This window comes from Acomys russatus, chromosome 17 (assembly GCF_903995435.1).
Source record: "Acomys russatus chromosome 17, mAcoRus1.1, whole genome shotgun sequence".
In the NCBI taxonomy this organism is placed as follows: Eukaryota; Metazoa; Chordata; class Mammalia; order Rodentia; family Muridae; genus Acomys; species Acomys russatus.
In genome coordinates, this window is record NC_067153.1 from 5,777,589 (window position 1) to 5,882,273 (window position 104,685).

General features: G+C 46.6%; 1 protein-coding gene across 1 annotated transcript; it reads left to right on the forward strand.

Moving 5' to 3' along the window:
* The first annotated feature begins 3,545 nt into the window (after positions 1-3,545).
* Baalc (BAALC binder of MAP3K1 and KLF4) lies at positions 3,546-64,733 on the forward strand. The gene is made up of 3 exons (XM_051159494.1): positions 3,546-3,893; positions 54,606-54,772; positions 64,379-64,733. Exons 1-3 carry the CDS (start codon positions 3,734-3,736, stop codon positions 64,487-64,489), a joined length of 438 nt encoding a protein of 145 aa, XP_051015451.1. The 5' UTR covers positions 3,546-3,733; the 3' UTR covers positions 64,490-64,733.
* The last annotated feature ends 39,952 nt before the right edge of the window (positions 64,734-104,685 follow it).

Below are 104,685 nucleotides of genomic sequence, written 5' to 3' on the forward strand. Positions count from 1 at the left end.
GCTAGCTTTCTATCTCTTCCACCCTGTGAGAATGTAGCAAACAGGTGCCACACAGGAAGCAGAAAGCAGCTCTCACCACGCCTGCCGCACCTAAGCCCTGGACTTCCGGCCTCCAGAGCTGTGAGAAACTAATTGTATTTTGTTGGAAGAGCAGAAGTGGACAAATGCATGCTGTTGACATCTTCGTCAGTGCTGCGTGGTGCAAGGCACAGAGTGCTCTCCGTGTGGGAAAAGTCACAACCAGGAAATCCATTCTTCCTTTGTCCTCAGAAGAAGTGGGATTCCATGTTCACTGACAGAGATCTAGGCTCTACTTCTTTTCTACTTGACATTTATGTTGGTAGTTAGCAAATGACTCGATTTTTCTTTGCCCTATTAAAAGAGAGAGTGTGGAGGACAGCATTATGAACTCACCCAGTATGCTGTTAGACGAAAGAGTGAGGACTCTGCGGGAAATGCTAGCCAGGCTACAGGTGCGTGCCTGTAACCCCAGCGCTTGGGGGACTCAGGCAGGAAGACAATAAGGCTAAGACAACCTGGGTGACGTAGCGGGAGGAGTCACCATCTCAGCAACATCCTCGGGGCTGGGGAGATGGCTGAGCAAGTAAGGCAGGTGTGGCCGTGCACAGACCTGACAGCCTGGAGCTGTGGAGTAGTGTTGGTGGAGACCAGATTTCTGGCTGCCAGCCTAGTTCAGTGAGAGAAGCCCTGCCTCAAAGGAATAGGAGAGTGATAGAGCAGGGTGCCCAGCATCTTCCTCTGGTTTCCGAGGACATATGCCCACCAATCCATGTGCATATGCCACGCGTACACACACACATACACGCATGTACATAGACACACACATACACACATGTACATAGACAACCCAGCATCTTCCTCTGGTTTCTGAGGCCATATGCCCACCAGTCCATGTGCATATGCCACAGGTACACACACATACATACACACATGTACATAGACAGGCAGACATACAGACAGACACACACACACACACAAAATCTGCCTGGTTATCTCAGAATTCACTTCAGAACAACCTACTTAGTCCTCCCCCCAACCCCCTGCCTCTCAACAGGGTCTCAGGGGCAGCCCAGGCTGACTTTGAACTCCCCGTGTACCTTAGATTACCTGAGCAATCATTTTACCTCCTTCTCCTTGGATTACAGGCCTACACACCCACGCCTGGTTCTATGCAGCGTTAGGGATTGAGTTTGGGCAAGGACTTTAGCAGCTGAGCTACAACCCCAGGCTGCCTTATCTCTATGACTTGAGACAAATTCTCACTGTATAGTCCCGGTGAGCCTGGAACCCTTCTTCCTCGTTCTTCAGCCTCTCACAGCGAGGCTTACAGGGACGCTGTGCTGTGCGGGCCTCCACAAACCTTTCTCAGCCAACTAGCCCCAACTGGCGAACACCAAGACAGAGTGGCTGCTCCCTAAGTTTCATGGGACAAACACTCTCTGAATCTTTGCTATTACATACCAACAAGAAGCATCCTTGGGAAACCAGACCTTTGCTTGGCTGATGACTATGTAGATTGATAAGAGGAAAAAGGACATTGGAAAAATAAAGATGGCTGCCTTTACCAAACTTCAGCACTGTCCTGTGAGAATAACAATTTCTGAGACTTTCTCCTTCAGAGAGATGCTGTTGTTGTGCATCTTGTCCCACGAGGCCAATGACAGCAACACTGGGTGCTTCCCACATCCTGGGCATACCACACAATTGCTCCCTCATGGCCTCCACTGCCCCCCAACAGAATCAACCTGAGGACCGAGCAAAGCCTTAACACGTGGCCCTTTGAGGGACAGTCCCAATACAAAGAATGGCAGGGCTGGTGTCCGGGCCAAGAGGTGGACTCATATTCAGGCAGGATAGACTGCGGTGGTGTAAGACTGCATCGTGCTCGTGCTACTTGGAGTGACACGTAATGATAACACGAGCTGTTTATTGCATATAGGTAGTTTCAGACTTCAGTTGACTGCAGCTAGCTAAACAGAAAAAAAGTAAAGCCATGAGAAGAAGGGCAACTATCTCTCCATTCACCTGTCATTTCTGGGCCTTTGCCCCTAATGGGTACCTCTGGTACTTTCCTCCTCGGTAACTGGCCATCTTTTCGTGTCCAAATGCTTGCTGGAATCTGTGCCGGCCCCTCTGTTCATCCACTCTCCCCCTGCTTTTTGAGTGATAGTTTCCTAGAGCAGATCTGACCATGCTGGTAGATTAAAGCTTTCCGATGCCCCCCGGCCCCCACCCCGTGCCCTCGCCCCTGTGCTTTTACAATAAAGCCTCCTTCCTTTGCCACCCCCACCCCCACCCTGTCCGGCTCCAGCCTGCTCTACCTCTTCTCACGCTCATGCAGTTTACCCTGCTCACCAGGTCCTGGTTCTAGGGCTTTCTTTGATTTTTCTAGAGCTCTCAAGCACCTTCCAAGTCAAGCACTTCGGTTCTGGTTACTCTTCAGGAGTTGACGTTGCATAACTGCTGGCTGTGAAAAAGGTCTTTGCTGCCCAAGTGAAGACGGGGTTCTTTCTTACTTCATCACTGTATCATCACCATCATCATCACCACCAATTTGATATCAGGGTCTGAACACAGGACTTCATGAAGACCTAATTCTTTTATACCCAAATATTCAGAGAAGGAAACGAAAGGTGGCAGAAGATCTGTAGTTTGTCGCAGGGTCCGGGAGCCACCCATCTCAGGTAACCTTAAACCCTCTGCCTCAGGGGCCAAAAGGAGGTTGCAGTGGCCTGCTGGGGCAGCCTGGAGGGAAGACCAGCCTGGGCCTTGTCTGGAGTCTCCGAGTCTTCTGCTCCTTTCTGTCTCGCTGACTCTGGCAGTGCCTGCCACAGAGGCCTCCACCGGAGCCTGGCCTCTTTAGCCTGAACAGTGGTCACTACAAAGCGCTGTTTTATTACTATTCAGTGAACTTTCGTTGGAGTCCTCACTGGTGCACGGTCCTGGGGATCTTTTGCTTTCTTGAGAACAACGATCTGAAGACCATGAAGTTGCAGATAGACCTGGTAGCGGTATTAGTGACAAGTGTCTTACTGCACAGTCTGAAATCATGGGGCCCTGCTTCCTGCTCTGTAAGCAGGCACTGAGTCTAACTTAACTTGTGGTGACAACACTGTCTCCCTACTTTCTAATGTTGCCTATCCATTTACCCATTGCTTTTAGAACAAGTGACCAGAAAAACGTGTGTGTGTGTGTGTGTGTGTGTGTGTGTGTGTGTGTGTGTGTTGCTTTCTGTGAGCTTCAGCCCTACCCAGGATGGAAAGATGGTTTCATAGAAGGATGGATGGGTAGATGGATGACTGAATCAGTGGGTGGGTGCATGGGTGGACAGTTGATGGATGGGAGCCTAAGAGGTCAACTGAAGACAGAAGAGGGACCCCTTTCTCTCTTTCCACCACCTGTCTGCTACTCAGTATCACAGTCTCTTCCAGAGCACTGAAGGAGGGATTGGCCGCGGGGCGGTGGGAGAGAGGCGAGATTGAGGGAAGCTGGGGAAGGAGAGTGGGGGGGAGGAGGGCCTCGGAGGCGGAGAGGAGGGGCACGGGGCTCCCGGAGAGCCTGGCGCTGGCAGCGGCTCTAGAGGTTAGGGGACCGATGTCGCCGCTGCCGCCACCGCCTCCTCCTCCTCGCGGGCCGGAGCTGCGTCGCCCGGGCTGAGCCGCAGCCTAGCCGCAAGCCCAGCGGCCGCCGGGCGTGCCTGCAACACGGGAGGATGGGCTGCGGCGGGAGCCGGGCCGATGCCATCGAGCCCCGTTACTACGAGAGCTGGACCCGGGAGACCGAGTCCACCTGGCTCACCTACACCGACTCGGACGCGCTGCCCAGTGTCGCCGCCACGGACAGCGGCCCCGAGGCGGGCGGCCTGCACGCGGGTGAGTGAGCCCGGGCCCGGCTGCCCGGGCAAGGAGCCGGAGCTGCAGGGGAGACCAGGGCAGACAGGAACCCCCGTGGCGTGCTTGCGGGTGGGGTGACGGAGACAGAGGGGCAGAGTAGGACGCGCCGGTTGACCAGCTGGCAGCCTCAAGCCCAGGGAGCCAGGTCAAGGAGAACAGCTTTCCAGAGGACAGCTAACCCTGTGCAACACAACCCTTCTTGGCCTCTGCCTGCCAGTGCATATGCATTGGCTCTGGGGGTGAGTGGGTGGGAGGGACAGCCCACTTCTTCCACAAACCTAGCCCTCAGCCCACCCCACGTTTCCCACTGGACCCTGTGGGGCCTTCACCCAGCTTTCCCACTTGTCTCCTGTGTACCCAATACAAGCGGCCGCCGGGGTCGGTCTCTATCCATTGGGCCACCTGGCCTCACACCTTTGGTGTACCCACAAGAATCCTGAGCAGAATCGCCTGGGTGGAGCCTTCTTGTCGCCTCCCAGATCCCTCCTGTTGGCAATGAGCCCCTATTGGGCCTTCAAAATCCTAACCTAGTTCAGGGTAACAACGCATGGCTGTCTGTCACAGCTCTGCCTTAACGCTCACTTTCCAAGGAGTTCAGTTATAGTAAAGGACCTACCTACCCTCTTACCACAATATGCTTGGATATTTTATATGAAGCGAGATATAAAAGACTGACTGTAAATATTCTTGCCTGGGTCATTCCTCAGGCATCAGAAACCTCACAAGGATATGCAGAGAACTCTCTGCCTGGGTCATAAGTCAGGATTTGATTTTAAAGCACTCACAAAAAATATAGAATTAGACTGACCTTTGACCCTAAATGTGTTGGTGACACCTCGTGCTGCATAGATCACTGTTTGGGTTTTTAAAGTTCTAACTGTTGCCTGGTCCCATTTGGTGCCCTGACTTTAGTCCCGGGAAGAGATAGCTCCACCTTCGGGACCAATACTTGTTCTTTTTCTTTTTCTTTTTTATTTTTTAATCTTTTGAGGGACACCAAATCTGGCTACATTGTCCAGACTGGCCTTGAGCTCCTGGGCTCAAATAGTCTTCTTTCTCCAGGCCCCCACCTCTATGCCAAGTAGTTGTGCTGATAGGCAGAAGCCTCCCCTGGGTGCCTGAGAAAACTGTAGCAACGCTAGATTTGTTTTAAAATTGTCTGATTCCCAGTGACCATAATGGTTATTGCATTAATGTTGCTGCACGGTTGTGTCCGGCAGGCTCCCAAAGGGTGTGCTGGCTGAGCTGAGTGTCAGAGGCAGAGAAGACAGGGCCCTCTGAAGGTTTTATAAATGTTAGCTGTGGCAGCATTTTCCAAGAAAGTGTCCTAGTTCTCTGCAGGGTCCAAGGCCAGGGCGGCATTGCAAGGGAGTAAGGCTGGAAAGAGTCAGCAGGCGGCTTCAAAGAATAGTTGTGTTGGTGGCGCTCTCTGTGCACGTGTGTGTGTGTGTGTGTGTGTGTGTGTGTGTGTGTGTGTGTGTGAGAGAGAGAGAGAGAGAGAGAGAGAGAGAGTTGCTTAGGTGTGAGAATTGTTGGATTGGCAGAATAAACACACACACGTTCCTCAAGGCTTTCCCAACATCTATTCATTATTCTCGCTGTCTTTGTATCATGAAATTGGGGTCCTGCAACAGGTGAGGCACAGGACGGGCAAGTTCATTGATGGAACACTTCTAAACTTGAGAACAACCTTGCAAAGCGGGTGGTCCTGAAGCACCCTTCAGAGGAGGGGCTGAGTCCCAGTCCAGGGACACTGACATGGTTTAAATTTTCCTGGAAGTTTCAGCAGAGTGCAGGGATGCTTCTGAAGACCAGGAGTGAATGTGTTTCGCATGCACCTAAGTTCTGTGGCGTGACTGGGGTGGGGCTTGTTGCTGTGCCTTTGAAGTCTGGAAATGAGCATCTTTCAGTCAGCTTGTGTCTTCCGAGAAAGTAACAAAATTTTCGGGTTTCTGCTACCCTGGGCCATAGCCAGGATTCTCCGTTCTTTTCTTCCTCCTAGCCTGCCTGCCTCATGTGTTGTGCCCCGTGGGAGGTTTTCTAGTGAACCCAACCCTGAGGCTTACAATGGCTCTGCCGTGTACGGAAGCAGAATGGAGTCTCTGTGCCCAACAGTCCTTTTCTGATGGAGACCACCAAATGGATGGGCTGTACTCGAGAGTGACCAAGATGCCTTTGTCCTAGGAACCAGAGCTGGAGAGGACCCTGCAGGTCATCTATCCAGGACAAATGGCGAATTTTCTCCATCTGGAAATTTCCACAACCACTTACCTCCAGTTCCTTCAGTACTCAAGAATCCCCTTTTCCTGAGGTCCTGGTCCCTCTTGCTTAGTGTCAAATGGGAGGTGCCTTTCTCTCAGCAACCTTAACCAACCTTAATCGTAGGACTAACTCCTTTCTGTCCTCTGTGCTCGGGGCATGCGTGATACAAAGTTGGGGTTTCATGCAGGTTTTCCCCAGAGGGCTGAGAATCAACTGATAAAGGTTTTGTGCCTTGTGAGGAGGCCCTTCAGTTGCCTCAGCTAGTCCCACACTCTTCTTGCACTCTCTTCCTTGTTGTCTTCCCAACAGGACTCCACCCCCCCCCCCCCCCCCACAGCCTGAATGAGTTTACTGAGGTTCTCCTCCAGGGTCTTTCTGACCCCAAGGCTTCTGTTAGAAAGGTCTCTCCCCCAATTTTATCCCACCCCACAGAAGCTTCTAGTCCAGCATAAAGATTTCATAGGTCGGCCACATCCTAAACCATGTCTACTGAGGAGCTCCACCTAAGCACGGTTGCCTTAGGCTCTCACTTCGGGTTTCTCCCACCTTCTAGGTGGAGGGCGGAGGGCGTGCCGCGTGACAAGTGTTCTGTCGGCATTTGTGTAAGTGTTCCCAGTTTTACCGTGGGTGGTGGGAGGCTTATTTTTACACCAGTTCCACAACTGAGCTTCATGCCCGTCCCCCATCCTTTCACTTACAACCGACCCCGAGGCTCGGCTTCCTGATTTTGGAAGTTGTTTCCTACAGCCAGGAGAATGCAGTTCGGGTTTTCGATTCCACGAATAGCAGGCTGGGGCTGAAGGCTATGGCAGTTGATATCCTTTATCTGCCTGTATTTCCAATCTCTGTGGAAATGGGAAATGGAACCGCTCTGGCATAGATAGATTCTCATAAAATCGGTTTGCTAGATTTGGTTTGTTTGTTTGTTTGTTTTACTTCTGTTGTGAGAGGGAGGCTCTCCGAGAAGACCGGGAGTCCCAGGTTGCGACAACCCGCCCAGTGCAGCCACTCCATACATAATCTCTCAGTCCCATCTCCACTTTATTGTTAGTCTTTCCTTAAAATAACAAATGTCTCCCATAATTTTTTTCTAATCTACTTAGAGAGTAAAACATCTCACATTTTTTCTCAACTAGTCCTTTATAGTTTTAAATAACAGTGCTAGTAAACTCCCAAATTGGGGAGTTTGGGCAAATGATTTATTCAAATAAGCTAAACGACAGATAAGGTGAGGACATTTTTTGTGTTATCATGGCTGCCATTTACTGGTGGCATCTGAGTGGTCAGGCACTGCAGCTGACACTATGCAAATCATCTGACTTAACGCTTACTACAAGGATGAGATGGGGTCTGTTGCCTCCTTGGGGTCCTCTTGTGTTTATAACCCGGGGAAGGAGGCTTAGAGTGTCCTGAGCAACTTCTCCATCCCAGAACTAGGGGGTCCAGATTTATCTGATGGCAAACCCCATGCCCTTAAATACCCACTACCATCAATGGGGATTTCAGAATTCTTGACTTCGCAGTTAATGGGCTGCAAAGGCCAGTTTAACCTCTTCATAATCCAGTCTGACATCCGGCTGCACCGGTCCTGAGTCTTATCCTCCTTAGGGTAGGAGGCTCCACATTTGCAGAGCACCTTCCTCTGAGACTTCCTACATTTTGTAGTTTCCGCCTGATGAACACCAGCCCCATGGCATCGTGTCCCATAGGTATAGCTCTGTTGGTCTCGTATTATTGCTCTTTTGGGTCAAACGTACACTACTGTAACCATCTTCTTGCCTTGTGTGGGCTTGACTAATTCTCTGAACACACTATTCAATTTATCCAAGTCTTTCCTTGACATGAACAACCTTAGGGTTGTTCTTGACGTTTGCCTAGCTGTGTAGGAAAGCACAGGGGACATTCTGGAGGGCCCCATGAATGCACTTCTCCTGGCACAGGTGAACTTGGGTGAGGACTTCTTTACATATTTCCTTGATGACTCTCATTAAGCTCATGGTTAGTTAAAACCATTACATCTTTCTTTCTAATTAAATTGAAGTCCTGTTGTGCCAAGAACATTGTGCTTTCTCAGCTATAGACCCAGCGCTGGGGACAGTAATTGGAATATAGATGACACTCAATAAATATTGAACGAAAACTCCTCCCCCACCCCGTGAATCTTGCATCAACACGAGCTGGCTTCATAACCCTCATTGGGGACGTTTGCATTTATTGTTGTAAAAATTCATCTTAGTGGTTTCCAATTACTGCTTAAGTTTGTTGTCTTTCATTCACCTTGATAACCCCATGAAGAGAACATTCCAGGTCTTTGTTTCCCCATAGATATTTAGCAGAGAGATGAGTAAACCATGTTTCTTTGTTTCAAGAAGTGAATGATAAATAGAGACACAGAAATGCCAACCTGGTCAGCACGGTCTACACTGTAGGAGGAATTCAAGAGCCAAGCAGTTCGCTCTGTCCAGGGAATAACTATGTCTGTAGATCACAGAAGAACCAAGGAACCTGAGGAAGCAACTGTTCCGAAGGCCCCTTCTAAGCGGGAAAGGTGGAGGAAGGCAGCCTGGCTTCCCTGGGATATGTCCTGAGAGGGATAGTCCTCGGGGAGAACTCCCAACCTGGGTCTTCCTGTGCAGAAAACCACCCACCTCAATCCCAGCACCGTCTACACACCTGTTACCATCAGCATTTCTGCCTTAAAATAATGCCTGGCTCCTCTGGGGGGCAGCCGCCACCTTCAGCCACCTCCTGGAATGCCCCATCCTGGACCTCCTCCGATGGGCATGCCCCCCACCCAGGGCCTCCTTTTGGATCTCCCATGGGTCACCCAGGTCCTGTGCCTCCACACGATATGTTTGGGCCTCCCCCATTGATGCCCCCATGGATACACTGGTCCTCCAAGACCCCCTCCCTATGGCTACCAGCGGGGGCTCCTCCTTCCACCCAGACCCACTCCACGGCCCCCAGTCCCACCTTGGAGTCCTCTTCGGGGTCCACTTCCTCAATGAATTGCTGTCCTCTGTCTCCCTCTTATTTCCTCCCAACAAGGGATCTTTTTTTCATATCTGTTTTAAAATGTTGGTCCTAATTGTTTTACACATGTATAGAAAAAATAAAAGTATACCTGCTTATTAAAAAAAAAATGCCTGGCTCATGTCTGCCAGCTTCATGGGTGATGGTTAGGCTCTGGCTCAGCTGGGTCCTTGAGGGCACCCTCCCGAGTGAATAATCTAAAAAGTCTATGTGTTCCTTTCCCCTTTATAGACCCCAGAGAAAAAGTCATTTCTCCTTATCATTTCCATCTACTCATCCCTTTAAAGTTCTTGCCTACTCAATTGTTGCACAGTAAGAAAAGATTCTGTTTTGCATAGCTTGTAGCTTGTATTTATTTTCCGCATTATCACTGTGTCTGTGAAAGCATGAAGGATGTGTGTGGGTGCACGTGCCCCAGTACCGTGTGGCTGTCCAACAACAACTTTGGGCAGTCTGTTTCTCTGAGTTCCCAGAATTGATCTCAGGCTTGGGTGGCAAATGCCCTTACCCACTGAAGCGTCTCTCCAGCACAAAATGTCTAGTTTTGCTTGTGTGCTTGTTTTGTAGGCTTTACTACTTGAAACAAGTGAAAATAAACCCAAGCAGCTTATACATATCTAGCAAGTCCCGAGTTCTCATGATTGTTCTTGCTCTAACTGTCCAGTGTCAGCATGGGCTATATGACATTGCCCAGCCCATCCGAGGGACTAAGAGCTGATAGATTTCCCAATAGGCAGAAGGATGGGAAGAGGGGCCGTGATTAGATAATAAAGATGGTGAACTTTCAAGATGGCTGCCTTCTTCCTTGCTTTCCTGACACAAAACTCTGGTAGCTTAAGACAAAGGCTTGGCAGGCTTTTTCTGCCGCTGTGGGGGTTCCCCTGTAGTGGGCTACTGAACTACAGTTATGACACATCATGAGGTATTCCTAAGAATTATTTCAGGTGAAACTGGTCTCTGGACCAGCCATAAATTCCTATGTAACGTGACCCTGAGCTAAAGGCTAACTGCCTGACTGGTTAGCTGATATCTCTCTGCTTCTGTGAACCGCTTGCTTGCTGCAGATGTCCAGAACCACCTTTTTATGTTCACCACAGTTGCAGTTTTTTCCCCTTAAAAACCAACTGGAGGGGCTGGAGAGATGGCTCAGAGGTTAAGTGCACTGGCTGCTCTTCCAGAGGACCTGAATTCAATTCCCAGCAACCACATGGTGGCTCACAACCATCTATAATGTGATCTGGTGCCCTCTTCTGGTCTGCAGGGGTACTCATATGTATACATAGAATAAATAAAGTCTTAAAAAAAAAACAACTGGAGGTTGAGACTGCTCCCACTAATCGGCTCAAGACAGTCCCACCAGCAGTTAATAAAAACTCCATTGGACTTATAGGCACCCCATAATTAGGCCTCTCTGGAAGTTTTCTCTTCAGGAACCCCATAACACCCCTCCCTGCCTGTGGGCCTATCCAACAAGTTCAAAGCCAGACCAGAACATGTGTACCCCAAACTTGTGGGCCTAACAGACCCCCTGCCTTTGCTCAAACTCACCAGCCCTAAGTTGGGGGAGGAAAACTATCCTCCCCACAAAGACCTTTAGAAAACAAAAACAACAAAACAAAACAAAAACCACAAACCCCGCCCTCCAGGCAGGGTTGCAGCTTCCTGACTCCACCTGTAAAGCAATGAATCTCCTTCTCTGTGCACCTGCCTGTGCATCTTTCCTCAGCCCTAACGAAAGCCTTGCTTTCAGAGGCCGGCTCCGTTTGCTGTGTCTGAGGTTTCCCCTGCTGTGGTGGGCCTTTGAATTCTTTAACTGACAGAGAAAACAAAGCTGACCAAGATCCCCCCAGACAGTACCAGTTGGATACTCGGTAAAATAACTCACACGTAACCAGCTATGCGTTTGAGGTGATTTCATTGTTTGGTGCAACAGCATTCCAGACTTACCTTCTGACTTCTTAGGTCCTGGCAGGGCTAGCCTTCTCCCCACCAGCAAGGGTCTGTACCCGGCCTCTTCTGTTCTCAGAAGTTCCTCATGCTTGGACCCCTGCAGCACCCTCTCTCAGGATGCCTTTATCTAGTGGCGTGCACTTCATTAATAAACTTGGTTATCGGAGGCCATGAGGCTGGGGGTCCTAGTCCAGTGTGACTGGCATCCTTACAGAAGCGGGGACCTTTGGAGACAGGCAGATGGAGAGAGGTCTGCGTGCAGGCAGAGGCAGAAGTGAGTGGCACTTCTTCAAGACAAGGTGTGAGAGAGGCCCGGGTAAGCTGGGATGCAGCAGAAAACCAGAGGCCAGGATGGAGACCTGGGACACAGCTTGCCTCACAGCTCCCAGCAGGAGGCAGCGTCACCCACACCCTGACTTTAGACTTCTTGTCTTCATAGCTGAGACAGTGGATTTCTGGGCGGGTTGTGGCGCTTTGCTGCAACAGCGCTGGCGAACTCATGCTAGTGTGCTGTGAACACGCAGTGGACGCTGCAAGCACTAAGAGGGTTCCCAGCGTTTGTTTTTTTCTTCCACTTCCTGCCAGTGTCTGTTCCTGTTCTTTACGTCTGAGTAGCGTTTATTGAGCACCTCTGTATGCGTTTTTATTTTATTTTTGACATTTACGTATATTACTATACTAAACCAACTCACAGAGGTTGGGGGGGGGCATAAGTCGGTTGTCACAGTGCTTGCACTGTCACCTCAGAGCTTGGGAGGTGGTGGCAGGGAGGATCAAGAGCTCACGGTCACCCTTGGCTACCTAGCAAGTTCAAGATCGGGATGGGCTGTGTGTGTGAGACCCTGTCTCAAAAAACCATAAGAAAAACAAACAGGAGCAGGCTCAAAAAACCATGGTCATCACTGTATTTCAGGAGGAAGAAACTGCAGTGAGGTTGATAGGCTGAACAGGGTCACCCAGCCGGGAAGTAGAAGGGCCTGATGGGAACTCAGGTCTCTGGCTCCCAAACCCTGGGGAGTGTCCACAGTACCCAGGCTGTGACTTCCGGCCCTCCCCCCACCCATCTGCATGGTGTTTTGTTTTATATTATTAGCCCTTTGGTGTGGGTGCCTCCTACCAGCATTTACATGACGAGGGGCTGGGTTCCTGTAGCTCTGTGGCACTGAGCATGTCCCTCCCTGTGGCTTGGTGGCCTGTGTGTGTCCATCTCTGCAGAGTGGCACTGCAGGAGTGCTTTCAGAATCGCCCAGTCCCATTAAAGAGGAATGTCACTGGGAAGGATAGCACAGTTTTCTGATTTAAAATGAAAACATGCATTCCTTATAAAAATTAAGGAAGGGGGACTGGAGAGACGGTGTTAGCTATTAGGACGGGGCACAGCACAGTCCGTTAGGAGTTCCATTTTGATTCCCAGCATCCTTTGGGTATATGACCAGGAGTGGTATAGCTGTGTCTTGAGGTAGATTGATACCTAGTTTTCTGAGAAATCACCGTATTGATTTTCAAAGTGGCCTACAACTTGATCTTATGGAAGGGCCTTCTTATTTGAAGTTGCCTTTTCTCGGATGTCTTTAGCTTGTGTCAAGCTGACATAAAACTAGCCAGCACAGCCTGTGTGTGGGATTGGGGTATAGTTGGAGGTACCAGCTCCGCGTCTGAGTCCCAGATGCTCAAGCAGTCAGGCAGGTTGGCTATGGTTGGCCATCCTCTATTCTGTCTGACACAACTCCGTCCATTCCCAGCTCTGGGTCTCTGGGTCCCACAGGCCAGGGTGGAATGCCATGCCTGCTCACGAAGCCTTTGTGTAAGAAAGCAAAGCCTGAAGTTCCATCTGCTTTACAAATGGTGCGAATTCCCCCAGACTCTGGGTTCACTTAGCCCTCCTCGGGGTGATGCCGTGAGTCTTGGACTTTCTTAATGTTTCCATCAGCAATTTAGTGGACAGCTAGCTAAGCTGAGCCAGTGCTGTTAGCCAGATGCCTGTGGCTGGGGTCCAACCAAGAACTCAGCCATCTTCTTCCCGCCACTGCCCTGTGGTCTGGTGCAGCCACACTCCTAGGACCACACACGGAGGTCTTTCTGTTTGTCCATCCTGTGTTTCCTCCAAGGCAGCATGGCCTGTGTACTGTGACCCCAAGTCCCGCACCTCTCCTCCTTCATCCAGACTTTTCCTTGCTGATTTGCTTGAAGAGAGCATAGCTATGTAGTTAAGGAATCTGCAGGTAATAGTCGTGCGACCTTGAGCCACACATGGAGGGCTTGAGTTGTTTTCTGGTGGGACGGAAATCTCTAATGAATTAAGCAGACACTGGGATCCTCAGAGTTTCAGCTCTGGCTGTAGAGCCTGTCACCCAGGACCTCTTTGCTTCACCTCCTCAGCCTTGTCTGTGTTTATTATGCCAAGTCTTGGCTCACCCTCCTCCTCTGCTTCCTGTATCCCTGTGTCTGAGCTGCTGGGGCCTGCTGGAGAAGGGATGAGTGATGGCGTCTGGGTCTCTTGCAGTCTAAGCCTGGGATGTGTGTGTCACCTGGGAGGTGCATGTCACCTGGGAGGTGCGTGTCACCTCCCAGCAAGTTCATTAATTCCCTATTAGGATGGCCCCCATCTGACAGCTTCAGCACTAAGCACCCCTTTCCTCTGAATACCGAATGAAATCAACTTGCTATGAGTTCTCTGGTATTGTCTCCTGTCACCTGGGTAAGAAAGAAACCATTTTGGTTCATTTTCAGTACGAGGTACATTTAGAGCTTATCAGTGACTCACAGATAATCAGGAGGCATGGGCCCTGGCTAAATGGCTGGAAACTGCCTCTCTGGGTACTTTTTTTTTTTTTTTATGTTGAAAAGTTCCAGACAGGCCAGCTGGCCTTTAATCCCAGAACTTGGGAGGCAGAGGCAGGAGGCTCTTTGAATTCGAGGCCAGCCTGGTCTACAGCCTGAGTTCCAGGACAGTCAGGGCTACACAGAGAAACCCTGCGTCACGGGGGAAAAAGAAGAAGAAGAAGAAGAAGAAGAAGAAGAAGAAGAAGAAGAAGAAGAAGAAGAAGAAGGAAAGAAAGAAAGAAAGAAAAAAGAAAGTTAGACAGTTTGCTACCTGACTGAACCCACAAGTGAGGAAGCGGGGCGCATCTCCAGGCCCCACAGGGTGGAGAGTCTCGGCTGTGGGCTATGTTAGTAGGAGTGACTGTAGCTCCCTGGACCACCAGTCTTTGGGGGAAGAAAGGGTTTTTTGTTTTGTTTTGTTTTTTTGTTTTTGTCTTTTTGTTTTCTGTTTTTTGCAATCAGGAATGACAGAGCACTGTTTTGTGCTAAATTGTCGAGCCAGTCATTTTTGCCATTTGTCCAGGCTGAGCACTCCCCTCCCCCTGCGCCTGCCCACAACCACTTATGCAGAACTGCAAATAAATGTCTACTTTTTGCTTCTCTGAGTCTCCAGTTCTGTTAATATGAGGGGAAGGTCCGTGCCCCCTAGGATGCAGTCCTTCCTGCTACTTCAGAAAACATCATAGCACCCTCTCCTCCCCTAAGCTCCCAGGCAAGGCTGGTCCAGCACACAGGAAGACCTTGTCTGCAGCTTGACTTGGGTGATGATCTCCTCTGCTCCACTGGCCCTCAAAGAACCCACATCATCATCATCATCATCACCCAAGTGGACCTCTGCACTGTGACCTGCTCCCACTGTGACCCTTGACCTTGTCGGGAGAACAATGTCGTCTTCCCTACCTCCCCAACCCCTCTTTGAGACAGGGTCCCACTGTGTAGAACAGATTCCAGATTGTCCTTGAGCTCGACCCACGCATGCTTCCTATGTCCTGGAATTACAGGCATGCGACCACCAAGACTAGCAGAGGGAACAATATTTTATTTTATTTTTTGGTTTTTCAAGACAGAGTTTCTCTGTGTAGTCCTGGCTGTCCTGGAACTCACTCTGTAGACCAGGCTGTCCTCGAACTCAGAGATCCACCTGCCTCTGCCTCATAGGTGCTAGGATTAAAGACTGCGCTATCACTGCTTGGCATTTTTTGTTTTTGTTTTTGTTTTTTGGTTTTGTTTGTTTGTTTGTTTGTTTGGGAAGAATCTTTTAAATACAGGTAAAGTCCTGGTACTCTTGGTGAATATTTTCTGCTTGCTTGCTCTTTTTTTTTTTTTCCTTCCTTCCCTCCCTTTCTTTTTCTTTTTCTTTTTTTTTTAATTTATGAGTGTCTGTACAGCACATACATGCAATGCCTATGCAAGTCAGAAGGGGGCAGCCGATGCCCTGGAACTGCAGATCCTTGTGAGCCTCCGCACGGGTGCTTGGGATTGAACCTAGGTCCTGTGGACGAGCAGCCAGTGTTCTTAACCTTGAGCCATCTCTGCAGCCCTTTCTTTTTTTTTTTTTTTTTTCCTTTTTGTGGAATAAGACTCCCAACCTCTTCCTTAGTTCCCAGGGCCCTCTTGCCTGTCTCGCTCTCTGTAGCACCCCCAGCAGTCTTTATGCTGTCCTCTCACTCAGAGTGACCCAGCTCTACAGGGCCTCTGCTCTTTGACACACTTTCCTCATTACAAGGCCTTGGCGCTTGATAGAAAGTGTTTCTTTTGAACACGCCACACCCCTTCACATGCTTAGCCCCACCCCTTTCTTCAGCTCTTAGTTTGGGTGTCACTTCCTCGGGGAGACCAGCGTTCCCCAGTGGACTGGACTGCCTGGTCATTTCCTTCCTAACTTTAGTTTTTGTCTCATGGTTTCCTGACCCCTCAGAGTCAAGCCCCTCACTGACTCAGTCGTTGGAACCCAGGCACTTAGCGTCCGCTCACCAGCGTGGACATTTGCTGAAGGAAGGAAACCTTTGTTCCTCATTTGTACCATTAGACCTGGCATCTGTTTGCATGGTCAGGAGGCAGTGCAGCAAGCAGAGGGCCTGCAGCAGGGGTCTGGACGTGGCCACTTGCCACTTTCCCAGGAGGCCCGCAAGGACCCGGTTCCTTGGCATTCCCTGCTCTGCCATCTTCAGTGCCTACATTTTACCTCAGGACTACACGATGCCACATTGTCTTATTTATTTATTCTCAGAGATTTAAAAAAAATACTTTTTATTAATTTATTCATATTACATCTCAATTATTCTCAGAGATTTTAAAATATTATTATTTTAAGTTTTGTGTATGTGTGTGGGTCTCCGCATGGGTATGTGCACACGAGCACAGGCACCCCCAGAGGTCAGAGGCAAACGTTCAAGGTGGAGTTGGAATTACCAGCTGTTGAGAGCCACCCAACAGGAGTTCTGGGCACCAAATTCCTGCCCTTTGCCAGAGCAGTAGGTATTCTTAACCAGTTGGCCACCTCCTCAGCCCCTATGCTGTCTTATTTTCAATGGGAAGCAAGGAGAGAGCAGGGAGGAGCATTCGTCTTAGCCAGACAAGAACAGCTTTCCCAGCATCGAGCGAGCTTGGCTTGGGTTTCAGCACGGCATTCCTAGTGGGAGACTGATGCCCCCTGCTGAGAGCGTGCCATCTGCCAAGGCTCATGGCTCTCCTGACAAAGGAGAAAGGAAGAAGGTGGTCAGCAAGATGGCTGCCCTCCTCATGCTAAGGCTGTGGCCAGGGAGAAGGTACAGTCAGCAGGGACAAGAGAGGAAAGGAAGCGTCCACAAGCAGGGGAGACAGACCGTCCCCAGGAGCTAAGGCCATATGGCCGTTAGTTAGTATTAAAATTTTGCTGTAACAACATTTAAAGAGATTTTTCACGTGTCAAAGTGAGTATATAAAGTGAACATTTTAAAATGGTGTGTGAGTGGGGGCTGGAGATGGTAGAGTGCTTTCCTAGGGTGGTCACAGTCCTGGGTTTGAACCCAAGCACCTCATAAAACCAGGTGAGCTGGCATACTGTCCTCCCAACACACTGGAGGTAAAAACAGGAAGGCCAGAAGTTCAAGGCCACCCTCTACTACATAGCAAGTGTGAGCCTGAGATACATGTGTCAGTGCTGAAAATAACATAACTTTTTTTTTTTTTTTTTTTTTTGAGGTTTCAGGGTGTGAATCTAGGGCCTTCTACAAACCAGCCGAGTCAAGTACCCCTGGACTACATTCCCACCCCTGGAAATAATTTCAAAATAATGCAATGCTATTCTAACCTTAAATCTTATAGAAAATGTGCCTGGCATGGTGGTGCACGTCTTTAATCCCAGCACTCGGGAGGCAGAGGCAGGCGGATCGCTGTGAGTTCGAGGCCAGCCTGGTCTACCAAGCGAGTCCAGGACCTCCAAAGCTGCACAGAGAAACCCTGTCTCAAAAAACCAAAGAAAGAAAGAAAAAAAATCTTATAGAAAGGTCTTCTGACACTGAATTTTGTGTTGGGTTTCTTTCTGCCTCCGTTTCTTGCCAGTTTAATATGGTCCAGAGACTGAGCTACCAGTTTCGTGGAAACAGTTTCTTGTGAGAGGGAACATCTGTGGAGCTTGCATTCTTTCCCGTTCTCCCACTCTAGCCTCCACCAAATCCTGGAACTCACTCTGTAGACCAGGCTGGCCTCGAACTCAGAGATTCGCCCACCTCTGCCTCCCAAGTGCTGGTATTACAGGTGAACACCCCCCGCCCCCCAGCTTGTGTAGGTTTCGTGTGCAAGGCAATGGTCACGCTCAACCTGGGGGCTCCCGTCAGAGAGGCTTCAGACAGACAGCTGGCGAATTTTAAGAGCTGACTGCATTCCCTGTGGAAGTTAGAAAAAAATAAAAATTCCCTGGTTGTGGGTTTCAGCGCAGGAGAAAAAAAAAAACAACAACAAAAAAAAAACAGAAGGTTTGTAGAAAATAGCAAGGCTGTTAGGAAAACTGGTTGCCATAACAACAGGGCATGGCACTGGGTACAAAGAAGCTGCAGTGGCCTGTGCACCCTTCCTAAGGGGAGGGATGCAAGTGTAAGGACTTCAGTAAACAGCAAGCGGTTCTGAAACCAAGGCCATGTTCTGTTATTTCCTCTAAGAATTACTTTCCAGACAGTCGAGAGTTAGCAGCGAGGCCCAGGCTTGCTGGTGGCGCTGATATGGGATGTGTGCGCACGCAACACACGAACGCAGTCGCTGTCTCCGGAGCATCTTTTGCATTCATTTGGGTGCCTCTCCAGTGCCAAGCATCCCACAGTTATTAGCTAACTTGGTTATCTCCATCTTTCAGAAGGGAGAGGCAAAGAGGCCACGTGGCCAGTCTAAAGACATTCAGGCTGGAAGAGGTGGGAGAGGCTTAGAACCCGGGCCATCTCACCCAGTGGTCTTTCCTCTAAGGCAGCTCTTTGGTCAGGCCTCCGCCGCCGCTGACTCTGCTCCTCATTGCGGGTTCCCTAACGTCTACGACAGCTTTTGAACTGGCCCCTTCGCAGCCCGGTTCCAATGCCTTTCACTCTTGCAGCTGCGCTCGCTGCTGTCATGCTATTCTCAGAGTCGTGACTCCCCGTTGCCCACCGCGAAGGTGGTGCCACTGAAGGCGTTCTCTCCGGGGCTGTCATCCAGAAGCTTCCCTGGAGCTTCTCCCCACTCGCCTTGACCAGAGAGCTCTTAGGCTGAGGCTCTTTGTTGCACTGCCTGTGCCCCAAAGATCTTCCATTCTGGCCGTACAGCTCAGTCACGAGCTCCCTATCGATGCCACCGCCGCCACCGCTGCTGCTGCTGCTGCTGCTGCTGCTGCTGCTGGTGGTGGTTCCGAACTCATGGAGACCAGAGGCTGTATGTCAGGGTCAGCAAATGTCTGTAAAGCTATACAGTAAATACGCTATGCCCTAGGGGGACACATAATTTCTTTTGCAGTTTCTCACCTTCTCAGTTTTCTTCAGTGCCAGCTCAGCCACAGGCAACTCACAAATGAACCTGTCTGTGTTCCAATGACTGCCACTGTTTTCAAGTTTTAAGGGTTATTTTTTTTTATTCTTTCTCCCTCTTTCTCTCTGTCCATTTCTCTCTCTCTCTCTCTCTCCCTCCCTCCCTCCCTCCCTCCCTCCTTCCCTCCTTCCACCCACTCTGTGATATATGTTCATGTGTGCAGGTACCTGCAGAGGCCAAAAGAGGATAGCAGATCCCGAGGATCCAGAGTTACAGATGTTTGGGAACGGCCCAACATGTGTGCTGGAATCCAAACCCTGGTCCTCATGATGGAGAAGCAAGGGTTCTTAATGGCTGAGCCGCCTTTCCAGCCGTTTTTAATTTTAAATCAACTTTTATTTATTCAGTGCTTCTGTGTGGGGGGCAGCGGCGGAGGCGGGATCAGCATTAGAGGACAATTGTGGAAGTGGGTGTTCTCCTGCCATAGGGGCCCCAAGACTTGAATTCAGTCAACAGGCTTCCAAGTCCACTGAGCCATCCCGCCAGTCTACTCCTGTCCTAGGTAGATCTTTGGTGTTATTAGATTTCGTTGCCTTTAAGGCCAAAGTTGGTGTCGAATATAGAAAAGAAGGCAAGTTCTGCTGGCACTAGTCCAAGTCCTCAAAAACATTTCTAAACACCTCTGCAAACTCCAAATATCCAACGCTTCCGTGATGACCAACGAATGGGTCAATGTGATAATAAACCTATTCCTCGCTTTGAAGGACGCTTTGCTTTGCTTTTCTGTTTTGGAGAAAGGGTGTCTATGTGTAGCCCTGGCTGGTCTGGAACTCTCTATGTAGACCAAGCTGGCCTCCAGACTCATAGAGATTCGCTTGCTTCTGCCTCCCAAGTACTGGGCTTAAGGCATGGACCACCACGCACGACAGAAGGAACCTTTCATAGGCTGTTACGTAACCTCTGATACCATTAGGTGTTAAAAGAATGTCCCTTAGAGGCCGGTATTCATGCGTCTCATTTGTCATCACGTGACAACGCTCACAGTAGGGCAGGGGGTGCCCAAAGATTAACCCCATCGCTTTATTGCTTCTCAGGGAGCTCTCTCTGCCCTCGTTTCCTGGGGATGGTGGGATCTTCCTGCTGATGAGAGCCTCAGGGGGAGCTGCTGTGACCTGGGCTGGATTTCTAGCCACTTTGACTGAGGCCATCTCCTTTCTGAGTGTGTAGTGTTGCTTCCTGCTGGTGTGAGGAATAACCACTCCCGTATGTCTCTCTGAGCTGTGCTCACCCTTTCTCAACTGTCAGTGATGGCCTCAGTCTGAAACGCCAGGCTCAAGCATGTTTAGTAAGTCACTCCACGTCTGGTTGGTTCTGAGTCTGAGTAGCGCATGAATGGCGCTCTGTTCTGGTGTTTACTTTTGTAAATCAGGTCGCTCTCTGTTATTATGCAAGACTTCAGGAAACACCCCGTGAATGCTCTAAAGAAGACATCATTTAAACAGAAGCTGTTGAACATGTTAACCAAAGGTCTCATGTATGCCTGTGTGTTTTTATTTTGTTTTATTGTTTTTTGCTTTGGTTTTTCGAGACAGGGTTTCTCTGTAGCCTTGGCTGTCCTGGACTTGCTTTGTATACCAGTCTGGCCACGAACTCACCATGGTACGCTTGCCTCTGCTTCCCCAAGTGCTGGGATGCCTGTGCTCTTTAGAGCTATGTTTTCAAACATGATTTAAAAACCCAGACTCTGTCTATTCTTGGTGTCCCAAATTCCAAAGTCCCAAATCTAAGCCAAATAAAAAGCACTAGGAAATGAAACACACACACACACACACACACACACACACACACGCGCGCGCGCGATGATGAATTCCTGGATATGTGTTTTCCAGGTATCATTGCTCAAAGTAATCTGGGACTCCTTAATCACAGGCTAAGGCATTTTAAAAAGCATTTCAACCTCGTATAAAAGGTTGCAAAGATCTAAACTACACTCATGTATTTCAAAAATATGTGAATTTAGAGACAAGTCTAATGGATCTCTACGTGCCCCTTACTCAGCATGAGCAACAAGCAAGGGACAAGCCCAGCTCAATGGCGCACATCTGTAATCCCAGCACTAGGGGAGGCAGAGGCAAGCAGAGCTCTGTGAGTTCGAGGCCAGCCTGGTTTACAAAGCGAGTCTAGAGCAGGGGAAGCTATATAGAGAAACTCTGTCTTGAAAACCCAAAACCAAACAAACACAGGACAAAGCTGGCCTCATTTCTGCTTCTATCTACCTTCACCGATTGGATGCTTCTGGAGCAAATTCTCGAAGTCATGTGACTTTGTCATAAATACATGTTAAGGGATAAAGGCTCTTTTAAATTTTGTTATTCTAAGTTAGTTTTATTTATGTGTACACATGTGTGTCGGGACGTGAAAGGGGGTATGCCACAGGAGGGTAATGCTGACTGAGGCCAGAAGAAGAGGGATTTCTCTCCACAGAGCCTATGGCTGCCTGCTTCCCCATAGCCTTCCAACATGGTACATGTATCCTCAAGCTGGGACTCTCTTCCTCTTAGCAGGTGGGAAATTACAGCTCCATTGGAGCCTCTCCTGAAATGAGGCTGCTGTCTTGCCCCACGATGATGGGCGAATTGTGTTTTTACCTCTTGCAGAAGTATGGCCCCGTCTTCAGACATGCTCTTCTGACTGCATTTACTAGTTGCAGACATTTGCCATTTGAGGATGGCCAAGGTGTTTTGAAAAGCAGAACGTCATTCAGGTCATCGGTAAATAGAATCGTGGGGGTATTGCCCTCAGATGGCCCTGCGGGGCTGGCTGGCATCTCTTGGCAATGCCAGGGCCTCCTCTCCATATGGTCTTCTGGCATAGGCCGGTTCAGGCTCCTTATAGCACTGCAGCCCAAGGGCAGTTAGCTTGTGACATAACTGCTAGGGTTGTCAGGGTGTGTCCCAGCTAGCAAGGTGGGGCTGCCTTTGCCTTGCCTCTTGGTCACATGTGAGAGTAACTGGACTCCAGTCTTTGACAAAGACACGCAAGCTTTGAGCAAACTTGGTGGGTTCAAGAACTGTGAGGGACCTTCAATTTTTCTCTCTAAATTGGCCTGTCCTTGTTTCTCTGTTGTGATATGGAAACTCCTGGGTTAGAAACAAAAGACTTTCCACTATGGAGGATCATATTTTTTTCTTTTTGTTTTGTTTTGTTTTTGTTTTTGTTTGTTTGTTTGTGACAGGGTTTCTCTGTGTTATCTTGGCTGTCCTGGACTCACTTTGTAGACCAGGCTGGCCTTGAACTCACAGCTATCCACTTGCCTCTGCCTCCCAAGTGCTGGGATTAAAGGTGTGTGCCACCATGCCCACCTGGAACATATTTCTTTAGGATTAGCTCATTTGCACCAGCCCTCTTCCTCAGGGTGCGTGTGTCTGTGTGTCTGTGTATCTGTGTATGTGTGTGTGTGGTGTGTGTGTGTGTGTGAGTGTGTGTATGTGTGTGTATGAGTGTATGTGTATGTGTGTGAGTGTGTGTATAGTGTGTATGTGTCTGTGTGTTAATGTGTGTGAGTGTATGTGTGTGTTGTGTATGTGTGTGAGTGTATATGTGTGTGTCTGTCTGTATGTGTATGTGTGTGTGAATATGTGTGTGAGTGTGTATGTCTGTGTGTATTAGTGTGTTGTGTGTGTGTGTGTGTATATGAGTGTGTGCTGAGGCAGAAGGTCCTCGTGGATTCCTCTGTATAGGCATTACAGGAGGTTGCCATTCCTTCTGTTCCTGAGACCCTGCAGAGTCTGTACTCTTTTCCACTGACCCTTCTACAGCTTGAAGTGATGTCATCTGGCCAGCTTCCTCTTCCGACTTCCTCCCCACTTTGAAAATCCATCTTTTCTTTCTGAGCTTCACTGTACCTCTGGCCGGTGTGGTCCTCCTCTGGTGTTCTCCTTCCTGCTCCTGCAAATCTTGCCCAGCTTTATGGGACTCTTGAGGCAGTTTCCCTGGCCCTCCCGATTCAGTGGGCTCACGGTCAGGAGTCAGGGGTCAGAGTCAGGGGTCAGGGTCAGGGGTCAGGGAACTCATCCGCACTGGCCATCAGCTAGTGGATTTTGCCTCCTGTTGCCAAATGTACCTCAGCCAGATGCCTCAAGTGCAACGTCCCAAGACTGATAAATGTCCACCCGATTTCCTCCCTAGCCTGACACTCACACTGGAGTGATGGCATCGGCAGTCTAGAGGCTCTCAACACCAGTAGCCCGGGGCACTCACATCTTAATAGACAATTCTTTTGTCTTGCAGTGCTGGGAACCAAGCCCCAGGCCTTGTACATACCTGGAAAACACTCTTCCACTGAACTATGTCACTAAGTTGCAGCCCTTGCTATTTAGTTTGGTATGGCTAGCTCAGGCGCAATATATTTTCATTAGAGTTTGTAGCTATCTCACCTAACTTGATGGGCAAATGGAAAACATGATGGATTTCCTAACTGTGTGTATATATGTATCTTGTAGGCTCAATTTTCTTAACCAATATATTTTATTAACAACTTAGTGACCGAGCATATGTCCCTTATAACCCGACTAACCAAAACAATAGGAAATGAAGATTAATGGACACAATAACAAAACCTTAAGGATATCAGTTCCGAGGAACGATTCTCCAGATGTGAGCCTCAGGATTTCTTCTGTTGGAACCTGGGGTAACCAGAATCCAGAATCAGCAGGAGCCAGAGCCCCAAAGCCTTCCCTTGAGCGGTTCTCTCTAGGAGTGTCTTGAAATGCAACAAGAAACAGCCAAATCTATCCCAAGTCTCCAAAAAAGCCCCGCCTCCAGTCCTGGGCTCATTTATATATCTCCTCCCAGAGTCTGTTCACAGAATCTTTTCAGCTGGTAGCAATTAAGCTCCTGCACGAAGTGGTTGCTCTTCTAGTGAATTAACCTCACCTGTTCTCTCACGAGACCGCTGCAATCCCACACTTGGGATCCTAAAGAACAGGTTTCTCTCTTTCAGTATCTAATTGTTTTTTTAAAGACGTATTTATTATTCATACAGTATTCTGCCCTCATGTACACCTGCAGGCCAGAAGAGGGCACCAGATCTCATTATAGATGGTTATGAGCCACCATGTGGTAGCTGGGAATTGAACTCAGGACCTTTGGAAGAACAGACAGTGTTCTTAACCTGGGAGCCATCTCTCCAGCCCCTAATTGTTTGTTTGCTTGATTTTATTTTAGTGTTGTTATTTTCAGTCTTGGAGGTTAGTGGGGCCTTGCCCATTCCTGGCAAGCATATAAATCTACCACCGACCTCTATCCCAAGCTAACTGTGCATTGTTAAGGATTGAATTTCGTCCTCTTCCATGTCTCCCAGTTCCTAGAAGCCCCGCCCCCTTGCTTCCTTCCCCTCTCTGTGTCTAGTCTCACAGCTTCCTCACAAGAAGCATCTTTCCTTCTTTGAACTCACGTACTGTACAAGGTTTCCCCTTCTTTGCAATACTTCCGTAGGCTTCCTCAGTGTGGAGCTAATCTGTTTCTGTCATCGTCTCTGTGGCTGTATGGTTAGCCGTACACACAATGTGCATAGCTCTGCCCTTCCACTACAAGCAGAACGTCTTTGGGTCAGAAATCCAGACAATGGTGTGGTATCCATTGTCTGTCTCTTATGAGAACTTGAGGGAAAAAAAAAGGAGATCTTTCATTTTTTTCCCCCAAGGCCTGCATCTACTTTGTCACCTACCCCATATTCGAACAACATGATGGGTCTGCTGCTTGATGACAGAACTGCGGGGTTTCAGGCGTGTGTGACTGCATGGCTGCAGATTGCAGTGTCTCAACTGTAGGACCACAGTCTGCCTGGCTTCATGGTGGGTGGCTGCAGAGCTTTGACAGCAGCACTTCCCTTTCTTCTCCTGAGAATTTTGGCCCCTCTTCCATCAGTGTTGTCTGCAGGGGGACCATTGCTGCTGGTGGGACAGCAACACATGCATTGTCCGAGGTGATGGTTCTTAAGTGCGACCAAATGGCAGGGTGCCAAGGCAGCCAAGGATGTGCCCCTCCTACCACGCTCCTTTTTCTCTGCCTGTTAAGTAAGCAACGCACACATGTGGAGAGTAAAGGCATAAAAGCCGTAGAGAAATCACGTTCAGGGTAAGAGTGTAGCTCAGTAGGTACAGTGTTTGCAGATAGCTTGGTTGGCAGTGTCTTTGTGTAGCGTGTTTGAGGCTCCAGGTTTGATTCTATGTGCTGAACAAACCAGGCTTGTACTGAGTAGCCCCTCTTCCTATGTGGAGGAGCCATGCCTCTAAAGAAGCCCAGTGTCTTAATGGTCACATTTTCAGTCAAATAGCCCCAACCTCAGTTGCTTTATGTATCTTCAGGGTAGAGACTTTTTTTTTTTTTTTTTTTTTTTTTTTTTTTGTGGAAAATAAACTACACATTCTTTCAGAAAGGAGGAAGGGCAGCCATTAAGATCTGCTGTGCTGGGGAAAGAATCTGGAGTTGTTCTTTTTTTCTTACTTTTTGAGTGGGGGGGGGGGAGGTTTGAAGACAGGGTTTCTCTGTGTAGCCCTGGCTGCCCTAGACTCACTGTGTAGACCAGGCTGGCCTCGAACTCACAGAGATCTGCCTGCCTCTGCCTCCCTGAGTGCTGGGATAGCAGGTGTGCGCCGCTGTGCTGGTGAGTTAGTTCTTTACGAGCAGATCTCTCTCACGCCCCTCTCTCTTCCTTCTAAGGTTATGTAGTGCCTCCAGCTCCCGATTCCCTGGAGACAGAGGTGTAGCTCATGCGGCATCTTGTACTTCCTACTCAGTGCCAGCTAAGGTGGCCAGCACTGCTCATCTTCCTTCCTGCTTCCAAATGTTTAACATGGACTTTGGTCTTACGGTTTATGACTTAAAGTTTTCCTATATTTGTTTTAGTGAGATTTTGGAGTTAAACAAAACCAGTTGTATTTGCAATTGCAAAATTTGCCATTTATCAAAAAGTCCATAAAAAAAAAAAAAAAACACTCCCAAACATCTTGTTATAATGTACAAAGTAGATAAGAGGGCTGGAGAGATGGCTCAGCAGTGTGAACCTGAGCTCAGTTCCCAGCATCCACGCTGACACGCGTGTGCGCGCGCGCACACACACACACACACACACACACACACACACGCGCGCGCGCGCGCGCACGCATGCACACACATGCACACACGCACACAATCACATGCGCACACACATACACACACACACACACACACGCACGCACGCACGCACACCTTGTACATAACTAGAAAGCCGGTAACATTGTCAGTAATACTACTAATTCATGGCACCAATTGCCCACATTCCTTTGCTTGATAGAAGCTGAATTTTAAATATTGATTTTAGTGCTAGAAAAGTGGTACATTTATTTTCTATTTCACTTTGGGTCACCATTGTTACTGTTCTTATTTTACACCCCACAAGTGCTGCCCCTTTAACTATACAGGTGCACAGGCACCTCTAAGGATGGGGACTGTGCACCCCAAAATGTGGGCTCCACCAACTCCCTGTGCAATCACGTGCCAGGTGATGACTCCATTTGGAAGGTTTCATCCCGCATGGCATTTTCCTTCACAGATACAGAGGTCTCGTTCGTGTATCCCTTTCTTCATATACCAAGACAATGGAGTTGGTACCACTCAGCCTTTAAACTGATGTGAATATGGGTGCCAAACTGAAATGGCTCAAAGTTCAGATCACTGAGATGAGTGCAAATTTGCTTAAAGTAATTTTTCACAATTGTCTTCCAATGGAAGAATTTAGAAGATGTACCCTAAGTTCCTACTCTCACCAGGAACTAACTAACTACTCCATTTTTAGGCAAATTGAACAAGAGATGGCTAGCGGCACTTTTGGCAAAGGGCAATTTTTTATGAAACTGATGCCAATACTAAGCACTAAGGTCATAAATTTAACCTTCACATTTAAGGCTAAAATAGTTGTGTTTCAATCATTCTATGCTTCAAAATGAACTAGATCCCAGCGACTCCTTGTCTTAAAAAATTAGAAAGGGGGCGGGCAGTCGTGGCGCATGCCTTTAATCCCAGCACTTGGGAGGCAGAGGCAGGCGGATTGCTGTGAGTTCAAGGCCAATCTGGTCTACAAAATGAGTCCAGGACAACCAAGGATACACAGAGAAACTCTGTCTCAAAACAAACAAACAAACAAACAAACAAAAACAAAACAAAAAATTAGAAAGGGATACAGCAAGTGTTACTTGATTTAAACCTTGACAAAGTTTAAGCAACCAGTACCAGTGGTGCCCGCAATGAGTGAGCCACCAGGTGCATGAGTGCGTCCTTGCCCACAGCCCTGCTTTCTCACTTCTAAGTCCCACTGTACAGAGAAGGAAGACGCTAAGGAAAAGACCCCGTCCTCACAATAAACAAGGCCAACCTTTTAAGGGAACACAAGTTGCTTTCATCCACACACAAACCAGAGAAGGAAAATTTATGTCTCCAGGGCACAAGGGACCTTCAGGAACATTCAAACACCAGATGCTGAAAGCCAATTAGACTCTGGAAAGGGGCTGGATTCTGAATCTATTCCATGAGCCTCCTCCTTTAGGATGGAAATTTCATAGCAAAGTATGAATACAGATGTTCCAATTTGGCTGTTTGGAAAGCCCCCTCTGGCACAGCACCAAAGCATAGCAACAGACAACAGAAGTACCACTCAAACCCAAAGAAATCAAAGCAGCAGCCAACTATGCCAGTGTGTTCTAGAAACAAGAGAGTCGTTTGCTCGTTTGCAGATGACAAACGGGAGCATCAGGGGCTTCTCAAAACTCACAGCTGGGGATCTGAATGTAAAGCAGAGGCCATGTTGAGCCCTGGCCCTGCGTGACACAGCCTGCGGTGAGGCGGATCTTCCAGCCAAGACCTTGGGAATCCACTACAGGGATGCCAGCTAGCTCACGTTCTCTGCTCACCTTGAGGAATGCGGGTACGGGCAGGGAGCAGGAGAAACTCCTGGACAAATGCATTTGGAACTGCTTAAAGGAACTATTTATAATGCAAAGGTGACTCATTAGCATGTGGACCTTGACAGCACCCTGGAGATACAGCCAACCACTTTTCTAGACTCAAGCTAGGAAGGTACCTGGACAAGATAAGCCTGGGAGTGCTTCAAAACCGTGAACTCTTAGGGGGCAGCGCAGTGTGTAGAGTGTGTTAGAGGCTGTGTGAAGCCCTGGGGCTAAAGCTGTTTATCAACTATAGTGAGGTGCACGGTGCAGATGTGCATGCACGCCCCGACCCTTGGACCCTTGGAGAGGATTCCTCAGCAAGTCATCCCTTCAGACGCTGTGGTCTCCAAGGACTCAGGTTTTCAACACATTTTCTTAGCCTTTCCCCAATTCTGTTCTAACCCTCGAGTTAATACTGGCAAGTCCAGAGGAGTAAGTAGGTTAGAAAGTAGACCCTCAACAAGGAGAAATGGTCAGGGTCTCCAAAAAAAAAGTTTAAATTGGAAACATTTTTTAAAAATCAGTGCTAACTTAGGAAACTAAGAAAAAGGCTCGGTGACCACAGTTAATCCTTGGATACGGAAGATAGTAATAAAAAGAAAAGAGACCCACTCTGCTGTTGGGGGTGGGGGAGTTGATAGAATGACTCGCCCCCGCCCCCCATGGGAAGATATTTCTGATGTGGCTTTCTCAGTGGACCTAGATTATAAGACTGCTCTCAGGAAATAGAAGCTCAATTCAAAATAGAACTAAACCATAAGGAAAGTTAGCCTCACGCCATGACAGTGCCCAGGCTGGGGTGACTTGGGGTTCAGCCAACAGCAAGATCAACACAGCCAGGCCAGGTGTGGTGGTCTCTCTCTCACAGCAACATGCAGAGCGAGAGGAGAGCTTGATTCTCACAGGCGTCCTCCAGCAGATCAGGAAGCAGGGAGTCCCTCCATGGTGACCTCCCGGTGGGCTTCAAAAGCCAAATTCTTTCTAAATTAATTATTGACAAGTGGGAAAAGGATGGTGTCGGAGCCACTGGTGAAGAAGTAGAAGGTTCGTGGCACCCTAGGGGAAAAAGTGCGAGCTGAGTTAAAGCCAAGTGTGGATGTACTCAAAATCCCTCCCCCGAGAGCAATGAGTTCAAGACCTTTGGAATTCATCATCCGGTAAAATTAAAGAAGAAAATGTATCTCATACACATAGTCACACAGAGAGGGCAACTTCTAATTTAACTTAGCAATGTTTATGGAGGAACTATTACATAACACGGACTGTTCCGGGCACAGTCCTTCTTCTCCTGCTAACTTCTAAGTTTAGGGCAGTGGAAAAGTACATGGTTATGTTAGACTCCAGTGCTATGGGGAAGCTAAATAGAGCAGAGGACAAGACAGGCATGCGTGGAGAGGAAGTCTTTCTGAAGGAGTTGAGGAAGCCCAGCCACCCTGCTAAGAACAGAGGTGGCCCACCCCTGCACTCCCAAAGTGCCGTACGGTCTCACTTTTCCCATGAGCCAACTGCGGGAAATCATCTCTGCAGCCTGCCATGAGCGCAAAATTAAACGTTCTTTTTTTTTTTTTTTTTTCCGAGACAGGGTTTCTCTGTGTAGCCTTGGCCATCCTGGACTCACTTTGTAGACCAGGCTGACCTCGAACTCACAGCGATCCGCCTGCCTCTGCCTCCCGAGTGCTGGGATTAAAGGCATGCGCCACCACACCTGGCTCTAAACGTTCTTTTTTATAAGTTGCCTTTGTTATGTTTTTTTTTTTGTTTTGTTTTTGTTTTGTTTTGTTTTGTTTTTTTGTCACGGCAATAGAAAAGTGACTAAGACACTCGGGCAAGTCAATATGTCCAATGAAGAACTTTGAAGAGTAAAGACAGCCGGAGGCTGAGGAAGAAGAAAATAACTTGAAAACCTGGGAAGGGACACGGGACACTCATACAGGGAGCAGATGCATGAGAGCTTGGCTGAGCCTCTCTGGCTGGGGAGGACTGCAGTGTGTGGTCATTCTGGCCTCAAGCACAGCCACCACGGCATTGCTAACAAGGCCAATTCTTTCCAACACAAAGACTGCAATAAACCACCCTGCCGGCCTTTTATTCCTAACCTAAGCATAGAAGGAGTGAAATTGGTCTGAGGCACGGAAGTCATAACTGTATCCCTGGGTGGGTGGGGTGGGGATCTAAGTTTCTGAGCACCGAAAAGCACTAAGTGAATGACAGTGCAGTCCTTGAAGGCAGAATGAGGAAACGTCCATGTTGTAAACTGTAGCAATCCCCACTGTGGCTGCAATAACTGACCACAAATTTCTTATCCTGTGGGACTGTAGCTCAGAAGCCTGGTGTGACCTCACTGGGGGAACCAACACACGACAGCAGCCAACCACCACGCGGCGGTTTCTTTCTCCATCAGTTTCGCAGAGGCCTAAGCTACTCCCCTAGTTTCTTGTCATCAGCCATCGCAATTGATTTGTGATCAGCACAAAGGACCCTTCTCTCACTCAGCCCATTGTGGCCGAGCATGCCAAGATGGCCAAGGAGCAAAACTCATCTCAAAATCCTGATGCTTCTGCAACAAACATCAGCTTACTGTTTTATTTAATGTTTGATTTCTCTGACTGGTTAATGAAGCCCTATATGCCCTTAAAAAAAAAAGATGTACTTATTTATTTATTATTATGTATACAGGGCTCTGCCTGCCTGTACACCGGCAGGCCAGAAGAGGGCATCAGATCACATTACAGATGGTTGTGAGCCACCATGTGGTTACTGGGAATTGAACTCAGGACCTCTGGAAGAGCAGTCAGTGCTCTTAACCTCTGAGCCATCTCTCCAGCCCCCTCTATCTGCCCTTTAAATAATGTGAACCTATTAACTAGACCCCCAACCTCGAGACGGCTCAACCTTCAGGTTGTGAGCTAGTTATTGCACCAACTCTCTTTCTGCTGCATCTTCCTCCGTCCCTCCCTTCCTCATGAGCAGGCTGACGTAGGTCCCCATTGTTAGGAGAGGTCCCGAGGTGATGATGGCAGGTCGTCGTTACTCTCCCTCTCATGTCACGCCATCACAGCTGTGGTCAGAATACGCAGGGCTGTGAGGAAGAGCTCTGACTGACACTGACAGAGCCGTTCGCTCCCCGCTTCACAACTGCTGACTACAGGAGTCAGCCTGTGTGAGCTCAAGCTGCCTCGCTTGTAGTCCTTTCCCACCTCTGCCATAAAGGCCTGGAGGGGCTAAAATATTTGGTACTGTGTGAAGGAGCAAGGGGACAAGACCAGGAAGAAGCCACCTTCTGGATCTGAGCCCCTGCTTGGCTCGTCCACTATGCCATCTAGGGAACACTTGGCCACTGAGCGGAAGGCCAGGGGGCTCTGGCTCCCGTCACGGAAGGCGGGAAGGAAGGCAGCTCGCACAGTTTGGCCTGCTCTGGCCCCTTCTCTGAGCTATTCTCACTGTCATACTGTGAGTGATGAACAGGGGGCTCCGATTTATCAGATGGGGAAATTAAGACTTAGAGACATAACTTGCCCAAGATTGCATACCGACCCAACAGCAGCAAAGAAATTGGGCTTCATTTTGATGCCAAAGAAATTCTCCTTATACTATACACTTCATACTCTGCCCTCTAAATAATGCGAATCTTTTAATTAGACCCCAACCTCATGACATTTAACTTACGGGTTGTCAGCTAGTTCTTGCATCAACCTTCGCACTACTGCATCTTTCCTCCCTCCTTCCTCCCTCCCTCCCTCTCTCTCTCCCTCCTCCCTCCCTCCCTCCCTCCCTCCCTCTGTCCTTCCCTCCTTCTTTAGCAGCTTAGCCCCGCCCCATAATAGGATTATCAGAATGTGCAAATACGCGAGAATCTGGTTCCTTCAGAAATTTCCCAAGGTTGGGCTCTTAAGATGGCTCAGCTACAAAGGCGTCTGCTGCCAAGACTGCTAACCTTAGCTCAATCCCCAGGACCTGTAAGTTGAAGTAGAGAGCAGACTCCTGCACGCTGTCCTCTGACTTCTACATGTATGCAGTGGCACACATGCACCCTCACACACTCACAAACACACATGCACAAACAAATCATTGTAAGTTTAAAACCTAAAAAACTCCCTAGGTTCCTTACTTCTTGTCAACAAGCTCCACTCTGCCACCCACGGGATGGGATGGCTTCCTCTCTGCCTCCCAGCCTCTTCTTCAGGAGATAATCTCACAGCCTCCTCAGAGATTCCTGATCTAATTTCCCCAAATGGCACCTCCTTACTCTCTGTTCGAATGAGCCTCTCTCCTCACACACAACATGGTCCCCCCAGAGACATACTAGGTTGAAACAGTCATTTCTGGAATTTGCTCTCCGAGGTTCTAAGGTAACCGGGCTAGCGGCTGCTGGACAGGCAGTGGGTAACCTTGAGGCAAGCTGTTTTCTGTCTGTTCCAAGCTTATGGAATTTTCTAAGCTTAATTCTAACATTCTTGGGCGTGCAGAGGTTACATGAGAAACAATGGGCTTGTTTGGGGCTGGAGTCAGTGGTTAAAGCATTTGCTGCCCAAGCATGAAATATTACCAGAGGCACAGTAAGAAGGCAGAGATAGGCGATCACCAGAGCAGCCTGGCTAAGGAGGCTAGCTATATTGGTTAGCTCTGGGTTTGATTGAGAGACCCTGCCACAGTGAAAGGCAATTGAGGAAGGTTCCCCACATCAACCTCTGGCTTTAGGGACTTGCGCACCTAGACAAGCACGGCACACATGTGCAGACATGCACAACACACACTCAAACACATGAAAAAGAAAGGAAAGGCTAAGAGCGCATTTCACTGCCCCTCGCTTCTGTTGTTTTCTCAAGACCCCTGTTTTTTTTTTGTAAAGGCATCAGAGTGTTGAAAAACTGCACCTGCCAGGTACTAGTCTGTTGCTGAGGGGTCCTGGCTTTTCCTTTAAACAGAATCCTTTCTGCCTCTCATTCACTGTTTCACCCCACTCTTGCCTTGGACACCCAGGCCCTGATGTCTCTTTTGAATATATTTACTTTTTCTCCACGTTTGACTGACACACTCAGGGGGCAGTGACGTCAGCTCTCATGATATGCCACAGCAGCTCTGAGCTGGGGCGGGGGCGGGGGGCGGTAGGGGGGTTCCCTGCAGAGGGATTTGCTACTGTCAGGAGACATTTTGGGTTGTCAGAGCTGGAGTGTGTGAGTGGTGAAGCTATTGCAAATGGTAGGCGGAGGCCCGGGTGCTGCCAAAAACCCCCGCCCTGTCCCCAAATACTTACAGTGAGGACCTTCAGATGCATTCTGGGTGCTCAGGCACCCTGGCCACCCAGAGCTCAGTCATGAAATGGGACAGGAGAGCTCTCTTCTTCTTGCCTCGTGTGGCAATCCAAAACAGACCCCCTCAGCTCTAGTCACATTCTCCTCCCCTCCACAGGGTCAGGCTGAGCACAGGAGACAGATCTGAGGACAATCCTTGACTCCCCTTAAGCCTGTTCCCCTCCTCTCACCTTCCTGGGTGAGGCTTGCTAGCTAGCAGGCTCTTTTTTCTTTTTTTGGGTGAGTTATTTGGGGCAGCTGCTTCGTCTGTGATGTCAATGCACTGCTGGCATCCATAAGTCTGTCCCAGCATGTGAGACTCCGGGGCAGGTTCCAGCTTTGGTGTGCGTAGAAGTGATGGCCACAGAAGAGAGAGAATTTGCAGGGCCTCATTTGTGGTGTGTGATGTTAGGACCCCTGGTGGCATAAATAAGCAAACATTGGGAACTTCCTTAGCTCAAGAAACAGGAAGGCTGGGGTCAGTTTGTCTGCGAAACAGGTTGGTGCCAGTCGGTTGTGGTGCGCGCCTTTAATGCCAGCACTTGGAAGGCAGAGGCTGGCAGATCGCTATGAGTTCGAGGCCAGCCTGGTCTACAAAGTGAGTCCAGGACAGCCAAGGCTACACAGAGAAACCCTGTCTCAAAAAACAAAAAACAAAAGAAAAAACATACAACAACAACAAACAAAAACAAAAACAAAACAAAAAAAGAAAGAAAGAAAGAAAGAAAGAAAGAAAAGGAGACAGGCTGGCTTCAAGGCTCGCATGATAACACAGACCCATGATTCTCTCTCCATTTCTCAAGCCCCTTCTTCAGGGTCAAGTACATCCTTCAGAAGTTCTTCCCCTCACTATGCCTAGACTCTTACAGCGGCTCACTGTATCTCCCACATTCGTGCCCAATAGGACACATAGGCCTTTTTCTGATCGCTCCCGCTGAAGTCCTGGGGTTACTGGCTAAGGGCGAGTGATGCCCCCAGAACAAATTACACCTCCCACGAGAGTGCTGAGAGGTGATTGGCTCTGCCCTTGGTCACATGCTCTAATTCAGCCCGCCTGGTCTGAAAGCACCTGGAGGTACTGGAGAAAGGTGGCTGAGTGTTACCCACTGTGCATGCCTCAGACAAGCCCACTGCGCATGCTTCAGAGCCATAGGTTTCACAGACTATCTAGACCTTGGGGTGGTACTAGATGAGCCGGGAAGGGAAGCTACAAAGAGTGTCCTTTTAGAATAAGAAAGGTTGTGTGTTGAGGGTGCAGGGTGGGTTAGAGAAAAGAGGATTGGCGAGATATATACAGTTTTGTTTGCTTGCTTCAGACAAGATTCTTGCAGAGCCAGGCTAACCTTGAACTTGCTATGTAGCGGAGAATGGACTTGAACTCCTGATCCTCCTGCCTCCACTCCCAAGTACTAGGATTGCAAGTGTGCACCACCACACCCAGCTCAATGTGGGCATTGATAAAGGGTTCTTCGGCTTTTGTAGACCTGTAATCAGGAGAGAAACCAGTTCTCAGACAGCATCTGAAGGTTATAAACACTCTGAGCTTTGCTGTGTGTGATACTTTTTAACATATTAATTATGAAAGTTTTATGGTTTCCTCAAAATTGATTATGAAATTTCATGTTTTTAAAATTTATTTATTCATTCCCTTTACATTCCAATCATAGCCTCCTCCCTCCTCTCCTTCCGGTCCCACCCTCTCTCCCTCTTTCCCCTGTCCCCCTCGCCTCCACCTCAAAAAAGCGGAGCCCCCCCACCACCAACCCACTCTAGCACACTGAGTTGTATCAGGACTGAGCGTGTTCTCTTACAGAGTGGCCTGGCGAGACAGCCCTGCCAGGGGGATGTGATTGAGAAGGAGGCAACAGAGTTCATGTCAGAGAGAGCCCCTGCCATTAATAGTGTCGTGGGTTGGCTCTCTCCCATGGAGTGAGTGGGACTCAGGTTGGTCCAGGCATTGATTGGGCATTCCCTCAGTCACTGCTTTATCTTTATCCATGCACATCTTGTAGGCAGGGCAAATTTTGGGTCAGGGTTTTTGAGGGTGGGTTGGTGTTCCCTTCCCTCCACTAAGGGTCCTGTCTTTTTCGTGGGTGGCTTCTTCAGTCTCCATGGTCCTCGCTACTCGGAGTCTCAGTTTAAGTCACCCCCACATCCTCTCAGGAGCCGATCCTTCCGTAGGTCTCCAGCTTGTCTTGGAGATGCCCCCACCCACAGTCTCTCTTCTCTCTGCAGGTCCTCTGCCCTCCCGCCCCTGCTTTCCCCACATCTGATCTATTCTGTTTCCCTTCCTCAGTGAGATTCAAGCATCCTCCCTTGGGCCCTCCTTGTTACTTATCTTCTTTGGGTCTGTGAATTATAGTATGTTAATCCTGTGCTATCTGGCTAAAATCCACTATAACTGAGTATGTACCATGTGTGTCTTTCTGGGTCTGGGTTACCTCACTCAGGATGATATTTTCTAGTTCGATCCATTTGCCTGCAAATTTCATGATTTCTTTGTTTTTAATAGCTGAGTAGTATTCCATTGTGTAAATGTACCATGTTTTCTTTATCCATTCTTTGGTTGAGGGACTTCTAGGTTGTTTCCAGTTTCTGGCTATTACAAATAAAGCTGCTTATGAATATAACTGAGCAAATATCCTTGTTGTATGCTGGAGCATCTTTTGGGTATATGCCCAGGAGTGGTATAGCTGGGTCTTCAGGCAGAGCTATTCCCAGTTTTCTGAGGTTTCCAAAGTGGTTGTACAAGTTTGCACTCCCACCAGCAATGGAGGGGTGTTTTCTTTTCTCCACATCCTTGCTAGAATGTGCTGTCACTTGAGTTTTTGATCTTTGCTATTCTGACTGGTGTAAGATGAAATTTCAGAGTCATTTTGATTTGCATTTCCCTGATGATTAATGATGTTGAGCATTTCTTTAAGTACTCATCAGCCATTCAATATTCTTCTGTTGAGAATTCTGTTTTGCTCTGTGCCCTATTTTTAAATTGGATTATTTGGTTTGTTGGTGTTTAATTTCCTGATATATTTTAGATATTAGCCCTTTGTCAGATTTAGTGTTGGTGATGATCTTTTCCCAATCTGTAGGCTGCCATTTTGTTCTGTTGACAGTGTCCTTTGCCTTACAGAAGCTTTTCAGTGTCTTGAGGTCACACTTATTAATTGTTGACCTTAGAGCCTGGGCTGTTGGTGTCCTCATCAGGAAGTTGTCTCCTGTGCCAATGAGTTCAAGGCTAATTCTCACTTATCCTTCTAATAATGTTTCTGGTTTTATGTTCAGGTCTTTGATATACTTGGACTTGAGTTTTGTGCAGGGTGATAAATATGAATCTATTTTCATTTTTCTACATGTAGACATTCAGTTAGAACAACTTTATTGTTGAGGATACTTTCTTTTTCCACTGTATGGTTTTGGCTTTTTTTTTTTTTTTTTTTTTTTTGTAAAAAATCAAGTGTCTGTAAGCATGTGGGTTTATTTCTGGGTCTTTGATTCAATTCCATTGATCAACTAACTAGTCTGTTTCTATGCCAGTAACATGCAGTTTTATTACTGTTGCTCTGTAGTACAGCTTGAGATCAGGGATGGCGATTCCTCCAGAAGATCTTTTATTGTACAGGGTTGTTTTAGCTATTCTGGGCTTTTGGTTTTTTTCATATGAAGTTGAGAATTGTTCTTTCAAGGTCTGTAAAGAATTGTGTTGGTATTTTGATGGGCATTGCATTGAATCTATAGATTACTTTTGGTAAGATGGCCAATTTTACTATGTTAATCCTACTAATCTGTGAGCATGGGCCATCTTTCCATCTTCTGATATCTTCTTCAATTTCTTTCTTCAGAGACTTGAAGTTCTTGTCATACAGGTCTTTCACTTGCTTGGTTAGAGTTACACCAAGATACTTTATATTACTTGTGGCTATTGCGAAGGATATTGTTTCCCTAATTTCTGAAATCTCATATTTCAATAGCAACTCTGTAAAATAATATCTCACCACTGTCTTTGAAACACTAAAAAGCATCAATTGAAGTAATCTGCTCATTTCAAAGATAAATTTTCAACATATCTTCCAGACACTATATATACTTTTTTAAGTGGAGGCTCTGGTCTTATGCAACAGTGCAACACGGCACAAAGAAAAAAACTGTGCTGTGGGAAGGTTTGTTCTTCCTTCAAGAGTAGGAGGCCCTGAGGGGTGGAGGGACGTGGTGTGAAGCATGCCCAGAGGGGCTGCTGCAGCAGTGTGCAGACAAGCTGAGGGGAACCTTCAAGTGGGAGCATAAGCCGAGAACCAGACGTGATCTGAGGAAGTCTGCAGCGAAGAGCACCACACCTGCTTACAGAGGATGGAGGAGAGGGGGCAGCTTGCACATGCCATCTGTGGCGACCAGAGGCTAACAAGCTGGCGGCGTGCTCCACAGAAAGGGCAGTGGAGGAACACCGGCTTGAGGGTTATGGATGTGACTAGTGCAGTCTGGACATCCTAAGTGTAAACTTTCTTGAGAGAACCCCAGAGGGGAAAAAAGCAGGCTGCAGCTGGTTCTGCGGGTCTGTCAGTGGTGTTGCTAGATTCTTCCACTGTCTTTTTTGCACAAATCTATCTTGAATACGTTTTGCTCAGCCCCACCTTTTGCACCAAGCAGCAGTCCTCACTGCCTCTTCCTCTCCTATTCCAACAGCCAAATTTTTCTTCCTCCAGTCTCTTTTACCCAACATCCTTTGTGTTTTTGGTGTCTTCTCTCCTATTTTCATTTTGACCTTAATTTTGTTTTCTTGATGGTTAACATAATATATATAAGGACACAACATAAAGCATGACACTGTATTAAAAACAAGTCAAGGGCGTGAGCCATTCTCTGACTTGACTGTTGAATATTGTTCGCTTTACTCTGAGATGAAAGAACTAGGGTTAGTTGACTTATAAGGCCTTTTCTGATTCCTAGTTCCAACTCTCCCCCTGGATGTATTTAGGGGCGTCGATGGTACTGTATGTCTCTACGATCCTGCAGAGCCAGGAGAGTGCCTGGCGTGAATACAACTTCCGTAATCACTGCCTGAGACGCAGTGATAGGTGCAGAGTATTTAAGCCCACGCAGGGAAGATGGATGGGGTTTCTGAGAGAAGAATAACAGAGTGGATATAGAGTCTTAGGGAGCAGCCAGCAAGATGGCTCATCAGGTAAAGGCGCCGTCCACCAAGCTTGCGGCCCGAGTTCGATCCCCAGAGCCCGTTACCGTACAAGACGAGAGCTGACTCTCACATTATTCTTGGCCCTCCGCACAAGCAAACGAGTAAAAAATTCTTGGGGTGCACATCTTTTTCCTCAGCAATGGATAGGCTGCCTTTGCAGCCTGTGTGGCCCAGTTATTGTAAATAGAGAACTTGAAGAACTATCTGTTTGATACCGGAGAAAAGCTGCCTTTAAAGGACGCTCCGGGATAGGCTGGCTTTTCCTCGGCTTCCACGGCCCTGTGCTTTAGTTCGCTCTCTGTTGCCGTGAAAAAAATCACAGCCAAAAGCAGCTTGGGGAGGAAAGGGTTTATTTCAGCTGGCAGGTTATAGCCCATCATTGACAGAAACGAGGGCAGGAACTTGAAGGCAGGAGCTGAGGCAGACGCCGCCGGGGAGGAATGCTGCTTGCTGGCTCGCTTCTGGGCTCACAGTCACCTGCCAAGGTCTGTTACCGCCCACAGTGGGCTGGGCCCAGCCACATCAATCAGCAACAGAGAAAATGTGCCACAGCCATGCGCACAAGCCAATCCTAAAGAGGCGGTTTCTCAACTGAGGTTCCCTCTTCCAAGTGGCTGGGTTGTGTCAAATTGACAGCTCAAACTAACTCCGACATCTTGGTTCCATTATGACCCGCCAGCAAAACTTCTGTTTCAAAATGGAGTCTGCGCATGTAAGGTGCCCATGAGCAGCTTGTGATTTCATGCCTGACGATGTCTAAACGCTTGCACTGGAAAAATAAACCCCCCAATGACTAGCAAGACTGGTAGTAGAAGCAAAGCCAACTGACCTCACCTCCAGAGCCTTACAGGAATGTGTCAAGGTGGGGAGCTTGAATTTGATTTGTTTGGAGAGAAAAGTCAGCCTGGACTTGTGTTCTGAGCGAACTCACGAAAGCTGACATGAGGGGACAGGAAATGAGAGTTGATTACCATATTTCAGAGGCACACCCCAGCTGGGGTTTCTATTTGATTCTTCTGTCTTCGTGGCTGGTACAGAGAAGAGCTACAGATCACCAACTGTTTAACATTAACAGGTCACGTGTAGCATTCGCCTCGTCCTGAGCCCTTCCGGGCCTTTCTACCCAGAGCAAGGCTACAGGTGATTACCAGAACCAATATCTACTAGAATCCCCATTCTCTTGCCTTTCTTCCCAAATATTCCACTGTACTCAAATGAGGTGGTTTTAATTTTGTTTGATTATATTTGTCTTTTGTTTGCTGTTTGTTTGTTTTAGCCAGGGTTGTCCAACACAGTTCTGACTGGTCTGGAACTTTTTAAAAAAATATTTATTTATTATTATGCATACAGTGCTGAAAAGGGCATCAGATCACATTATAGATGGTTGTGAGCCACCATGTGGTTGCTGGGAATTGAACTCATGACCTCTGGAAGAGCAATCAGTGCTCTTAGCCGCTGAGCCATCTCTCCAGCCCCCTGGTCTGGAACTTTCTATGTAGAACAGACTGGCCTTAAACTCACAGGGATCCTCCTGCCTCTGCTCTGTGGTTCAGGGAAACTTTTAAACATAAAGCTCCTTTCTAAAGTGGTACTTTGAGTGGCAGTCTTCTGAGGGAGATTTCTAGTGTATGGAGTCCAGGGTGAGAGGATACTATCTTAGAAACACCTTCTGACAGATAGGAAAAACCACCAGGAGGAAGGCAGCCACCTAGAAACCCTGCCTGCAGGCTGCCATCTGGGTCCTTTTTGGTGTTTTGGGGTGCCATTGCCCACAGGGCAATATCCATACTTCTTTACAAGGGGCATATAGCGACCGAGAGTTGGCTTCTGTGTTTCCCTGGCTGGTCTCATGCACTGCCAGTTCCTCCGCGATGGCCTTTCTTCCCAGCACATCTAATGCCTGAGGTCTCCCAAGCCCACACACCACGCTTTGTTTTGGATCATCTTCCCTGACCCTTAGAACAGAGCCTGGCACCCAGGAGAGGTTCTGAACTGTATGGTCTGCCTTCCGTGTAGACGTTTCTCCGGCACTGTTCATTTTCCCTCAGCATGACAAAGACCCAGGAACTAGCCAGGCCTCCAATTATCCATCCTACAGACGCTGGGGGCTCTATTTTCATCCCTGCCACATGAGTCACTTTATAGCCTTTAGCTCACCAGGAGCACTTGGGCCCTGACAGGACAGCAATCTGCCAGCCAACTGGGTCTCTTACTTTTGTCCAACCTCTAACCTCCTGATTTCAAGGGTCCCTCGGGGGCCTCTTAAGCTCTGGATCTAAGTCCCTTTGGAGGTGGCCATCCTTGACCGGTTGATTGTTCATGAAATCCTCTTGTCCCCACCCCAGTTTCTTCCATCCACTCCGTGTGTTCCCTCTGTTCTCAAGAGTGGATCTGAAACCAAACATTTGTAAGTTGTTGCTGTGCCCGGAGGTGGGAAGGTAGGAGCTTAATCCTGACCGTGTGCCAGCTCACCTCCTCTCTTTCCTTTGATCCCCGACCTTTGATGTAGCTGTCATGATTCTCATTTTGGATCTGAGGAAATGGAGGCTTAGTGATGTTAAGAAAGTAGATGGAACAAGATGTCCCCGGAGTCACACAGATCTGGGGTTTGCTTCTTCACGGGCCAGCTCTCTTTGGGCAAAATACTGGGCTTTTCTGGGCCACTAGGTTCTGCTTTATAACCTGCAGCAGTCAGAGCCATTTGCAGATAGACGTTGCCGCAGCAGAGAGTGAGTGGCACTGGAGAGACCAGAGCTGGTAGGAGGGACTATACAGTGTCTGTGAAAGGGCCAGCTACTTGCAAGGGTGCAGAGCTGAGCTTTGCTCCACTACAGTGCCTGCTGTCCTGTCCTGCAGACCGCCTCCCAGCACCCAGTGAGTCCACCATCACCAGCACTCTGAGCACGAATTTAAACTTCCAACCCACAGATTCTTGGGGTTGCTAGAAGAATGAAGCAGAGATTTAGAGATATGGACAAGGGACTCAAATGCTGCTCTGACCCCCAAGAAAAATGTCACAAAGATGTGTGTACATGGTTCCATATATATGTGTGTGTGTGTGTGGCGCACGCTGGAGTGTCTTTCTCAATCACTCTCCACCTGAGTTTTTGAGAGCAGATCTCTCACTGAACTTGGGCCTTGATGATTTTGCTAGACTGGCTGGCCAGCAAGCCCTAGAGATCCTCCTGTCTCTGTGTCCTCAGAGCTGAGATTACAAGTGGGTGCAGCCCCACCTAATCCCCTCCCCCCACTCCCCATGGGAATAAGACTCAATTTACAGGATGAGTACCAAGATAGCCTTCTCCCAAGACCAAGGCATTTTCATTTGCTGTGCAACAAAATCTCTTTGAAATCCTCCGGCTCTTAGACGTCTACCAACAGGCAGAGATTTGCTCTAGACACCCTGTAGTCTCCCGGCCTTTCCCCCAATTCTTTGGCTTTTCCAAACCCAACGGGATCCTTCTCAGGTGTGTCTGTTCTTTGATTTCTTTCCTGCGAGCTACCCAGGTTTTTCAACTCAGAAGCGAGCCCGAGTTCATTCCAGCAAACAAAAACCCCGAACCTTAAAAGAGAGAGGACAAGAGGCTGTAAGCACAAGGAAATACTAAAGAGTGTGACTTGACAGGAGCCTGTTTAATGTCTCCCTTGAGCTCAAAAGCAAGCTCTGAGAGATCATCCTAACAAGAGCTCTCTGCCTTTACAATATACAGAGAGGGAGGGGGAGGGGGAGGGGAGAGGGAGAGGGAGGAGGGAGGCAGATTCACATTTCCACATCCTCACTCCTGACACTGACATTTTCATCCCTAGTGCCAAAAGATACCGTTCAAAAGACACCATTCCCTGGTCCTGCCTTTCATTGCTATAACAAAAGGCCCGAGACTAGGAAGTATATATTCTCGACATTCTGGAGGCCAGATCTAGGATGAAGGCCCTGGTTGTCACCTGGAGGCCTGCCTCAGGGACGACACCAGCGAAGTGACCTCACGTGGCAGAAGAAACAGAAAGGCAAAGGGAGGCTGAATACTATACCCCCACAAGGTGGGAGAGGCGAGCAGGGCTTTGTGTAGGATTGAGCCCTCATGACCATCACTCTCCCGAAGTCCCCACCTCTTCACACTGCAGTGGGAATGAAGCTTGATCTGACTTTTGGACAATCCATAGCACCCGTGCAAGGAGTTTCAGTATTAGAGAAAAGGGACGTGTTTGGAGGTCTGGCTTCCAGAACTGTGAGAATTTCTGTTCTTTATGAATTTCCCAGGCTCAGCACTTTAGTTCTAACAGCACAAGCTGAGATCAGGGAACAGTCTCGCTTTACATCATCGTTAGCACTGGGGATCAAAATGTCAGTTTCAGGGATGGGACTGTGGTATTGTGGTCTGCTCCTTTCTGGCTTCTTTCTTGTTGCACCAAGTTGGCCCTGTCACCCTTTCAACTGGATCAGCCGCTTGAAGGTCAGGCCCTCCACACTTCACCAGAGGGTATCACTAACCAACACCCCTGTGCACCACACAGACACAAACTGTAGGGAGCAGAGGGAAGCCCCAGAGGACTCTCACTTGGTGTCAGGGTCCCTGCAAGCCTCACAGGCAGCAGGCAAACTCGGGTCAGCACCACTTTACCATGAGCTGGGCAAAAACTTCCAGAGTCTGACGGAGGGCTTTATTTTTCTTACACATTTAAGCACAGTAAAACTTTGGGGAGAGGTTTCTGTGTATGAATTGTCACAGCAAAGCTACAGGGATGGCTACATCAAATTGCCCTGCAAAGCACACCTCTACAACACAGCAGCTGTGACACCCTGGGGGCCGTGGTGGTGTACGATTATAATCCCAGCACACGGAAACAAACAAGACAGCTAAGCCATGGCTGTGTTTTGCTTGTTTGTTTGTTTCTATGTGTATATGTGTATGCCTGAGCGTTAATACACGCACCGCAGGGTTGCAGGAGCACATATCCCAGTAGCCAGAGGAGGGCATCAGGTCCCCTGGCACTGGATCTATAGGCACCTGTCATCTGCCATATGGGTGCTGGGGACGGAACCCTGTCCTTGGCAAGAGCAGTGAGTGCTCTTAACCACCAAGCCACTTCTCCCACGGGGGTGGGGCGGACTGGTGGTTCTTTAACATAATAAATAAACAGAAACCATTTATATTGATGACACGGTACACCTCGCTGTCACCTAACCCTGAGGAAAAAGCACTGTGACTCACTATGAGGTGATCTGTTGTTTGAGTTTGGAGATTTTTTTTTTTTTTTTTTTTGGTGGCATTTATTTATTTAAAAAAATAACGAGACTAAGCACAGATGCCCAGCTACAGACCCATTACGGGGTCCTGGCCTTGGCACTAACTGTAGGAACAGAACACGCCAGACCCTCAGTATTCTCTCAAGAAAGAAAAGGGATGGAAGTATCAAAAGAGGGTACCAGAGAAGTAGGGGTGGGAGCAGCCAGAGGCATCCCAGGAGCCATTCTGTCTTTGCATCCTTAGCTCTGTACATGAGAATAGTGTTAGGCCACTGCGGGGAGTTTTATTTCCTTCCTTTTGTTGATTTTCATGCCCCAAATGCCCAGCATTGCTTTTAAATGCTACCCGAGAATCCTGAGCCACATGAGAATTGACCACGCCCATTTCAGTCACAGAAGAGACCCACGTTAGTTATCGGAACAACTGGGATGTTTCCATCTGCGGGCATCCTTAGAATGCCCCATGGATGCATGCCTGGCTGTCCCAGAGGCTGAACATCAGTTGATTTTAGGAAGGTTCAGCTTCAGAGAATAGACAAATACAGCAATTTATTAATTCTCATATATTATTTATACCCTATGGGTCATTATATTTGATTGGAATTTTTATAGTTTATTTGATTAAATGTGAGAACTAGAAAATAACCAAAATTGCTGGATGGATATAAAGTTATTACTGAGAAAATGCAGAATATATTACAACTCTGTTTTTTAAAATCATTTTTATTTCATATTAAAGTATAACTGGAAAAAAATGTAGGAATGTTACAAATGACCCCTTTAACAATTCTGTAATTCTGGTCCCATTTGCTATAAAAATAAATAATCAGCTTGTTGGATTTCCTCTTGTTCACTTTCTGTGAACTGGAGGAAGGAAACAATAACAGCATCGTATATAACAGACATTTCCAGCATGAACCTGTCGTTCACGCATTCTCGTGTTCTGCTTGCTTTCCACTCATGACTGTGTGTTGTATTTCTAACTCTATCAATATTCTTCATACATTTAAATTGCTGTATAGAAGTCAGGTGGTGGTGGCACACACCTTTAATCCCAGAACTCAGGAGGCAGAGGCAGGCAGATCTCTGAGTTTGAGGCCAGTCTGCTCTACAGAGGGAGTTCCAGGACAGCTAGGGCTACACAGAGAAACTCTGTCTTGAAACAAACAAACAAACAAAAAATGTTGTGTAGAATCCCACAGAACAGGCGAAACAGTTCATCTACGCTGGCTGCATGTACGGTAGTAGAATGGCGTCCTGAGCAGAGCTCTGCATTTTGTGAGAGGTTTTCCCGAAGAGGAAGTGAGGGCTGAGGTTGCTGACTCACTAAGCTTGAATAGACTGCACTGTGTGCACCTCACAGGCCTTCTAGCAGAGCCCCCAACATGAGCGGGCTCGCTAACCTGCACCCTTTCAGCAGTGAGACTGTCAAGTGCCCTAACCTTTGCCAATCTGATTGGTAAGAAACGATATGCTGGGTTGTTGGTTTTTTGTGTGTGTGTGTGTTTTTTTTTAATGTCCAAACTTTATTTTTCAGTAAGTGTTAAGTGATTCATAAATTCCCAATTAAATTACAGAATGGCAAGGGGTCGAGGCAGATGTTTCCTACGCCCCAGTGCAGCACAGAGTGAGACCTGGCAGGCACCCAACACACACACACACACACTAGAGGCTTCATTCCTTTGGGTGATTTTAAGTTTTCAAGACTTAAAAAAAAATTCAACTGATCAAAGTATCCTAATTTTCATTTACCTAAATATATTTTTTAGAGTCAATACAGAAAAATCATGTAATCTCTAATATTTGTCTCAGAGAACAATTTACTGGCAACTTCAGGATTTGGTTGTACTAAGTCCCAAAAATGTCAAGGAATTAAAAACAACCAGGATCCAACGACCACTTTCTAAAAGGGCCAGCCATTCCTAAAACACTTAGACCAAAAGAAAATGGAGTGTCTTAGTCTATCTTGGCTGCTGTAACAAGACAACCGTACAGAAGGTAGTTTAAAAGCAGACATTTATTACTCACAAGCCTGGAGGGTGAGGAGTCCCCGAGGAAGGTACCAGAGGAGTCATTATGAGGGAAAGACTATTCTAGGCTTCAGAGAGGGTGCCCTTTGACACTTTCTCACAGGACCAAAGCGGGCAGCGGGGAGGGGGGGAGGGGGGGCTCCTTCCAACTGCTGCATAAAGGCAGAGCATATAACTTATGGGGATACCAGTACCCAGCCCAGCAGAGCATAGAACCACCTCAGAAGACACAGAAAGGCTCTGAGGAATAAGTGTGAGGCTTTGGTGTTTCCTGACACCTTTAGCTCAGTCGTCAAAGGGAGTCACCTGCAGGGCCTTTTTAAAGCCCTTTGCTTATTAGATATATTACCTAAAAGGCCATGAAAAGGACACCTTGATTAGGAGAAAGAGGTAAGCGTCCCCTATCTTAGCAGAAACAGGGCTGTGGCCTGCGGGACCTCAGCCAAGGAAAACTACCAACTCTTCTCAAGTGACCAGCCCAGAGATGGAAAGTGATCCTGAGGGCCACTGGGACTTTTCAGCCCCCTGTGCTTACTACTCACCCTAAAAGAGCATTCATGGTAAGGATGCTGTTTGGTGGGTACTTGGGATTGTATGGGGGTGCGGGACACTGGAACCCAAGAAAATGCTATCCAAAGCAAGTGTCCAGGGAGAAGAGAAGACACATGGGGGCACGGTGTATTGCCTCTGTAAGTGCCTCAGCCCTTCTTCTTAAAGAGCGACATGTCGGCACCCTTTCAGGTCATCCACTTCTCCCACCAACAAGAATTCAACCTTTGCTACCCATCTCCATGTACCTTCTCTGGTATGGAGCTGAGGGACCAGGTAAAGACCAGGTGGAAGAGAAGGGAGGACAAGACAGGAGTACCTGAGGGTCTGCAACACTAGTAAACCAGAGCCACAGGTGTAAATGGCACAGACTTACTACCTGGCACACGGAAGGTAAATACTTTGAAAATTGTTGCCCGGTTGATGGGTAAATAATAAAAGAAACAACAAGTTATCTAATCTGATGAAGAAATAAGGGATGGAGAAGAATGGATCAGTCTCGTTATACGCTAGTTAAAATTTGTGTATGCACACGCACACACTCATGCATTTGAAAACAGACAGGAGACAGACGTGGAAACTATCTACTAATACTTATCCTGGTAGGCTTGTAGGTAATTATCACTTTTTTTTTTGAAGATTGATTTATTTATTATATATACAATGTTCTGCCTGCATGTACACCTGCAGGCCAGAAGAGGGCACCAAATCTCATTAGAGGGCATCAGACCACATTATCGATAGTTGTGAGCCACCATGTGGTTGCTGGCAATTGAACTCAGGACCTCTGGAAGAGCAGCCAGTGCTCTTAATCTCTCAAGCTCTTAATTATTACTTTCTTATCATTATAGTCCAGTTTCCTAGTGGAAACATCTATTTTTTTTTTATTTTAAAAAATGTATTCTTAAAAAAAAAATGTATTCTTCTCTCATATATTACATCCCAACTGCAGTTTCCCCTTCCCCTCCCTTCCTAGTGCCCCTCCCCCACCCACTCTTCCTCCATTTTCCTTCAGAAAAGGGCAGGCCTCCCAGGGATATTGAGCAAGTATGGCATATCACTTGCAGTAAGAATAGGCACCTTGCCTCATATTGAGGCCGGACAAGGCAGCCTCGTAGGAGGAAAGGGGTTCTAAAAGCAGGCAACAGGGTCAGAGACAGCCCCATTCCCACTTTCAGGAGTCCTAGAAGACTATTAAACTACACAACCATAGTATATATGCAGAGGACCTGAGTCAGACCCATGCAGGTTCCTCGATTGTCCGTTCAGTCTCCGTGAGCCCCTATGAGGCCTGCTTGGTTGATTCTGTAGGTTTTCTTGTGGTGTCCTTGACCCCTCTGGCTCTTTCAACCCTTCCTCCCTCTTTAGCAGGATTCCCTGCACTCTGCCTGATGTCTCACTGTGGGTTTCTGCATCTGTTCCCATCAGTTGCTGGGTGAAGCCTCCCTGAGGACGATTATGCTAGGTTCCTGTGTATGAGCATAGGAGGGTATCATTGAGAATCATTTCATTGCCTTTATTTTTTTCTGGTTGTGTTTGATTCTATCTTAGGTGTCTGGGCTATCTAGCCTCTGGTTCTTAACCCTCCAGGGAAAGTCAGGGGTGGGCTTCCTCTTGTGGAATGGGTCTCCAACTGGGCCAGTCATTGGTTGGCCACTCCCACAATTTCTGCCCCACATTTACCCCAGTGCATCTTACAGGCAGGACACATTGTAGATTGAAGGTTTTGTGGCTGGGCTGGTGTCTCAATTCACCCACTGGAAATCTTGACTAGAGAGAGAGTCCTGGGAGAAACAACTGGAATTTGGGGGGCAGGTATTTAGGGAGTGAGGTAGAAATGCAGTGCAGTAGAAACTCCCAGGAATCTATGAGGGTGAACTGGCCATCTCCTGTAACTGGAAACATCTATTTTTAACTTAAGGTAAATAGACATTATTTTATAAAATTTTATAAAATTTATGATAAAAGTTATAAAAGATGTTATGAGTTGAAGTGAGCCCTCTTAGGATTCATGGCCTGGGGGCTGCAGAGGTGGCACTTGCTACTCTCGGAGGGGACCTCCTTCAGTTCCCAGACCCGGCTCACAACCTCGTGTACCTCTAGATTTAGGGAAGACGATGTCCTCTTCTGGCCTCCCAGCTCACTAGGGAGGCACACATGTTTTCCACAGACATTTATGCAGGCAAAACACTCATTTACATAAAAAATAAAAATAAATAATAAATCTTCGAAAATACATTTGTAGTTAAGTCCCAGCCTTTACCCCTAACCTTGAAATATAATTGTGGAGACAGGGCTTTTGAAAGTTAATCCGGGTGAGCATCCATCTGAGGTGACTGATGTCTTTATTATAAAGGATGTGTTAGGAAAGGCCCTGGGAAGATACATCCATCTATAAGCACAAGAGAGAGGCCTTCAGGGAACCCGACCCTCTTATTTATTTATTTATTTATTTATTTACTTACTTACTTACTTATTTAGACAAGGCCTTGCTCCATAGACAGGGCTGACCTGGAACTCACCACCAGCCTGCCTTAGCTTCCTGAGAGCTGAGATTACAGGCATGCACCAACATTCCCAGCTTGTAAACAGCCTTTCACACCTTCCCTTTGTACCAACTATGGTGCTTTGCTGTGGCATTTCTAGCAAAAGAGTACACAAGGCATGCTTTTTAAGTGTTTAAGAGGAATAGTCAAGGGAAGGAAAAAAGGGAAGGGAAAGGAGCCGAGATGTGTTTGGGGTAACCTAGGAGGGGTACAGGGTGTCCCTGCAGCCACAGTAATACTGCACACCTCAGAAACAGCAAGAAAGTGCTACGGTACAGGGAGCTGAATTTTTGTTATAGCGTAGGTCAGGACAGCTCAAGGTAATTACCACGGAGACCTGGTGAGCACAGCCTCAGGTCTGCTTTGTGAAATCTTGGAGAAGAGATAAAGCTTCCAATAGGGAGCTGCCCCCAAGGGTCAGAGAGAGGGAAGGAAGCAGGCAGAGAGAAGATACAGGCTTCAGGAAGAGCTAGCTTTGCCTTCCCCTAGTGCTGCCCCTTGGCTCCTTAGCCTGTTTGTTGCCAGCTGGTGTCTCTGTAGCTCATCAGTTCTCAACACTCCTAAACTGTGACCCTTTAATACGGTTCTTCATGTTGTGTGGCCCCCAACCATAAAATTATTTTCGTTGTGACTTCATAACAGTGAGTTTGCTACTGTTATGAATGGTAAATGTCTGTGTTTTCTGATGGAACCCCCGTGAAGGGTCGTTCAACCTCTTAAAGGGGTTGCGACCCACAAATTGAGAACTACTGCCGTAGGGGTTAGAATCGAGACAGTTGTTCGAGTCTGCTGTCCCCAGTTCCAGCCCTGGATCTCTGCAGGTGTTGCCCTTGCCTGTGGCCGAGGGTGTTGGGAAGCTGTTTCCTTGGTAACCTCAGATGTAACAGGCTGGCCACATCTCTGGGAACAGACATTCCGGGCGCTCTGGTCAGGACCTATGTCCTCAGGGATCGTCATTTTCTTCCCCAGCTGTTGCTGCTCAAGTCCAGATGTGCCTCTTTCTTTTCTTCAGGCAACAGGACATTCAGAAATGTGCTGCTCACAGTTTCTTTCCCTTTTAATACTCATTTTCTTTACCTGTAATTCACATACCACGCTGTTAATCTATTATAGACACTTGAAATAATTTCAGCTGCCATAGTTGAATAGCCATCTGCACCACCACCAGTTTTAGAACATTTTCATTGCCTGGGGAGAAAATACTATACCTATTAAGAGTCATTTTTCATCTCCTCCAATATTCACACCCTTGGCAGCCACTAAGCTACCCTTTCCATCTCTAGGATTGCTCATTTCTGAATATTTCATAAGGTGGAATCATAAACTACCTTCAGTAAGTGGCTTTTCAGTTTGCATAATGTTTTCAAGCTTAGCTGGTGTATGGCTTCTATCAGAACTTCATTGTCTGTGCTACCAAATATTAACCCACCCAACAGCTGGTGGGATGTTTGGTCCTCTTCTATTCTTTAGTTTTGGGGAGTAGCTTTGCCATTAATATTACATAGTTACTTGTCTCATTGCTGACACAAACAATGAAGGGGGAAGGGAGGGGCTTGTTTTGGTTCACAGTTCTAGCATGCAGTCCGCTGAGGCAACCCGCACGGCAGCAGGAGCATGGGACGGCTGGGCACACTAAGTCGGCATTCAGGAAGCAGAGTGATAAATCCGTGGGCTTGGCTCAACGTCTCCTATTTATTTATTTATTTATTTATTTATTTATTTATTTATTTATTTATGGTTTTTGAGACAGGGTTTCTCTGTGTAGCCTCGACTGTCCCGGACTCACTCTGTAGACCAGGCTGGCCTCGGACTCATAGAGATCCACCCGCCTCTGCCTCCCGAGTGCTGGAATTAAAGGCGTGCGCCACCACTGCCGGGCTCAACGTCTCCTTTTTAATCAGTTCAATATCCTCGTCCATGGTATGGTTCGACCCACGTTATAGCGGGGCTTCCCACTTCACCTTAGCTAATCCAGATAACCACCCCTGGGGCGTCCGCAGAGATTTGTTCCCTTAGTGATTCTAAGTCCCACCAAATCGGCAATCCAGACTAAGCGCTGCAAACATTCCCGTACATGTTTTTGTGGGGCTGTTGTCATTTCTCCTAGGTGTGTAGGTAGAACTGGCATTACTAGGCCATGGGGACGCAGTGTCTGAGAGCCTGACTGAGGGAAGCCGCTGGACCACTTGCAGTCACAGTGGCGGTGTAGACGCTTCCTCATTCTCCGCATCCTCAACAATGCTTCTCCATCTTTTCTCTTTCTTTGTACTCATAGCCGTCTTGGTGCGCAGTGGTAACTCCCTGCGGCTTCCGATGCTCTTGGCCATGGCATATCTTCTTTGTGTGGGTGTCTATTCGGGTCCTCCGCTCACACTTTGAGTCAGTTATTCTTTTTAGTGGAGACTTTTTTTTTTTTCAAAAGTAATCTCCTATCCTGTGGATTGTCTCTTCATTTTCTTCGTGGTCTCCTATATATTGATGATGTCCAATTATGGATTTTGTTGTTTTCATTTGTGCTCCCTGGTCATTTCTAAGAAACTATTGCCTGGCCTACTATCATGAGTATTTGCCATTTATATTTTTAAAGAACATCTAACAATTTTAGCTTTTACATTTAGAGCTTCGGCTCCTCATGTTTTAACATTGTGTAGGCTGTGAGTTGGGGCTTCACCCATTCTTCTGCATGTAGATCTCTGCCACATTTGTTGAGAAATTATTTTTCCCTTTTGAATTACTTTGGTTTTTTTCCCCCAAAACCAATTGTCCATGAATGCAAGGGTTACTCAATATTGTTAGTATATTTAATAATAGTGCCACAAAAGGTCACACATCAAGCCGGGCGTGGTGGCGCACGCCTTTAATCCCAGCACTCGGGAGGCAGAGGCAGGTGGATCGCTGTGAGTTCGAGGCCAGCCTGGTCTACAAAGTGAGTCTAGGATGGCCAAGGCTACACAGAGAAACCCTGTCCCGAAAAACCAAAAAAAAAAAAAAAAACAAAACAAAAAAAAAAAACAAAAAACAAAAAACAAAAAAAAAACAAAAAACAAAAAAAAACAAAAAACAAAAAGAAAAAGAAAAGAAAAAAAGGTCACACATCATTATTATGCATCATGTGTAACCTACAGTTATTCAATGGATTAAAGAAACGGCAGACAGACACTATCTTATTTAGTTCATTCTGAAGAGTATAAGACAAATTCTCAGTAAGTGGTTGAGTAGTGATAATTTAATTTATGCCTTGATTCAGACACAATTACCACTGGGCATGCATTCTGGCTCTGCGCCCAGACAGGTCCTGATGAGCCAGGGTTCCAATCTGATGGAACTTCAGAGATTCTTCCTAAATGCATTGCCAGTGTCTTACACTTGGATTTTCTGTCACTGGGGGGGGGGGGGGTGGGGGGGGGACACTGGCAGACGTTTCTTCCTGACTTTGGACAGACTTTTGCTCTCCTTCACCGGGTCGTCCTGGCTCTTGCCAGGTGCTCGGGTTAAGGAGCAGACTTGTTCTCCGCGTGGCTGCCAGCTGCCATTTTAAACTTCTACGTTCTGCCCTCCTGCCCAGCGTCACTTCTAAAATAGCCAGAAGCTTTGGCAAGAAGCCACCGGTTGCAGTTTATCAAATGTTGGCACATCTGTTTCCCATCTTCTGGCAAACTTGGTAATTTGGTTTATCTCCTGGGTGGGTTGGAAGTTTTGTGGAGTATGTTAAAAAGGAGGTACTCTAGGGGCACACAGATTTTAAGGAGCTAGCAAATTTATCTTAGTTTATTATGTTTCCCTAGAACTTATTGTCCACAGCCCTCAAAACCCAGCAAAAGCATTGATCTGTTAGACTGAGATGGAGATCTGTGTTTAGCTACATCTGTGTGACAACCCTTTGCAGTCTGTAACACCCTCTGCCTCAGAACCTAGGGGACTTTCAGAAATCTGCATTTTTTTTGGGTCTCTGCTGATCAGAAGTCAGGGCAAACAGAGGTGAGGATCTGCATTTTCAGACACCCTTAGAGGTTTTCCTATACGCCAAAAATCGAGACCTGCCCACTGGGGAGCTTTCCTAGGAAGAAGCAATTGCTTGTATCCCAAGTGTCAAAAAAAAAAAAAAAAAAAAAAAAAAAGCACAAATCTAGAATTCAACTTTAACTTCTACTCATTTAAAATAAGGGTAATCCTCCCACCCCAAGGCTGGAGTAGGAGGAGAGTGGTAAGCAATACATGAACAGATGGGGCCCAGCATCCATCACAATAGAGGGACCACTTCATTTATTCAGTGGAAATAATAGCTCCTACTTCACAGGGCTATTATAAGGATTAAACAGGACAACACACACAAAGGTCCTAACAATGTCTGGCACAGACAGTGTGCATATTATTTATGGCCCAACACCAGCTGTCTCTTCTTCATGCCCCTCTCATTAGCCATGTTGGTTACATTCTTGACTTATGAGTCACACAAACAGCTAAGTGCTTAACAACTAGCCTACTGGGCCTGATGTATAAGCTGAGAAGGTCTGACGACAAGCTAAAACCAAGGCCATCCCAGGACCACTGCCAGGCGTAACCTTTCCGGTGTGGTCAAGAGGTCATTCCAAAAGGCCAGCAACAAGCCCAGAGTTGCTGTTGTGTGGATTAACTTGCATGTCTTAGCTCTAAAACATACCAAAGTTTGTGAATACAGAAAGGCACAAAGAAAAAATAATCTCTCCTTTATTACCCAGGAGTATACCTATGCAAAAAGCTGGCTGGCTGCGTGTCAGCTACGGCAGATGCCTCTGTATGGTGCAACCATATGGTGCATGGGTCCCGCTGGGCTCAGAAGGCCCTGGCTGGGATGCAGAGCTCAGTGGGTGCCATCTTGAGATTCTTAGCCATTTTATCATTGAGTTTGAGTCTCAGTAGTGAAATGCAATGCCCCTGCGTGCAGCACCCGGCAGTGAGCCAAGCCCCCGGTGGCCATCTAGCCTAAGCTGGAGGAAGATGGATGCCCTAGCTGGGCGCTCCCTCGTTGGTCCCTCGTTCGTCCCCATAACTCCTGTGGCATCTGGCCAGCTTCTCTCTGCTCATTTGGCAGGTCCCCTCCATGCTTCCTGGACCCTTTTCTCTTACAAATAAGGTGCTTTTTATATTTCATGAATCCCCGTCTTGTCCTTCTCTGGCTCTTTAGTGAAACTGTTTGTTTAAAGTTCTATGGTTCTTGGCATTTCTTATGGGAGATACACTTGCTCAGTCCAATCCCGGAGAAGGAAGAACAGTCTGTGTGTAACCTTCAAGTGTGTGACCTTACTTCTAGGAACTTATCCCAGGAGAACAGCTAAGGATAAAATCATTAATAAAAATTCAAAAAAAAAAAAAAAAAAAAAAAAGAAAGAAAGAAAAAAAAAGAAAAAAGAAAAATTCAAGCTACAAGTTTCAAGTTTTTTTTCTTTTATTTCTTTCGTGTGTGTGTGTGTGTGTGTGTGTGTGTGTGTGTGTGTGTGTGTTTTGTGACAGGGTTTCCTGTGTAGCCTTGGCAGGCTTGGACTTGCTTTGCAGACCAGGCTGGCTTTGAACTCACGGAGGTCCATCTGCTTCTACATCCTGAGTGCTAGGTTTAAAGGCATGAGCCCCCTACAAAACTATTTTTTTTTTTTAATCTCATTTTTTTTTTTTTTTTTTTTTTTTACACAAAAAAATGCATGTATTCTTACAGGAAAAGGTAGCTTTACCGGGTAGAATTTCAAGTGACCTCCTGCTCTTGCTGCCTTTTCCTCCGCCGTCTTGGCATAGTTTATAACACCTGTCGTTTGCAAGCCTCTGGTGCCAGCCTCTCCTTGCCTCCCCAGGTGTGCTGGAAGATGGCCTGTCCTCTAATGCGGTGCTCCGATCTGCAGCTCCAGGTGGAATAGCCAACCCAGAGAAGAAGATGAACTGTGGGACACAGTGTCCCAACTCCCAGAGCCTCAGCTCAGGGCCTCTGGCCCAGAAACAGAACGGCCTCTGGACCACAGAGGTAGGGTCGCAGCCAAAGAATAGAGCGAACTGGGCCTGGAGAGCAGGGGTGGGGCGGGGCCACCAAGACTGCGTCTGGAAGGAGAGCCTTGGGAGTGCAGGTTTTTCAGCTCTCCGTGTACAAAATGATTGCAAACCTCATTTTGATCCTTTCTTCATGAGCTGTTGGGTTTTATTTCCCCTGTAGAAACGTGTCCTAGATATTGCCCCCCGATAAGTGTGTGTTCGCTTAGGTACAGCTTTGTCCAGGAGTCCCCTTGTCTTAGGCAGTGAAGCCCCTGGCAGGAAACAAACTCGCCATTTTACTCCACACTCTCCAACCAGCTGGTCAGCGCAAGGGTCCTCAGGAATGATTCTTGTAAAACGCCATAATGGCATCACCCCGAACTCTTGCTGTGGAAAGCAGGCGGGCTGTGGTCACTGGACCTGGCTGGCATCTTTTCTTTCCAGAGCTATTGTTTAGAGGTGCTCCTCCTGCTGCGCCTGGCTCCTTCCTGCGAGGCTGCAGCCAGAAGGAAAGCTCTGAGGAGGCCTGGGCCCTGTGCAGGGCTCTCCCTCCTCCTCAGTTCCTCCTCCCACCCCTCCCACCCCTGGCCGCCTGCTTCCTGAGGGCACAGCTTCCTACCCAGTGTTTGAGTTCTTGCTTTCGCAGCTGAGTTGCCTTTAGTGGCTTCGATCAGAAAACTGGTTGCAAATTCAAAGTTGTGTTTTTGTTGAAAAAATATTAATATTTAATATTAATAATCATTTTAATAAAATCAGTGGTTACTCCTAAGCCAGGTATATACCCAAATAACCACACAGAGATTCTAGGATCTATTTAATTAGCCTATAGCACAATGCTGAGCAATAATTACTCCATCCTAAACCTCCCATGCAAGTATAGCTTCCTCCCATTCTGATTTCCCACTTTGTACTTGCTTTTAAATCATCTCCTAGGCCGGGTTCTTTTCTCTTAATGTTCCCTTGATGTCTTCTCCCCCTGCATCCTCTCCTTCCTTCCTCCTCTTTCTCCTCCCCTCACTGGACCAAGATGTCCCACTCTGTTCTATGTTATTGCTCAGCATTGGCTAGCTGGTTTTTATTGGCAACACAGAAAACAGTGGTGACATGTTTACACAAACTTGAGCCAGGAGATACTTAGAATAAACACCACAATGCAATGTCAGGATTGAAAACAGACAGTGGGGTAGAGAGACCGGCATTTGAATGAACAAGGGTGAACTGTACACAGTCCACAGGAACATTATGGCAACAGTTTTGCACTTATCACGGTGCCATTAGGCCTTCTAGATTTTAAATCCTCCCAAGAGCATCCCGACAGCTTTACAGGTGAGGAAACTGAGGTTCACAAGCCAAGGTGTGTATAGTATGGCATGGGGGCTGCCATAAGCATTGTAACTTTACATTGAGCAAAGTGGATCATAGCATCATAACACAGGGCACGGGACACAGGCTCAAGCTGCCAGAATGTTTGCCTAGCAATGCAAAACCTTGGACTCAACCCCAGCCCTGTGCAATCAGGATGCTAAGGAGATGGAGGTAGGAGAAGCAAAAGTTCAAAGCTATCCTCAGCTACATTTTTACAGTGGTGAGAAAACAACATGCACACTTTGAATATCACGCTTCTAATTTCAAATCTGAATCCCTTCCTGAGTGTGCAACACGCAGTACTATCTTCCTTCACATGGAATTTTCACCTTGTGTTGGGTTTATTGGGATGTAAGCCATGATGTTAGCATTTTTCAGCAGTTGCCCTGTGCGTCACCACTAGGATGATGGTTCTTCCCCAAGAGGCACCTTTGGAAAAGCATACAGCCTTGTCCAGATGCCTCTTGCAGTTTTCCGGTTCAGATTTACCAGAAAAAAATGTGTGGGTTAAAGGCAATCCTTTCTAGGCCTTGAGAGTTTCCTCATTAGTCCCCATGAGCACCCTTAAGAGCCTCTGAGTGCTGTTCAGATGCCAAGGACCTCGGACTGTGAAAGGCAGAGGCACCGTTTCCTCTGCGTGTGGGTTGCCATCAGGGTGAGAGCGAGAGTCAGATGCTATGATAAATAACATGGTTGCAGACTTGACTGGTGCTCTGAGGGTCCTGGGATGTCACTAGTAATTACTGTTAGCACGGATGCCCCCTTCAAAGCTCAAATTCTTTTCTGAAGGGCGATAGGGCTTAATAAACAGTACCAGTGATGGTGAGCAACAGTATTTTGCATTTTGAGCCCCTTCTACTCCATATCCCATCAAACAAACCGTATCCCTTCTTCTGCAGTTCCTTCTGGTCCCTGCTTTCTGCCTGGCATCAATAGGTGCTAACTGGCAAACCGACTGCACCGACAATGATCTTTCACAAACTGGGACTGAGTGTCTCAGGAGAGAGCTCTTTATGTACCATGCTTTCCTTGGTAGTTTGGGACCATACTGGCCTCACAGAGCTTAAGAAGCCATTGGCTTGTTCTCCTGCTCCCAGCTCCCCACCTGTGTTCCCCAAACAACACAGGGGAGCCTCCACTGCTTCCTGTCCAGTAAGGTAAGTCCAGGACCTCGCAGCTGCCTCTAAGCACATTCTTTTCACGTTGCTATGCCATTAGATCTCACCTCCTCCATTAAAGTCAAAGAGACAAACCGCTCTCAAGGTCAGCTCAGCAGGTCAGGGCTCTTACCGCCAAGCATGAGTGTGATACCAGGGACCTCTGTAGTTACTAGAGACAGAAAACCGGTTCCTAGAAGTTACCCTCTGATCCACACAGGTACTATAAAGCACACATGAAGATGAACACACACACACACACACACACACACACACACACACACACTCACTCACTCACTCATAGACTAAAACTTTCAACTGGGGCTGGAGAGGTGGCTCTCAGCAGTTGCAAAGGACCCAGGCTCAGTTACCAGCACCCACATAGTGGCTCTGTCATGTTCTGAGCTTTGCTGTGCACACAGGATTGAGTTAATCATCGCCAGGAAGATTTTCACCAAATTGTGCTGTGCTTAAAATATGCCTAAAATAAGCTACTAAGGTCAGACTCCGAGAGTTTGAACCAGAACCAGCTACTGAGTTCTACTGAACTGTCTTCTTGCTTGGCTAGGGTGCTCACAGAGCACCCGTGCTCCCCGAGGCATCTGTTAATTCCAGTTCTGGAGGAATCTGGTACCCTCTTCTGGTGTCTGCAGGGGCATACATGTAGTGCACATACATACACAGAGCTAAAATTCTTATACACATGAAATAGAAAAGTAAACCTAGGCTGGCATGGTGGCACACACCTATAATCCCAGCACTCTGGGAGGCAGAGGCAGGAGGACCCTTGTGAGTTTGAGACCAGCCTAGTCTACAAAGTGAGTCCAGGCCAGCCAAGGCTACACAGAGAAACCCTGTCTTGATAAACAAAACAAAACAAAGTAAGTCTAAGCAAATCAGAACAAAACCCCTCCAAGTCCGAGGTAAAAGTGTCCACATGAAGGTGGCTCTTGGCAGACAAAGCTCTGAGCCTGTGGTCAGCTGCCCGCAGAGTTTTAGTGTCTCCAACTCTGCGCTTCCTCCAGTTGCTTTATTGATCTTGGCAAAGCGACCAGACGCTAAAGGAAATGTCCATTGTCTGGATTAATTCTCAGCTCAGGCACTTCCTCCAGAAGTGCCACCCCCAGTGTCTAGCTAACAATGGTTGGCGATGTATGGCCCAGTGTAGGAAGGATGGGAGAGACTGCACAGCCTTCAAAGGATAGGGTTAGCGTGGAATTTCTCTCAGACAGTGGTAATGTGAGGCGTATCAAGGAAGAGTTCCCAAAGCAGAGGAGTCTCCCTTAAGAAAACAGAAGCAAGATGCTGGGGGTGGGTGGGGGGAGATGTGGGATGGGGGATGGGGGGATGGGGGATAGGGGACAGGATGGGACAGGAAACAGGCTCAGGCCTGGAAAACGGGAAGAGACCTATTACAGCTGCCTGAGAGGCTTCTGTAAGAGCTTGACCTGCAGCAAAATCAGTTCAGTTAGAAGATGCTCAGGCCACAGCTCTCCATATTCATTGTAATCTTTCCTTGGCATCCCAGTCGGCCTTAGAGTTAATGCACCTACTAGGTGCTAATAAGGATGTGCTGGTTGGGGGAGACAAGCCTAGCAGCTCACTGAGATTGAAAGGGGGCTTCCCCAGCACTGCTCTGTTCTGGTAACATCACCTCTCAATCTCTCCCTGAGGCTCATGGGAAAAAATCAGCCTCCACCTCCCCAAGTGCTGGGACTACAGGCAGGTGCCACAGTACCCTGCTTTCCTTTTTTATCTGAAAGTCCATCTGTCTGTTTTACCATCATTTATTAGAGGTCTGTTACGTGTCAGGCACTGAGTTAGATTCTATCGTGAACAAAATAGACCAGGACGCCATCTTCCTGAAGTTGAAAATCTGCTTCAAATGTAGAAAATAAACAGATGAGAGCACAGTTCAAACTGTGGTTAAAGGCTAGACAGGAAGTGAAGGTTACTGAGAGAAAGAATAATAGAGTTCTATGATGCTATGTGCTTTAGAGAAATTCCTGGAACATTCCATGAAAAATTACTAAGCATGATTGACCGTGAGAAGGCTCTGGAGGCCTGTTGTCAGGTGCTCTTCTCTACACTGTTTTCTTAAGCCAAATTTGAAGCAAATTTTATTAAACATTAGCCAGGGAAGTGCCCAATTCGCAGAGAGTGGACGCCTTTCTCTGCTCTTTATTTTTGTTCTGTCTTTTGAAACATTACGTCACTAATCCATGCTTGCTCTGTGGCCTGGGCTGGATCTGAACTCTCAACTCTCCCCTTCATCCTCCCAGGTGCTGAGATTATAAGTGTCCACTGTCAAGTGTGTCTTATCAAAAAATTATATGTTGTTTATGTTTGTTTTGTTTTGAAGACAAGGTGAAGCAGGCTGACCCCACACTCTTTGGGATCCCCGGCCTTTGCCTCCCGAGTGCTGGTTTTAGAGGAATATGGCACATACATGCCCATTTAAAAAAAAAAAACAACAAACCTATAATCATGTGTTGCTTTTTTTCTTTTTTCTTTTTAGACAAGATTTCTCATAGTCAAATTTGTCTTCAGACTCTCTATGAAGCAGGAGCTGACCTGAATTTCTGAGCCTTCTGCCTTCACCCCCCCTAAGTGCCGAAATTATAGTTGCAACCACACCTAGCTTATGCATTGCTTTTATGTTTAAAAATACTAATACTACAAAAAAAAAAAATAACCCAACAAACCACAATTTCAGTCAGCTTTGCTTTCCTTTGTCATCTGCAAAGAACTATGAAAAGGTTTGTACAGTCCTCTGCTAGACACAGGGATATTTATTGAGTCCAAGCAAACCAGGAACATCTCTATTTCCATTTGGGGTGAAACCGAGTAAAGGCTTCCCAGGCATCGCAGCGGTCTTGAGTCTAGGTTTCCAGGAAGCCTCCAACCTGCCCTCACCTCCGCATGGAATCGACTGGATCATTGACTTCTGAACCCCCAAGAGAGACAAGTCCATCTGGGTTGGAGGCTGCCAGGGAGTTACTGCAGTCTATCTGGCTACCCTTGAGGATGGCAGCCAGCCAGGGACTCAAAGCTGTGACTCACAGGGTTCTAGGCCTACAGAAATGAGAAGGAGACAAGAATAAAAAAGCTGTCAGGATGGGTGAGAAACAGGAGGTGGCCCATTAATGAGAGGCAGTGGTGATGGAGGGCACAAAACAGGAACATTAGAGGTGAAGAAAGGGTTGAATTAACAGGTAGCTGTGAACCGAAAAGGTGCCAAATAGGTTTCTTTCCTCATCAAACAAAACTCTGAGGTTTTTTTAAAAAGCCAATAATTGCAACGCAGACACTTATTTTTCCCCTTCCGGAGGGGGTGGCTGGATATTAAATAGAAAGCTTTGGCTGTCTGGAACCCATGTCAGAGGGAGGTCTATCTCTCTTTACAAAGTGATCCTAACGGATAAAGGGGCTTACCTCTTCTGTATGTCTCCGTAGTTTCATCCAAAAAGAGAAAAGAGACTTGATCTCAGAATTTCTACAGAAACTATCTGACATCATTGTTTCTCTTTTTCCTCTCATTTGGGCTTTGCGACGCTGCTACAAAATATCTGATCAAAGCAATTTAGAAAAGGGAGCGCTAATTTGGGCACTAGGTTGGAGGAATTATTTCTGCTCCCAGCCCGAGGGATACAGCATCCGGGGGCTGGTCATATCCGTTTCTGCAGTCTGGAAGCAGACAGGATGGAGGGATGGGCTCTAAAACCTTAAGCCCTCCCCTCCCCACCCCCCCAGTAACGGGCCTCCTCCCAGGAGGCTGCACCTCCTAAAACGTAAAGAGTAATCTAGAACAGCAGCACCAGCTGGGGAGCAAGGCTTTGAGCCTATAGGGAACATTTCACATTCGGGCCAGATTGCAGTAGTCACCAACCTGGCTGCCCTCACAGGTGCGAAGGGGCATTCACTTTTTGTGGATCATCTGTAAACAGCCTCAGTGAATTAGCTCAACAAACTTCTCCAAAGGAAACATTTTTGCCACTTGAGAAGCTGACATCTCATCCTTGAATGCTCTCTTGCCTCCCATCAAATCTGAGGAAAAAGCTTCTGTCAGTCTGGTTTATTTCAAAGACGGCCTCTGTCTCCCTATTCCCTGGTGACTTTCAAAGCTTTTATGTAACAACGACCCTATGAAAGTCAGGTAGCACTGGCTTCTCCATCACCCGGCCTTTCTTTGGGACACAGTCTCACTGTTGTCTGGTTTTGTTTCCTGAACAAGGCTGTGTGTGGGTAGCAGCTGTGTTAGTGGAGAAATTCAGTGTCAAATGGAGGGCGGAGCAACTTCTTAAGATGGATGTTTTGAGAATGGATGGATGGATAGACAGATGATAGATTATCTATACATATATATGTTAAGTGATAGATAAGAAGGTTAGTAGGTAGGAAGATGATAGATAGATGGTAAATATGTAGGTAGGCAGGTAGGTGGGTAAATAGATCAATAGAGGGACGATAGATAGATAGATAGATAGATAGACAGACAGACAGATAGACAGATAGATAGATAGATGATAGACGGATAGATGATAGATAGATAGACAGATAGATAGATAGATACGTAGATAGGTATATGATAACCAGACACGTGCAAGAAACTATGGTCTCTGCTTCTGGGGGAAAAAAAATAAACCCATAAAAATCTGTCCTGGTTCTTGTGCTAGCTCAGGCTTGAAAGACCAGAATTAAGACAGAACTCTGAGCTGTACTGAAAACTGTTGTTAAAGCAAAGGTGCATCAGCGTGGCAGTGTTCTCATCCATCCATCCACCTGTCTATTCACTATCTATCCGTCTGTCCATCCACTCGTTCATCCATTCACCCATCTATCCATCCACCCACCCATCCATCCATCCATCCACTCATTCATTCACTCACTCACCCACTATCCATCCATCCACCCATCCATCCACCCACCCATCCATCCATCCATCCACCCATCCATCCACCCATCATCCATCCACCCATCCATCCACCCGCTATCCATCTACCCATCCACCCATCTATGCACCATCCATCCATTTATTCAGCCAAATTAAACTGGGGCCTTGCTCCATCTCACTACTACACTAGGCACTGGGACATTACAAAGGAAATAATAAAAATTTGGCTCTTAAAAATCAGTAGATAAGACTGAAGATGACAGGACTGAAGCTGTTGTTGAACCAATAAACTATTATCTTAAGTCTGGCTTGCTAGAAGCAGAGCCCAAGATGATGATTCTTCCTCACAAAATTGGTTGTCGCCTGCATCATAGTGACGTAGTAGGTCAGGTCAGAGTTTCAGGTTCAGCAAGTTCCAGATTCTGTTGAGCAGATGTACAACCTAGCTTTGGTTCTGTAGGAGCTGCGGAGTGTAGATGGCGTAGTATTTTTCTCTGATGCAAGAGGATAGAAATTTTGTAACCCTGGGAATAAGGTGAAACCTCTCTGGCACTTTTACAGTAGTTGGCACCAAAATAAAATGGAAAAAAGAGCTGATTTGTTAGCAACCAGGACTCAGCAACGGAGAGCTGCATGCACCTTCTGAGAGGGGACCCAGAGGATGTCAGCAGCAGTCCCACAAACACATGGGTTTCGTGTTACCTGTTAGAGACCTACCTATCATTTCAAATGAACACAACAGAATGGTTTGTTTTGTTTGCTGCTGCAAGAATCCCCCGTTGGATGCACTTCAGACGACATGCTTGGCTTGTGTTGAGGAACCACGTGGTGTGAGAATGTAGGTGACTCTGCACATGGAGTCATGCATGCCCAGTGCAGGGAGCGGGGAGCAGGGAGTGGGGAGCAGGGAGCAGGGAGGTCTCTGGTTGTTAAGCCACTCCCACAGGGTCTGGGACCACCTGTGTCAGGAAGCAGATGAGACCTGTCGCCACTGTACAAGATGCACGTCAGGGCATGCCATGCCATAGGATCAGTGCTGGTGGAAGGGAGAGGTAGAAGCAGGAGCCAGTGGGGGGATGGTGAGTGTTAGACAGCCATTGGGACTTCTAGGGAGGATGACTTGACAGAGGTTGGCTCCTTTGGGCCAGCATAGTCTGGGGTTGTATCTCTTTCCTCCAACACTGGACGCCCTCTGACAGGGCACCTTAGATGAGGTGGCTCTCTGAGGCTGAGGTCGCCCCTGCAAAGGCAGCTAGGGGCTCTTTGCCCTCTGTCTCCTGTCTCCCCAGCTGCAGCTGGCCAGTGGATCCTCCTCGGAATGGGGGTCAGTGACATCAACCTGTGGACATGACCTGCAGGGTCATCTCATGATCACTGCCGTTTGCAGTAATTAATTCTCCTCATTAAAGTTGTTTTCACTTTGTGAAAAATAGGGGAATGGGGCCATGAGGAAGAATCTATAATTTAGTTAATGCTTTTGTATTTAAAGTTAATTATGGGCTTTTTTCATAGATCACTCTTCATCTAAAACGACACAGTTCTGTGTCTTGAGGTTTCTCTTTATTTGATAACAGGTATCGTGCCAAGCATTTTACATGTGTTATCTTATTTAATGCTTACAAAAATCATATGAGATTGATAATATTACTCCCCATTTCACAGATAAGGAAATTCCATAACAGCGAAGCTGTCTGCCCCATTGAGCCTGCATTTGAACAAAAATCTAACTCCAAAGCTAAAAAAAAAGAAATTGGCCACCCTGCTAAGGCCAGCTGTGAAGGCGTTCTCACTGCCCTCAACTCTCAGTTAATGTGTTCATTCACCTGTGTTTTATTAGCACATCTTATACCAGGCCCTGTGCTGGCTCAGTATTAGAGAGTTAACAGAGAAACCCCCGAGAATAACCATGTATGTATATATGGATGTATGTAGGTATCAAGGCAGCACATGTTACCTCCATTAATGTGTGCAATTCGCATGCCTGTAGGGAGCATTGGAACTTTTAATTAAGGAAAACCTCTGAAGATAGCCTCATGTGGGGGAGTCCTCATAGGTCACTCCCCGGCTTTGTGCGTGTGTTATAATCATCTCAGAGAAGTTAACGCGAATCAGATGGACTTTGGATATTTGCCTGGAACTGAAATCACTGTTTTCAACTTTTTTTTTTTTTTTTTTTTTTGGACAGCCTAAAAGGGATGCTAAGCGAATGTCGGCCAGAGAAGCCGCTGTTAATGTTGCAGAGAGCGCCCGGCAGATGGACAGAAGTAAAAGGGTCACAAAGAACTGCATCAACTAGCAGTGCCTGGAGATAGGCGCGGATGAACTTCTTTGTGGAGTCCAGTCAAAGACTTCTGAAGACGTGGGCATCACTTGCTGGTCATGGATGCCTCTGAGCATCTTGAGGGATGGCTTGACCAGACAACACACAGCCACCCAAGCTGTGGGGGCCTTCCTTCTCAGCTTCCTGTTTGTCACATACAGAAAATGTATTGAAAAGTCCTGACCTATGTTCACAGGTTGCTAAAATGTGGTTTGTTTCCCCCCCCACCCCCTGCAGCTTCCGTGGCGCGGTCTGCTGTGGCCATGGTGAAATACGTGGGTCTGTGAATGACACAGAAAGGCCGGACTGGTAGAGTTCCTGGGGCAAAGGTCACGGGGCACACATTAGTGCAAAGCTTTCACAGTGTGTGGTTCCCTGCAAGGCCTCTCTTTCCTCCATTCTTTTTAAATACAGCCATCACAAAACTTACTGTGTTCACGTAAGAGGGTGGCTCTCACCGTGCTCCAAAGCCAGTAATAGAAGAGACAGAGGAACAGAAAAACTCAGTGAGAGATAGATGATGAGTCCCAGCATCACATGGGACTCCACGAGTGCCTATGGCATGTCCCCGAGAAGTGTGTGTGTGACACTCAGACCATGGAAAGGCCCGCAAGGCTGGCATGCAGACGTTGGCATCCAAACCAGAAGACCACATGTAATGTGGCCATGGCATCCAATTGGCAACTCCCTTTGGGACCTAGCCTCGTGTTGCTGTTTGTTTTGTTGTTTTTGTTTTTTGTTTGTTTCATAGCTTTCCAATACCCTTTTATTCTCATTGCCTCTGTACCTCTTGTCAGGTCATTTGCAATTGTAATCAAAGGCTGGACACCACTCACAGGAGGCAAGTGACCCAGGAACACACGGTGGCACACGTGATGCTCCCTTGGCCTTTCTGTATGCAGCCCTGAGGACCATGCTATTTTGGTATCTGCAAAGCAGTTAGTTTAGAAAGCCAGAACCTGGCTGATGTATACTCATGTTGACATTAGACTGACAAGGCATTCTATTGGAAAACAGGCAGCCCAAACCGTGAAATGATGCTTTGATAGCAATCTTTTTCTAGCATTTTAAAACACATCTTCCTGCAAGGGATAACATGGCATGAGTTTGAAAGGGCTGTTAACATGCTTGGGCTTAGGAAAGGCGTGGTCCAAGTTGCATCAAACTGTACTAACAAACTCCACATCTAGCCGTAATAGCAGTCTGATGACGTGTTCGTATGACACAGTCCAAGAAACTCAAGTAGAGCTGTAGACTGTGTATTTATTAGTACTAAGCATGCACTGCCAATCTCGTGCCAGCTATGGTAACAGATGCAGAGGAATTTGGAGTCTGGCCAATCATGACCGAACCTTCTGACTCTGTGGGGGAGCCTGATACTCAGGAGACTGATGCGGAGCCTTCGGCACAGGACCAATTAGTTCACTGGAATCTCACTTTTGGGTTAAAGGTAATGCTCTGCCAATCGCAGATGTAAGTATTCACCTGACCACTGTCCAAGCCTTTGCCATACACACCACAGTGTCCCCCAAACCTCTCTCATGTTGACTCCTTGTCAAAGGGCTTTAGGGAACTTCATGTTCTGACGATTTAACTAATAAAACAAAAGCAAGCCCAGTGACTCCCGTGTCCTCAGTGGCATCGCTCGTCAGGAGTCCTGCCACACAGTGGGCAGCGTCCAGTCCTGCGCGCTCAAGGGCTTGCTCTCCAGGGCATGTGTGCTGTGTCTCTTAACGGGCTGCTTCCCCAGACGATGCACTTTCCGCCGCGGGCTAAGGCCTGACTCGCTTCCTAGCTCCATTGTTTGCCCCAGTTCACTGGTGCACGTCGTCATTTGGGATTTACCATCTGGAAAAGTTGCGGGATGGAGGAAGGTCCTATGATCTGGCCACACTGTTGGAATTATTTCCATCTGGCCACTTTTAACGGTGTGCTTGAGACAGGAAAGGATTCTTGCTATCCTATTGGGATAACACTTTCCATTTCAAAGTTTGTGTCAATAAAGTCATTAATTTCAAACACATGTGGGTGGTTATGGAGACGCCTCCCTGGAACCTTCACTCTGTATGCACAGCTGTTTAGAATTTCTTTCTTTCTTTCTTTCTTTTTTAAACAAAGGCGTTTTACATAAGTGATTCCTTCAAACAGCCTCATGAGTCAGGTGAATCAGGCAAGGAGAATGCAATTAGCTTCAACTGCAACTTGCGGAGGTATTGATAGTCTTCTCAGCCAGGAACTGGTGAACTGGGATGCCAGACAGGAAGGTCAACCTTGGGATCAGTGCTTCCCCACCATTCCTGTGGCCTGTCAGCAAAGTGGAAATTCAGCCATCTAGAGGACGAACTATCCCATACCCCGAAACTGAGCCAGACTCAAGCTTAAGAGGGCAAGGGGATCGGAGAGGGCTCCGATTAGAGAGCGCACCTTGTATGAGAAGGCATTCTGTGTTAAGGTCAGGAAGGAAGGTTTTATCTATCTATCTATCTATCTATTTATTTATTTTGAGACAGGGTCTCTCTGTATTAGCCTTGGCTGTCCTGGATTTGCTTTGTAGACCAGGCTGGCCCTAAACTCACAGCGATCTGTCTGCCTTTGCCTCCCAAGTGCTGGGATTAAAGGCGTGCGCCACCGCGCGTAAGCAAGTTTATAGTTAGAAGGCAGAAACTGTGATAACTGCAGAGACCTAAGGAGCAGGCAGTGAGGGCCGCCTACATCTGCTGATGCCCTGCACTCATGAGATGGGAACTGGTCCTCCAGCTGCCCATCTCCACAGTACTACCCACACTCAGACCCATTTGTCCTGGTCAGAGACCTGCCAGCCTCCATCTGTGGCCACTCCCCTGGAAAGTCTCTGTCCCTGAGTCCCTTGACATCAAGTTTGCTGGAGTTGATGTCTGCGTGAGCTAGAACCGGTGCCTCCGGATGCAGAGGGCCCTACCACCCATGTGACTTACATGTAGTAACTGCATTTATCACCAGCCTGAGGTGCGTGACTCTGCAATACCTATTCCGAATACTCGAAATTTGTGTCCCCAAATATCCTGCTTTCTTGTTCTTTTAAGGGTTATTAAAATACAGATTTTCCTTTCATCGTTTCCACAGAAGTAGCTCATCTTGGGACATTTTTCTAAGGAGGTAAATTGCAAATATGGTACAATATTTATTACAAAGCTTCAGTGTGCCAGAAATTGGAAATTATTGCATTTGTTTGTTTGTTTGTTCTCCACAAGGGCAGGGACCATGTCTCTTTACAATTTATAGCACATTGAAGCCTTTCAATAAATACAGACTGCATTTTCATTGTATTCGCCCCCAGCCTTCTCAGATCCCTTTTCAACCCCCACTGACCTCTCTTCACTGCTGCCCTCCTCTCAGTTTCGTGTTGAAGTGTTCCTTTAGTGAAACTGTTTGACAGCTTCCCCAGCCCTGACTCTGGTGACAAGCATAGAGAAGCCTGCTTCCCTGGCCTTTGTCTCCTGCCCTCGAGAGGAAAAAGAGTCAGGGTTTCCACTTGGAACAGTTTCCAAAGTGCCTTTAGCTCCAAATAATCCTTATGCCAAAGTGACATCTCTAGGGTTGCTTATTCTATGACTTTATGGTGGCAATTTGGCTATTTTATTTATTATTTTTTTTTAAAGATTTATTTATTTATTAAGTATAACAGTGTTTTGCCTGCACATACACCTGCACACCAGAAGAGGGCACCAGATCTCATTATAAATGGTTGTGAGCCACCATGTGGTTGCCAGGAATTGAACTCAGGACCTTTTGAAGAACAGGCAGTGTTCTTAACCTCAGAGCCATCTCTCTAGCCCCTGGCTAACTTATTAAAATAGGAAAGGTATACACTCTTTCAACAATCCGGTTTTGAGCTATATGTGTCACGGACTGAACTTTATACCTTTTAAACTCATAGGCTGAAGTCCTAAATCCGTGTGTACAGAATGTGGTTGTATTTGGAGATGGGCGTTTAAAGTGGCAGCTAAGACACCCTGAGGTCATCCGGGTGGCCCTAATCTAATGTCACCTGCGTGCTCTCAGTTATGAGAAGAGCAATGTCTGTTAAGTCTCCAGAGCTGTAGGACTTTGTGGAGGCACCCCTAGCACACTGGTATAACACTCTAGAAAAATACTGGAATATTTTTGTAAATTGGGTATGTGGGCCACTGCTCAGCCTTCTGGAACTTGCCTTCCAAAGAACAAGAGTAACAGGACAAGGGACCACAGTTCCACAGGGGACACTACTACATCTACCCCCCGTTACCCCTCGAAGTGCTCCCCAGTGATCTTCCTGGGCCACCTGCCTTCCTGGGCTGGAGGACTTCTTCTTCTTCTTCTTCTTCTTCTTCTTCTTCTTCTTCTTCTTCTTCTTCTTCTTTTTTTTTTTCTTTTGAGGACTTCTTCTTATCCTGTCCAGGGCATGAATTTTCAGGACATTGGTGCTATTGATGCTTACTCACTTCCTTCCCTCATCCCAGCATCCTCCACTGAATGCCTGCTTCCGGAAGTCCCCCAACTTTGGGTAGGCAATGTAAGATCTGTGCTTTATACGAGCTCCTAGAAGTTTCCTAACGTGTCCACTACAATTACCCAGCAGGCAGCTAGTTTAGTGACACACCCCTTCATTGAATGCTGCTCAGATTAGTCTCCAGGGTAGGCACACTATGGTAGTCGCGGGTACAAATATGAACGCCATCCTTTTTCCAGTCTTTTTTTTTTAATTACCACACCTAAACACCATATATTTCAAAAAGGCTTGGTTTTTACTTCTTCTTTCTCCCAAGAATGTTTAGAAAATCAGAAAAGTTCTCAGTTTTTAGTGTGCGGCTCTTGGTTCCCTTGTCTCTCTTAATGGTCTGTGAAGACGGTACCACAACAAATTGACTTCGCGGTGAAAAACCAAGCAGGCAAATGTTCTGTTTTACCCCCGAGATGTAAGAAATGTCTTGGAAAGAAATGCCTCCAAAGATACCTTGGCAGAAGTCACCAGCTATATGAGTGCATAAGACAAGCAGGCAGCAGAAATACATCTGCAGAACATTAGAAGCAATAAGATCTGAGAAGAAAAGCATGTTATGTTTAAGAGCACTCGATGTTAAAACAAGACAAAACCACAGCAGCGACAACAGACACCCACGTGCTAAGATAAACAACAGTGCCGAGATTCTGCAATCCATACTACAGCTGGGAGTCGGACCAGATTGATGACTGGCAATATTGGACAGCTGCTTATACCTGGCTTTGACAAATGTATTTGCTCTTTGACCTTTTTGTGCCCCGGCAGCCACTTCACTTGAAACTGGGAACCACATACTATCTCCTAGGAAAACCCCACAGCAAGCATGGGCAAGACAGGAGTCCAGAGGAAACATACCAGCCTGTGAGACGTCAAGACCAAGCTTCAGTCTCCCCAGAGAAGGAAATGTTTGCACCAGTGAACCCAACTCAGGCACTTGAAGCAAACACTTCAGTTGCCGTGTTTGTCCAGCTAAAATTCTGGTTAGTAGCTTGTCTGGACTGTCAGCAAGGCCATCCACTGCTATGGAGTGGTTGGGTCGCCCTGGGTCTATTTCATTGTTTTCCACTTCCCTCTCCAGCTTCTAGACGGCTGACGCCTTGCTCTCTAGGGCCAGCAATACTTTGTAATCGCCAAGTTCGACGACACGCCCGACTCCCCGTCTTGCTTGGCCTCTCTGCTTCAGTTTCTTGTCTTCATAAGCTCCTTGGGTCACTCTAACTTTCCTGAATCTGTCACTTGCCTCCCCCCAACCCCATACTACTAGCACCTGTTCCTGAAGTGTCACTAGTCCTCGAGAATTCCTCTTCAGTCTTCCCTCCTTAGATTCTACCCAGGTTTAATTTATTATTTTGTTTAGGTTTTTTTTTTTTTTTTTTTTTTTTTTTTTTTTTTTTTTTTTGCCTCTGAACAATTTCACCTGCTCCCAGGGCCTGAGTGATTTATACCGCAAGTCCTCTATACCTGAAGCTCCTGTGCCATGTATCTGGGTGACTGGTGGATGCATTCACTTGCATGGCCTGTGGGTCAGGAAAGCCTTAAGGCCTGAGCACTAAGCGAGGCTATATCTCCTATCCTCTCCTGCATTCAACTCCCACACCGCCTAACACTGGGTTGTAACTCACTTCTGATTGTTCCTACAACCAGGGGATACAGCACCAGAAGGGAGGCATGCTTAATTATCTGGGGAAATGTTGGAAGGCAAAACAAACAGACCCCAGGGACTTGCCGCCGAGACAGCCTGCCCTAATCGCTAAGGCCGGGTCAGTGAGAGACTTTGCCCCCAAAAAGCGAGAGACGGCTCAGCAGCTGAGAGCACTGGCTAACTCTTCCAGATGTGCTTCCAGATGACCTGGGTTTGCTTCCAAGCACCGACATGGCAGCTCACAGCTGCCTGCAAACCCCATTTCCATCAGAGCCAACATCCTCCTCCGGCCTTTGAGAACACCAGGTAGACAGGCATACTTGCAGACAAAACATCTGTACACATAAAAATAAATAAATAAATAAATAAATAAATGTTTTTTAAAGGGAGATGGCTCCTATGGAATAATACCACTGTTGAACTCTGCCATTTCCCAGGCCATTCTCCCTCTCTCTCTCCCTCTCCCTCTCTCTCTCTCCCTCTCTCTCTCTCTCTCCCCCTGTCACCTACATGCATTCACAAAACAAGATTGCCCTTTCTGATCTAACTATCCCATTGCTCTTTCTGTAACATCGCCCTACAGTTTTGTTTGCTTTTTATATTTTATTTAATTATCTAAAGGCTATCTCCTCTTCTAATAGACAAAGCAACTATTGGATGGCCTGCGATGCAGAGTGGTAGCCAGAGGGCCTGTGAAAACAGACACAACCCAGGCTTCACCTGCAGAGGGCAAATCGGAGCTTGAAGTCTCCCAGCTGTGTGTCCCGGGGCACACACATGACAGAGCCCGCTGAGACTCACTTCCTTCAGAGAAGTGACACCATCTTTTGGCGGGTGTATTGTGAGGATTACGTGAGATGACACATGTAGATAATGTGCCTTCTGCCACGGGATAACTATTGCTTTGCATGTCAGGCATCACTCTGGGTGCCTTGCACTCTGTCTCTGATTCATCAAACAGCCCTGCTGCAGGAAGCCTTACCAACCCCACTTAGCATAGGAGAAACAAACCAAAAGACTCACAGCCACACAGCGAGGAAGCTGCAAAGCTGGGGTTTGAACCCATGTCTGCCTGTCTACAAAACAAAACAAAAATAAAAAACAACCATGGTCTGTCGGCTGGGCTCAGTCAAGGTCTGTTGCCTGTCTGTCTTGGAGAAAGGCAGGTGACATCACAGCAATTCGAGCTTCCAAGGGCCAATTAGGGATAAAGCATAGCACCTATATCCAAGCCTGCAGAATCTCACCTTTCTTTCTCTGGACTCTCCTCAGCAAGAGGGCTCAGGAGTCCTCTGAGCTGTGCGCACGGTGGTGGTGTTAGTCCTTGGATGGTGATACTAATAAATTTGGGAGGGTGCCCAAGGTACACTGTGGAGCTGTCGTCATAGGCCTTCTAGGGTTCCAGAGTGAGGGGAAGCCAGAGCTAGGTGGGTTCCAAGGCAAAATGACAGCTACATAGAAGGCTGAGACAGGAGGATCACTTGGAGTTTTCAAAACCAGCTTGAACAACATGAGACTTTATCTCAGCCAAACAAACCACCGTAAGGGTGTCTTGAATAGGCTTTGGGGTTTGGAGGACCCTCACCACAGACCTTGCAGTCATGTGTAAATTGTTTTAGGACCCTGTGTTCCCGTTTGCCTATGATTGTGGTGGGGCTCACGGTACCTCCTGGTTCCGGGGCGGGGGGAGACGACTTAGTAAGGATACAGACAAAATACTTAGCACATGGTGATAACATAATAAGACTTTGCTGAACTTAACTTAGTCACAAATGTTTGCATCTTTGTTTCCGAGGACCACAAAAAGTACCAATTTTCAAGATAAGCGCTTCCTCCTCGGTACAGAGCTAGCTCGGGCATCCCTGGGATGGGAAAATAAGCATCCTCCCTAAGGCTCACTGACTCAGCTCTGGCCAGAAGCACAGGCTCAGGATGGCCTTGATACAGGAAGTTTTCTAGTTGGTTTTGGGTGCTGGAGGGTACTTTCCCCCACTTGCTAACCAGCAAGCGAGACACTGTTTTAGACGGAAAAGAATAGCCTGGGAGGTGTTGCAGAGCAAGGCACTGAGGTTTTTGCCGTGTTCCTTTGCACCAGTGAGTTGCCCAGAACTTGGCATCAAATACCAATGCTGTTCTCCAACAGAGCAGAAGAGCCGGTCTCAGTCACGTGACATCAGCAAGGCCCACCAAGGATTCCAGTAAGATGGAATACAAATATTCAAAGCAAACACTTCAGTGGGCACGGAACATTAACTCCCTCAAAGAAGAGAACCTCCCATAAGAGCCCTGGCATCCCTTCAGGGGCAGCATGGGGATAAGTCTCTCACTAGCTCATAAGCAAAACCAAGGCTCATCTCTGAGACAGAAAAACTCGGAACAAAGGTGGCAAGACGGATGGGCTCTGGAGACCTTATCCTTCCAAAGATACCTTACCACATGGGCTAGCCTCAGGCCAAGGGCCTGGCATGCACATGAATCTGGGCTCAGCTCCTAGTTTAGCTGCATTTACACACAGATGTCATGGAGCTTTTTCTCTAACTGTTCCTTTAAGATGTAATCCAGAGCTCTCTGGCAGCCATGACTTCCCGGAGAGTGAGCACAGCAAAGGATCTTTGTCATCTCCCACCCACTCTCCTCTGTCAGCCTTCACTAAGGCATCCTAAATGGAGGTGAGTGGAAAACCATTGCTGTGAACACACTTAGGCTTTAAAGATGAACTCTAGAAGAAAAGAGTCTCCCTGACACCTCCAGCACCCTGGGACCCTCTTGGGCAACAGAAAACCACATTCTCTCTGAAGGTTGCAAATGTCTCCATTCAGAAACAAGGAAGCTGCCAAGGGAAAAGACGGGGTGTGGTGGGTGTTCCTCTGAGAACAAAGAGATAGGATCTCACTCTGCCACTTTCAATCTCTGAGCCTCCTTGGCCTCATATAGAACAGGAACCACTCAGTGTGCAGGAACTGTCTTAGTTAGGGTCGCTACTGCTGTGACAAAACACCATGACCAAAAGCAGCCCCGGGGAGGGGAGGGCTTACTTATTTCAGCCTAGAATTCTGAGATCACTTCATTCAAAGGACGTCAGGGGAGGAATCTGGAAGCAGGAACTGCAGCAGAAGCCACTCTGAGGAAGGTTGCTTACTGGCTTGTTACCCCATGCCTTGCTCAGCCTGCTTTCTTATACAACTTTGGACTGCCTGCCCTGGGGTGGCACCACCCCCACCAGCTGGGCCCATCTAGAGCGATCATTAATCAAGAAAATCCCCGCAGACAGTCTGGGTGGAGGCATTGTTGCATAATGCTGGGAGTCAGAGGCAAGCAGATCTCTGTGAGTTCAAGGCCAGCCTGGTCTACAAACGAAGTCTAGGACAGCCAAGGACTGTTACACAGAGAAAGCCCATCTTAAAAAACCTAAAAACAAAACAAAACGAAAGCTTTTTTAAAAAAATTCTCTTAACCAAATGCACCCCACACGCACATGCACACGCACACGCACACACCTTGAATGTCCTGCTTCTGTTTCTACATGGTGCTTGTGGAACCAAAGGCTCTGTGTTACAGGCATGCTTGCAGCCATCTTATCAAGTGGTTAGTTGGCCTTGCCTATCACAAATTGTGTAAGAAAGTCATGTCACATAGGAAACACCATATTGAAAATTCTGTATGTTCAACAAATGCTTATTAAATTGAAGATACTTCTGAGATACACAGCATTGATGGAATTTATGGCCTAAGTGCTTACTTTGGACTCCATCAACCCATGTGTTCACTAACCACGTGCTTACTGAGTGTTTCCGGCATTGGGGACATACAGCAGACTTGGATGGCGTTCAGCAGAAAGCCAAACATGAGCACAATCCTTTCTTGCCCAAACCCAGTTAACCTAAGAAGGGCTCAAGAGTGTGTCCTAAGTACCACGTGGTGTCCACTCACTGCATTACAGACTCGGACTTGTGAGGTTGTAGTCGTCACATTATAATGGGAAACGTGGCTTGTCACATGCCTTGAATAACGTCCTACAGACTACTTAGAGATCGTGAAGTCTCAGATTCCTAGACAGCAATCCGGGAGTACTCGAGGGCTGCAGGTCATCTGTCCTCGGCGGTGCGGCTGCATCGCAGGAGGCTTAAGTACCAAAGGAGCCGGCAACATTCGGCCTACAAGAGATAAGATGCAGCATCCTAGAGAGGCAGAGTGAAGTAGAAAGACAAGGGGAAACTGTTCCTTTTTTTTTTTTTTTTTTTTCTTCAAGATAAAAGATTTCTTTGGGTAGCCTTGGCTGTCCTAGACTCGTTTTGTAGACCAGGCTGGCCTCGAACTCACAGAAATATACCTGCCTCAGCCTCCCAAGTGCTGAGGCTGAAGGCCGGTGTCAACACTCCCTTCTAGACTAAACTTCCACTCAGACATCTCTCTTGAGCAACCAAGTGCAATGAGACTGCAAGCACAGGGTGAGGAGCAGGGAGTGGAGTCCAGGGATCCACCATGCGAGGACTTCCAAGAAACTGGGAAGAAAAAAAAAGCTAAACAGTCTCAGATGCTGTGGGAAGATTATGAAGCTAGCTTTCTTCAAATAAAACAAAACTCCTGCCGTAAAACAGAATCACATTATATGATGGGAGAAAGTTTGCAAAGTTGGCACCGAGATGCTAAAAAATAGAGCTTATCTTACAGTGTTTTGCTATCTTCTTCCCCGCCCCCGCCCTCACTTCTAAAATCCACTAAACATAGTGTTTCCCACGGCAAAGAAAGAAAAGCAATAGCTGGGCGGGGCTCACTCTGGGTTGAAATGGAAAAGGGATGAGGACAGAGCTTATGCTTGGCTGCTACTGGCATTAGACAGAGTTACAAAAATGTAGCAAAATTCGCCTGAGTTCTGTTAACTCAAGTTATTCTACAGTCTTTGTTTTTTTTTTCCACCAAAGGAAAAGGTCTACTGAGCATTCCCACGGTTCCTAAGCGGCTCACTAGCCTCCCGGAAGTGCCACAGGGGCAGGGTAAGGCATTTGAACTTCCCCTGTCCGCACCTCCCGCTTTGACATCTGTGAGCTGTGCCTTCACTTCAGTCCACAGGGTCGTCCCTGAACCAGTGGTTCTTACAGCCTCGTGCACGGCCAGGAAGCGTTGAGTGGCTCCAGAGCCACGCAGTGAACGGAAGAACAGCTTGGTGCTGCTAAGATCCTGCAGCAAAGTACATCTCTATAACAAAGCCCCTGTGACCTTTACAGTAAGAATGAATCTGTCGGGATGGTGGTGCCAGACGCCTTTAATACCAGAACTCTAGGGGCAAACAAACAAAAACCTTTGAAAAATAGACATATTGGGGCTGGAGAGATGGATCAGTGGTTAAGAGCACTGGCTGCTCTTTCAGAGGACCCAGGTTCAATTCCCAGCAACCACATGGCAGCTCACAAGTGTCTGTAACTCCAGTTCCAGGGGATCAGACCCCTTCACACAGGCATGCAAAACATCAATATACATAAAATAAAAATAAGCAAAATTTAAAAATAGATATCTTTCAGAATATTCACAGTTCAATTCATTTATAGACTTTCATGATCTCTCATGTATTGCAAATATTTACTTTTTCAGATGCTAGGGTTTTTTGTCTTAGTTTATGCATTTACTTATTATTTTTTCACATTTATTTATTGGCACTTTTCTAAAGACGAATACATTTGATTCCTGGTTGGCTGAGTCTATGGATGCAGAAGGCCAATTGCATACTGCTTAATGTAAAAATTTATGTAAAGTACTAATATAAATTAATAAAATATAAATTACACAGACGCTTCCTGTCCTAAGACAGTTCCTTTTCATGAGTTTTACTGAGCTTTGACGTTGGAGGAGTGATTGGCAGCTTCCTAATTCTCTGCACCAATTTTTAAGGAAATAAATGTTTTCAAAATTATTGTAGGAAAAAAAAGCAATGCTTTAAAAAAAATCACACCTCTCATCTTTTTCAAAGCTAGCTGTCATTAACTATTTGAAGGCAAACACTTCATAGAAAATTGCAGTGCCTTTGGGTCAGTATGGGTGCGTTGAGATATTAAGAGGAGGGGTACTTTGTCATATGGAAACAAACTCGGGGCCATTTTCCTTGCTATTCAACAGTAAACATCAGTAATCTTTCTTGTGTCTCTGACTGTCAGGGCTTTCCTGTCCTGGTTCTGGTATCAGGCCTCCCACAGTCTGGGAGCCACAGAACTAACCAGGGACCAGAGCTGCTGTCCCAGGAAGCTCGGTGATGGCATTCCCTGACACTCTCTGGCACTCCCCTACTCCAGATAACTCCCCCACAGCATGCTGGGGGCCAGCATTCCCTTCCCTTGGCCATTCTTAGTTTCAGAGTTCGTGGATTTAAAAAAATGGCGTCCTGAATCCCACTCCTTTTAATACTATATAGCATACTTAGCAACTGTGCTGGAGATTAACTTTCAACGCGTGTTTGGGAGGGGACGGCATAATTCAAGCCATAGCAGGGCTGCTGGGTGTTCTCATTTGCCCCCCAACTTTACAACTGAGGTAACTGAGAGTCCGTTGAGTCTCTGCTTGGTTTCTTCCTCTGGATCCTTGTTGGAGAGAGCAAATGTTGATCACATTCCCAAAGGCAGCAGTCAATAAAATTAGTAAAACCGAGCTGGCAGAAAAGAAATAACAGGTTCTGGACTGGGCAGATGTCAGTTCAAGTCCTGGCCTGACGAATTACTGCTTGTGTGACCATGACCAGGGATGAATTACCTAATGGCTTCAAGTCTACACCCCTCTGCTCCTGTAGAAAAGAGGTGGGTAGAGTTGAAAGGGCTCAGATTAAAGACAGAACAAGGGAACTAGCATGCATAAAACACAGAATTGGCCAGGCATGGTGGCCCAGCACTGAGGAGGCAGAGGCAGGTGGATCCCTGTGAGTTCAAGGCCAGCCTGGTCTACAAAGTGAACCCAGGACAGCCAGGGCTGCTCAGAGAAACCCTGTCTCAAAAAAACAAAACAAAACAAAAACAGGAAACTGCTGGGCACAGGGCAAGCATGCTGGCAGTGTTCCCTTTCATGGCAGATTTTTAAAGATTTATTCATTAATTATATATACAGTCTTCTGCCTGCATGTGTGCCTGTCCACCAGGAGGGAGCACCACGTCTCCTTATAGACAGTCATGAGCTACTATGTGGTTGCTGGGAATTGAACTCAGGGCCTTTGGAAGAGCAGCTCTTAACCTCCAAGCCATCTCTCCAGCCCTAGCAGATGGTTCTTGATAATTGGTTGATTGGTATTCTTTGGAAGAAAGGGGCAGGAGGCAGGTTCTATCGACCTCTCACTTAGAACTGAACCGAAGGCAGGCTCGGCAGTCGTTGGAGTGGACTGAAAAGAACACACACTCATACTGCAGTTTTCTGTCCTGTTTACTCATAGAGAAAATAAAGCACAATTCTTGGGCCATTGTAACATGGTTTGTTTCTTTAAGGATTTGTTTTAATTTAATTGTGTGTGTGCACTGTGAATGCAGGTGTCCACGGAGACCAGAAGAGGGCGTTGGATTCCCTAGAGGCAGAGTTGCAGGCAGTTCTGAGCTGCCCAGTGTGGGTGCTGGGAATCAAATTTGGGTCCCGCACAAGAACAGTACACGCTCTTAACCACGGAACCATCTCTCCTGTAACACGGTGTAACTAAAGTTGTGACATCATACTACAGAATCTAAGGTGTTTTTAGACATCATAACTTAGTGGCTGTTCTGTTCCACAAACTTTGTTTGCTGGTTTACTGATGGTGACTCTAAGTAGGAATTAAAAAAAAATTTTTTTTAATAGTCTTTACAGTGCTACTCAAAGAGGCCCAATAGAATATGCAACCTTAAATTCTTTTGCTTTGGCAAATTATAATTACTCCAATTATAGTTTCTTCTTTCTTGACTGCAGAGGAAAGGCTTGATAGGTCTGTCTGCCTATCTGGAGACGGCCCTGGCCTGGGTTGTCAGTGTCTCAAGGTGAGAGCTGCTAGGAAAGATAGTATCCAGGTCACTAGGAACCATCAAAGCCTGAGTGAGAACAGGAGTCACGGGTTGTGTTACATCTCAGAGGGCTCCCGGGGTGAGGGTGGGGGTGGGGAAGTCTCTGGAAATAAATCTGGTGCCAGAAAAGCCCAGGCTGAGACCAGAAGGAATAAAAAATGCAAAAGAGCAGGGAACCATGGGGCTTCCTGTCTGGAGAAAAGAAAGAGAAAGAATGAGCCATTGTGAAGACCAATCAGGTAAGCGGGCGGGCCACAGGCCATTGCTTTGTAACCATCTGAGAGAGACATCTGGAAACCAGCTGAGCAGAAAGCCTGACAGTCGCTGATTCTGGGTCAGGCCTTTTTTGGTTTTATTGTTTTCTTTTCTCTTAGGATTAAAAGACAAAGGGCTAGCCTCACACAGCTAGTGACTCATGGCCACATTGCTTTTCCCCCCTCCTTCAAGGATATAGATATAGACACTATATTTTCTAAAAAAGAAAAAGAAACAATTTACACAGCTTGCAGGGAACCTGGGCCGTTTAGCCTGACAGCACAATTCAGCTCACCAGTCCATGCACATGGAGAAGGCGAATTAAGGTTTTCTTATAAAAGTCATTTGATGTAAGCACCTATTTTATGTTCCATAGTATGGTTTAAGAACGTGGGCTTGGGAAGGGGACAGGTCTGTTCACACTCCAATCTCCCAGCTTCTAATTGTAGAGCATTCTTGTTAGGATGCAGTTTCCTCAATCAGGACATGAGCTGAGCTGACAGAGCCTTCACAGATCTGGTGGGAACATGAAGTGAGGCTGGTGAGCATCCAGGGTTCCTGCCAAGTCAGCTACTGATGCTTGGACTATGAGAGCCATGGATTGAGAGTTGGTAGCACAGTCTGAAAGTACTCCCAATGGTGCTTGGTTCTCAGCAGGTACTGGCAAACCCTTAGCTACTGTCAGTGAACTGCTTTCCTCTTTCTCCCCAACGTCACCTGACTACTCAAAGTTTTTAGAATTTCCTCCAGGAAACCTGCCTGGCGTTGGACAATTCAGTAGTTCCTAAACTTATTTGAACACTGAACACATTGCCAAAGATGGCATTTCCATTAATAATTTTCAGGAAAATACCAACTTGAGAAACTGTTATCTGGACTGGAAGTATTGTCTCCTCAGATTTGGTTTAAAGTAAAAGTGACTCACACACAGTTTTGTCCATTTGCTAACTCTGGGACCCTTTAAAGTTTCAAATTATAAAATTTCATTGAGAAATCAGTGCTAGGACAAAACGCACATCTTCCAAGGAAGTAGCCTGCCTCCTCTTTCTGGTTTTGTGACTCACTGTGCCTCCCTTTTCCTTTAGGTGTCTGAGATTGCTGAGTATGAGCAAAAGAAACTCACTCTAAGTATTAGCATTTCATTTTCAAACTTCATTTAATCATAGGGAGAAGCTAAATTCAAGGTCCCAGGCCCTAGAGGAATGGGGGGGGAGGGCTTCCCAATAGCTGGACAGCTTCTGTTGTTAAGGAGACAGTTGTCCAAGTCCAGACATCCTAGGGACAACTTGTAAGGAAACAGTTCCATGCCAAGAACAACTTCTCCATCCTGCTGGCAGGGTCAAAAAAGTTCATGTTTCTAGGCCCAGGGACCTCCTCCTATGCTAATTGATTGGGCACTTGCTTGCTCAACCTCTTATGTCAAAATATGACTGGACAATCCTGGTGCTTTGTTCCTCCTTGCTCTATGGTTTTATCCTTTAAATATACGCTACAGCTTCCCCGAGGGGGCGCCGGTCAGATCCCTAAATGATCACCTACCTTTGCATCTTAGTTTCCTTCTCCAAAGGAAGTTTTCTCAGCTTCTACCCCAAACCCAATAGGACCAGAAATGGGAAACAACTGCCAACTCATTTTCCTCTCTTTTTTATGCATTTGATTTTCTTTTAAAAGTTGATCTCAATTTTTTTTGCATTTTAATTTAGGTTTTATTTAGAGTTTAAATTTTTTGAGTTATTCTTTACTTTCTTATGGGTGCTGTCATATTCTTTGTGGGATCAACTATAAACACACTAAACAAATTAAGTAATGTGGCCTCTGTGTCATCATGGAAACCTTTAAAAATCAGTACTATAAAATATAAAATTGTAGCTTGTGAGCATCGAAAGAGAGGCAAAGGTCTTCAAACAGAAGAGGGCGCTCTTGTAGACAAAGTACAGGTACCTTTGCTGAGCTCCTATTGGGATCCAGCCCTTCAGGCTGCAAAGCTAGATCCATGCTTACATGACCCAAAGCAGCAATAAAGCCACCCACATCCTTGCAGGAAACAAAGGCATGCTCTATGATAGACACCTAGCTTGGACACCTCTATTCCCTGTCCCCTACATCCTGACGGCCGTACAGCCACAGCACTGGTAGTGAGAGGAACCAGTACTGCTGGCATCTGTGGCATCATCCCAGGATGAATACGCTAGGACATCTAATTTAGTTAACCAGTTTGAATAACTATCCATCCCTTGCTTAAGAAGTAGAATTTGATGCTGTGTGTGCTGGTCCTCAGGGGATGCTGGGACCAAGGATGAGTTAAGGCTGGGCTATACAGTGAGACCAGGGAGGGGGAAGAGGAAGAGGAGAAGCAATCAGAAGTAAGGGAAAGCTTAGATTGTGGTATAATTGCCAACACAGAGGAGCAGTGAGTTATTCATGAGGTTGGTGAGTTGTGCCAATCATTGAAGAACCCACTGAGGCGACTAGAGCAATTAAATAAATAAATAAATAAATAAATAAATAAATAAATAAGCAGGGGATGGGGAAAGAGTGCCCTTTCCACTGATTCCAACCATTACATGACCATTCCAGAAATTCTCCCTTCCACTTTACTTGCCAGGGTGTGGTCACATGGCCATGCCTAAAATGCAGATACCCAGGAGCATACAAGCTTTTTAATAGGACACACAGCTGTTATAAATAGGACCCACACTTTGTCAGTAAGGTAGAAAGGAAGAATGAACAAATGGTAGAAAGTACTAGGCTCTGTTACATCCTTAAAGAGCCCAAGTGTCAAAGATGAAACCATAAATCTAAACTTACTGTGCAAAGCGAGTCCTCACGCTGGTGAGATAAACATCCTTTGGACTAAGTTGGGAAAGGGGAGGAACAGAAAGAAAGGGGCAGCAGGAAATAGATGCTGTGGGTCCCTAGGTATATTGCTGTGCCCAGATTTAGCACCAGAAACCTCAGACACACTGATGGGACCCCAAGGCAGGGCAGGCCTGTGCCTTCTCCTCTAACTGCCCAGGAGGTGACAAGCCTCGCAGCCCTTCCTCACACCTACCTGGCAAAATAGGTCTGGTAAAGTAGGCCCAGCAGGCTGCACATCTAGGCAGAGCCTGAACCAACACATACCTCCTTGAAATCTTTCACTAAGTATGGAAAAGCAAGAGAGGGCCCTAGGCCTTTCCTCGTCCATTAGGAGGGGCTCAAAGGTCACTGAGTGAGGCCACTGGGTATAGAGGTTCACACTGAGATTCAGGGTGACCTTTGCGGACCGATGCCTGGAGACCAGATGGAGTGCGCAGATGTCCTAGTGTATTCGTCCTGGGATGATGAACATCTTCACAGATGCCAGCAGTACTGGTTCCTCTCCCTACCAGTGCTGTGACTCTATTGGCCGTCAGGATGCAGGGGACAGGGAATAGAGGTGAGGTGGAAACTGTGTATTGAAAAGACAAATGAAATGGTAACTTGACAGAAAATTCTAATTTGGCTGATCTTATTTTAAAATGTCCAAGACTGAATGGTGCCACAAGGAATAATGAGAAATTTAAGACTTGTGAAACTGAATGGCTGTAGAATAATTTTTGAATAATTAGTGTGACTTGTGAAACATCATCTGTAATTTGTCAGGCCATGCTTCTAAGGAGCCACTCAGCTCAGAACCTTTTCACTTTCTTTATTTAATGGTAGACAAAAAGTAGTGGCAATTGAGTATCTTGCTGTTTCAACTGGAGTTATTTTGAGTGACCAGAACCCCACTATCACATTGTGTCAATAACACCTCATACCGTGACACACACTCTCTCCGGCTTCCAACAAGAGCCGACATGGATGGTCCAAGGCTGCTTCCCAAACAAGCTCCATCCAGGGTGACCAACTTTATCCTGGCTGGTTTCACAACTCTTCCAATTCATTAAAAAAAAAAAAAGTCAACATCCTAGGAATCCTTTCCCAGAGTTCAGGGCAACCCATGCTTGCTGCATGGTTTGGATATAGTTTGAGTGTCCTGAGGCCTCGTGTGTTGAAATGTAATCCCTGTTATGAGCCATTAAGAGGTTGAAATATAAGCTGACTGAGATGCTTAGGTCACATAAACTCATAAAGGTGGATTCTGACTGAACCCCATCTGCATCCTGGTTGGCTTCACAAGACTGAGTGATAATGAAATATCCACATATGGGCTACTCAGTTAAGGGCGCTGACTGCTCTTTTTAGAGTACCCAGAGTCAATTCCCAGCACACACATAGTGGCCAACATGCATCTGTAACTTCGGTCCCAGAGAATTTGACTCCTTCTTCTGGTCTCCATGGGCAACAGGCACACAGACATACATGCAGGCAAAATACCCATTCACATAAAGAAAACAGTAAGAGAGAGGTTCACACACGAGCATGCCTTGTTTCTCCCCATGCTGTGTCCGGCACCACCTCAGCACTCTGCCAGCAAGAAGACCCGCCAGAGGAGTCCTGATACCTCCAGCATCATAGCCGTTGTGAGAATGCTACCCAGAAACACAGGTGAGCACATTTGTATATATCCAAAATGCCATAACACTGGTTTATAAGGCTTAGTGGTTTCAGCATCAGCAATGTGTGTCATTTGATCCCGCCCACCCTGTAACCTGGTAGGACAAATGTGGGTTCTGCTATTCCACTCTTAAGAGCTAATATTAACTCTCATATCATACATGACACAGTATGCATCTTTGTGGTACATTTTTCATTACTATAAATACTTGAAAGAGTTTTTGTTTTGTTTTGTTTTGAGACAGGGTTTCTCTGTGTAGCCTTGGCTGTCCTGGATTCACTTGTAGACCAGGCTGGCCTGAGCTCACAGAGATCCAATCCACCTGCCTCTGCCTCCCTAGTGCTGGGATTACAGGCATGTGCCACCATACCCAGTCTGGAGGGAGTTACTTTAAGAAAAGAGGCTTTTTTGGTTCGTGGCTCTGGAGGTTGTTGAGACTGGGCTCTGCTCTTCTCTGGGTTACTCCATTTTGAGGGAGAAGGATGGCTGCCACCCTTGGGTGCGCCTAGAAACAGCACCATCTGCCAGGCACCACCCGTCCATTAGAGTGACAGGTGACTTTCCTAGGAGAGGAAACGGGGCTGACCTATACATTTACCTGGGTGAACTGAGACTGTAAAGACACATGAGCTTATTTGAATCATGTCAGGGAAATCGAGCCCAAGAACTTTTAGACACACCAGACTGAGCAATAGGTATACTACCTATGCCTGGACCCCATAAAGTGGTGGGCACCACGTCCCACTGTGCTGGCATGCTGCCACACCAGCCTACATCTGACACCTGGTCCATCCATCAAGGACCGTCAAGCGGAGGAGTCTCCAAATGTCCCTGGAGCTTCTGCTCGGCTCGGTCCACGGCCATTGAATTTGCCTATCTTACTGCCTGCCCATCCACTTGTTCACCTACATTGACCTGAACCTGCTGTTTGGTGCTTGTGAGCCAGATCTGCTCTTTTTTCTCCCAGCTAAACACCATAGCTCCTCGCTCAGCTCTGACCCCAGCGTATAGCTATGTAGATATATCTGCTGGGTGTGGTGAACTGTGCTATATGAGAATCAATTTTAGCCACTGCGATCGAAATGAGAGCTCCTGTGTCACCTGTGCAGATGACCAAGGCAGGCAGAACTATCTGGCTAATTTCCTCCATGGAAACCACTGGACCTTGTGACTCTATTGTTTGCCTTTTTTTTTTTTTTCTGAGACAGGGTTTCTCTGTGTAGCCTTGGCCATCCTGGACTCACTTTGTAGACCAGGCTGGTCTCGAACTCACAGCTATCAGCCTGCCTCTGCCTCCCGAGTGCTGGGATTAAAGGCCTGCGCCACCACGCCCGGCTGTGACTCTACTGTTATTCAATAGCATCTGACACTGCGGAAAGGCAAACGTGTGTCCCACAAGCTTCTAGCATGGTGTGCTCGTGACAGGAGAACACGTTTTGGGACCCTCATCCCACAGCGATCCCCTTGCTGGAGGAACACTTATGGCTCTTCTAGGTCTGTGAGCACTTAGTTTTTATTAACTTTTGTTTGTTGTTTTTCTAATGTGTGGATGCTTTGACTGCATAAATGTCTGTGTACCATATGCATACCTGTTTCCTGAAGAGGCCGGAAGAGTGTGTCAGATCTGGAACCAGAGCGACAGCTGAGTAGAGCCACCATGTGGGTGTTGAAAATCAAACCTGGGCCCTCTGGAGGAGCTGCCAGCGCTCTGAACTGCTGAACTGCCTCTCCAGCCTAAAGAGGCTATGTTTCCAAAATTTTCCCTTATTATTAAATATCTTTCTGATAAAAATAGGAAAACTTTTTTTTTTTTAAATATTTATCTAAAACCTGATTAACTAACTTATCTGTTGGGAACTGCCCCTCAGCACTTGAGAAGAAGCAGGGGTATGGGAGGGTGTCAGGGCGCACTGAAGGAAGAGGAGGGAAAACAGAGGCCTGCTATGAGTGCAAGGCATGTCTGGGCAGAGACGCCTGTGCGCACACCCCAGCAGTTCGCAGGGCAGGCCCAGCTGTACAACAACCTATCAATCCATTCCTGAAGAATTACTGCAGGTGACAGGCCCTGACCTCATCCCCTTCTCACCAGAACAATAAGCCTACTTAGCTCCACCCCTAAACAAAAACAAACCGTGCTCCTCTAACAGATGGAAGCAAGCTTGAAGAGCATGGCGAGCATTTGTGTTCTGTGGAGCCTCCGCCCCTCCTGTCCCCCCCGCCCCCCACCCCCCGTCCGAAACATCTTACCTAAGAGAATTATAAATGTGAGCACTACTAGACGCGGTGAAACCTCCTGAGCCCCACGAAGACCAGGGAGACCCAGGTCCCGTCAGGCTAAGAAATGTAAACACAACCCAGGAAACAGTACTTTACCAGCCCTCTTACATATCCCAAAGAGTCAACTTCAAAGCCATTGCTTTTGAATTTTTATTGAAGACTTCAGAACTCCATTCACCGATAAGACGGAGCAGAAGACACTCTCCACTACAGAATCACAGAGTTCAAAATCAAGCATGGAAGGGGCAAAAAAAAAAAAAAAAAAAAAAAAAACCAAACCAACCAAACAAACAACAACAACAAAAAAAACCCATGACATTTCACTAGAGATAGCTCTCGATGTTAGCTTAAACAATTAGTCTTTCGAGACTGGAATCTGCATGTGTAAGGAACCAGTGTGGACCCCTCAGTGCACTAGCCCCTATCTCTTAGCTTGCTGTAGGTCACTTATGCCTTCTTAATCTTGTAAATTCCATAAGCATGTGAAATGATTTGCTAATTAAAAACAAATTTCAACTTAGATGTTCTCAGCTGGGTTGTCATAACTTCAGGCCACCATTCTGTGCAAACTTGATAACTTGTCTCTAAGACTCCCAGTCTTGGGCCAGCCAGCCAGCTCAGTGGGCTCAGGTTCCTGCTGACAGGCCTGGCCATCTGAGTTCAATCCCCAGAACCCACACAGCAGAGAAAGAGAGCCACCTCCTGTAAGTTAGCCTCTGACCCCGACATGTGCATTGTGTCATATACCATGGGCTGTGGCATGTGGCCCCTGCCAAAAGACCTCAGTCTTGTAAAATCAAGAAGTCAACATAAGCCTTTCTTTTTTCTCAAAACTTGAGCTCTTATCTCCATAGAACCTTCTTACCTATAAGGCCACATAAAGGGATTCTAAAGTTACACTTGGCAGCTTCCACATTTTTATTTCTGATTTCCTCTCACTGTACTTGCCATGTAAAAATGAAGGAGAGATAAACCTGTTTTTTAGGATCCCAAGTGTGGGATCGGAACGGTCTTGTGAGAGAACAGGTGAGGTTAATCCACTAGAAGAACAACCACCTCGTGCGGGAGCTTGATTGTTGCCAGCTGAAAAGATCCCGTGAACAGACTCTGGGAGGAGATATATAAATGAGCCCAGAACTGGAGGCGGGGCCTTTTGGAGACTTGGGATAGTTTTGGCTGTTCATCGCTCCACTTTGAGACACTCCTAGAGAGAACCGCTCGAGGGAAGGCTTCGGGGCTGCGGCTCCTGCTGAGGTTCTGGGTTCTGGTTACTCCATGTTCCAGCAGAAGAAATCTTGCTGATCACGCCAGGAGAATCATTCCTCGGAACTGATATCCTTACGGTTTTGTTATTGTGTCCTTTAATCCTCTTTTACTATTGTTTTGCTTAGTCAGGTTATAAGTGACGTATGCTTGGTTAATAAGTTGTAATAAAATATATTGGGTAAGAAAATTGAGTGTACATTAAAAACAGCATGTTCTTGTTGGGAGGATTTTCATACACAAGGCTGCATGTGATAGGAATAGGAGAAACGTGCGTTTGAGCACATGATCACTCCTGTCCACACTCCTGCCTATCTCCAACCTTTCACCACAGTAGGGCATCTTCAGGGTTTAAAGGAATGCACGGAAGTGTGCTCACTACTGCAACCCTGTCACGTGACGAAGTCTAAACAAGGAAAAGCTGAGAAGGGCATGAGTGTCTTTATGACGACAAGTCTTGGTCAGCATCTCAGAAGACGCTTTCTATAGCTCACATGACGTCTGCACCCTAGTCTCCAGCAGGACACAGGGCTGGTGTGTTAAAGCTTTAATGCAGTGTGGGTATTGAGAAGATCTTGATATAGCCTCTCCAGTGGGGTTCGAGGCTGTTTTTCTAAGCAGTCAGCATGCAAACACTTCTCCACAGAAGGTGTCATTTTGTCTACTCCCTGATAAGTTGTGGGATACAGAATCCTTAGCGATGGAAACTTAAATACTCAGGGGAGTCAAATAAAACAAAAGGCGGGGTTTCAGAAAACATCACCCCAAACATACTGCCCATTCACTGGCTCTGCACAAACACAAGAAACCCAAGCTTCTCGCTGAATTTACTTCCTTTCATGATTAGACTTTGTTGCTCTAACTCAGGTGGGTGGTGTCCATCAAATTGCTCACCCTGGGGCATTTGCACTAGCAATCTAGCATGAGAATAAGGGAACGTGTTTCCCCCAGAGGCAATCAATCCCTGTTTCGCCTAGGGTGGACTTCTCAGTCTTACAAACAGCGGAAGGGTTCTGCGAATTCTCACCAAGTCCAGTTCTTACCAAGCACTCTACCAATTGGGCCCCATTCCTCAGCCCACAACAATTTTAATTTTACACTTATTTGCAGTTCCAAGTCACTTTTAAGTAGCTGCTACTTCAGCTAACATAATTTAAAAATTCCACATTACTAAAAAAAAAAAAAAATGACCCCTATAAGTATGACAAACTCTGTGAAAAATTTCACCACACTTAGATTTATTTATTTATTCTTAATTATGACTATGTTCACTAAGCAGAAATGCCAACCCAAAACATATTGCTTAAGGACTGGGGACACAGCTTGGTGGCAGAGTGCCTGCCTAGCACACACAGGCTGGGGGCCGGATCCCCAGCACAGGAAACACAGTACAACACCCAGCACATTGCTTTAGTGCATTGATCAAGTCAAGGCAATAAAAATAGCAAAATGCAAGGTTTTCTGGATGCTCCATGAATTTACAACCAGAGCCTCCAGGGGGCCTTGGTGACTGCCAGTGTTTTGAAGATGAACCTTTCTCAGGAGGTTTCACCACGCATAGACATATACTGCCTCCAACCATCCACTCCTTTAAAGGATAACGCATCTTCCTTGCAAACCATTTACTCTAAAGATATGTCCTTTCACTCCGACCGGTTTCTAAACAGATGGCCCTGCAACTTCATGAAGGTCACATGCACCTTCGCACCACACACTGACCCTCAAGACTTTCCTGCATGCTCCAGTCCGACCCGCCACAATTTCCGACTTCACTCCCAGACCAAGAAATTTGTCCCAGAGTGTCACTAAAGAGTAAGCCTTGAGGACTGGAGAGATGGCTCGGTGGTTGAGAGCACTGGCTGCTCTTCCAGGGGACCAAGGTTCAATTTCTAGTCCCACATGGCAGCTCACAAACATCTATAACTGTAGTTCGAGGGGATCTAGAGACCTTCTTCTGGCCTGTGCAGGCACCAGGCACACATGTGCTGCACATATATACACGGAGGCAAAGCACCTATACACATAAAATTAAAAGGAAAAAAAAAATACTGAGAAAAACACGTCAGCCTAGAGTCAACTGCCCCAAGGAAGGAAGAGACGATAAGGCCGAGGAGCGAGGATGAGAATGAACCGGGAGAGAGGGGAACCACTTTCTCTTTATCCGCAGAATGATACTCACTTGGCCCACATCTTAAGACTGTCCCAGGATGAGAGAATGCAGTGTCTGCGCAGGGCCCCTGTATCTACAGCACAACTGACAGATGGGAGGAATCGAGACTGTCTAATAAGAAAGGCAGTTAATGGGATTGTTGGTGCTCTGCTCTGTCGTTACATGTGGAGTCATGCCTAACTTATCCGTAGAGAATCTGGTCTCCGGAAGGCTGCTATTATTACTAATATAAAGAAAACACTGTCGTTAACGCAAATTAGACTGCTGTTGTGACTACATGACATGTCAACAGAGATCCAAAGTGCATTAGAGCTTCTTGAAGCTGACAGATTCTGAGACAAAAATCGAGGCAAGGATTTAAAAGCACTTTGTAAGTGGGACAGTGCCAAATACGTGGCAGTCCTTGTTGTCAGCTGAGCGACGGAAGGTTTATTCAGTTTGACACTAAAGTTCACGTTGAAAAATACCAACCAGTTTCCAATTCAGTCCTAAGGCATTATTTATTGGTGCCATCTGCTGGAAGTTCCTGAAAAATTGATGATGCTAAGATGAACAGGGTGACAAGCGGCACAGTGTACGCTCCTGTGTTCTCTGCACATAGACGTTAACATAGGCGATGTTCTTGGCACACGTGTCTTATGTTACATGTTGCTATGTAAAACATTTGGTGCTAAGTAAATGAATGTGTTTCGTTCATTCATTGGTTCCAATAGAATTTTGAGTACTTGTCAGTCAAGCCTGTGCCTTGAAGTGGACCCGTAAGGAGGTGTGACGAGGGCTCGTGGGTCTGCGGATCCAGCCAAGTGTACAGCCCAGGAATAAACAGAAACTCTGTGGGGGGCTAAGGAAGAGGCCTCTTAACCTCGGTGGGCTGTGCTCATCTTCTCCAAAAAGGACTGAAACCTATCATTGTTTTGTACAATTAGAGAAAAGAGAGAACTACTGAGGAAAAATCCATCTTGAGGGAATGCAGCCACCAGGCAAGCAGAGGCAGGACAAAAGAAAACCACGCTCTCTTCAGTCCTGCGAAGGATTACGGTGTCACTTGGTCACGATGAATCACTAGACTAGACTCAAGTACCTGTCATCTTCTGTCTATGAAATGGACCATGGGTTTCAACATAAAATGTTTATACCCTGAAAACAAATATAATAATCCTAAAACCCAGACCTAATGTTCCCTCCGATGAATTCAGAGCAGGGCAAATGAGATGAGCAGAGCACCGTCGGAGAAATCCTCCCCCGTGGGTTTGCTGATCCTGTAATAGCGCAATCTGCATCCACGCTGTGGAGCGGGGCTGAGAGTGTGCAGGTATGTGAAAGTTGTCGCTGCCTCTCAAACCTTAAGCATGCATCCAAGCTGCCTGGAGGGCGCCCGAAAACACAGGTTGCTGCTGCAGGGAGTGGCTGAGAACCTGCAGCCTAGCAAGTTCCCAGTTGCTGCGGCTGCTGAGGACCTTCCCTGACAGCTATTGATTTAGATCGACAGCTTAAATGTAAAGGCAGTAAAGGCAAAACAGTCATCAGACTTACAAGCATATTAAAATGGTTTGCTCTGGTTTTAAAAGCAATATAGGGCTAATGAGATGGGCCAGTGGGTAAAGGCACTTGCTGCCAAGCCTGAGAGCCTGGATTCAACCCTGGTACCCATATGGTTGAAGGAAAGAACTGACACCCTCAAGTTGTACCCTGACCTCCGTATGTGTTCCATAACACACACACACATGCACACGCACACACACACGTGTGCACGCACACACTCATACACACACATTCATACACACTCACACACTCATACACACACTCACACACATACATACACTCATACACACACACGCCAATTTTTTAAAGCAACACAGATTTATTTTGAAAAATAAAGACAACTGTAAGAAAGAGTATTTTACTTTAAAATCTCAACACCAAAATATAACCACTAACAACATTTGGTACACCACTTTCCACATTTCTCTTGCTGTGTATGTACACATGTGCATATAAGAACACATGTTCTTCCTTTGGGTATTATATCTTGAATATTTCCACTATTATTTATGAATTAGTCAGCACAGAGTACATTAATGAGCAGGCTAGTTCCTTGAGCAACTAAGGGCTTGAGATCATGGTTCACAGTGGGATTAAATACCCTGCAACAATCCCCCTTTGTGGAAAGGCTCTTGAAAAAATGACAGCAAAGATCAGATTTTAGAGTCTTCCCACCCTCTGTAGAGTCAACCCTTTTAGCCATTAGTAGCAGTATTAACTTTGAATGTATTAGGAAGAATTGACCATGGTTGTACTTTTCGGTAGGATTAAGATTAGCTGATTAAGCATGGAAATCATCTAATTGATCAGGCCAGCATTGCTAAGAGGATTTCCTAAGAAATCTGACTGTAAGTAAATAGAAGTAATGCTTAATATTATTGCCAAGCTGATTGAATCTGAAATCACCTAGGAGCCAACCCTCAGAGCACATCTGTAAGGGAGCTTCTGGATTAGGCTAATTTAGGTGGGAAGACGTGGCATAAATGTGGGTGATGCCATTCTCTGCGCTGGGGTCTTGGGCTGAACAACAAGGAGAAAGCAAGCTTAGCACAGCACTGCTTGCCCGCTGTGGACACAGTGTGGCCAGCAGCTTGGTGCTCATACCCCCGCCCTCCTCACCACGACGGACTGACCCTCAAAGTGTGAGCCGGGGGGGGGGGGGGGAGCCCTTCTTTCCTTGAGCTGAACAAGAAAGTAACTAAAAAACAGGTAACAATTTATGAGGAGAGTGAAATTCAGGTTGGGACCTACCTTTAATTTGGTTTGTTTGTTTGTTTTGAGTTAGATAAATAAAATATTTATTAAATAAAAGAGTTGTAGTTTTCCTTTCCAAAGTATTTTAACTGTTTAGGCAGCCCATCTAGTTAATGATAACTCCCTTGCTTTTGGTCAAACCTGACTCCTTTCATTTCCATATTTTACTAGTTAAGAACTCAGAGTTGGAGCCGCGTCCGAAGTACTCTAGGCCTTTTGAATAGAGGGTTCACCAGAAAGTTCTGGAAGGCTAGATGGCACAAAAATAGGGCAGTGAGATAGTTAAGAGACTAGAAACCTGGCATCAGCTGTCGCCCTCAGACTAGGGAAAAGGGAAGGAGCGATGTTCCAAGGACCGTCAAGCGTCTTACCGCTGAGGTTTCTTGCTGCTGCCACACTCTGCGCACCAGCTGCTGTGGTCGACATTGCTCCTCAGTCATCAAAGGGCACTGTAGTCCTGGAGTCCTTAGCTATCTTCAGTGGCCAGAAAAAGAGCAGAGGCTTCCCTTACCTCCTGGAAATGCTTCCATGCCACTGAGAGGTTTATCAATAGGAAATGACCTCTGGGTCTAGAATTCAGCTCTGTGCAGTCAAACTTTCTGTAGTGATGTAAATGACTTTTATATCTGTGAGACATAGTTCAATAGTCACATGGGGATGACAGAGTGCTTGAAATGTACCTGGTATGACTGAGGAACTGAATTTTCGTTTTGTTTTTTTTTTTTTTAAGTTGGGGTAACCTGTATGTGGCTGCTGGGTATCGGGTTGGGCTACACAAAGCCAGCGCCTGTGCTGTACTCCAGATTGTACAAAGCTACACTCGAGCTAAGACAAGTGAGCAGTGGGCAATGAGTGGTCAGGAGCCTTGGCTTCCCACCCTGCATTTGTAACTCACCAGCTGTGCAATCTTGGGTAGGAAACTCTATGTCTGGAAGCCATCAATTAAAACAGTAGTGACAGAGCTGCAGACGGCGTTGCTCTCCTGCTATCCCAGGACGTGAGAGGCTGAAGGTGAGGGGGGTCACAAGTTGGAGACAGCACTACAATAGTGAATCTCAGGCCAGTTCCTGTCACATGGTGGTGAGTCCCCGTACAACACCTCCAAAATAAGACAAATAGAGATGCAAGCCCATTCCTTAGGATTATGGAGTCATCGTCAGAACTAAACAAAAAGATGGAATTATTCAACAAATGCCTGACTCATAGTCAATGCCCAATAAATGCTCATTATCGTTATCATCAAAATAATTATTTCCAGAACTTTGGTCACAGGAGAGGAGGAGCGGTAAGATGCAGGAAGTTCGCAGAAAGGTGATGGTCAATATGTCTCCAAGTCCTTCCTTTAGCCTTAAGCCTGTGAGGTGATTGATGTCCATCTTTTATTTCTTCCTTTACATCTTTCTGTCTCTCTGTCTAGCAGCCAACTTCAGTCTCTTTTAGTCTTATCATAATATAGGTCATAGTTTTACTCTTCATTTTCATCGCGGTACAGCCATAATATTATGAGAGATTTATTTCCTTATCACAAGCTGTGGAAGTTTAAAATGATGTCAAATGTTTGTTGGTCCAGACATGATAATGGAAGTTTTCCTACTGTTTACTGTTTGTCTCCCAAGGCTGGTTGTTTTTTTTTTTTTTTTTTGATGACACTATTATGACATGTTAAGAGGCTATAATCATAACACATTGCGTTGTATGTTTATGCTTAACTCTTCTTGATTGAGTTGTTAGATAAGAGATACAGAAATGTCTGCAGATGTGTTTGCAGTGGTTTTAATATGTTATGGAGACTTAACTTATTATGAAATGAAACATTTTGTGCCAAACTCAGGCATCTCTCCCACAGTCTCTCCTGCGCGAAGACTACACTCTGGAGACTTATCTCTTACACAAACAGTGTTGATGAGGCCTGTATGTTGGCAGCTGCTTAAAGCAGGCTATCCCAGAGGATATTTTAGAAATTTCACAAGACAGACCTGCCCTTGTAACTGTGTTGAAGGCCTGCCTGATCACGGTTCAAGCTGTTGACGAGACACACCTAGGAATGAAGTGGTTCTCTCACTAGGGTTAGAAAACTGCATTTTCATTGCTCAACTATGTTAATAAATGTGTAACATTTTTTCGATAACATGTAAGGGAGCCTTTGAGGAAATGCCGGGTTCTAAATGTCATCCAATGACAGCAAGATTCGCCAGCTTTCAGCTCCACTGGCTGCTCTCAGTAACATGTAATGACATGGCCAGAGGCACACCAGGTCCTTTACCAAAGCCATGCAAGGTCGTAAGCTTTCCTCACAGATACTCAGTTACCACTAATGGGAGCTCTTTATATTCGGCTAACAAAAGAAAACAAACAAACAAACAAACAGCACAAGGCCCACAGCTTTCTTCTTCCCTATTGGCCCTATTCATCATGTCTAGGGAGATATCTTTAGTGAAATCATTTACCAAGACTCCATTTTTTTCCTCCAAAGACACCCCAACACACTTAGGTGGAAGTGAATAATTTTCTCTGATCTTCTTTCTTTTTTTTTTTCTTTCTTTCTTTTAAAAATTTTAGAAAATGTCTATATTTTTATTCACATTATTTTATGTGTATGGATGTTTTATCTGCATGTATGTCTGTGCACCATGTCATGCCTGCTCCTTGAGGAGGCCAAATGGGTGTATCAGATCTTCTGGACTGGAGTCACAGATGGTTGTTAGCCACTGTGGGTGCTGGGAACCGAACTCGGGCCCTCTGGCAGAGGTCAGTGCTCTTAACTGCTAAGCCACCATCTCTCCAGCTCCAATTTTCTCTGATTTTCTTTTCTACCTTTGAACAGTATTTAAGCAAGCAAAAGAAATGAGCTCATGATAGTTAGTGGTTTTCCTGAAACATGGTATGTAGGTGTGTTTTCAATCATGGCTCCTATGAAGCCCCATGCTCTGCTTAAGACCACACGAGAGCCTGGCTTAATGTCCAGATGGAAGACGGCAAACTCAACTTGTCAAATAGTCATACTTGATCACCAGTGTTAGGGGGACTCGGCACACTTTTGGAGAGCTGATATTGTCACAGTTATGGAACAATCTGGAAAGGCCTCAAGCCTCTGTTTTCACGGACTTTCCACTGGACACCCATAATTTTATTTCCGATAAAGGGCTGTACTAGAACATCAAGGTAAAAGTGTCCCATTATGTGTAGGAGTACTTTTTTGGGCTCCTTCATTGGGTTCTTATATCTTCCACCCTTCTGTACCCCAATCCCTTCCAACCCCTCAATACTAGCTAGGTGAGAAAGAAGGTTAAAGGAAAAAGGGGGCATAGACCTCTTTAGACTACTTGATCAGGGGTGTCAGGTTCCTAGGAGTAAGTCCAATCTTCTTCGTCAGAATATCTAGCAATCCAGTAGTGATACCAAACACAGCAGCAGGGACCAACAACAGCAGGGACCACAGCAGGAGGAGGACTAGCAGCTGCCATAGGTCCTCTCAGGGATCCCCCATTTATATCCTCCCCAGTGTCCCCAGAATTAAACTACTTGCATCTGGCAAAGATCATTGCCTCCTAGAGCACGAGATAAATCACAGTTAGTGGCTATGGACAAACTGAAGCAGCCCCATGTCCCACACCTGGGATTAAAACAAAGACATATTCACGTAGCATAATTAGGTTTTTAAAGAAGCCAAAATTCCCACCACAATTATGACCTATTATAACTATGACATAATTTGGGAAACACTGACTTTGCCTCTTTCCTTTCACATTGTGGTAAAGACTCCAAGAGCTGCAGCAGTTTGGCGTGAGCTTTCTCGTGATTTTTTTTTTTTCATGGCAGCATGATGGACATAATGAAAGCGTAGCGCATAACACTCCAGTTTCTACCTGGTGGGAAGTTCAGGAACTTTCTAAGTGCCAGGTATTGTGAAAGGGGCTTATGTGCCTTCTCTCATGTAATCCTCACGCCCAAGCTATGAGTGATTATATTCTTTACTTCGTATGCTTATAAACTGAGACTTAACTGGCCGAGCCATGATTCCATCCCAGATATGCTAGACCACAAAGACCATTTATTCAATTTGTGATAATACATATGATAAAACACCATGACCAAAACAAACTTGTAAAAGAAAACATGTAATTTGGCTTATACCTTCAGAGGGTCGGAGTCCACGATGGAGGAACAAAGGCATGGCAGCAGGAACAGCTGGGAGCTCACATCATGGCGGCAGGGACAGCTGAGAGCTCATATCTTGGTCCTGTATTTGGAGGCACAGCGACATTGGGAATGGCACGCATCATTTCAAACCTCAGAGCCCACTCCCAGTGACACACACAGCCTCCAGCCAGGCCACACCTCCACACAGTTCCACCCCTGAGGACCAAGCATTTGAGCACATGAGAGTTTCCATCCTCCACAGAAATGGAAATGTCTGCAAATCAAGTTTAGAAAAACACATGATGGGCGTTTGCAAAAATACTTCTGCGGGGACTCAAACGCTAGACAAATTGATCAAGGCAGACCTAACAGACATGCCAAAGATCCAAGGCAATTTTGGTTTTCTCCCCTAAATACAGCTTCTCTGGTGCTCGTGGTAGTTAGGAAATGTCTCAAATTGCTGTGTTCCTTGCTGAATATAGCTGCCAACACTCCAACTATAGTTAAACCAGTCTAACCAGGAGAAAAGCCAAGGAATGTGTCCTTCAATATTTTCTGCCCAGCACAACAGCGGATAGCTTTGTGCTGTAAGATTTCTTAACTGAGAACTCCATTTGACAAGCTGGATGGAACACAAGCAAGAGATACGCTTTCCTGGAAATGTCTTTGCCTGTCTAGTTTTTCTATTAGGTTAGGAAATACCACTCATTTCTGCCTCTTGTCTTTCTTTAGTCACGGCCCAGGACCTAGACTCAGATCCTTTCCAGATATAACATGCTTGGACTCAGTAATTACTGACTGAGAGTGGGACCAGGCAGCACGGTGTGAATGCACACAGACCTTAATTTGGTTTTCACCCACTGTCTAATGTTTTAGGATATCCCTGTAATAATGTCATCAAGTCCTCGGCCTATACTTTTTGAAGGTCCCAATAGAGAGCGCCCAACTGCCCTTGTCCCTTTAAATCAGCCATGAAACACTTCAAAACAAGCTGTTAGTCTTCTTCTAAGGAGTTCTCAGAATTCTTTTCTTCAGATTCATTTTGTTTTTAGGCACATGCGTATTTTGCCTGCATGTGTGCAAGCACATCACATGCACACCTGGTGACCTTGAAGTGCAGAAGATGGCAATTGGATCCCTTGGAACTGAGGCTACAGACAGTTATGAGCAGCCATGTGCATGCTGAGAAACAAGCCAGGGTCCTCTGCAAGAGCAGCTAGTCCTTCTTGACTGCTGAATCGTGTCTCCAGTCTCCTTTCCTTCCTTTTTCTTTTTCTGCCTGCCTGCTTTCTTCTCCTCCTCTTTGTTTCTCCCTCAGTAGTCTTTCATTTTATAGCAGTTTTAAGCTTGTAGGAAAAACAGGTGGAACGGCATCATTCAAAACCATGTTTGAAAAGAAACAAAAGCAAACTAGAGTTGTTCATCATCATCATCACCACCACCATCATCATCACCACCATCATCAACATCAGTTGTCCATTACTTGGAGAGTGAAATCTTTTATATTTTTCTTTCCCTTTTTTTTGTTTTTTGTTTTTGGTTTTTTGTTTGTTTGTTTGTTTGTTTGTTTTTGAGACAAACCCTTGGCTGTCCTAGAACTCTCTATGTAGACCAGGTTGGTCTTGAACTCACAGAGATCTTCTTAGTGCTCAGATTAAAGGTATATGCCGCCGCTATTTGGGGCATCAAAATCACCTCAAGGACGGCTAACTTCTACTTATGAATATGTTGGCATGAGGCTGGAGAGGAGATCCGGTCCATGGGAAAGGGGTTGGAGACACCCCATGGCTGGAAAGACATTTCTCCCAGCTCGTGGAGAGCTGGGATGGGCAATGCTGGAGAAGAATGGCACGAGACTATAGCGTCTGGAAGGGCAGAGGAACACACTGGCATCTTTTGGTCTTTGAGCTACAGGACTAGCATGTGCACGGCTACCCAGTGCTCACCTCTCAGCTTGTCAGAGCAATACATAGACAACTTGGCTCATTCTATACCATGTGTTGCTAATTAAAAAAAAAAAAAAGAAAGAAAAGCAAACATCTCCTCTTGTCTCCTTACCCTCTTTCTAGGAAAACTCAGCACAACTCTTGTAAATGTTAATGGCCTCAAAACCCATAATTGGATTATTCCTTTCCCCTGGTCCCCATGGTTATTTTTTATTTTGACACCCTGGAAGCTTGAAGTTTAAGCACCCTTTGTTTAAAAAACAAAACAAAACAAAAATTCCTCCCACCTCCTTTGTTGGAGGGCTCCTTCAGCTCTGAGGGGAGAGATTTGCTGGGACATCCATTCAAGGATGAATGCTCCAAGGTCTCTCTGTCTCTGTGTGATGTCTGGGTCTGGCTGCTGGTCTCTGTATTTGTTCCCATCTGCTGCAGGAGGAAGCTTCTCTGCTGGCGGCTGAACAAGGCACTAATCTATGAAGATAGCAGAATATCCCTAGGAGTCATTTTATCACTACAATTCCTTTCTTTTTTTAGATGAGAATTGCTTGGTTTCACCCTAGGTCCCTGGCCCATTTAGTCCTGGTCATCTAAGCACTGTTGGGTGTGGGTTCCAGCTGTTGGAGTGGGCCTTAAGTCAAATCCGCTGTTGGTTGGTTACTCCCACAAGCTTTGTGCCACCATTGCCCTAGCGTACCGTGCAGGCAGCAGTACGTCACTTAGATAAAGGGCGGGGTAGGCCTCACGCTCAGGAGTAACACACTGACGTAAAACAGACTCCGGTGGTTTTGTGTGCTGTTTCCCCTCTTTTTCTGTGCTGCTTTATTCCGTTTTCCTGGTTTTGAGGAGTTTTGCTGTTTTCTTGGGTTATTGTTTGTTTTTTTGAAAACGAACTTGAAGCTGGGCAGGCAGGGATAGGGAGAGGATCCAGAAGAGCTCAGGGCAGGGCGAGAGCATGACCCAAGTTTCTGAAGCTTACGCTTCGCTGGTTCATAAGCAATCTGCCTCTGCCTTAAGGAGATTTTAATCCTCGAGTCCGGGTCTCACCATATAGTCGCTGGCCTGGAACTTGCTTTGAGGACCAGGCTGGCCTTGAACTCACAGAGATCTGCCTACCTCTGCCTCCCGAGTGCCAGGTTTAAAGGTGAGCCATCATGCCCGGCCTCTGCCATAAAGAGAAAATACCTAAAATCATTGCGTCAAGTGCTAACCATCTACAAACTAGTAGGTGGGAACTCAAATCTCTCAAGAATTTTATGCCTAGGTACCTTACCGACCCTGCATCCTCTAAACACTCTGAGTGTTCAGTCTCACGCTTTCTGTCACTTGTCTCCTAATACAAACGCGTTAGTCAGCATTGCTGGAGGAGCAGAACAGACAGAACGACTATACGCCACCTAAGGAGACTGAGTAGAGTGCTTACGTGGCAGGGACTGGATGGTCTAATGCTGTCTGTCTGTGTGGTGGAGAGGCCAAGAACTGGGTGTCTGCCCAGCCCTTTACTGTGATGCCCGGGTGGTCCCAGTCTGGTGCTGAAGGCCTGGAGGATTCCTAGAGAGCTTAGCTTGAGCCCATGTTGGAAGCTTGAAGAAGCTGCTTTCTGGTATCAGGATGTAGCGACTCCAGGTAAAATCAGCCCTGCTTTTCCTTCAGAGCTCTGCACCTGAGAGGTGACAAGAAGGTCCTGTGCTGCCACTCTACATGAGGGTCTCTCCCCTTCAGCCAATCCTTCCGTTGAACATACCCTCAGGTATCTATCAAAAGGTGGATCTCTTACTCCATCTCCAGTCCAATAAGGCCACCAACCACAGTTCGGGACCCTCAGAGGCCATTGCATGAAGTTCTGAAGGGGAAGCTGGAGCTGCCAAGGATGGATGCTGGAGATGCAGGGAGCACTAGACATACGCCAAAGACGACAGCAGGTGGGAAACAGAGCCAGCCCAAGAGCGAATACATCTGTGCTGCAGGCAGCAGAGCTAGAGAGAGGGGCGATCCAAGCCTTTTGGAGACGTGTAGATATTGTGTGAGCTCCAGATGCCAGACATGGAGTTGCAGAGCTTGAGTGTTGCCCTGCTGGGTTTTGACCGTGGCTTGGTCTGGTAATTCCATGTCATGCTTCTATTCCTCCCTTTTGGAATAGGAATATTTTCTCTGGGTCTTTACATGTTGAAATATTGTAGCTGGAAAAAAATTGGAATTGCCAGTTAAGAGATTGCCTTGGGTCTTAGATGACACTTGGGACTTTTATTTTATTATCTGTTTATTTGAGACAGGGTCTCTCTGTGTAGCCTTGGCTGTCCTGGACTCCTCTTGTAGACCACACTGGTCTCGAACTCACAGACATCCATCTGCCTCTGCCTCCTGAGGGCTGTGATTACTGGTGTGCGCCACTGCACCTGGCTGACTCTCAGCCCTTTAAAGGGGGTTGGCAGTGTTAGCGACCCTGGAGACTTTGCATGTCAGATGAAGGCATTTTGTTGTTGTTTTCTAAGGTGGGGGCAAGAGGTGGGGTATTATGCTTTAAAAGTTATGCCTTTGGGTGTCAGACTGACCAGAGGCAGGCTTGTAATGACCATTGATATTGGTTGTCAATCTGACTGGATCTGAGAAGAACTAAGAAACAAGGCCCTGCACACATCAGCGAGGGCTTCCTTGGCTAGATTATCTGAGTAGGAAGAGCTATCCTAACTGTGGGCAGTGCCATGCCCTAGGATTGGGTCCTGTAAGAAGAAGAAAGTGATCTGACAATATTCATCTCTCTTGTTTCTCGACTGTGGTTATGATGTGACCAGTTGCTTTAAGCTCCTGATAATTCGACTTCTCTGCCATCGTAGACTGCAGCCCTATGAGCCAAAGTAAGCCCTTTCTCCCTTAAGTCACTTTTGCCATAGTCAATCACAGCAACAGGTGTGATCCATACAAATGTATCCATTTCTGCGAGAGAGCTCATTTGAATTGTTATATGAGCATTGACTCTATCTTACTTTGGGTAGTATCAACATTTTAACAATTTTAATTCTTATAATCTATGAATTTATTCCATCTATTTTTAGAGCAATTTTTAAAACCACACAGAGCCATTAGCAGCCCAGGATATACAATTAGGTATAAATTTAGATTTTCACATCAAAGGAAAGTAACTTAGTTATTATCTAAATCACTAAGCTTTTTACAGAAGCCCTTTTCTAGATGTTAGCTAGTAGCTTGAGGGGAAAATGCTTATTTCAAATATTTGACTTAATATGGCTTTGCTAAAGGAAAATAAAAAGATAGATATTAAATATTAAAGATAACCAGAGGGCAAGTATTGAAGCCACTGAAAACAAAACCCAGCAAAGTAAATTCACAGAAATAAAAATGTGACTCAAACAAAGCATTAATAAGGCTGAGGCCATTTTTCCTCAGCATTATGTCTCCTTATTTGCAAACGACAACACCAGAGCTCTAAAGAGGCAATCTTATGCATCAAACTGTCATTAAAATATGTGGCTCTATCCCACCGTGTCATGTTACTACTGCATTGAAAGTTTACTTTCCCAGTCATACTAGACGTAGTAACTAGACGGTTTATCGTGTCTGGCTAGCTGAGTGGACGCAGCACAAAGGTTAATTATCATGCTGCAGACATCACAGCACTTAGACTTTACAGCGGGAAGCAACAGACAATGCATTTCATGTGAAGGTTAGTGTTTAAGTAATGTTCACATTTGCCCTCAAGTCAATGCAAGAATAAATTAACAAATGCCACTTATGAAATCTGAGCCGTGGGAAGAGCTCTCAAGCCTTCAGGGAAGATGGAATTGGGAGAGGGCTTCAAAGGGAAAGGGACCCATGCAAACACTCTGTGTTCATGAACAAGCCTTGGTGAAAATGTCAGAAATGAAGAAATTTATTATTGCATGTATTTGCAATGCCTAGTGATGGGCTGATGATGCCTGGATAAATAAGGCAACGGAAGTTTCCACAGTTTATAAATTACTGGCGGGTATGGTGACGCTCGCCTTTAATCCCAGCACTCAGGAGGCAGAGGCAGGTCAAACTCTGTGAGTTCAAGGGCAGCCTGGTTTACAAAGCAAGTTCCATGCCAGCCAGGATTCTGTTACACCAAGAAACCTTGTCTTAAAAAAATTTTTTAAACAAAAACAACCCTCTCACCAAAACAAACAAACAAACAAACAAACAAAAAACCAAATTATGTAACTTACTTAAACTATTACATTCTATATTAGGTTACTATATTGGTGTAAGAATGGTCCCCATTGGCTCATAGAAAATTAGGAGGCGTGGCCTTTTGAGGTAGGCGTGTCCTGGTTGGAGGAAGTGCATCACTAGAGGGTGGGTTTTGAGATCTCAAAAGCTCACAAGCCAAGTCTAGTGGCTCATGGTCTTCCCTCCTGCTGCCTGCTGAACTCTAAGCTCGTCCTCCAGCACCATGTCTGCCTGCCCGCTGCCATGCTTCCCGCCATGACGATAATGGGCTAAACCTCTGAACTGTAACCAGCCCCAATTTAATGTTTTCCTTCATAAGAGCTGCCGTGGTCATGGTCACTGCTCTTCATAGCAATAGAGACCCTAACGGTTATTTTTCTGTTGCTGTGGTAAAACACCCTGGCCCAGGCAACTTAAAAGGAAGGGCTTATTTGGGTTTATGGCTGCAGAGGGTTAGAACCCATAACAGTGGGAACAGCATAGCAGAAAGCAGTCTGCTCACTTCTTGACCTATAAGCAAAGGCAGAGCGAGCGAACAGGAAGTGACACTGAGCGGAAGCAGGGAAGAGACTGGTTATCTCAAAGCTTGCTCCCGGTGATATGCTTCCCTCCTCCAGCAAGACCAAGGCAACTAAATCTCTCAAATATGGCCACCAACTGGGACTCAGCATTCACATGCCCAGTACTATGGAGGACATTTCTCATTCCACCCACCACCCGTTCATTCCAGCAAACATCCTTTCACTATTGCGTTATAATGATTTTTTTTTTTTTTTTTTTTTTTTTTTTTTTGAGACAGGGTCCCGCTTTGTAGTCTACATTGGACTAAAACTCACGGCAAGCCCAAGCATTGGCATTAGAGCTATGACCCACTAAGCCTATCTATGATGTATTAGAGTGTTCTCCTAACAGGAGCGTCAAACCATGTGACTTTCCTAACTGAGTATAACTCCTGCCATCATAATTTTTATTATTGATCTCAGGGACTGAACCCAGGGCCTCATTGCTCTTGGCATTTTTAAATAGCTTTGAGAAACTTGCTCTTTTAAGGTCGGAATTACCAATAATGCATACTCTGTGTAGCCTTGGCTGTCCTGGAACTTGCTCTGTAGACCAGGCTGGCTTGGACTCTTGAGTGCAGGGATTAAAGGAGTGTACCGCCACCACCTGGCTTTGGAATTATCGATAAAATTCTTAAAGTAATACATATTTTTGAGCTTCCGATATGGCATACAAAGAACTTAGAAAGCGTCACGCTGTCCTAACAATCAACAAACACTTGAACAAATAAAAATCAACAGCTCTTTCTGAGTTGTTTAAATCTGACAGAGAAGAAAGGCCATGGGTCAAACTGTTTGGTAGGGCAAACAGATGGAGAGAGAGAACGCCAGCTGACCAAAGCAGAGCCCGCCAGCAGAGTCCTCCGGAGGAACTGGAGCAGGGAGCGACACCACAGTGGTCACCGCTCAGTTGCTAGAGGCTCAGGTGGACCTCGTCTTTGGGGGCCACACCCATGGCTGTAAGTTTTACTCTTAGGGTCTCCCACTGAGAGTCAAAGAAAAATCCTCTTCTATATCCAGGAGGGAGGGGAGAGGAGGTAACTGTTTTTGAGATGTGACTACTATAATTCAGACCTTGAACGCTGTTCAAAGGCTCATGCGTTAAAGAACGGGTCCCTAACCGCTAGTGCTATAGAGGGCTGGTGAGCCTCTAAGAGGCTGGGTGGCAGCAACATGGCGGGTAATAGAGCTCAAGTTCCTTTTCCTGGAGCTCACGGTGGAAGCAGGGGCTAACTCCTGGAAGCTGTCTTCTGACTTCCACACGGTCCTTAAGGCATGCGCCCCGTCTCTACCCGCTTATCCACACACGCCCCCTCAGAGGCAGGGTGTACTAGAAGGTCTGAGCAACGCCACGGGGGTGTGGCCACAAGCACAGAGGGAAAGTGTATCCCTTTCCTGTCTTCTCTTTGCTCCCAGGAGGTGAGCGGCAGAGATCTCCACCACACTTTGCAGTCATGGCATGCTGCCTTGCCACAGGCTCAAAAGCAACAGGGCCAAGTGACCATGGGCAGGAACCATGAGGCAAAAATAAATGTCCCGTTACAAGGCGCTTCCCTCAGGCATGGCCACATGATAGAAAGCTGACAGACACAACACAGAAGGCTGTTGCGAAACTACTAGGAACTACTAGGAACTAGAACTACAGAGAAACTACTAGAACCTAAATTACTGGGAACCTAAACCAAATAGAGAAATAAAATATTAAACCCCAGCCCCTCCAGCCACCTGTCTTCTCAAAGGAGGTTGAAAACTTAACACATCCTTGTGAGCCCAGGGAGGTGGCACACACCTTTAATCCCAGCACTCAGGAAGGCAGAGGCAGGGGGATGCCTGTGACCTTCTTGTGAATTCCCAGCCTCTGCATCACTAAGGCGAA

What these genes read in the sequence shown, in the direction of transcription:
- Baalc (XM_051159494.1), top strand. Translation starts at nt 3,734, where the DNA reads ATGGGCTGCGGCGGGAGCCGGGCCGATGCCATCGAGCCCCGTTACTAC. An exon ending in GGCGGGCGGCCTGCACGCGG is followed by an intron (nt 3,894 to 54,605) that starts GTGAGTGAGCCC and finishes TTGCCTCCCCAG; the next exon opens with GTGTGCTGGAAGATGGCCTG. An exon ending in ACGGCCTCTGGACCACAGAG is followed by an intron (nt 54,773 to 64,378) that starts GTAGGGTCGCAG and finishes TTTTTTGGACAG; the next exon opens with CCTAAAAGGGATGCTAAGCG.